This window comes from Falco rusticolus, chromosome 7, assembly GCF_015220075.1.
Source record: "Falco rusticolus isolate bFalRus1 chromosome 7, bFalRus1.pri, whole genome shotgun sequence".
Classification (NCBI taxonomy): domain Eukaryota; kingdom Metazoa; phylum Chordata; class Aves; order Falconiformes; family Falconidae; genus Falco; species Falco rusticolus.
This window is the reverse complement of record NC_051193.1, coordinates 51254143-51375006: the sequence shown is the minus strand read 5'-3', so window position 1 is coordinate 51375006 and position 120864 is coordinate 51254143. Positions and strand designations below refer to the sequence as shown.

Sequence of the window (120864 nt, the reverse complement as noted above, 5' to 3'; positions counted from 1 at the left end):
TTTTTATTTTGCCCCCCCCTTCCCCTTTTCTTTCACCGATGATGTGTTTGTTTCTACAGAAACAGTGTGACTAGCTCAGGAAGCCCAGAACGGCCAGTGCCTGGAGCTCGGAAACTGCCCAGGGAAATGCTCTGAAGAGCCATAATAGGATTTTCCCATTATTACAGACTTCTCTTGGCATCTTTTACCAGCCATGTCAGAGACTGGTTTCTGAATGAAAAGATTTGGCCAGACTGGGAAGGCTGTTCTTAGGATCAAGGTAAATAAAAGTGTCAGTAAATGTTAAGTTCATATTTCAGTAACCGGCAAAAGGCAGAAGAAAAGAACATTAAAGACTGCCTGCATGCAGTCTGTGAGAGATGACATTTTAGTATTTGCAGATACAGAAAGACTTTTGAAATGGTGCATGCCTTTCCAGTGAACATACAACCTAAATGCTACACTGGGGTTTTTTTCTTGCACGTTTTCTGATAAGGGTGTATATGGTCTCATTATTATTCAGCAGATCTGAATAATGGAAATTAGGTTCTAGATAGAACAGATCCAGTTCTCAAAGTCTGTATCTGAATACACACTCAGTGCTTCTCAAAGTTTGGATAAAGATATTGTTTTGATATGTTTAAACAGGAGAGTCTACTCTGCAAAATAATACTCTGTACATAGTTCAAACTTCCCCAAGGATTTTAATTTGGGCTCATTTTTGCATCTATGTTTTAAAACCCCAACAAATTACTAGAAGATAAACTAAAAGGCCAGTCTATCCCCACCTCTTGCTTTAAGAAGCTATGGGAAGTACTCTGCTTATTGAATTCCATTACCCATACAAATTTAGGATGATCATGTCAGCTTTTGCCCTGTCTTTTCTATGTTTGTGCAGACTACTACATGAGTACTCTCTTTCAGTGGATGCCCTTCGTCTCTCTTCACTGGACTTAGCAGCTCTATAACATGTTACCACTGTGCCAGTCCATAGTTATAAATCCACACTGGATATCAAAATGTTGGCGCTCCAGGCTCCTAGTCTCTGTGGAGGGAAAAAACCAGAATGCTGCAAAAACAAGGAAGAGGAATGTCCAGAAAGAAGAAGAAGTTGCAGCACAGTCCAACTATGCTGCAGTACTGGAAAACCAATGTACTTGCAACTAGAGCCATGATGAAAGCGCATCTCTACCAGCACAGTATTAAAGTATAAAAGATTAAGGAGATGCTCCTTGGCATATCTGCTTAGTGCAGCTCATTCCTTTTACATCCCATGGTAATTTATATTGCATCTTAAATTAATGCAGCACTAATACTCTCATTTGACTTTTATGTATTTCAGAGGATATATCTTAGCTGTGTTCCGTGGTTATACCCACAGATATAACCATATACACCACCATGGAGATGCATCTTATGCCAGTAGACAGATTTGTTTGATCAGTTGCTGATAATCTCTCCTCAAACAATGTAAGCTTTACTGTCAAATGGACTCTTCTATCATTATAGATTGACTCTCTGCATGGCTGTAAAGCCAGACTGTGGGGTTTTTCCCCACTTTAGAACAGTACTGCTTTGCCAGCTTCACTTTAGTGTAGATTTGCTCTTCATGCAAGTGAGAGAGGTAAGCCACTGGCAACAGAAGCTTGATGAACTGTGCTGTGCTAGCTAGAAGGCAGGCTGCGAATCTGGGTCTTTAGCATCTGAGTCAGTAAAAGAGAGCACTCCACTCTACTTCATAAAATATATATGCTAATCTCCCAGATGGCTATATCTTCTTTCTCCATAGAACAGATGACCTGGAAAATAAAAGAAGACTAAAAACACTGGAGAGTGGGAAATTCTGTGGCCAAAATCTGGGAGCTTCCAGTAGATTAAAGACAGACTTGGCTTTTAAATTTAGTTTGAATTTGTATTGATAATTAAATATAGCAGTGATTACTTGACTATTATTACAAGCCGCAGTATAATTTCACACGTAACACGAAGCATTCATACATTTATCAACATCCCTGTAAGAAAAAAAAACACCAAAACATAGGAAGATTTTCAAATGAGATTTCTGCCTACACTAAAAGATACACACTAACAGAAATAATGTTTAATAATGACTACCATTTGCATACTGTGTATTATCTCAATCCAAACAACATTTATAGCTCTTGTTTAATTTGTCATTGGTTGAGTTGCTGCTCCTATAGAGGAACACCAGAACCACACTGCTGCATTGGCAACATTGTGTGGAACCAAAATTTAATTTGAATAGAGGAAATGAGATTAGTGCAATGCAGATGCTCCCACTGGAGATCCGCAAAGACACTACAGTAAACCTTTTAGGCTTTTGAAATCTCCATAGGTGATGGTGGCCTCAATCTTCCTTTTTATGCTTTGTATGAAAAATGAAGCAGCGGCGCAGTACCTTCAGTCTCACAGTCAGCACAGGGTGCAGCACTAGCTCAGACTGTTCTGCGCTGCTTGTGGCACCTCGGCTCCCATTTGAGGCCTTCTGCACAAGGAATGACCAAGCCTCCCTTGTTTATGAGGGCAATGAGTTTTTTTCTGGAAATAACAAAAATGAGATGGAAAACAAGATATTAACTAGCCTGTGGTTTTGTTTAGGTTTTAAGTTTGTCAAACAAAGCCATTGGGCCAGTTTTCAGGTTGCTCCTTGAGTAGCTTCAGAAACACAGCACAAAAATGAAGAATCCTGCATCTGAACTCAAACTATAGGAGACGGATGCAAACTACAACATACAGAGACATACAACGTCCATTAGATACCAGCATTCATATCCAAGTCATAGCTTTATACCCAAATCATAACTCTTCTAAATCTGTCATTAAAAGTTATAGACATAAAATAAATAGCCTTTTCATTTGGAGTAAAATAATCCTTTTTTAGACTGAGGCTGATGGTTTTTTTCTCTAATTTGTATTTAGTAAGTTAACTTACTATTCAGAATAATAAACCTCAATCTAAAATAAGATCAACTAGGTCACTGCTGTAGAATTGTTTTTTCCACGTTGTCTTGAGAGAACAGGCAACATTTGCCTGCTGTCTCCTTTTATTTGCAATCACAGTTTAAATCCTTAGCAGAATTTGTTAGACAAGCCTCCTTCAAAAAATGTATGACTCTGTACTGCAAAATGTTGTCTTGATTTTCACATATAGCGTCTACTCTATGGCCGTGTCTAAGCTCAGATATGATACTTTATTCATTCAATATTTCATAAGGCAACTGGAACGGGATTTTCTTGTACTTACATGGAAAGGGACCTAATTCTGTTTTGATCTTTTAGTTAAGTGTGGGCAGAAAGACACATGGTTTTACTGTGATGCCACCCCTTGCATCGGCAGCACCAGATCCATAGACAGCCAGAGACATCAACCCATTACACTTGCAACTGTATCAAGGAGTCTACCTTTACACTCCAGAATTAATTTGCATTATCTATTTACTTTTTTTTTCTTTACCAAGTCAGCAGTCTTAATTGGTGGGCTCTGGTCCTGCACACCATCAAGGCACTGTACAGTTCACCATACAGCTGAAGCTTCTGTAGAATGCCGGAAGCATGGTTCATGGAGTGAGCCTACACAGATCAGTCCCAGACTACAGACAGTTGAGTATCTTTGACTCTAATTGGTACCAGAGTAGTTTTCAAAAGATAACGTTAAACATAATTAACTTCTGAAGGATACGTGCCTCCTTTCTCATGGTGTGGTATTTTCCCTCCGAATTATGCCACGGAAAAGGCCTGTAAGAGTAAGATTTGTTAGTGTGTGAATGACAAGCTTTATGCACATAGATACTGCTTAAGCCTAAGTCTTCCTGCTCCACTGGTGGTGGAATCTGAAATTTTGTATCACTGGTAAGTGGTGTGTCTCAGCTTCGATCCCAAAAGTTGTCAGGTAAGAGGCTTCCTACAATGTTTATGGACAGACAAATAACAATCAGATCTTTCTTGAAGTCAGCTTTGGCCCTTGTATTCAAAACAAGGAAAGCGCTTGGCTTTATAAGAAAAGGGGATTTGAAAAAGAGTCACCATAAAGGTTTTGCAGTTCTCAGTTTTTTTTTTAAATACTATTTTTGTGTAACTGGTGTCAAGCTAAAAAGGATCAGGGTAACAATGAACCAGCACTCAACAGAATGAGCTAGATAATTTGCTCACAGCTTTAATGCTCATTAAGTATTCACCTCAAATTCATGCCAGCAGAGCCTCTCCAATACTTCACAACAGACCTACTCATTAGACTCCATGATGCTCCTGCGGGAGTCTAAAGGGAGCGAAGCCTATCCCACCAGCAAGCGCTTCCCCGGGACAGCAGAGGGTACCTGGTGGGGTTGAAGCATTGCACAGAACACCCTGTTTTCTAATAAGCTTCAGGTAACCTAGCATGGCGTTTGCCTGTATTATTTTGAATGCATATGTAAAATATGTTGCAGTTTTGATGGCTACAAAAAGTTCAGCTCCCCATCTTCACAGTTACCTCATCCTTTCCAGTACAGCATAGCTGCTTCACCACCAGCAAAGAAATACGCTTCCTTTCTATGCAGTTGTAGTGTACGAACTGTTTCGCCTGCTTCACTCTAGTAGAAGGTGTCCATCCCTCAGCTGTCAGCCCTGTGCTAGGGTGTCTTTGTGTGGGTGACAAAGGAAAGGCGAACGAGCCGCCGAGGTGCCGGGGGCAGGACCCCTACCGAGGCAGGTCCCGCCATGGGAACGCCACCCACGAGGGAGCTGCAGCCGCAGCCCTGGGCAGAGCCGCCTTTCCTCAGGCCGCCCCCGCCGACACAAGCCACAACGTGACATCTGCCGCATCCTTCCGGCGCTTGTCCTCCGTCATTCCCACCGGTGCAGGAGAGGGGACGCCACCGCACCCGCGGGAGCCGCGCCGCTGCTCTCAATTAACGCAGCAGCAGGGTGAAGCCCTAGGCCGGGGCAAACCCCGCCCGCTCAGGCGGTGGTGTGTGACGCCGTTTCCCGCCGCGCCGCCGGGGGGCGCCGCCAGCCCGCGCCCCGCCCGAACCCGGCATGGCGGCCCGGGATCGCTCTGCGGCCCGCAACGCGGAAATTCTCGCTCGGGCTATTTCTGGCCCTGCTGGAGCCGCGCGCTGTTTCCTCAGGGCGCCGAGCGCATTGTGTTATTCACTTAGATGAAACAATTGTCGTCTATATAGGACATAGTTGTTTTCCAGTTCCTCAAACCATTATTACCTTTTCCTGATCCCCTTGAGAAAATGGACCTTTGATACCCTGCCAGGCTGCGTTATTGAATTCCCTACCCGTTTCGGGGTGAAATTGTGACAAAGGCAGGCGCTTTTGGTGAAAACAAAAAAGAAAAAAAAATACCACAGAAAGAATGTGGAAGAAAACCTTACTCCGGAAAAAAAGCCAGTTCTGTAATAGTGCAGGAATGAGGTAGCATGAGTCATCTGGCTCATGAGCACTTCGTCTGAGGGCTCTCACCCATCCAGCAGGGAATCTGCCAGGCCCGTGTACACCCCACAGCCAGCACGCCCAGCCAGGGGTACAGCGCTCAAAACAGCTCCATCGAGTCACCTCCTAGCATGTGTGAGAAATGATCTCACAGCTGCCCTCAGCAGAAGTGTAACCCCTCTTTACCTGCATTTTATGGAACACCACCACTGAATCTAGGCCTCATCCTGGTCTGCCAGGAGGTTTGGGAGACAGGTCCACAGGCTGCTCTGAACACCCAGCTCCTCCTCGGAATACCCCTTCTCACAGCCCATGCTTCATACTACTCCCACCATACTCTTCCTCCAGCTTCCCCCTCAGAAACTCCTTTTATCCTCTGAAACCAATTGCAGTTCTTTCCTGTTTGCCCTCCGGTTTACCCTTCTTAATCTTTTATTACATGTGCCATTACAAATCCCAAGGGTGCTATAGACTACGAAAGAAAAGAAACACATGCTTTCTGGATGTAATCTTGTTTCTTTTTCTTATAAACTGTGCCAGTGGGGTGAAGCAGGTTCATGAGTTTTCACTTAAAGTCAGAAATTAGTCTGAATTCAAATGTAACTGTACATGGACAGCTAGGACTCCTGGCTTTTTTCTCAGTTTAGCTACCGACAGATTCAGAGAACATGACAGTTTCCAGGTTTGTACCCACTGAGACTAACTCTCAGTACACTTCTATCCTTATTTTGGACAGAGAGTATTACAAAGATGCCACTGCACTAGCAAAACTAACCAGCTGCAATAAGGCTTTTATCATCCCATACCAGGTTAACTTCAATAAGTAGTTCCTGCACCTTGTCCCAGCATGGCCACCAATTCCTCACAAGTCTCTCTTTTTCTAGTACTCCTCTTCATATAGTCCTTAGAGCTATTTAACTACTTAGCAGGAACCAGCCACAGCTGCACATTATCCCCATCAACCAACCCTCCATCCCTGAAGCCAGCCCACAGCTGTATATTATCAATGTTAATTAACCTGCTGTCATTCCTCTACAGAAAGACAGATGGATCATAAAGACAATGCCTGTTGCTATCTCACCGTTGGGAGGAAGAGGAGGTGTTATTGTAAGGATAAGCTTTCAGTAATGAAATCTCTCTTTTTCCTATAGACTACACAAGGCCACACATGCTGCCTGTGCAGCCACCTCCTACTGATTTCCCTGAATGTCACTCTAGCTAACTGAATTTGATGGATTTTTCTGGAGACATCAGTCTCACTCCTAGTAAATACTTCTAGCCTGGAGCTGATGTTCTTCTATCACTCCATTAAACTCAGACCCTCATAATTTCTCTGTTGTATTTGTGAGCAAATCTGACAATTTAAGCACTTGTCTCAAAGTTTATGAGATGATGAGACTTATAAAACCAGGAGATGCAATTAGCTAGAGAGAATAGCATCAGACAAAAGCTCTGACTGGGCTTGCCAACCATGTAGAAATCTTTTTGAGGAAGTATGTGTTGTTTAGATCTGTTGTAAGAAGTAAGGCAGAAGGGAGGCTAGTGAAAAGTTGGATTACTTTAAGTGCTGAACTGTTCACTTCTAAGACTCAGATCCTACAGACTTTCTGTGTTAAAAAAATAATCGTTATGTGCAGTTTTCCTGATGCCAGTAGAAGTAATAGTTGTGAATAAAGATGCATATCAATATATAGCTTGAAAAATTATGTCTGAACCTTTGACTTATATCTCTTTTTTTAAAAAAAAAGTTTTGCTTGTTTTCCATCATATGTAATTTAAAGATTTACGAGAAAGCATTTAGTTGCATTGCTACCAACATAACTGCGAAGCAGCTGTATGTACAAGAAATTCAAAATTCAGTCCAAGAGTCAGAATATTTTGGCCACCTGTACTTAATTCTGCTGTTACCACAGTGAGACTGTTTTTCATATGATTTGTGTAACACTCAGTATTGAATTAAATCTTGGAAGTACATTTTCTACTGCAAAATAGCTCTTTGTGGTTAAAATACTGTTTGCAACAAAACCTCTTCTTTCCATGTCATGTCACATGCTGAAACTGGCAAAAAGATAAATCATTCCAAATCTAAATTTAACTGCTGAAAATTTTGTAATACGTTCACTAATATCTATAATCTTTGGAGCACTGTATATAACAGCTATAGGCATATACCTCAAAGATTTCTGATCCAACCTTCACTGGTATTTCTGGGTTCTACAAGCAGCATGAAGCAGAGTATAAATCCCTCCAAAAGGGTGCTTACTCCACCCTTCCTTTGTTTCAAATTAGTTTCTGATTTTTTTGCCTTTAGGGTTATTTTCAGTGTTAGATCATTTCCATTGTTTACCTCCAGAGAAGTGTTTCCAGGCCATTTTGCAGTCATCACTGTTCTGGGAAGGCATATGAAAAGGTGAAGGTTATATGTTTCTTCATATATGGTCAGATGTGGTCAGAAATATATGACTGTCATCATCATCATACACCTATATCTAACTCCTTTGCTCTCTAACAGTTTTCTCCCTGTTCATTTTCGCTGCTTAATCTAGCAAAGATTTCACAAGGGGCTGAATATATCTTTTCATGCTGAGGACTGGTAAAGGATGCACCAATGAAATAAACAGACTAATGTTATTAATATGGACAGTGCTCTGGAGCCAAGAACCTAGCAGGTGCACAAGGCATCCACAGAAGTGGCCTTGGAAAACAGATGCCTCTGGATACCTGGATATCCCTAGGAATCTGCCGTGAGGGTTTTGCAGGCTGCTCCACAGTGGTCAAAATTCCTCATTCCTGAGCAAAAGATCAGGAGGAGACTCTGCAAAGGGTTGCTCATGGATCCACCCTCTCAGAGTGTCTCCTGTGGGTTTTTGCACAGAAGGGATGGACCAAGAAGCAGCATTTATAGAAATACCTTTAGTCTGGCTGAGAGTTGGAACTAATCTGCCTGCAGTTCCCTTCTGTGAACTCCACCACTACTGTGCTGTTCAGTATCTGCTTTTGATATGAAGTGGGGAACAATGTCATGTGATAAACAGAGGAATGAATTGCCTTAGTTTCATCCCACTGCCTTGTCTCTGAACCAAGAAAAAGCTCACTTGTCTAGTACTGGCTCTGCAGAAGCTGTAGTTTGTACAGGTGCTCTTTGTGTTAAAATTCACTCTGTTTAATGGATCAAGACCTGGGAGATCCGGGTGCTGGCTTTGTTGATGGTTTATGTTGTGAGCTAGAGTAAATCACTTGAATTGCTGTACAAGGGAATTCAGGATACCTCCTTTGCAAGTTGATTTCATCCACATATAAAAAAACTATATCCAACACATGAATTACTATCAGTGCCACTTAACAGATAACATGGAGCTGCAAAAAGTGAATCGATTTTTAAGTCCACTTTTGTTGGCTGCATATAGTTCTCCACTCAATACGGTACCACCAGGCCCCTGCTGTTGATGAGGATCATCAGGCCTCACCTTTATGGATAAGGGCAAAGAATTCTGACAGCCCACCTCATGGACACGAGGATAGATGTAAGAAGTGAAACACCGTCTGATGTTAAGACAGACTGAAGACTATCAGCTAATGCAGCTGAAAGAATATTTGCGTGAAAAAATATGCTGTTTTAGAACCTGTGGTATCTATATATGTGCACAAACACATGGGTCTATATACACGCATATGTGTGCTTTGCAGTTCGTAGGGACTGCCTTACTGGTTTATAGCAGAGAGGCAGATGAAAGCAGGAGCTGCAAGGAGAGGCCGAGTTGAATGTATGTGTTTCTGTATACCTATGGGTTTCTTTTACAGTAAGAGTTTCCTCCTAAATCAGCTTAACATGAAAAGCTGTTTATGTAGGATAGGTTAAAACCAGTTGCCCATTGAATGGCTGCAACAAATGTATTCGGCCAGCAGGGGAGGGAGAAGGTCTTTGTAGCTGCTGTTGTTTTTCTGACAAATTGTTATGCCACCTCCAGCTGGCTGCCAAGGATCCTTTTCTTTAAAAGCCATATGTCCTCTCTAATAAAGCTCTCATCACACCTCCTTCAGGCTTCCCTCATTCTGCTGTACTTATGCCTGATTTCATTTGGTTCATGCAGCAGCACAGCTATAGGATGATGGCTTCTTTAAGCTAGTCCACAGAGAAAACATGGCCCAGGGAAAAAGGAAAGATTGTCTGGGACAGCCTGGGTCTGTGCCTCTGTGATTCCTGGAATTTTACTCACTGCGTAGCTCATATGGGTTTTCTTTTTAAATAGCTCTTTAAAGGGTTGCTGGAATCCAAGTTACTGTAGACCTGCCATAAAGTGGCAGTGTTTCAGGGTACTCCCCCCAGATCAATTATTTTCAAATTCTGAAATCTGTCAACTGTACCTTGAGGCACTGCCAATTTAAGCAAATACAAAAATAGTAGTCACAACACCTCAGGGCATGATTTCATCAGATCTTCTACACTAAGCAGGTCTGACCTGCTCAATAGTTATCTGGGAGACCTCCAGAGAACAGAATACAGGAGGGGACAGATCTTGTGAGGCAGCTGAGATTCTTGCCAGTGTAGATCATACAACATCTCTGGGAATTTAAGCCTTGGTTGTTTAAAAAATAGCACTGCTTCTGCTGCGACCGACCTATATTGGTGCTGAAGCAGAGTGTGACTAGAGATGCTACCTTCCAAAAGGGATTTAAAACTGAGATTTTGCAGTTCTTTTCTCAAATTCAGGTTGTTAACTATGGCCACATTCCATCTCAAGGCAATGAATTACATACTGTTTCCAATAGTCTTGAATGTCAAAATTATTCTTCACACCTCCTACTAAAGCACACAGTCACTGCTATATTCCACTTCAGACAAGGCTGTATTCAGTGAGAAGTCTTACATACACAGTTAGCAAAGGAGTTGAGATCAGACAGAAGTATAGTCTTCTGTTTATTCAGAATGAAGCCAAAATCCAAGAAAGATGTAGGGAAACTGCCAAGGCCTGCAGGGCCTCTCAATTAATCTGCCCAAGCGGACCCTTGTACTTGTATAAAATCCAATCACATGAAATTGGGGCTTATATCTCCTACAACACTGTCACCTTGCAATGCTACTACTTATTCCACAGTTCCCTGTTGATAAGCCAGATGTCTTAAGACTATTATCCAAATTCTGCCTACATTTTCTCCTAGGGTTCCTAATTTTGGTCTCTTTTCATTGCCCTGAAATTTCTAGGCATTTAATATTTTTCATAATTCTGCTTCTGACAATGTACTTTAAACTGAAAACTCTTCCTAGGCAGGGACTGACCAAATCAAAAGGCTTAATTTTCTTAGAAAAATGGCTAAAAAGAACAATAAGAGAGAGGAAATCTTTTAAAATTGAGAAGATGGTCTTAGGGACTCATTCACATGCTCTGGGACATTTGTACTTCAGACAGAGAGTTTTAACTGTGAACAAATCTCTTAAATAGGAATTTATCCCAGTGGCATCATGAATCATTGTTTGGTAGACATTTCTTACAGTGAGGCACCACTGTGCTGTACTTTAAAGAATGTGGTATAAATGCTGCTAAAATACTGTCAGCTGGGTGTTTGGATATTCTAATTTTAGCCTTGTTTATTATGTTTCATCTCCATGGTGTTTTTAGGCAATTATTGTACCAGCAATGCTAGCAAATTCCTCTTTTTCAGAGAGACCTTGTGGTCACTGGGACACTGATGACACTTCTCTGTGTGATTTCTGTATGGACATGTTCACAAAATTAGGTCCTGTAATGTGAAAATGGATGATGCTGTTGTGATTTTCTTGTAAGAAACACTATCAGAGTATCTTTAGGAGGAAAATTCATTGCAAAACTGCACTCTGTCTCTAGCAACGGGACCGTTAAGCTATTTCAATTGATTTTTCAGCCATGCTGAAGCAGCTGCAAGAGGTTAAGATAGTGAGACTGGGGCCATGTAGCTGCTAAAAATGTATAGCCAAAAGCTGCAGAGAGACAGTTTCTAGACAACAAAGGAGTGGAATTGAAGATGCTGTTGTTTTAGTGGCAACTTACAGAAGGTTGTTATCAACAAGTTGGTAAGAATTCTTTTTTCTTAGCTGTGACAGGACTTCTTTGTCTTTGTGGATCTATTTTAAATGGTTTTGTCCTTTCAGTACTCCCTGATAATAAGAAACTTATGTAAGTGCCCTTCTTCAGGGAGAATCTCGTTTGGTCTGCTTATTTTGCCTTGAGAAAACCACAGGGCTCAGAGAGCATATGAAAAAAGCTTACGTACTCAAAAGGTGCAGCAAGCAACTGAGACAAACTGCGGGGGCAGGATTAATGGGACTGTGAGCTTCATAGTTCAGCTGTTTGCAGATCAGTAATTAGCATCCTCCACCCAGAGAATTGATCTCTCCCTAAGTAGCGCTGTGGAGTACTATGGAGAACTATGTTAGTCATAGGTATAGTTGAAAAAAAGAAAAAACCCAAAACAACCCCCAAATCTTTCTTCCCTTTTCATGATTTGTGTTCTTGCATGCTGAGAGAGAGGGGATGGTTTGGCCTGCCCCACAAGCTGCTAGGCAGGGTGTATGCTGGAAGGGCAGGTGGGTCTGGGAGCGTGTTTGGTGCTGCAGCTGTGAAAAAGGTGGGTGCAGGCGGCAGCCTGGCACGCAGCTGGGGCTCTATTGTGTGCTGTGAGCAGTGAACCTGCCAGCGCGGCAGGGAGAGGAGGTCTCCTGCCGTGTAACCTTCCTGTTGGTAAATCTACGTTTGGTCTGTGCTGAAATGCTAGAGAATAGGCATCATTTTTCTTGTTGTTTCTAAAGGCTGTATTCCAGTTGGGAGTGGGGGTAATATACAGGACTGAATTTCACAGAGTAATTTCATAGCAACTTCTTAGCTTGTGAAGTTGAATCTGGTGTGGCCTCCCTGCTAGAAAAGAAGCATGGTCTGTGAAAGGATCTGGCTCTTGCTTAGAAGTTTGTTTAAAAACTGCAAATAGCAGATAAGCTGCCATCAGATGTTAACATGATGGCAACATGTTCAGTAGAGTCCTGCAGTTGTCAAAAACCACTCTACTGTAATTAAAGGCAAATCTAGAACAACTTCCTGACAGGTTTTATAAGAAAATTAGCTGTCTTACAGTGGCACCAGGCTAACAAATATTATTGTAGAATGACTTCCTGGTTTCTATCACCCTTGCAGGTAAGCCTGCTTCTTAGTTTCATATGAGAGAATAAAATATATCTATCACCATTCTATAACAATGTTCTGAATTCAGATAAACCATTTTTTTTAACCAGGTTTCAACTACAGGGGAATGACAGGGGAAAAAAGTCAAGACTTAACATTATACAAAGACTCTTATTAATGTCCAAGTAGCAAGTATATATTTTAACTATTGCTTCAGCAGGAAAGTCAAAAGATGGGTGCAGTTTTCTTCTTGGCTGATTGATTGTAATGGTTTATATAGAAAATTTATTTTTGTCTTTTTATTTCTTTCTTTTTGGAACCAAAGTTGCTGTTTGTTTTGGATACTATATCCAATCCGCAGTAAGTAGTATGTGTCAGCAGGATCCAAAAATCAAGGTTGAAATGCTGCTGTCTAACTATAGGTCCTGAGACAAGGAATCAATAGGAAGAAGTAAATAAAAGTTGGTAGTGAGCCACCAAGGCCTAGCTTGTCAATCTTCATTGGAAAGCTAATGCCCTGTCCAGCACGGAGAGAGAATTACTAACCCTCATAATTGTAAAGTGAGTAAATCAGTGTTTTTCTTATTTTCTGCTGCTTATTTTATTAGCTACTTACAGCTTGGTATCATACTGTGATTACTGAAATGAAAAATTACAAGGAATTGCCAATCATAAGCTTGTTTCTGGACATAATAAATTGCACCTAATTTAGGCAAAACATTCTTTTTAACTTTCTGTTTCACCTCTTGTCCTAATTATCTAAGTTATGTTCTCATAAAACTTAGGCATGCTCTTGATACCCAAAAATTATATTTTTTAAATTAGTTATCCCACAAAAGATGTCTGGAGGGAAAGTGTAGAACCTCATTCCTTTGAATGAGAAGATAAGAGAGACTAAAGTACTACTAATGGTGCAAAGCATGCTGCAATATTATTCTTAGAAATGGCAACATGCTGAAGCACTATTGTTGCAGGTTTTAGTGTTTTGTTACTGTTTGATTAACTTCCTGTTCTTGTAATATCAATATCATGCATTGGAAAAAGTGTGCTTATAAGGCTGGTCAACAAATGGTGATTAGTTTATCCATTTCAGTATTTGGTAAAACATGTTCTACTGTGTACCACATACAGCGTTGCCCTGATTTTGCAAATGCCATTTCAACCCACCAGAGTGTGGCATGAAGTAAACAAAAATGTTGCTGTGAACGATTACAAGATCATTCTTTTTTGGCCAATTCCAAGTCAAAACAGCTCTATCTTTAATATGATGCCATAATGAAGAGAGCCAATAATACTAGTTTGCTACAGAAGTTTCACCAATATCCTGTAGTTGTAAGGAGGGCACTTGACTGTGTACATACATAAAAAACGTGAGGAAAAATGGGATTGAACTATTGTTTGGCTGAAATAAAAGTTAAAGTTTAAATTGGTCTCTTCCTGTGTAATGTTGGCTTATGTGGCACATGACTTCTTTGCCTGAGTCTTGGCATGCTAAATTACAAGAGAAATGTTGGAGAAAAATAGGTTGATCTCCAATCATTTGATTTGATGCCTCCTCTCTTAAATATTTTATCTAATAAATTGTTGCTTTTCACTGATGTCATGCACTATTTTTCCTAGAGCATGCTCTTTTCCTGTACAGAGTAATACCCATTGTAAGGCTAGAGTGCAGAAGATAAGCTAGTTTTTTGTTGGATTGCATGAGTCTACTGCTGTTACTTTCTATCCAGATGTGGATTGTTTGTTTGTTTCCCTTAAAAGCTAATAATGATTTTTTTTTTCTTTGTTGTCTGCAACGGGGCTTGTTATCATTTTTACCTTTGGGTGTGGATGGATTCCAATAATATTATTTCCTCATCTTGTGTCCAAATGTTTTCAGCCTGTCTGCATTTAAACAGCTAAGCAACAAAATGTAATTGTCCTCTCAAGCATGTGATATTCTCTCACTTATTTTACTGGACACAGACTAGATCATCCCATGATGAAATGTTCTTGAACAGGGTTATCTGTGCTAAATTAGGTTACACTGTTATGGACCAGGGCTGAGCCTGTAATATTCCTGCTTTCTTTCCACTGTTTGTGTTTTGCTTTAACACCCCCTCCCCATACCCCCAGGCCTCCATCACTTCATGGCTGGTCCAATGACTTTTAGGAGCAGGGCTGGGGAAGCAGCCATAACCTTCCACAGCATCCAGCCTCTCACACAGGGACGCTGTTTAACATGAATCATTATGATGAGGCTGAGGCTCATCTGTCCAGACTCAATCAATGGCTCCTAAACAGAAGCATAAACATTTTTAAAGCATTTATTGCAGCTTTCAGACACGTTACTATTGAATGTTATCCCTCTTGCTTCCTTTTTGGGAAGAAGGTGAACAGCTTTTATGTAACATTCATAAAACAGCTGCTGGAAGAACTAATGCTTCATAATCCTGATCATTACAATATCATTTTTATGGGTTACACATCCTAAAAATGTCATCTTTCAACAGCTGTATTTGTAATGTTAGTTTTTAATGGTATTTTGGCAAACGATGTAGTTGAAACAGGCTTCGTAGCTTTATTTTTTCTACTGTAACTGGTGAGGCTTGTCATGCTTGGCTTTATCCCAAAAGGATAAAGGGAACTCTCCCTCCCCATCCATGATAATCCTCCGTAGGTTTTCCCTGTTGGCTGTGTCCATCCCCCATCCTCCTGGTCTCCCCCCCCCCCCCCTTTTTTTCCTTTCATATCTCAATCCTGTTTGATAGTGGGGAAAAAAAAAATCTTCTTTGCAAAATACTGCTAGCAGTCTTGTGTTTGAAAACACATTATATGAAACAATAAAGTTAAAAATGGTTTATTTGTTTATACTGGGGAAAGACTGCCATCATGGTTGGGGTTTTGTATCCGTCCCTTCTCCCTACTTTTCCACTGGGAAAACAAAAAATAGATCATCTACATCTGCTTTGAGTCAGTCACTTCTCTCTTCTGGTTTTCCAAGAATAGCCAAATGCTGCCATTGGTCCACTGTCAGGGAGAAAAACACTGTGGAGACTGTGGCATTAACGCAGCGTCTTGAAAACACCAGCCCAAATGCATGCTCATCATGAGTCATGACTGAGTGCACGCTCAGGTTTTTTCATTCCTGCAATTCCTCTGCAGCAGACCCAAAGGTGCTGTTGCCCAGTCCCGTATCTGCTGGAGAAGGGCAGTGTCCTAGTTTCAGGATAGAACCTATATGGGATCCTCCTGCTGCCACAGCGACAGGATCATTGTGTGTCCTCAAAGTTACTTTTTCCCCGAGTATGGCTGGAGAGTCAGGTAATTTAGAGAGGGATCCTCAGCATTACTCATTTGAGTTTGAAGGAGGAGACCTCCCCTTTCCCCTGCTTGACAGCACTCTGTAAACTCCTTCCCTCATCTCTCCCTCTCTAACGTGTGACTTTTGGGATGTGCTTGTCTAAGGGGAAAGCTTGAATGCTAGGGCTTGGTGAGAATTAGTGACCTTCTCCAAAAATAGCTGAAGGTGGAAGTTGAGACAAGTATATGAGAAACGCGGGGTGTAACTATGGCCTGCTCTGTTGAGTTCACCTTTCCGACAAACCGCAGCAATTCTGGCTTTGTGTGTGGTGAAAGCAACACCACCACAAACCCTTTGGTGGGGCCCGGCATGCAAGCGTTTTGGTCAAATCAGATACTGTCAGTAGACAGAAGGCCTCAAAAAATGGTGAGGTTGTTATCTTGCTCTAATTTTAAAAAACGTCCTGCCGCAAGAAGAGGCTGCTGTGCTTTGCCAGGAGCAAGGCCCTGCGCGAGGGGAAGGGCGAGCCCTCAGCTGCGGTCGTGTCTCCCTCCATTTTCTAGGCAAATCCTGCCACCGCGCCAGGCCGAGAGCCACCCCGGCCGGGCCGCTGGCACTAGCGTGCCTCAGTGATCGGCGGACCCGGTGCTCCGGGGGCCACGGCCCGCCGCCGCCTCGGGGCAGGGATTTGGGCCCTGGAAGCGTGCCGGGTACGGCGGCAGTGGGCCACCCGCCCCGCGGCCAACGCCGCCAGGGGGCGCCAGCAGCCGTCGTGCCCCGCGCGGCGGAGGCGGGGGCAGCGCGCAGGCCGCGCGCAGGCGCAGTAGCGGGCGCGCCCGCCCCCACGGCGTCGTCCGTACCCGGCGGCAGAGCGCGGGGCGGGCGTCCCCTGCCGCAAGGGCTGCCGGTCTATCGGCGGCGCGGGGGCGGGCGGCCGGCCCGAGGCCCGGACATAAGATGGCGGCGGCGTTGCTGGGGAGGCGGCGGCGGCGGTTGCGGCCGTGCGGGCTGTCGCGGAGCGCGGGCGGCGCGCGGCTCTGCCCGGGCTCGCAGGGCGGATAGAGCGGGGCCGGCTCGGCGGAGCGGGGCCGCCATGGGCTCCCAGGTGCTGCAGATCCTGCGCCAGGGCGTGTGGGCGGCGCTGAGCGGCGGCTGGTACCAGGACCCGCACCAGGGCGCTGGGGTCAACGCGCTGCACCTCTACCTGTGGCTCTTCTTGCTCGGCTTCCCCTTCACCCTCTACATGGTGAGCGCGGCCCGTCGCCGAGCCCGGGGGGACGGTGTCGGCCTTGGCCTCGGGGCGGGCGGGCCTCGCGGGGGGCCGCCCGCCTCGGCGGCGGCGGCGGGGAGGCCCGTGGCGGGGGGGGGGCGGGAAGGGCCGCGGGGCCGTCGCACGTGCGCCCCCTGCCCGCGGCGGGGCCTGCGCGCTGCCGCTGCCCGGCTGCCCCGGGAAGGGGCCCCGCCGCCCGCGGCTCTGCCCGCCGCTGTGCGCGGTGGCTCACGGCGGGCCCGGCAGCCGCCATCGAGCGGCCCGGAGTACCTCTGAGGCCGCGGCGTTTGGGAGGCACGGAGCTGTTACCGGGAAGGGGTGTGTGTGTGGGGTGCTAGCGGGGCGCATCGGGCGCGGCATGGCTTCGGGCGCTGGCACCTTGCCTTGGGTGTTCTATTTACTTGCCTTCAGAATTGGCCAAGCTGCACTAGCTTCCACTGGTAGTGGAAGTCCACCGGTAGTCCAGGACAAAGCACAGTTTCTGTAGAAGCTGGCTGAGCCAGCCGGTGTTTCTGGCTGGTATCCTCGTCTGACTTTTGAGACTGGGGGAGGGATGTGCTTCAGGGTCCAAAAGCTGGAAGCTTATTTAGCCGTAGGGTAGTGTACTGTGTGCTGACTGGCAATGTGTCTGAACTCTGTGTTACTGATAAGAAATTACTGTGGTTTTTTTGCTTGTGTCCAGAATTCAGCATTCTTGGGTTGGGAAAATTCCTGTTGAATGTGCCCTTGTATCTGATACTTCAATCAAAGTTGTCTAAAATACTAACCTTTAAATCTAGAAACTGTATTGACGTGTGGATATAGAAACAAATACAGGAAAGGTATGATCAGTTAAGAGAGAAGGGGGCAGTTTCCTTTTAGCCAGTGCTTTTCTTTCTGTATAACTTGTGTGTATTTATGGAATACTAATACTTCAGATTCCTCAGTAGAAAAGTGTGATCATACCAGGTGTGTTGTCACCAGTCTTGAGCATATGAGGTAGAATGTAATTTGCAAGTCGGCCAGGTCCAGATGCTGTGGCAACTTAAAAGTAGAAACTGCCTTGTGGGAAAAAAAAAAAGTGAGTTAGTGAATGAAGCCTTGGAGGAAAAACTGTTACATGTGAGTGCAATTGCAGAGATTAGGAGCTCTGGGGTCAGGCATTTGCTTTGTTAAAGAGCAATTTGTAAGATTGCAGTATGAGACACTTCACACTAAGAAATAGCTAATGTGGAGGAGGTAGTTGCAGCCCTGTATATTTAGTTTTTAATTCATATTACTATGTCTTGGAAAAGGTAGCTCCAAGGCTTTTTGTTTGAAAACTTGAGACTGCTGGCAAGGAAACTGCAGACTGAGACAAACTGCTTTTAAAACCAAAGTTAATGTGACAACAACTAGATAAAACTTGCAACTTAAGTAGATCCTCTCTGTGAATCTGTATCTATTTGGAATTCCACTGAATATGGAAAGAGGGAGAGTCCTTTTGATCTCAAATGTAACTTTTTTTTTGTTTTTCTAGAAGTCCTGCTCTTCTGCTTTGACAGGAGTAGTCTATTTAGTTAGTACTGCCTTGCTGAAAAAGCTGTTCTTAAGGGTGTGTTGAGCTCTATCCTGCATGTGCAAGGAGACTTCTCAAGTGGAGCTGATTTATATTGTACATAGGTCTTTTGACAACTGGTAAATCTGGACTAGTATTTGAGTCTCCTGACGCTCTTAGAGCAGCAGTTAAGGTTCAGTTGCCCGTACTATGGGGTAAACTTCAGTGTTGCTTAAATATTTTTTCTTTTCCTGTAAAAAAGGGAAAAGACAGGCCAAAGCAAGCTGCTGTGGGTTTTGTTGAGGTCAGAGAAATTCTCTTGCTTCGTAGCTCTGGACAAGTTAAAGATGCAACAAGTGCCAACTTCCCCGAGAATGAGTAGGGAGATTAGTCACAAGTTAAAGCAGATTGAATCATGTTTGGCGGTTTTCCCTCTTTCCACTCTCTGCAGTTTAAGTGTTGTCTAGACATAAACTAAACAGGGGGAACTGTGATGGTCCTCTTTGCTCTTTAGCATCTCTTCAGCTCTTTCAGAATAAAAAGCAGTAAATGTTGTATTGCTGTAGGACATACATAAATAAGCAAAACTTGCTTAAAAAGTCTTAGGTAATTGCAAGATGAATTCTGAGCATGGCTCACTGATGTGTAGGAGGGAGTTTCAAAGCTAGCTTCAAATGACTTGTTGCTGGCAGACAACCCTGTGCGTTTAAAAAACAAGGTATATAGAAAGACTTACAATGCTGGCAGGCTTTATATTGCTTCTAAAACTTCCTCATATAAGGAATTCCAAGATCATAGTGTTGCTTAGATGTGTTGGGGCAGCCATAACTGTAGTTATTCCTAAGCTGTTTTGTAGCAACAAAGGCAAAAGGATCCCCTAAGAACTTTCCTTGTAGCTGGCTGTCAAGGCTGAATGCATTTTACACTAAGCTAATCACACTTTTTCCAATGTTATTTAACCCCCAACAGGAATGGAACACTTAATCTCTACTAGATATGTTAATTTAGATGCACTCACTGCTTAAAGTCCTAGTTTCTTGCATTTTTTGTTGCTAATCTTTCATCTGTGTATTCCTTCTATTGATTCTGGTAATGCTTGTGGTCAGCAGGTTAACTCTGTTTTTTTGCACGTGTATGCCAGTGCTGTTAGGATTGATGGGTTTAATGCACAGTACAAACCAACTGAAGAAATTGGCAGTGGAAGTCAGGTAGCCTTTCTTGGTCTCTCATCTGCTTTCTAAGCTTAAGCACGTGAAAGTGAGGTCTGTACCCTGTGTGAAGGAAAAGACAGATGTATCCATGGATGTGTATATTACAGATCCGGATACTTTTAATTTTCTCATGTATTCATATGTTTAACCTGTCCTTGTTGGAAGTGCGGCAAAAAGAAAACTAGATATTGAAGGAATTGGGGTGTAGAGGAAGATAAATGTCTGCTTGAGTTCTGTACTCTTGGATCTGTGGCTTGGCAGCATGCGTACAAAAATACTGCTTTCTAGACTAGTTAAATCTATCCTGTTTGAATATTTGCATTCAGTAACACTCAGCTGTACTTGTTGATCTGCATATCTGTCATAAGAGGTGATCGCTGTTTTTACTCTAATCCAAAACTCAAGTTGGGAGGAAAAAAATATGCTACAATATGGGGAAACTGTACACCTGGGTTGTAAACTACAGTGATAGAGCTGGGAAAAAATACCCTAAATGCAGAGGCCGATGTTATGCATCAGTGTTGCAAGGGGGAAGGGAAGAGAGGAGGTTGCCAAAGCACTTCCCCTTGTCGGAATGCTGTTTCAGCCCCACCACGTGTGCAGGAGGGGGTGAGGTCTTGGCTCTGGCACTCATGGAACTTTGCCAGTGTCTGAAGAGGAGCCAGGACTGTACCTTGCTTGGGGTGATGGGCTTGTATGTACCTACAGAACTTGTCTGTCAAAGTCAAGCTCATTTAGACAACAGTTCACTTAATAGGCACTTGATTTCCTGACTTGTGTGCATAGTTAGAGAAGTAGGTCACATAAACATAGCTTCATGTGAAAGCTCTTTTTTCCAGTGAAGTTTCTGAAATAGGTGCTGTTTCTTAAACTAAGAGTTTAAGTACTTGAAGCTGGATGTATGATGAGAATTCTTAGTATCCCACATTAGTAGCCAAGCAACTAGATGCAGCTTAGAGCAAAATTTCATTTGTATACCTTGAGGTTTCAGTCAAAAACTAGGTAACTTGTAACTGAACATGCTTCCTGGTAACAGCAGCTCTTAAGGGCTCTGGCTGTTCATAAACGAAAATTGGTGACAAAACTACATCTGCTATTTCTTGATCTTTCCTCCTCTTCATTATGAATATTTCTACAAAATACTGGCCTCAGAATGCTTGAACTTGAAAGCATTTTACAAGACAACTGTTACTGCATAATGAATGTTTGATATAAGTTTTACGTAGGGACTGGCAATCTGATTTGGGTTAGGAGCCTTACCTATGAACGTTTTCAACACCTATATATCTCTTCTCAAAAAGAATCTGGAAGTTTCATTGCATCTGTAGTGGCTAGCTAAAACTAGATGTGATTAGGGTAAGATCTATATAGTCTTTGTTTCTTTAAGTATGTAGTGTAGTCTGTGATCAATGAAATTCCCTCTGGTTCCTGGCATTTACGTATTTGAAATGTTGAATCAAGATACAGTGACCTTTGTAGTTCAAGTGGGAATATTTTAGCCCTGTAACTAGTGGTCTGAGGCTTCTTTTTTTTGTAGATTGATCATTGGAATCTAGGATTGCTTAAAGCTTTTTCTGCCTACTCTTTCATGAAAGATGTGTTGTGGTACAACTGAGCTGACATAACAGCCAGCAGTTTCCAGAAGGGACAGTCCCACTTTTCAGCTGTGCATTCCCGCATCTTACCTTTGTCCACTTGTACAGTATGGATTTCATAGGTTGTTTTGGAAGGTAACTCCTGAGGGAAAGGTGGTAAAAAGTCAGTGTCCTTTCCCCTCCCCCTCAATCTCTGAGAGTTCTACTTAGCTTCCCTTTAAGATTTAGGGAAATATTTTCAGCTAGGAGTTTATCTAACGGTTGGGTTTATTCGGCAACTAGATGACGGAAGTTTTCAACAGAATGTAATTAAACCAGGCGGTTTCTGTATGGTCTTGTCTAGCTCTTTTTTTCTCTCCTACAGGAGCTTCAGTTGTGACTACTGTTGTTCAATGCATGTTTTCTTTTGGTGCTAATGGAAGTGACTAGAGAAATGCAGTGAAATGGGATGTTCTGTGAAATGCTGTTGCAGCTACAGACTTGTAGCCAGCTGGTGCCTGCTAACAAGCTGTAACCTGAGGTTTTTAGTCTGTTGTGCCCAATAAAAAATGCTTTAGTACTTATGAAAAGAACCAAAATGAGATCTAGCTGTGAATTTGTAGGACTTCGATTTGTTTTCCAACCTTAAAGATGATACTATGTAGGATGTTCAGTTATGCTGGCGGGAGGCCTGTCTCTCCTCAAATGTGGTAAAGTGTCAACCTTAGTTTTAAATACTAATCTTACTTTAACTTGCCCTGTGGAGGGAAGACCTCAAGTGGAAGTTGAATGTTTCCAAGTTTGGCCAAGAAGAATAGAGAAGGCACTAGTGGCTTAGGTTAGGTTGCAGTTACTCCCTCTCAAGGCTGGAATGCAGATGAGTTGCTGGTACCGTGGGTAAGTGCTGCTGTACCACAGCATGATACTTAAGTTGTGATCAGACAGCAGAATATGCTGGACATGCTAAAATGTCTCCTATTCCCAAAGTATGTGCCCTATCCAGAAAGGAGTAAGTACTAATGAATATGAACAACGGAAGTAGTGAGTTAACTTTATTTTTTAGCTTTCTGCAGTCCAGTGGAAACAGGATGTGAGGAAAAAGCACTTTAATTCTTTAGTGGGCTTGCTGCAAGTTACATGAAGTGTTTTGCCTTCTCCCCTCACTTGTTCTCAAAGCTTTGCTTTGTGGAACAGATAGACTTTGCATTCCACAAGATAAACTGGATACACTGTGTGACCTCCCTGCTGACTAAGTGGAGGGGAGAAATTGAAGAGCTCTCCAGACAGAAAACCATAGGCATGTTTTTTATAGACTAACTAGCTTTTGCTGCCTGGGTTAAACTGACCCTTCTGATAATGGCTTCTGAACGCTAGGTACTTGTTAAGGAGAGGGTAGGTGCAGTTCTTGTACCTGCCAGACAGCCTGCTATCCAGTCACAGGAACCTCATAACTTTAGCAAGACTTAACGGGCTTGCCCTTGCCTGCAGGGAGCTAGCTGCCTCTGAAGTTATTCAAATGGGAAGCACTGCATTTCTTGAGGAAACCCTTGTAGCGTTGCTTCAGGGGTTGTATGGATGCTATTAGCATTGTTGTGGCTCCTGGTTGCTTACTGATGCTGTTTTTAAATAGCTTTGTTTCCTCTTTCTCCTTCTGAGGTGGTGCTTGGTAAGTGAGTCTCTCCCTATCCATTAGGGCCTTGTCCAGCTCTGCATACAAAATCTTTGGCATACCTTGGCTTAGTTTTCCTGTCCCACTTCAGATGTTATATTAGGTGTTGACTTAACTTGTTTTGGAGGATAAGGTAGGTTAAACTTGATCTCTTTAAGAAAAGAATCCTAATAGGTAACCTGCTTCCTGATTGATTCCGGGTTCAATTATTTATACTTGTTTGGCTTTAGAAATGTTATATTGATTATTTGTTCTTGCTTACTGTCAGAAAGTGAGCAGCCAGACTAAGGATTTGTTTTGTTCTGAAGTCAACAGTCAGTACAACATTCAGAAATGTTTATTCTTGTATCCCCTTTATTGGTACAGTATTTTGTATTTGGAGATTCAAACAGTGTTTTTCCTAAACTCGTGGTTTAAATTGTGTGATGAGCACTGCCAGGTCTTCTAGGACTAGTAAGCTCTTGAATATGTAGAAATATTAATACTGTGATCTCTTAAATGACTAAAACTAGTTCTATGTGCAGAATAGGGAGGGTGCTCTGTCTTCTCCAGTCGTGTTCCCTTGCTGGTTCTGCAAGATGTGTGTGGGGCTTTGGTCACCATACAGACTGTTCACTTGCAATGGTCTGTACAGGGAGGGAGACTAGGTGTATGAAACAAGCTGGAATTCTCTTTGGGCTAGGAGGTCTAAAAAGACAGTACATGTCTTCTCATTTACTAAACTAACGTTTGTGCTGGGTGACAAATGCTGTTCTGATTGTCATATGTCTCTGTGTGTGTGTGTATATATATATATTTGTGGCTGTTAGAACTTGATATCAAACCGTACCACTCCATTAGTGGGTTAAAGGGTGGTGATGCTGCAAAATATTTGAGAACACAGACTCTTCTTGCTTTTGTAAGGAAGGTCACCTATTTGTGAATGAAGACTAAGAGTTAATATCTCATTTTGTTTAGTGACTGCTTAGGGAAATGACAAAACTATAAATATGAATAAAAGGTGAATTAGAAGGGGGAAAGCCTTGAAGTAAAATCTGAACTTTAACTAGTACTCTTAGTGCTTTTTTTAAAATGCTATTAGCCCTCACTTAATATCTGTTGCTGAAGTGATTGATCTATAAAAACCTTGTGGACTTCAGAAAAAGTTGCATGAGAAGTCTTAACTGAGTGAAATCTCAAAAGCACAATTCAGGACTGAGGTTTTCCATGTGGGTTCTGGCCGCCTTTGACATATCTGAAAAATTCTCTTCAGAACATCTGCATTGGCTGCCTTTCCACAGGCATGTAATGGTCTAGCACAAATAACCTGCAAGACCACATGCTGCAGATTATTGTAGACTACTTCTCAAATGTGTGAGCCACAGATGTAAACAGCTTTTTTTTTTTTTTTTTTTTTTGTATGCAGACAGGGAAAACTTTGGCTTTTGTGACTGATCAGTATCTTGTCATGCAAGAGTATCTGTTCGAAGCTGACAAAAACTAAGTTAAGTCAAAACATCTGTGTTTGGTAGTTGAGCAGGTTTTCTCCTATCCACCATGCTGTCAGACTCCTGTTTTTCTGAAATGGTCTTGGTGCTGTGTCCTAGCCCTGAAATAAGGTCATATCCTGTGCCTGGTTGAGTTTTCAAGTTGCTTAAAATCTTCCCATTTTTTTTTATTCATAAGAACTAATCAAAAGTATTGGGTGTGACCTAAAAAATCATGCTAGCTCTATGTTTCTTAGTCCAGGTCTTGCATTCCATAGCCTCGAAAAAGAGAATAAGAGTTGCATTTCGTTCAACCTCCAGTGATGGGTCCAGTGATAGGTCTACTAAGCATGTTCCTGTGGTGCTTTGGTATCTTGTAGTCCAGCTGCTCCTTTTTTCTATGTTGCTAGACTCCTAACAATCTCCACACAGAGTTTAAATGTAGGGGGTGTGTGTCTCAACCTTTGTTTTTAAGTATGATCGGTATTTTCTGTGTAGAAGAAACTGTTGAACTCTAGGTAGCCTTATGTATGCTTAGGGACACTTATCACTGTGTTCACTAACTCTTTCTTACTCTCTTTTGAAAGGCTCTTCCTTCTTCCATGATGATAGTAGCTGTCTACTGCCCGGTGATAGCAGCTCTCTTTATCGTTTTGAAGATGGTGAATTACCGTTTGCACAGGGCACTGGATGAGGGAGAAATTGTGGAGAGGAATGCCAGTGAACGTATGGACAGAGGTGCAAAAACAGAACAAAGCAGTGTTTCAGCCAAGAGGAAAGACAGCAATGGGCCCAGGTAAGGTGTCTGTCTGTACACTGCTTCAAATTATAAGGAGTCCTGTCTTCATCAGATTTCTAACTGGAATGGTGGTTGAAAAAAACACTGAGGAATATAGATGCAGACCTTTGTAGTTCTGAAAGACTTTAAAAGCAGACTTATTTACGTATTAGGTTTGAAATAATGGATTCTTGTTAATTTCCTGGTTCCTCCCCCAGAGGAGTTCCAGAACAATATTGAGAATGCTGGAAGCACTTAAACAATAGCATGGAAAATGTGTGCTGATGAGGTCACTAAATACTTAATGAACACAACCAGTACAAGTAATCTTCTTTCAGCAGTAGACTTAGTTTTAAAAATCTAGCTGTCAAAGACCACATACTATGTGCTAAGTCTTTTATCACTAAAAGGAATGCTTGACTGGGTTTCAGTTTGCTGCTTTGCAAAAGCGGGAGTCACATACAGTGCTTGATTCTGGTCATAGACTTCAGAAGAATGCTGTCCTGTGAATTTGGAAATTCTGGAATTGCTCAGCTCAGTAATGAAGATAATGATTCTGAAGTACTGTCAATAGGAGGTGATTCCTTTCCACAAATTTTCTTTTCTGTTGCCAGAATGAAAAAAAACAAAACAAAAACCAAACCCAGAGGTTTTCCTTCTCTTACCAAACTATTTGGATAAAGAAGAGCAAAAGATGACTCATCAACAGGGCCAGCCTAACCAGTCTGATCAGGCAGTGGATGTGTTACAAGCTCTATTATCAAAGCCTCTGCCTGGCTCCAGATAATTGAGGCAATCTTAAAGAGTTATACTGCATGAAATAAATTGACTTTGAATTGTTAGCTTTTAAAGACCTTTCTTTTGTCTGTGAGTTTCTGGTACTAGTAGCCATAGTTTTCAGAGTAAGGCAATGAGCATGCTGTCCTGACTCTTAAAAGGTTGTGTGTGTCGTATTGGGGAAAAAAACACAACAAAACCAACCTGGAAACCTGAAACTTCTATATGGAGACATATGCTATAAGGAAATGTAGTTGCAAGAAGCCTCTTTAAGTCTGTTTACCAGGATGCTTAAAGAAAGGAAGCGTTTAGTGATGCGCTTTAAAATGCTCAGCATAAAAGTGAAAGGACTTCACTATGTATGTGGAGTAGCTTCTCATGAGATGGGTTTTAAGTTCTTCTGAATCTGCTCTCGGCTCAGGTATTGTTAGCAAAAACAGTGTCTTAGATTCCTTTTAACGTTGACATACAGTAACATCTTGTATCAATCTTTTATAACCTGACCCTTTTTCCATCTTGTGTTTGGTAACTGAACCTGCTGATTTTAATTGTGTCTTCATTTGGATCACCATATACCTTACTAAAACTGTATTGAGCTTTTTTGGCAGAACGCTTGCTGAAATGTATAGTAATGCATATTCTGCTTAATAAAATTCATGAAAGTAAACTAGTGTTCTGTTCTGTTTCAATGCAGCCTTGCTAATGCATGGTTAAGCTGTCATCTTTAGATATGTTGGTTTGCTTGTTTGGTGTTTAAGCCATGTAGCTTTTGCTTCCAAAACAGTAGCCAAGAGTTGGCAAGGGACTTCTTTCTATTAGTATTGTGAGTTACTTCTGGATATTTCAGAATTTCTGTTTTGTCTAAGGAGCAGTTGACATGGGACAAGTTACTACATTATAAGCATTTGTGAACTCAGAAGTAGAGGTTAGTTTGCTGTGTGTCCTGCTTGCCAACTAAAGTTTCATTAACTTTTATATGATCCTTGTTCCCACTTTCAGGTCTCTTAACTAGAACTGGGAACAAGGTCAATGCAGAAATTACGGAGTTACTTTTTGGTAAGTGGGATGTACAGTATATACTAACCTTTGCCTGGAAGCTTACAAGAACTCTGGGATAACGTTCAAACCAGTAGAGGGGATGTAGAGTGAGTGTTCAATATAAAGCAGTCAGTCACCTTCTTAGTAAGTTAAGTTGGAATGCTTATAAGAAAGCTGTCTTAAAAGGAATTGTGTATGTAGGGTTTTCTTTTTTTAAACTTGGCTCCCCTAGCATAAGGTGGATATAGGGGAGATGTAAGCAGACATACTACCTTAAATATTTGCATAATCAGAATATTAGTTTTGATAACTTAGGCTACAGCCTGTGATACCAAATAAATACATATAGTACAGTATACAAGGCTGTCCTAGATTTTTTTACCACATACACCCTCCCTGAGACCTCTTCAGATGTGAATATCAATATTTTTGAAAGATTATGCAATAGTTTGGTTTATGTTTAGGATTCTGTTTAGCTTCTAAGAAATGCTGTTCTTTACTTCTGGAGATATTTATCTGCAAAATGGTGCTTTTGGGTATCTGACAAAAATGATATGCTGTCATTTGTAGGTTTACATGAACTACTGATTTGTCTTCAATTCACATTGGTTTGTGAATGGGATCAAACACCTGAGTTTTTAATCTTTCCAAATAACTTGGGCATGCTTAAGTGAAGAACAACTTACTGTTTCTGAGAATTTCAGCTTTATAAAGAGGATGAGAAAACAACAAGGCATTTATCTAGTGAATTTTTGAGAGAAGTCTTCGTTTAGAGATACGAATGTGAGTTTTCTTCTGTAGTTTCTAGTGCAGTTGCTGCTTTCGTACTTAAGGGGGTGGTGTTAGTAATGCTTCTGTGAGATTTTATGAAAACAAGTAGTGGGGATACAGGCTCCTAATCTCATGTAAAAGGTAGAAGGAACAGTGCAGTTGTAGTCTTTGGGATATCAGCAGACCCACATAGATAAAACGCTGGAGTCAGTCTTGCTTTTGGGGATATGAACATGGTTTCTTTCTTGTGTCAGTGACTGTTATGGTTCAGAGTATGATAAAGCATTAACCTGGTGACACTGCTGTCCCCTGTCTCCATTGTGATGGAGGACCTGTAATCATAATGCTACATGATTTTCACATGTACTTTGCAAAAAAACCAGACAGCTAGAGAATGTTGCATCTTTGAGTTACAGTCTACTTTAAACAGGCAAGAGAAATAAAAATAAAAAAACCAAACAAAACCCTCTACAACTCTTGCCCAGTTCAGTCTTCTCAATCTGTGCAGTAACTACACTTCAGTGTTTTTTACTTGGAAACTGAGAAGCGTAGCACTTGCTGTAAGGTACAAATTCAGTCAACTGTAAGAAACTGGCTGTAGAACTTAAAAGCAAAAAGGAATGGCCACAACAGTAGCAGAAGATTGCTCCTAAAGGTTTCTGTGTGCCATTGTAGTCCAGAATGTTATGCATATGATGAAAATACAGATTTCAAGAATTATTCTGCTTGTTCCTGGAGACTTTTATTTGTTTTTGTTTGCTACTAGCTTTTGTTAATACATTAATTTCTGTGACAGCACACATGATATAGCAGCTGTGAGTAGAGTGGTGGTGCTGGGTTATATTATTGGTTATGCTGATACCTGTTGGTTCAGTTATACACAAAATTGCCTCCTTCTCCCACCCAGGCTAGCTACCCCATTCTATGCATGAGAGTTTATTCACATTGACTTATTTTTCTACTTCACAGGACATACTTTAATCATATGCAGTGTTTCTCAATGAATTACTCAGAGGAAAGGAATTTAATGTTTTTGTGAAAGGTTTCTTTGTTATATCTTCAGTTGTCATCATAATGTATGCTGAACTTAAATCTCAGTGAGAATTTTTCAGTTTAGTCTTTAACTTCAAGTTATGTCCCTACATGTTCTTAAAGTGCTTAAGTAATGAATACTTTGTTTGTCTAAAGCTGGTGGAAATTATTGAAGCTGAATTCTGTTCATGGTTATGTGTGGTTTTTTCCTTACCTGGTTTTGCCTTAGCATGATTGGTAAATACCAGGTCAGAGAGGGCTCTGTAAACAGACATCAATAAAAGCATGCTTATGTCTTGCTGCTGAGCTGTACCAAAATGATGGCTTTTCACTTCTTTCCTCAGTTTGCTGGAGTTGGACCACTTAGCAGTTGTTCTGCTAATTCCAGGCTTGTTGTCTCTTATTTTTACTGAGGTAGTAAGTTCCTAACTTCAAACCTTTTTTCATCTCTTTGGCGTAGGAAGGTTCAGGGGCCTTTTGTATGCTCTAGAATGGTTCCCAAGGTCGTACCTTTACGCCTCTCTGAGATGAAAACAACTTGAAATGTCATGCTGTAGGTTAAATGGTATTTCAGGTCCTTTAGTCTACAGACAGTTTGTTTATAACATCTTAGATTGATTTCCATACATTATGGAAATTGTTAGATGTTGGTCTTACTGCATGAGATATTTCTGTGAGGCTAGTTGTCAATTAAAGTAAGTCCTGCAGTGTTTCTGTTCACTTCTGTCCCCTTCTCTAGAGGAGCTTCATCTTCAGTTTCTTCAGTCCAGATAGAGAAAGGTTGTGCATATGTTTTCTCCAGTAGAATGTTGGAGTGAGCTTGCCACAGCTCTGAAGCATTGAGTGTTGTAAGGCAGTTTATCTTTGGGAAGGAGCAGAGAGGGTCTGTGTCAAATGACACTGCAGTTACTTCTGTTCTGAAGTCTCCTGGATCAAGATGGCTGAAGAAAACTGTACTGGGAGAAGAAAAAGGATGCCTGAGGTTCTCCCTCTTTGCAGTTAATAAACAATGTTAGGTTGGATCCCTGAACTGTGGTCCCCAACTCGTTTCCCACCCTGTTGTACTAATGGACGGGTCCAACTTGCTTTTGTTTTATAATTAAAGCCTTTGACATGCTGAATTACAGTTTGGTGATGTTGATCTAGAAAATACTTTGAAATCAATACTTACTAATCCTGAAAGGGTGAAGTCACTAGGACATAATAAAAAAGTATATAGTACCTCAAAATATTTATTGGTAGGGCCTGTAAATTAGAGGAAGGGAAGTTATTTTCTGGTAGAAAGTGGTTTGCATCAGTTGGAGAGATGCCATGGCCCTGTATGTCTCTGCCTTTCTGATAACTTTTACAACAAACGGTGTGTGGCTTTCTTGGTTAACCTGTCCCTTTGTTCATAGATCAGTATAAGGAAAAGATCTGGAGTGCTTTCCCTGCTCTTTGAAAGAGTTTTTTAGTACTTTTTCTATTGATTTTTTTCTTGGTATTATAGTTGAACAGGTGGTCTGAAAGTTTGTGTGTTGGCATTTCAGAATGCCTTGTAGTTCTTAAGTCTTCTACAGTTTGTGTTGGCTGGTGACAGGCAGCACCTTCTGTGACAGTATATGTATATATAGGGTGCTCCAGCTCTGACTGAGCTTCCTGTGTCAAATCGGCAGTATTCCTCTGAAATACTGGGATGTATTTGACCCCCTGATTTGAAAAAGGAAAAATTGTTTTGAACATACACATAGCATAGACAGACAAACTTCTGTTTAACTGCTAGGTTAATATTTGTGGGTTTTTGTTCTGTTTTGTTTTCATTTTTCTTTCTCTTATGTCTCCCTCAGTGACCCCGGTGGAGGGATAGAGATGTCAGAGTTCATACGAGAAGCAACTCCCCCTGTTGGCTGTAGTTCACGCAATTCTTACGCTGGGGTAGATCCAAACAACCAGGTAAGAATTAAAGCCGCTGCAGTTGTTGCTTTAGTACCACTGGCTTTGCAATCTGTAGAGTAATCTTTGCTGATTTTTTTCCTATTATTTTACTTAATTTTTTTTATTAGGATAAACAACTTGCCTTTCTGTATTTCTTAACTGCTCATTAGGGTGGCATTGCACTCTTCCAGCTGCATAGCTCTTACTCATCCCGTCTTGGGTTCATTTTAGGAATATCTGGATTTTTATATGGCAACCTACTGTCCCATCAGAAAGTATCCACTTAAGCTCAGTTAGCTTTCTTCTGATTTAGTAAACAAAAACTGGCTCAGAGTGTGGTCAGATGAGTACTGAGACCCACTGTGTACGGCTTCCTTCTTTCTTTTCGTGTCAGTGAGCTGTTAGATAGCTCAAGCTGTAACTTCATCCGTATGTTCTAACTTTGTTTTCCTCCCTTATGTTTGTTTGATCTATCATTTAGATGCTTATCTCTTGCAATGCCAAGTGGCTTTCTGAAAGTTGTTACTGCTGACAGGTCAGACTCTGCAGTCAAAAATGTTAGTATGTTGAAGTACAAAGCAAGATAAACTGGTAGAAATGGAAAAACTAAAACTATTTTTGGATGACCTCTGTGAAAGTTAAGTATTTTGATACTTAACAGGGTTGGGAGGAAAGCAATAAATAGGTGCTGCTGTGCACCAGATGAAAGTGCTGAAGAACTTGGCTTTATTAGATTTTAATGCAGCTTCATTATGCTCTAGTTGCCTTGTAATTGCACTTGGGAAGTTGTTCTGTTCCCTTATGTGTGCTAGATTTATGTATTCAACTTCTATAGCACTGCATGTGCTTCTGTTTGACTTGTGACGTTTAGCCAGTTGTGGCATCTTTCTTTTACCACTCTTCATGAGGACAAGTAGATTGACTGGCCAGACTGTATGGTTACATTGACAATGAGCAATGCAGTGCCATGTTAAAAATACAGAAGCTATTTTTGAATGATGTGGAAATCCTTGGTGTGGTATTACAGTGTTAAGCCCTAATTAGCTCTCTGAGCAAGCAGTATATAATATAGTGCAGTGTTATGCTAATGTTGGCGTTTTATCTGTTATGCAGCATAGATACTCTAGGAGATTTTGTCCTTTGAAGAGAGCAGATATGTGGTAGTATTCAAAGGAATAGGAAGTGATGGTCCATGTAGGAAGACAGAACTATGCTAGGGGTCATGTTTCTTTCACTGGTCTTTAGAAAAAAATTTCCAAACATACTCAAACAGTTCTAATGTTAAAGCATGTGAAGAAGTTGTGTTCTTTCCTGTGTGCTTTAATGCTGACACTACAACACAGTTAAAGCTAATGTGAAAGGAAGTACAGTGTTTAAAATGTGTTTATGCTGATAAAACTAGTGTTCACTACTCCCCTGTGTGATTGAATTCACAGCATCAAAAGGGTATGTGAACAGTAAGCATCTGAGTTTTGTTTGGTTTTTTGTGCAAAATAGTTTTCCCATGCTGATACACTTGCATTCAGCAAGGTGTGTTCCTGAAGGAAGAAAAGTTGAGATGTGGCAAAATGGCTAAAAGTGTGTGTGACAGTGTAGTAAAGAAAATGCATTAAACTCTTGACTGTGTTTTTGCATTACATGTAGTAAAGCTGTTGTTAGTATGGCTGAACAAAATCTGCATACATCTTCAGATTACCATAAATTTGCTGTGTTTACAGAGAAGAGTTAGTAGAACTACGCTCTCTTCCCCAGAATCATTTGAACTAGAGATGTTTTGAAAAAAAATCATCCCCAAAAGTGTAAAGTCAAATTGCCAATATTTTACTGTATCTTGGGTTCAGATTTTGCTTTTAAGCGTTCTTCTATCTTATTTCAGAGTAGTTTAATTATTTGACAGGCACACTTTTGTGTGCTCTTCAGAGTTCTTTGAGAGAGATGGTATTGGAAATATTATTGAAGGAAAGACTAAATTCTGTTTAGCACCTCTGCAGAATAATGTGCTACAGATTACAGGACATAGGTAGAGAGGCAGACTGAAAACCTAAACAGCTAGCTAGTTTTCATATGAGGGGGTACGTACCTGCTGGTTGGCCATAGAACACGGCTGTAAAGCAGACACCATAAATTTGAAATGCGATTGTAACTGATATCCAAGAATAGATAAGGAATACTGCAGTCTTCCACTAACCAGTTTACTTGCTTTGAGGTAACTGTAATCTGTGTACTTGGAAGCTGTCTTCAAAAGAAAAACTGCGTTTGCAGGAATGAGAGGGAGGAATAAAATACAGTAAAATATTTAGGTTCAATTGATTTAAGTGTGTTCAGCTGCCAGTAGGGATCATCCTGTCATATATCCTGCTTATGCTGCTTGCTGTTGCTTTCCACGTACCAACACTTAGGTTCTTGTGGTTACCTGGTCATTGGACCAATTCTTGAGAAACCTGAAAATTCACCCTGGTAAAAATATGTATCTTTTCCAATGGGAGCAGTTTCTGAGTTTAGCTTGATGTTTACTATGTTTAACAGGTAAGTTTTATATTAATGTGGTGTTTTCCTTAAGCATTTTAGGCAACTGTGATCACTGCATTAAACATGCAGTTTTACAACAGCAGTTATTAGTATACCATTTTGTTACCACATGAAATACTTTCTAATCTAGGACTTTTTCTTGAAACTGCTTTTAAAATCAGCACAGCAAAATCTCCCAAGTACACTTCCTATAAAACAGAATAATGTGGTGATATAGTTGGATGCATAATTAGATTCCTTGTCATCTTTGTTTGCAGTGGAAACATTCAGAGTCAGAAAGGTTTTTACAGCATTGTGCTTTTGGATGCTTTTGTGCCTTGGAAAATCTCTCCTAAGTGTATAGGCAAATGCATGTATTGCAGTTATAGGAAACAGTAGTTGGGTAATTCCTGAAAGTTTACAGCTTTTTACGTAATTCCCTGTTTCTAGGTTGGATCTGGGTTATCTCGTCTAGGAACAGCAGCAACCATCAAAGGTGAGATTTTTGGCTGCTACTTAAAATTACCTTGCAGTAGCACTTCAAATCACTATTGCTTACTATGTTTTTTCCAAATATGGTCTACCTTGTTAATGTGAAGTACAAAGTTTACTAAACAGAAAAAATCTTTCTTGGAGTTGCAAGTTATGTGTCTAAAACGCTAGGAGATAATAACCTTGAATCCATGCTCTTGTTTTCAATGTAATAACAGGTTTTACTTTTGCTTGTCAATACAAAGCCAAGGGGTTGGTTTTAGTGGACTTCTGCTTACTATTTTGAATTCTGAGCAACCAGAATTTTGTATTTCAATGACTTTATTATTTCTAGTTGTTTGGCATCTAGCAAAAGTATTGTCCAGGACAGCCCTTGTCAACTCCTCTGAGATGAAAAGATAAATTATTTGTAATATGCAAAGTGGCTATCTTGTAATTTAAGCCAATAATAAGACAAAAGAAAATGAGATACAAGTTTTTGTTACCTTCCTGATTTTTTCCTTACCTTTATGTTTACAAGTATTTTGTTATAATCTTACCCCTCTTTTATTGGCAACCATGCAAAAAGGAATTATCAAACAGATACATCGTTTAAAAAAAAGTTACTTTCCATTGCATTGTGTAAGATACTTTTCCAGCACTTCATAGAAGATCTCTGTAGTGGAATGAAAACTATCTTATATAAAACATAAAAGAAATAGGATAGGCAATACTACTAAAACATAAAAGAAATCTTGTGTTACTTGTAATAATTGTTATTAACCTCCAAATTAAGAAACAAAAACAATGGTCTTTCATGACAGGTGAGAAATCTGCAGTGTGTATAGTTGTATGTGCTAATACTTTGAGCACTACTACTCTTCTTTCTTAAAATTCACAGGAGATACTGACACTGCCAAAACCTCTGATGATATCAGTTTAAGTCTTGGCCAGAGTTCTAGCCTATGTAAAGAAGGGAGTGAAGAACAAGGTAAAATTTCTTCTGCATATTAAACATGGTATTTTGTTACCAAAGACAGTTTGCTTAACATGCTAAATAAATTTATGCAGTTTGTTGATAAACTCAAAGAAAGGGTATCTTGGAGCTCTGTTTCATTTCTCAATTACTCTTAGTTCCTCAGGTGTGTAGCTTGAATACTTTTAACTTTATTCTTTGACTGCATGTTTCTTGTTCTGGCATATTCTAGCAGGCAGTAAATATTTTCTCTCTCCTTACTGCTGAAAGATAGCTAGCTTACATGTCTCTAGAGGATCTGTTTCATACTGAAGTTGGCCTGGGATTTGTGGACTTCATTGTAGACTAATTTGCTTTGCTTCACTTTACAGTACAAATGATTTTTTTTTTTTTTAAATCAGGCATGTCTTTCTGTAAAGTAAATAATCCTGCACAGAGTTCTGTGTTTCTGGAGCTATAGACAGCTTGCATATTGGAAGCAATCAGGGTCCTGTAATTGTTTCTTTCCTAGTAAGGAAATTGCTAGCTTGTATTCTTCAGTTGTCCAATCTTGTTTCAGATCTCACTTTTTGTTTAGCTTCATTGCGAGGAAGAAGTCTGAGACTGAAACAGAGCATAAAACTGTAAACCTTTTGTTTGCTAATTTTAAAGTACCTGGTGGTTAGCGGGAAGTTAACTCTGCCAATACTATAGTTCATTTTGGCCAACCTAATGGGACTGATGGGTTTCTTTCAGTTGTTACCATGTGATTCAGTGCAGAAAGTGTGTTTAACATAGAGGATTACAGGTGACTGTGCTGTTGTAATAGGCAGCAGGGTTCTACTGTTTTCAGCTGAGTAATGGAACTGTTTGTGAAGCTTCTTAAATCACACATGTGGAAATACATTGTACAAAAATTTAGCAGTTGTAGTAATTTAACTTGGCCTCCAGATCTTGTATTTTTAATGACAGTACAAAAAGGGAAAGTAGCCTTTCAATGCTGCCTGCAGGTGGACGCTTTTATGGGAGACTGCCTGTAATGGATAACAAATAATTGTTCTGACTGAAAGCTAACAGCAAATGTTCATGACTTGCTTTAACAGCACCAGTGTTAGAGGTAGTAAAACTCAGTAACATTGTAGGGAGTTTCATTATAGTATCAACAGAGCTGTGCCAGTGCCTGCGTCCTTGCCAGCTGTGAACTTACCTGGTATCTAGTAGGAAAGGTGATTTTTGTTGGGTTTTTTTGTGCCTTCAAACTAATAGGTTTTACTCAGTTTTCTTTGATAATTTTAAACTGTGATACAGTTTACTGCTTGTAGGAAATAAGAGGCAGGGTACCCTTTCAAAGTTAAGAAGCTTTGGCATATATCAAAATATTGTCTGAGACACACAAGCAGTAGAGGAGGCTGGGGACTTGTCAGAATTGTGTTGTCTTATTAGGTGCTTAGATCAAGCTGGTGTTGATGGTTTCTTTTTTTATATTAAAAAACAAGGCTCTGTCACATTTGCCCAGATGCTAGGAAATATTTTAAATGGTAATGTGATGCATAGTACTTGCAAATGGATTTGTCAGTTTACTTATTTGATATAAACAAGCAATTGTAAAGCAGATTGTATATAACTTTCATGAATGTTCTACATGAATATTTTTAAATATGTACTTAAACAGATTTGGCAACTGATCGGAAGCTTTTTCGTCTGGTGTCCAATGACTCGTTTGTCTCCATCCAACCTTCGTTATCCTCTGGACAGGATTTGCCAAGAGACAACAGTGACAAAGTGTGCCTCTCGAACAACCAGCTTGTGGACCAGTCTAAAACCAGTGCATGTGACACAGAAGTAGCTTCGCTTGTAACTCTACATTCTCACTCCTATAGGAAGGATCATAGACCACGAGGTGTACCAAGGACTTCTAGCTCTGCTGTTGCTTTTCCAGATGCTGCACTAAATGACTTCCCTCTCTATCAGCAAAAACGAGGACTAGATCCCGTAAGTGAGTTAGAAGCTTCAAAGCCTCCTTCTGGATCCAGAGAGTCCTTGGCTGAGAACTCTTGCATTTCAGGAGTCTTTCAATTAGATGACATTCTGAAAAGTAGCAGCCCTCAACCATTGGTGAAGAGTGGGAGGAGCAAATCCTTGAAAGCAGACAAAAGCGTGGACAGTCTGAGAAGCCTGAGTACTAGAAGCAGTGGTTCAACGGAAAGCTACTGCAGTGGGACTGATCGTGACACTAACAGTACCATTAGTAGCTATAAAAGTGAACATACTAGCTCAACACATATAGAAAGTGTGTTGTCGGAGCATGAGGAGGAGTCTCCTAGAGAAGAGAAAAAGGATGGTAAGGAAAAGGACTGTGGTGTTGACTCAGAGGATGACAGTAGTTCTACTACTGACAAAAGGACTAGTAGCGAAAGGACTGCTGTGGAAGTGAGCACTAATAGTGGTGTTCAAGAGGTAAAGGGTTCTAATGCACCTGATGAGATGCACAGTCAGAAAGGTCTTGGTGCTTCTGCTTCGGAGGAGGCCAATAAGAACCCACATGCCAATGAATTGACTACACAAGCTGACAGGCCACCTGGGAAGGCTGCTGAACAAAGAGATGAGCAGAGTGAGAAAGTAGCTGTGTTAATAGATTCAAGAGCTTCTAAAGAAACAAGTGGAAAACAAAAAGAAGGAGATGTTCGACCAAAATCTTCCAGTCTAATACATCGAACAGCCTCTACCCACAAGTCCAGCCGGAGAAGGACAGGAAAAAAGCGGGCTAGTAGTTTTGACTCAAGTCGGCACAGGGAATATGTTTCCTTCAGAGGTGTATCTGGTACTAAACCTCATAGTGCTGTGTTTTGTCACGATGAGGACTCTAGTGATCAAAGTGACTTGAGCAGGACATCAAGTATGCAGTCAGCTCACCAGTTCAGCAGTGATAGCTCTTCCAGCACCACCTCCCATTCATGCCAGTCTCCTGAGGGAAAGTACAGTGCTATAAAGACCAAATATGTTTCTAAAGAACGTGGGGGCACAGACCCTGAAAATGCTCACAAAACCCATGTAAGCTCTGAAGGAATTAGCAAAAAACGATCTACACGTCGGACTTCTAGCACAAACAGTGCCAAGAATCGTGCCAGAGTATTAAGCCTGGACAGTGGTACTGTAGCTTGTTTAAATGACCCAAATAGTTTAATGGCACCAGGTAACATAAAACAGTTAACCACTTCAAAATCCGATTTGGAAGCCAAAGAAGGAGAGGTGCTAGATGAGCTATCTCTGTTGGGAAGGGCTTCACACTTAGAGTCAGTCACTCGTTCTAGGAATAGCTTACCGAGCCAGGCTACGTTTCCTGAAGGGGAAGAGCAAGAATCAGCAAGTGGAGGTAAGTCAATGACCTACCAGAAGTACCTTGCCCTATTTTGTTAATGAGTCTGGTATCTATGACTTAAGTTGCTACTATACTTAAGTGTCTTCCTGTTTCTTCATTCTTGCCTAGTAGAACTGACAGAGCATTTCCTTTATAATATCTTGGAAGATCTACAGAAGCGGGAGTTGGATTCAAACAAATGTATGAAACCTATAGGTAGAGGTGTTATGGATTTATAACTGGCAGTCTTTGTTAACCAGAGCTGTGTCTCAAAATTATTTGTGATAAAATCAGACCTGCTTCATTGTATTACCCCAACTTCAAATCATGTGTACTGTTTCAGAAGTTAACAATAAAACAAGAGACTCTTGTTGTTTGAAAGACTCTGCAGTTTAGACAAATGGGATCATGGAAGTGATGAGTTGCTGGTGACTCTTAGATGAACTCTCTGGTATGGGTTGAGGTGGCATCCAAAAAAACAACCAACAAACCCAAAACCTTTCCATGCTGCCTTGAATTGTGCATTCTTATGATGGTCTAGTTACTAGAGTGGAATTCTAGGGATTTGATTTTGCTTAGCCTTGCCATTGTTGGCTAGACAGTGTTGTTTACTTTGGGGTTGTGGATTGTCTTTGTGTGTATTTCAGGTTTTTTTTTTTCTTGCTATTAAGAGAACACAATAACCTTCCTGTGCTGGAGACTAATGTAGTTTCCTCTTACTTGCTGTAACTACTGCTTTGCTTGGTGCAATGTGAATGCTAAGGTTACGTGTTGTAGCTATTAGTGCAGATTAATAGGAGCATTTCTAAAATATTTTTGGAGCCCTTAATATTTTTTAGTTTATAACTTGTGACGTTTCAGTCTCTTTTCTTAGTTAGCCATATTGACTGGCTTAACAGAAAGGCTTTCTGTGTCATGGAAGATAAGTGGGTTTAAAGTACATTTTCAGAGCAGTATGGAATTGCTAATTACCTCAGTTTGACTTTTCGGATTGCTTGAGGGGAGTACCTACCAAATAATCTGGATCTTGTTAGCTAAGCACACAAATGCTTCATAAAATGTTTTTAATACCAACATAGATATTTTCAAGAAATTGTAGCAAGTTTACTGGCCTTGTTGTTTAGACTGTCTAAGCAAAGTATAGTGACTCGTATGTGTCCCTGCCCTGACATAAGGACAAATTCTAAAAATGAGTACAGTTAATTTCTGGGGGTGCGATGTGGTGAAAAGGTGTGCTACACTGAAGTTCAGTTGTGTATTGATTATTGGTTTGACTTTTTAGTCTAATTAAGTCTAGTTTACAATTAATTCAGACCTATATAGATCCCTTCACTTAAATAGAACTCTGTGTATATTGGTACTTTCTTTGTTACTCCTGGTAAGACTTGTGCAGTAGTGTTAATGAAAGGGCCCAGGTTGCTCTTTTAGTACAAGCTGCAAGTTAAACACTTAACACACATTCTTACTATGCCTTATTAAAGTAACAGCAGCTCTTTGTTCTACTGAGAATAATTTGACTAATAAAAGGTTTCCTTTACGTATTTACTGTTTTGATCCTATGTTCTCCTTAGCACAAGATTTCATTTCATTTTGGTTTTTATTATTACAGCTTAAAACTTACGGTTCTCTCTTTGTATGCAAAGGAGGATTAATATACCCTACCTTAAAGAACAAACTTCATATGTGCTCACCAGTCATCAGTAGTCTGAAAGAATCAGTGCATGACTGATGCTGTTGCCAAGTATTTTGACTGCTCTTTTAAAGAGTGAAATGGTGGGGAAGACCAACCCTAACGCATTTAAAAGCAGTCTTAGACAGAAATCTGTAGCAGCTTAAGCAGGGAAAGTTTGATGTCATTCTTGTCAGACTATTCAGTTTCCCCTTTACACTTTGTTTACATAATGGTCATTTTGAAGTTGTTAGTATTTTTAATAAGTGGCAGGCACCCAAGTATTACTTGCCCTGTGGGTTTCAGGCTGACTTTAAAAAGCAAACTGGATTCAGGTTCCCCAGATTTGGTGACATCAAATAACATTTGCTGTATCTCATGTTTCTTACTACCCATAGAATAGGAATTATTTCCTTTGATTGTAAGTAAAGAATGTCATATTGCTTTTTTTTGAATGTAGAACAAAAATATTTATTTTTCTTAGCATTACTGAAATATTTATGCAGTCATGCCTAGGATGAAACTAGTAATTGGTTTGATTTGATCTGTTTGATCAATCTGAATAATTCTTTCATGTTATCGTAAGTTTATACTGTTCTTTCTTTTGTGTGTCTGGTGGGGTTTTTTTTGGTTTGCAAATTATATTACAAGCTTTGCAACAGCTGTATCTTTAATTGTGGCTTTTTTCTTTGGGCTTACCTGTGACTAATAGTAATTAGAGAAAATGTTTTAACTTTTTAGAATCAGAGTTGCGGTATATTCAGTATTTCCCAATATTGAGTTGTCCTTACTTTTTGGGAGTGTTTGTAAAGGCATACATGTGTAATATAAATACACATCGTGTGTAGAAATTGAGACAATAAAGAAGTTATTTTATTTACATGTAGCAGATGAATTACAGAATAAATCTGGTTCAGATTTTCATAAGATCAGAGGATATTGGTTGGATGTGACTTTCAGAAATTGTCTGGTCCAACTTCCTGCTGAAAGGTTTATTTTATAGCTTTATATAAATATTTTTTAATTTCTGTGATTGCTTGTGATAAATTTCTGAAACAAATAATTAAGATGCATGCTGGATAACCAAAATACTGATCTTAATACCACATCCTCCTTTTGAGTGAAGCTTTCAGTTTCTATTTTTCAAATATGACTTAAATCAGTAATTAGAATTTCACTTTAAGTCTTTTGGGAATAAACTAAACAGTACATTCTTACTTGTGTTAACTGCTAAAATGTATTTTGCAATGGATATGGCTTCGTATTTTACTAAGCAGGGTGCTATACAAACTTGTACATATTATACTTCAGCAGAAATAACTTGGTTTCATTTCTGTCTTACGCCAGGAAGTGGTGAATGACTCACTTTATAACTTCTGTGCATTTGAATAGAAATTGCAGTTCATTAAAATGCAGACAAAAAGCAATTGAAAATTCTTTAATTAAATACCTATGGTAGATGTATTAAAAGAAAATGTGGAAGATGTCTTAGAACAGTTGTTTTCCATGTTTAACTACTCAGCTTCTAAAGTAGCTAGTGAAACTGATGGATTATGGGTTAGATGAAGTTCTTTAGATGTCTAAAAGTTTCCCTAGATGTTTAGTAATATTTTGGAAATACCACTTGATAATATTCTCCTGTGCCTGGTTTGTTAGATGTGTGCTATTTCTGGATTGCTGTTCATATTAAAGAACCAACATAATGCCGTATATGCCAGTGATGTTTTCTAAAACTTGAGCTGAGCTGACCTGAGAAGTCAAGTCTTCTCCCCCAATTCTATATTAACTGTCAAAGATGGACTCTTTAAGTTGCTATTTTCTTCTACAGCTTGCTATAATTTAAGGTTGGTTGATCTATTTAAAGTTCTTCAGTTACATACCCTTCTCTAAATAAAACTACATGTAATGTAATGCATTTTTCCTTCCGTGCATTGCATAGCGGTACTGAAGTAACAGCTCATGCTGTTCTTCTGGTTTTTGTGGTCTACAAGTACATGTCTACAAGCAGGCAAAGTAGGACTTTGAGCTTGGATTAGAATCTTGAGTTCCATGTGGCATATGGAAACCTGTTAATCTTTACAGTCAGCATGTATTTGTGTGTATATATGTATATGCTTAGTGTATCTGCCTGTAGTCATTAGACAGTATCTTTTCCAAAGTTAAAGGTACAATTCAGTTCTCTGCTGTGCAACCAATGATCATGTCAGCTATTACGTATATCACTATTCTCCTACTATGCTTATGTTGCATATGGTCTACAGTAATTACTTTTTTTTTTTGCTTGTGTTGTAGAGCTGTTCCATGCTTCTAATGGCTAAAAGTTTTGTTTTCTGCAGGTAAAATTACTACAGTTACAGAAGATGAGGCCTCCTTCCTGGGAGTCTGTCAGTTCACACTGAAACTGCTAAACCAGACAGTTTTGCATGAGAAATCAAACTCTGAATCAGAGTTTAGAAATATTAGAAAATGAAAAATGTGTAAAGTTGCTGTAATCTGGTTGTTTGTATATTAGCTGTCTCTAGTCACGTGCTCAGCAGGACCCCTCCTGTAACTGGGTCAGATTAAGTAGATTAGCCAGTAGAAAGGGCTCTCTTCCATATGAGGTTCTTCGTTGGAACGAGAAGGCTGTATTCCATTACTTGATTTTTAGATGACAGCTAGTAGTGCCATAATGTATGCAGTGTTTGGTTCAAGCATGACATAGAAATTTTCATGTTAGCCCTTCCCAATGTCTGACTTGTGGTAGAATAGCATAATGCTGTTCTAATCTCTTGTGTGTAAAGGTTGAGTTTTACAGAATTATCTCTGTTTTTGGATACGTTGTCATCTCAGTAGAGGTGTGAGATGTTGCTGTTCAGTCATTAAAGATGTAAACAGCATTAGGAGTGATATGTAAGACTGAAATGGAACTCTGCAGTTGTGGAATTTAACTACAAAATGACACTTGGAATGAATCTTGCATCTACTTATTGTTAATCACTACCTACTAAAGCAAAATGCAGTTTTAGTATGTTGTGTGGAGACTCCGTTCTGCCTGTTTTGTCCCTTTTCTGCTATTTATGGATAATACAGTGACTTCTATTAGATGACTTGTGACCAAAATAACTATCATCTTCCTCGTAATTTGTTCTATGAAGGCGGTGATGGGGAACAAAGAACCAAAATCTCAGGTTTTGTCCAACTCAGTGGTGGCCATTGAGAGCCAGGAATGTGTGTAATTGCTTGGTAAAAGCCTTGAGTACTACTGGTAAGGGAGTTCCTGTCACTTGCTAGAAACATGCTCCTTTAGTGTGTCAACTACAGAGCACTAGGTACTCTACCTAAAAGTTCTGCAGAGCTGCATAAGGGAAATTCAGGATACTTGATGAGAAATGCATGCCACAGCATATACCAAAAGTTAAAAATAAAGCCAAATACACTTCATGCAATTTCTTGTTTCTTTTTTTTTTTCCTCTAGGAATATTACTTATAAAATTCGACCCTGGTTAAATTCTCTCAAAACTAGAAGTAGTAGTTCTTCTAAAACATTGTATTGTTGTGGGAGCGAGTTCTTTATATGTCTTAATTTGGTAGTTTCTGCAGCTACTTATTGCAGTAATTTTTACTTGATTTGGAAAGAATCATTTGATTTTTGTTGACAGGTAGCATGTTCATAACTTTGCCAAGTATTAATTTAAACAGGAGTTGAATAAGAACTTTTGACACAGTATAAATGAAGCTGCATCTACTAACAAGTTTATAAGCCACTTTCTTTTTATGCTTCTCTGTAGTTGTACCTGGATTTATTGTTACATATACAGCTGAGAAAGCTCTGGGAGCTCTCTGAACTGTAATGGAATTGTTCCCATGGCTGCCAAATGTAGCTATGAGATGTAATTCCACAATATGTCAAAGTTGGCTACTAATTAACATCTGGTGTTAGTTAACAGAAACCAAATTATCGAAGTAAACATGGCTTTCTGTGTATGATACACTAAGATAGGATACCACTTATGCTGGAAAGGCTGTGTGTTATAAAGATTCAAAGCATCTTTTCCTTAAGGTGAAAAAATCCAAATACAAAACCAGAATCAAGTTTCATGAAGATTAATGTAGATCATGAACATACTATTGGGTATTGATACAGAAATCCCTGGATATAGTGACTATATTGGGCAGGGGATCAGCTTTAGGTCATAGCTGTAGCTCTTTGACCCCAAGTCCATCAACATTTATAATAAAGAAGTCCTGTGTGAGTAACACTGCATGTTTTTAAAAGTGGAATAATTCAAGTGGGAAGTACAGTGAAGTACAATAACTGAGACTCTTGGTGTTATCTTTGGTGTTAATACAGAAATTTGTCTGTGACACCAGCTCAAAACTTCGTTTTTTGTATCTTCAACTAACAACACTGAAGCCTTGGGCTTTGCTTCCCTTCTTTCTTTCAATTGTCTCTTTTTTCTTTTGTGACTGTCTTTCCTTCTGAAGTGGTGTAGCATTTTCTTCTGCCCTATTTTCTAGCAAAAGTTTTGTATTTTTGAGATGCCCCTCTGTTCATTTTCTTCTTTGCTGTCCACACATCTATTCTTAAAAAATTGGCATTAATGATTTTTTTTAGTTGTATTATAGCTTACTGTGGACATTCTATAAGCCAATATTTTGCTTTTTCATCAGAGAAGTATAAAAAGAAATGCCTGCCACTGTAGATCTTCCAATAATGCACAATTCATGGTAATTAATAGCTGTATAGTGTAGATGTGGACTGAATGTGTTCCTTTGTACCTGGGAGTCTTAAAAGTATGGTTTTGAAAATGGTGTTAGGGCACATGAGAACAAACTACAAATGCCTTGACTATGAGGAGAGTGGTGGTGATAACTCATAAATGCATGTGAAGTATGGCTTTTCTTGGGTTTTGAACACAAATGAGATACAGATGCTTGATACAGAAGAGCAAACTTTCAGCTATTTGGTTATTATTAGTACTGTTAGTGTTAGATTTCATTGCTTTACGTGAATGCATGAGCCATAAACTATTTATTTAAGCTCTTGCTGAGAATTTGTAGGGGCTAGTCATTACAAGTGGTTGAAAATAGGTAGGTCACAATTTTCCACTTGATGGGGAGAGAAATTGCATGTCCGAGCATCACTCAGATTCCATGCGCATATTTAACCTGAGTAATTTTCAAAACCATCTAGACTTCAACAAACTGCATTACATTTGGGGTGAGGGGTGTTTTTGTTTGGGGGTGGTAGTGGATGTGGTTTTCTTTCCTGAGAAGAGTGAGGGACACTGTGTGTTGTGGTTTTGAGTTGGTTGGTTTTTTTTCCCGTCAGACTGAAGTTTGCAATTTTTATCCCGTGAACTCTCATTTTTCACATGGATAGTTTACCCTGTATTACCTCAGTACCTTACCCTTCCAGGAATCTTCTTACTCAGGAAGAATTTACCCATATTTCAGAATATTAGGCACTGTGTTTAGCATTTTTGCCTAGCAAAAATAAAATAAGACTTTTGGATGCAATAAAATTTGGAAATTCTGCTTTTTTATCTTACGCTTCTTCAGTTTCAGTCTCCTATGTTTGGATTAGAAGCAGTGGTGCATATGTGCAGGGTGATGTTGTAAATGTTTTGGCTGGTTTGTGTAAATATTCCTGTTAGAAAGAAAATATTTGCATTTTATGTTTGGTAAAGCTAGTTTTATTTTGCAACTACTGTATAGTTTTAGTGTAAAACTTGTGAGTCTTCAGTTCTGTTTAAAAATTTGAGGACTACAGGGGTTTACATCAAAAAACACTTGTGTATTCTAGAAAGAAATTTTGGAAAGGAATAACCCTCAGGCAGGATAGTTCAAGCTATGTTCACATATTCCCAGGTGTTTGGCAAATTGTGAATTATTGGTTACTCAGGAATATTCTCTACGATAAATTTCAGTACTTACATTGGGGAAGGTGTCACTCCAAATGTGTAATGATGAAATGATACCCTTGTGACCTGAAGTGTGGCCTAATTTGGCTTTTTTTCCAGTTAGTGTAATGAAAGAAAAAAATTAAGTATGTGTTTTTATGACTAGCTGCAGTAACCAATACAAAAGCCAAATTATTTTCTCTTTGAAATTAGATGTATTATAGTTGGGAATAGGTGTTTGGGGGTTAAGATTGCTACAAAGTTTTCATTAGGTCTCCACCTTTTTTTTTTTTTTTTTTTTTTTTTGGTTTCTGAGGTGTAGGTGTATTTTTAACTTGTGCACCTTTAACTTCAGACCTGATGTGGTTGGGTTTTTAGTTTTTGAGAACCAGTAAGGTTGGGGGCTCAAATTAATGTGACAACATGCAGAAGAAATCTATATTTGAATTTCTTGACATCTATGTTGAAACAATACACTTCATTAAAGTTTAGAATAAAACAAAAATAGAACAGACTTCAACAACAAACATCGTAAACTGAAAGGCTTGTTCCTTTATGGATTTACTTCAAGTAAGCAGAAACTGTCAGAGTCTAACCTATGTTATCTCTCCCTGTTAGCTCTAGATTTCGTGTGTGAGTGTAGATGTTGGACCTTAACTTTCTGGAGTCTAGAGTAAATGGCTGTAAGTAGCAGTATTGGAGAAGCACAAGCAATGGTCTGAATTTTTTATTTTTTTTTTAAAAAAAACTTTCCTACAGGGATACTTGTGTGTGTGTGTTTTGGTTTTAAACTTCAAAACATGATGTTACTTTGTAAATATTAAGGGAAACTTACTTATGTTTAAACCATTTACCTCCTTATTAAACCGCTCTGAGCATGACAGGGTAATTTAGGAGCTTTATATTACATCCCATTGGTGAACTCAGGAGCAGCTGGCTGTACTGCTCCTTATTAAAGACAAGTGTCTTTATAATAATAAAAACACAGTAATATGTATTAATGTAACTAGCTTTCCATACTGGTGTGTATATATATATTTTTAATCCTTTGTGCTCTTTAACATGACTACATGCTTGGTTTTGTTAAATAAAGAACCCCAACCAGAGACAAAACCAAATTTTGCTCAGTATGGCTTCCCATACTTCAAACAAACCATAATCTGCTCAACTAGTTTGGTTTTTTTAACTTAATCATGGTTTCAACATGTAGCTTCTTGAGATGTTGCATAATATTAGCAGACTCAGAGCTTGCTGGGCTGAAATGCGTTGCAGTCTTTTCAAAAGAACTCACAAACTCCTTAGTGATCCTTGGTGTCACCATCTGCAATCAGGAAGAATATAGAAGTATATAGAAGATGTGCACTGAACAGAACTTCCAAGATGAATCAAAAATCCCTTTGTAGACTAGGTAGAAAGCTACACCAAAATCTACTTTGGATTTTTAAAGCTTTAAGTGAAATAATAAAAAGTTAGAAAATGGCAGAACTATTTGCCTGTGCAGCTTTGAATTTAATCCCCAAGCACATATGAGTTTTGATTTTAAATTTTTAATCTTCAAACATATTTATATCAGTTTTCTTCACAGGATGCTGCCTCAGTCAGCAATTGAGGTAAGCTTGCTTTAGTGATAAACTGAAGCTGTGTAGGAAGGGCCTCTAGTGTCTCTATTATTTGGGCTTCAGTTATTGCAGAAGGTGATGTTTACTGACTGAAGGTTATGAAAAGAAAAATGGATATTGTTAGTGTTAAGTGTGCTGTCTTAAAGAATTGTACTGAATGCTGCTTTTGCTGAGTAGTTACAATGGTAATTAAGATGTAATGCTGATGTTTACCATCTTAATGGTAATTAAGATGTTTACATTTCAGCTAAGACTAGTCACTGTTCTTTCTTCCATGGTGCTTAACTATGGCCTGATTAGCAGAAATGTATGGAATTGCTTTTGCATCTGAAGTTACTGGAAGCTGTATTGAATATGAGGTTTTTATATGCTGATGTATACACTAGAAAAATAGTTTTACAAATTGGCACCCAAAATAAGTGGACAGTTTTGACCTCTTGTATGTGAACTTAATCCACCAGAAAAAAGTCAGGATTCATACTATCTTGTTTAGTGTGTTTCACTTTCCCAGTAATTCAGATATTGAGAGCTATAAATAAATCCTTGAAGAAATTAGGCTGTGTATTATAACAAAGCATAACTGCCTATTAAACCACAAGAAAAATGTATTGAATTATTGCTGAAATACAAGGAAAAGGAAGTATCATCTATTCATGCTTACAGTAACAAAAATGGTTGTGGAGGAGTGTGGAGAAAGTGAGCAATCCCACAGTTTTCCTGAAAATACAGGAAAGGACTTAATTAAGGATCTCCTGATATTTTGGTAATGAAATGCTTGTAACTTTAGTGTTGGTCTGTAGCTTCTTAGTTTTTAAAGTAAACTACAGATTAAAGTTTCACATACATTACTCACTTGATAACCTGTGGTTCATGGGTGGAATTAGTCTCCTGTTCCTTGCAGCCTTTATTGCTTGAGCTCTGGCAGTAATACACAGCAGCAGTAGTAGGTTGCTATTGCCTGTAGACCAGCGTTAGTGCCTTTGCTGGTAAGTTTTGAAAGCTTAATGACAGGAATGTTCTAACTTGAAATGTGCTAAAGTGAACATGGATTACTCTGCCTGTGATCTTTCTGGCATAAAAAAAAACATTGCTCCCTTAGTGTTTTGGGTTTTTTAAATTTTATTTTGGCTTGACATTCCTTTGTTTTCTCACTCTAGTAACAGGCTTCTTGGCTACCAAGTTGTGATTTTTCTCTTCAAGATTGTGATTCTCCTCTTGCATTGACTTAATGTCAAGTTCTGTTGGGTTTTTTTTTTTTTCTTCCTTCTCCTTCACTTGCCTGCCAAAACCTATTTTCTCAGTGACCCATTCATTTGAGCTCTCTAGTGTTCTGCGTTCAAATTGGCTGTTAGCTTCGTTGGTTCAGGAGGAGGACTCTTGAGATTGTGGACACACTATAAAGCGGTCCAAATCCAAAGTTGTTCAGACTGTGAAGCTTAGGGAGCACAGGTGGCTTCTGGGGGCCAATGTGTGGAAAAAATCTTAGACTCCCTTGAGTACATAAAACCTGTTTTTTACAGTTGTGCTCTGTAAGTGGACTGAACCTTTGTTGTTTGTTTTTTGTTTGGGGAGTTGAAATAACAAAACCACCAGTCCTTACAAAGAAGTTATTCCCTCATTTAATGTCAACCCCCTGCTTCTCTAAATCATAGTGTTAATAGTCTAAAACAAGCAACATGTATACCTTGGTGCTTTGGTGCTTATGAGGAAGAAGAAGAAAAGCACCTCAGTTTTGTCCCTTGAGGAGGTGAGGTGTTAACCTCAACCCTACCCGTTCAGCAGAAATTATAAAATTGAGAAGAGAGTATTGTAGTGAGGAGTGGTAGACAACCTTCCTAGGTTGTCCTTTAGGCTTCTCATTTAATTGTCTATTAAATGAGACAAAGGGTGAGATCAGTTTTGTTTCTTCCTGCCCCATGTAAATGGAAGAGATTTGGGATAGCCAACGTTCTTTGCAACCTGTTTATTTGGATCTGGGGGTAAAAAAACCCCAAACCTGTATATTCAACAACACGTGTACCCCAGCCCCCAAACCCCCAAATTTTTACTAATAATTGTGTTGTGATCCTATCCTGTCTTGAGACAGATTATTTGAACAGTCAGTGCATAAGCTGCTGTTGTTGTTGCAAGTCAAGTTCATTAACTTGGGGAGGGTCAGGGGGAAGAAAGGAGTCTTAAGTTACTTTGTACGTAACTAGGATGGGTTCTTCTTTGACCTAAAGTCTGTCTTGATGCAGCAGCACAAGCCAGCGAGGAGACTGTCACATTTCGTCGTGAACGCAGCACATTTAGGCGTCAGGCAGTACGACGCCGGCACAATGCAGGGAGTAACCCTACCCCTCCTACATTGCTCATCGGATCACCCCTCAGGTAGGGTATCTAAATGTTCCACCGTATTTAGCATGCATGCAGCAGACCACTTCTTCCCCACACCCACCAGTGTTGCCAGAAAAGCACTTTTTACTTCCTTCCCCACCATAACCTCCTTGAGCTGTCACTGCATGTCACTGTGGGCTTGTTGAATTGTGCATGTGTATGTGGCACTATTTTCAAAATGATCAGGATAGCCAGTCTCTATAACATGTTATAGCTGATTTCACATCGATAACAAAAAGAACTAATGCTAACAGAAGAGTCAGTGTTTCTTATCAAAAGCTTTAGGAACTTTCACTTTCAAGCAAGGAGAGAAACACAAGAAAATAACTATTCACCACTCCTTATCTTAGTTTTCTTTCCTTCAAGAAAGTAAGCATTAGGGACTAGTAAAGAAGCACTTTTTGGGTCTAGATAGTGAGAGATAGGTATGACAACAAAACAGCAGAATGTTATAAAAAGCTAAATTGTACGTGCACGGGTTCCAAATCTGAAATACAGGCATGAACACGCTGCAGCCTTTTACAGCAAAAGAGAAATAATGAAATAATAGTGATGCCTTTGAATGCGCAGTATTGCTCAGTGTTAAATCTGATCACGTGGCACTTTGCATGCCTTGGTGGTGTTTAAAATGTACTATATCCACGTATCCTAGGAGTCCCCAACCTTCACTGTCCTGTTTGTTAACAATACTGAGCCTAATGCTACATTACATACACCGACTCTGTTTAGTCTGTCAGCTTGAACAATAGAAGCAGCAACCACATTAAGTTTTTAGACTTGCCTTTTAAATATTCGGTCCTGTGATTGCCTGTGGTGTTGGAGAATCTGTTGAGCAGAACATTATCTGTAGAGGAAGAAATGCTCCCTCATACATATTGAAGTAATTCTTCTTCCAGTTACATTATAAATATGCAGGAATAATTGTATATGTTGTGTATTCTTAATGATCTTCCTTCACATGCTAAGCTATCTTTTAATAATAGGAGCAATCTGCTTTTGTGTTTCAGGAATACTCGTATAACTTTTTTAACTGGAAAAAGCTGTAGAAGCTGAGCAAATAAAAAAAAATACTTAACAATAGAGGATGCGGGAGGAATCTTGCCATCTTTGTGGCACCACTGAAATAATCAAGGACCAAATTTGTACATTCTCCTCAGGCAGGAGGATTGCAAGAATGGTAACTGAAATTAACAAATGAAGGATTGATGCCGCATCAAAGATTGAAACTAGCCAGATGAGTTTTTAGTGGCTGCTGCAGTGTGTAGCAGTAATCACATCATTTCAGATAGGTGTGGGGTTTTTTGTGTTAAGCTTCTGGTCTTCCTAAATGTTGCTTGTTCAACTTTAGCTTAGTGACTTACTTCCTAGTGAGGGATGCTAAAACTTTGCATTTTCTTAAATCGTTTCTATTCTATTCTCCATTGCATTCACTTGCTTCTGATACTTTTGTGCTTCTCCTTTTTTTTGCTTTTTTTAAAGGAAGGTAGTATAGTTTTGTGTATCATTTCATAAGAGGCTATACAAAACAGAGCTCCTTAACTGGGCATTAGTCAAAAAGCAGAGGTTTCTTTGTCTTAAGACAGGTAGAAAGTATGGCAAATAAAGGGCTCTGTTTAAACAGTCTGACATCTGCCTCATTTTCACATGCTACTGCAGTGATTAAGGTTCTCATGGCTTAAGCTGGACTTCAGTGAGAGATCATGAGAAAACTAAAGTTGGTGGAAGTAACTTGTTAATCAGACAAGATGTTCAAGGATGAAAAAGTAGACCAAATATTCTAGCTTTCTATTTCTGCTGTGCATCTTCAGGTTATCTAAATTTGTGCCTTTCTAAATCAAAAAAAAGTAACCAAAACTGTACTTTCTCTGACATTACATGCATTATAATAAAAGTATTTTTGAAGAGCGTATCTTTAGAATTAAATACTTGTTGAAGTTACTTTTGCTCAAAGCATTGTTTGTGATGCTAAGTGACGGTCCCTTGGAGTGTAGTTAATTGCCTTCATCCAACCAAACACCACAGTGCTTTCAGATTTGTTTTGACATACATTCCATTTGAACTACCAACTGTGGGATGTATGTGAAAAACTGTATTTATTACCGTCCTGATGTCTAGATTAATATTATGAAAAAACTTTCCTTTATAGGGGTAGCTTAATTTTAGTGTAAATGCTATGCGCTGCTGGAATAAGAAACCTTTAAGAAAGATAAAAAAACCCCAAACAACATGTGTAAGGAAGAAATGTGAAGAAATACATATATATATATTTATTTTTTTAGCCAGTTACTGACAATATTGCTTCAAAATACCACTGCAATCATACTGGTGTTACTTGTCTATGCTAGTGGTGAGCTGCCTGTCTAGTTCCTGATACTGCTAATCCATATGACTTCAGATTTTAAACTTCTAACAGTGTTAGGTTTACTAATCTTTAGTTGCCCTGATGTTAATTCTTTCTTATTCTTGCCAGCACAACTTTAATCTCCTAATCTTCTAACTCTGGCATAAAATTGGATGTTGTGGGCATGTTCCCTTTAGAACTTGTTGAGTTCAATGTGATTTATTTTTTTTAATATCCTATCTGTTACTGCAATTTTCCTCTGTGGAATGTTCAGTAAAAGACAATAGTGTTGTATATGTGTGTGTTTGGCAATGGTAGATGCTTAAGAAAACCTGGTCTAGTAAATGCTGCTGGTTTGATGCTAATTTAAACACAAGAGTACTTTGCCTGGTAACATGAAAAACAAAGCCCAAAACTCCTCATAAAACAACCACCCACTCTTGCTTTTGCCCTAACAAATGTTAACAGTGTTTTGGGCACTTTAAAGCATAAGTATCAGTTGACATCCTATGTAGTCAGTAGTGTGTGCATGTGTGTCTGATATGAGAACATAAGTGGCTGTGTGAAGCAGAATTTTATTTTTATAATTAGGCAGAGAATAAATGCATCTCTTGCGTATCTGTGCAATCTGTTAATGTCAATGTCTTGAGGTTTTTTTTATTGTGACAGATCTGGGTAACCACTGAAAGGGCAATTTTATATATGTCTCTTGATACATAGCTACTAATTAAGGGAGAAAGGAGTGTTGTTTAGCATTGTTTTGGTGTTGCTGATAATACTTAAGGGAGACAGTGAAGGCTGGCACATCTGTGAGCTTCCTTAGAGCCTTTGTTGCCATGTAGCTCACTGAAAGCCTGGTATACAGCAGCAAAACCAAATTTACATTTCAGATTGTATTAAGAGTACAGTAAATTGTGAGTTGCAATTTTTTAAACTCATGAGCTGTATGCATGTCTGCTTTATTTTGCATGAGCTTTTCTTGACACCTATTCTTATATCCATATTTTGTTTTCCAGTGGTGCTCTAACAAAAGAACTGAAAATAAGTGTTCTAGAAAATACTGTTAAAAGCAAGTACATCAGCTGTAACCCCTCAACTCTTAGTAAGATCTTGCTTTTTCAGTTGCCTCAATTGCCCACTGTAGCATCACACTGTAAACAGTGAAATGTTAAAAGCAACAGGTGATTGTTTTTCAAAGAGTGTTTAAGATATTTTCTATGGTCATTAAAATACAAATTATTTTACTGGTGTGAAAAATTTGTAATTTCATCATGTCCCACAGCTAATGACTGTGACATGTAACTTCTTTAAACGCACAAAATAAACGATAATGAAAGCACTAATCTTGCAACGTGAATGTGATATAGAAGTGTAAACATCATGTATACTGACATTTTGCCAAGTTTAATAGTAAACAAGTATTAAATATTTAACTTTAATAAACTTTATAAACTTCGTGAAATAGTTTTGCAATGAGAAAGCTGTGGAGAGGAGAGTGAATGTTTTCAAACATTGTCTACTCATATGACTGTAAACTTAGAAGTTTCTTCAAAGCCTAAGTTGACTTTTCAAAGCTGATTTTTGGTGCAAGTATGTGTCTGGGTATAGAAGAACTTCTTCGCAGTAGTAATACTGAGTAATATAAAGTTTTTGCTCTACTGTCAGAATAACTTTAAAATGGATTTATAACAAACTATTAACTGGGAAAAGTTTTAAGCATTCTTAATATGTTCAAAAAAATCTGAATCCAAATGTTTAACTACAATTATCTGCAAGGTCTGTGGTAGTGTATGGCTATTAACAAAGCTTAAAGATGTGTTCTTGTTACAGTGCAGATCAATAGCAAGAAAGGTGATGTTAATACCCCAAATGGCCAACTAAACAGTTGATAAAGTCATACCTCAATGAGCAGAAAGGACCCTAACTATCATGAGAAGACTGGAATAGTCAGTACTGTATGTAGGTGATACTTCGAGTTGGTCTACAATTAGACTAATCACCAGTGATTTGCTTTTGCGCCCACAAATTAAAGACTTACAAGGATCTACCTGAGGGGGACTTGGGGAGATGTTAGAAAGCAATACTACTTCAAAAAGTAGAACAGGAACTGTATTTCTAGACTACTGATGTAACTGGTGTCCAGGTGTTCTGTTACATGGAACTATGGGTTATGTTAACCCTAGTAAGTGCCTTTGCAATGCTATACTTGTTAAGTTTTCCTCTTTAAACTCAAAATTCTTGTTTTGCTTCACTTCTAGCTATTTTTCTTTTCTTCCTGGTAATGTGTCCCCAATCCATGTTTTCTCGTAGCCTTCAAGATGGTCAGCAAGGCCAGCAGTTCTCCTCCCAGGTCAAAGTGCAGTCCCGCCCCCCTTCCCAGGCCGCTGTGCTCGGCGCTAGCGCCTCCTTGCTGGTGAGAAACGGGAGTGTCCACTTAGAAGCATCACATGCCACTGCATCTGCTGTAGGCGGTAGCAGTTTGCACGATGAACTTGGTATGCAGGCCTTATGTAACCTTGGTGACATGGAACTTTTAATACAGCAGATGTATGGGTAATAATGCGGTGAAAATCAGCTAACCTTAGTTTTATTTCTGAATCTTGTAGGTGAGTTTCTTAGAAGGCCATATTGCTCATAAATTCCTTGCCTTTCACAATCGTCTTTCCAGGCACTTTCTGTAACAAATGCAGGATGAGAAACACTCTGAGGATGCATAGATACAAGTAGTGGTGGTGTGAGAGCTTTCATGACTTGAACAACATGATGTGTAATGCACCAGTTCTCTTGCATTGTCACAGGTAGCTAAGCAGAGATTGAGACCAACTTTGAGGATCTTCTGGTTCTTTCAAAGAATACTTGTTATGGTCCCTAGGAGTTCTTCATCTTTTATTAGATGAGTCTTGCTTAGCTGCTGTTCAGAAAAGATATACTCATGTAAATTAGAGTGCTTTTCATGTACACCTTGATTTAGGAGCTTGAGTTGGGAAGAAAATCTGGACTCTTTTATCAAATGTCATCATTTCATGGAGCCTTACAGTGCCCCTTAGTACTACATAAAATGAACCATGAAGAGTTCTTAACTATTTATTAATAGCTATGCAGCTAATAAAATTGCCAGGAAGAAGGAAGTTAAGATGGTCATAATAAGTGACTCATTTCCTGCAACACAGTATTGCAGGGCAGATACAGAAAAATTCCTGGCAGGGATCTTGGCAGCTATCTGTACGTGGCCTGAATTACTTTAGGACTTTAGTATTAATGTGGAATTTTCCCTCTAATTATTAAAGTGGGCATCTTTAGAACTGACAAATAGTAGCGACCGTATTTTGAGCAGCTGTCAGCTGTAATAACCCAAAAGTACAGGTTAGCCCAAAACATGGACAAAGCACTTGTTTCAGACCTTACTGTAACTCAGTACTAAAAGATAAGTGAGTTGTCATCTTACTTCACTAGTAGAGAAGATGTCAAGAGTTGCTAGGCAGTGGTATCCCTTTAAATACCAGTTTGGCTAACAAATTGTCATTCTTTTGCGTCATCTAGCTGCAATATAATGAAAAACTGTATATAAGCAAACCTGAAAACAATCCTGATGTTCTCTGAGATGCTCTATAAAATTTGACTACAGATGTGCTAAATACACACAATCTACTTGCCTGATAATTTTTCGTTAAGATTTTGTGGCTCTACTAGGTTCTAGATAGAAAAATCAAAACTACTATTTCAACACTTGTATGTGTCTCTGAACGATGAGAGCATATCACATAAAGCTACAGATTTACTGAATTTTTATTTACTCATTTCTCATTTGAAAAAGTATTGGAATATACCACTGAAATTCAGGGACACTGGTTATACTTGTCCAAGGTTAATGTTGGGATTTATTCTTTAAGCTGCCATTACTGTATTTGAAGGATTTGGTTAATCTTACTCAAAATAATACAATTGAGTTTTATAGAATTCAAGATGTAATATGCAGCCTAGGTAAGTCCGAGTTACTTAGGAACTTGTGTTACTATGTTGTAGAAATCCAAGGGGATCATTTAAGAAACTCAGTGTTGTGTTCAGGCTCTCTTAAAAAGGCATATTCATTGTCTTGGTGTGTATTAGTCTTCAGATATTTATACAGCTTTATTCTTCTGAAATTTTGCCTGTACTGTGCTTACAGTTTCATGGGCAGCACATTGCCTTTGCGAGGCACAAAACTTCCAGGATCTGCTCAGTTAAAAATCTAATGTATAGTAGGGATTTATTCCATGTTTGAAGCTCTTTAGAAACCTTCATGAGCAAAAGCAGCTATTGTAGGCAAGATCTGTTTTCGTTATTTTAGGAAAAACAAATTTTCTATTTTGTGTAACTGGCTTTGTGTGACAGGTACTGTCTTCTGTGAAAGTAAAATAGTTGGCAAAATGGCACAGGCTTTTGCATGCATGATTCCTTTATCAGGCCTGACAAGAAGGGAGAGTATCTTTCCTTGTACCTGGTATATAGTTTATTTGGTGGTTTTTTTGGTTCTGTTTTGGTTTTAGTCCCCAGTTAGGGATGAAGTAACACCACTGCTCTGTTCCCGTTAAGTCTAAGGCTGTTGCTTTTGCTTTCTTGTCCCAAGATACTTTACAGTGGAAGGTGACCATTTTACTTCAGATTGTGTACGGGTGTGGGGGTAGTATTTTGGTGTTTTTCTTTAACTTTTATTCTGATGCTGATAAAAGCAATGCAGGCGATATGACCAATTCTTTGTTGTTGTGGAAGTCCCTGTGTCTGCCCAGGGCAGAAAAACTGCTGAAAATAGAGGCTGGGAGAAAGATGAAGAAACAAAAGCTGATTTACAGCAACTGGAAATATAAGTGACATATAGTAGATGGGGTTATATATCTCTGTGCAGTGCATATAAGAGTTAATGTTCTTACTGAAATTCTATTAGCATATTCCAGCTCATCTGGAAGACAAAACAGGGCATGTGTTAACTTAACGTTAAAAGCCCCATATTTAAGACTCCTGTGTTTGTGCACTAGTACAGTATCTGCTTCTACATTTTTTTCTGTTTACGTGTTGATGTCAAGCTGTAGCTCTAAACAAGACACACGGTTGAATTTTTTTTTTGTTTTGTTTGCTGTAAAAAATCATGTCTGTTAACTCTGGCTTATTTTATGAAGGATGAACCTTATTCTATTATACCTAGCCTACATCCAGTCTGGTGATACAGGCATCTTTAACCGGGTATTGTCCTACTAGTGAGGCAAGAGATACCTGAGGAATTACCCAGTTCAAAGTAGAAGGATTTTTGTCAATTATGTTGTTTCATGATAGGGAAGAAACTAGAAGGGCTGGAAAAGGAGCTTGATGTGGAACAGTAAGCATGAAGTCGATGGTAAGGGGAATGTAGGACAGAAAGGAAAGGTGGGAGACCAAATGCCATGATTATGGGAAGGATTAATGTATTATGAGTGCAGACAGCAACAAAACACATACCATGACTTAAGTGAATGACAGTCCTTCAGAGCACAGTGTAGCAGTACTAATGCCTTTTATTCTTGCTAATACCTGATTCTGGAGACATGTAGGTGATGATTGGGATTTTTCAGTCCTTGCAGCAAAGGTTGTAGGTGTTACTATTTGTGAAGTAGTTAGGGATCCAAGTACTGAGTTACTAGAAAAGATGCCCAGTTTCTAAAAGTAGGGTGAAATTACAGCCCCTTATCCTTGGCTAGATAATTTTTTTGTTATTTTTTTAAAATTTAGGAATATCACTTTTGTGACTAAAGAAAACTGGTCATCTGGAGCTTTACAATACAATTACATTGCTATGTTGGATTTACAGTTTATTGCCTATATGCAAATGATAAGCTTTCAGTTTTATTGAAGTATTTTAATTTGTGAAGGTAGTTTGATGGCCTTGAAGATCAAAACTTTCTCTAAAGATAAACATATGCACTGATTACTTAATTGATTAAAAAGAATTCAGAATCAGTTCCTTACTATCTTTTTATTAAGTAGGCGTAATTTTTTTGGGGATAGATGGGGGGGTATTTTTCAAAAGTACAGGTAGGAAATAAATATTTACTTTCCGTTGTTCCTATTTTGTAGTCTTTGGAATTCTACATAATGGGCAAATTACTCTTTTGACAAACTTCATATGGAAATAAAAAAAAACCTGCTTTGAAGTATTCTAAATGAAGAAGTCTTCATACTGCAGCTGAAAGAAATATTTTAACCTTTGGAAACAATAGCTCCCTGCACGCTACAGTAGTCAAAATCTGATTACTTTGGTTTGGCTGACTAGGATTTAAAAATACAGTCACAAGTAGTAGATTAATATATCTGGATCCAATGATGATGTAGACTTCAACATGCCAAAAAGTGCTAACAACATTCAGAAATAGTTTGAGAGGTCTGAAACAGTAGTATTTATTAGATGGAGAACTGAGGAATGTGCTGAAAATAATTTGGCTGAAGAAACCATCAGAGCACCATTTTAGTTGGATCTTGAGCCAATTAAGTCTTCCAGGTTTCATCTGTGTAAGCTCATCAGCTTGTTGCTTTCATTCATTCCTGTAACTGTGGGAACACCATTTTGTATGCTGTGAATTGTTACGTGGTTGTTTCTGGGTTTGGTCATGAGATACTTTTGTCTTTTTAAACAAGGAAACTTGTTTCAAAAGAAGTACATTCATCTTTTCCTCTCTTCATGTCCACAAAGATGTATTTTGATTTTGTGTGCCTGAGTATCAGTGACTTGGCGTTGTTATTTTTTGTGACCTGATCCAAATAGAATATTGTTTGGGTGACTAGTTTGCGAAGAACTCACAGCCCTCCCTTTGTGGTAGGAAAGGGAGAAGTTATAAGTATTTCTGTTTAGTTGACAAACATGCTACTGGCTGTATTTCTTGATTTGTAAAACAAATTTGTGAGTGCCATTTGTTGACACTTACTAAATTACAGTCCTTAAAGATGTGATGCTATTACAAGTATTTCAGAGAATGCTGTGGGAGAGCTAGGAATGGGAGAGAGAAAAATTTGAGTAACTAAAAATGCTAGGTATATCCATGCATATTGAATCTTGTGAGCGTTGGGATCCTTCATTAGAGTTTGAGTGTGCTGTGAGGAAGCTGCTGTTCTCACACAGTTTAAAAATCACTTAATTCACAGGATTTTGAAGCTCAGCTGTAGGACCTCCAGTCAGACCTTAGGGTTTGTGTCCTCAACAGCAGTGAAAAGTCCTGTCATCTTTTTTACTTTGAGTTGAGGCTTTTCTGGAGAGCCTTTTGATTTAAAACAAACAAAAAAGCCCCCAACAAAAGGAAACCCAAAAGAAAAACAAAAAAAGGGGCAGACAGCTTTGTTTTATTGACAAGCCATTCTTTTCTTGACAGAGAGCCAACTTTAAATACGAAGTCTATATAAGTAGAGGGATAATTGCAAGTATGGCAAAACCTGAGTCTGTTTTGTAGTTTGTGTGTAAACAACTGGAATTAAGTGTTCTGTGTGCTATCTTTCTAGTAACGAGATCTATTTTATCTCACCGCAGCCACGCAGTACTTACGGCAGCAGTACAAATGCAGTACTTTGTGATAGATTCCAAGATGAGTTAAGTGTGTGGGAACTGTAGATATTTTCTAAGGTGAAGTGGTTTTATGCTAAATTTTTTCCAGTTTGAGGCCCTTTTCAGACTTTTCACATGAATGTAACAACAGTTCAGTAAACTTCTTGTGTAACAGATACTGATGTATTATCTGAGCCCAGGAGAAGAATGGGAAGTTGTTTCTTGCAAGTAGTATGTTCTAATTTCTGTGACTAGAATTTCATCAATGTAAAAATCAGAAAGTACAATTTCCAGGCTCTCAATTCAGTAGTGCAAAAACATGAATAATTTAACCCAAACTTCCCTGTCTCATTTAAGGACTGGTTGCTCAGAAGATTTTTCTGTGCTAAGTTAAGCATAATTTTGTCATGACAAGAACCTGGAGTGTATTATCCAATATCTTGATATTTGCTGCTGAAATTTAACTCATGCAGTTAATAAACAGGCCTGTGTAGCTAAGGCTATTTATTAGCTGTAGGGAGGAAGATGCCTAATGCCTTGCACTAGTTGAAAATTTAAACTTGAGTAACCACTGTTCACTACACTGTGCTTTAAAAACCAAAGGATATTTGACTGAAGTGCTTGATTAAAATCTTGACTATTTGGGAAGATATCGTGGCAAGTGAACTTGCTATTTGTATTTCCTTACAAATTCTTATAGCTGATGTAATTAATTGAGAGTGCTGTTGCATTACCAAGCTCTGATGCATGCTGTGTTTGAATCCTGAGCTAAGTAGCTGACTGTCCTGTCAGAATGGTTGGGCTTGGCACAGCTGTGGTATGTGTCTAGTTGATCTGAAGTGCCTCCTCTGAGAGTAGAAGCTTTATGAAGTATTTTCAATATATCAGTATTTTTCCTTCGTTGCAATTTTAATAATCCATTTGGAGGTGTTTTAACCTCTTTCAGACTTTTTTACATTGAACTTTGTCTGTGGGTCTGAAGAGAAGTTGGAGAGTCCATGGGGGGGGGGGGGGGGGGGGTGGTATAAAAAAAAAAAGCAAACTCCATTCTGTTAGAAGCAGGCTGTGTTCTCACAGAATCTGATCCTGTTAGGTGTTTCTCCTGGGACTGCTTGTTAGCCTGTATCAACAGACGAGCAAGCTGCTAGTCATGCAGCTGAGAGGTGCATGGAGTTTTTGCTTCACATGCTCTATAGTGGGATTTTCTTGTTTTGTATAAGCAGATCTTAAAATATTGATGCAAAGCATGCATGGCTTAAGAAGGGGTTTGAGCTAGAAGAGATGGAGTAGTTGGCAGAATGCTTCATATGAGCTCAATTTCAAAATCTGCTTCCTGCATTCAGAGCTGAAATATATTGAACCTGGCCTTCAGGGGAAATTACAATGCCTATGTCTCTGATTAGACTATTGTGGAAGAAGGGCACTGTAAAAACATCATATTGTGAGTAAGGTAATTTATCTTTTGAGTTATAATCTCTGGGCACTTTTTTGTTAATTATATATTTAGAGATACCTTGATAGTGTTTATTCAAAAAGTTTTTAATAACAACTTTAGGAAATGATGGTTAATGGAGTTCCAGGAACTCCAAATGGTTTATCTGAGATGTTAGTTTGCAGTCTTCTGTTCTTACACTGAACTGTTTGGTGCTGGCTTGTAGAATAGATCTCTGCCTGCCATTCCTTTTTCAGTTTTTCTAGAAGTACAACTTACTCTGGCCACTTCTTTTACTCTTTGTGTTTCTTGCCTCCAAAATAAATTTATTCAGGACACTCGAATCTGCCTTGGCTAAATGCCATGGTTTTAAAATACTGATAGTGCATGATGTACTGATTGTTCTACTGGGGGTGGGGAGGAACTGAAAAACAGGTCATTGCAAGTTGTTCACCAGGTTATTTTCTAAGTGAGGGACAAAGAGGTTCACATTTTGCTTCTGTGTGTTAATGGTGACATCTTGTAAAAAACCTTAAAATTCAGTATTGCAGTTTACTGTACATGTCATGTAAAAAGGTATGAAAGAGGACTGAATAGCTAATGTCTTGTCTACGTTGCTGACACATTAATGCATAATCACATTCTGTATTCTGACACTGATGTAAATCTAGCGGTTTGTATTGATCTCAGTAGTAAGTTAATAAATAGAAACTAGTACCAGTGGGATGAAACATTAGATTTTGACCTGCTCTTGACCTTTTTCTTTAATAGGTAAGTTCAGTTCTACGCTCTACGAGACAGGGGGCTGCGACATGTCGCTTGTGAACTTTGAGCCAGCTGCAAGAAGAGCATCCAACATCTGGTGTGTGTGAAGGCCAGTCAAAAGTGATGATTCTTGTCTTACTACAACCAGATCTTTGATTTTCATTTTAAAAGGTTATTTAGTATGGACTATAGAAAATGAACATAAAATATTACTCTATACTTTTGAAACCTAAGTGATTTGTACTAGAAGATGACACAGCATAAATAATCTTCTTGGCTTAAATAAATCCAGAAAATGGAGACTACTGTTAGCTTGAGCAGTGAACGTCTAAACTGAGAACTTGACAAATGCTTTTTTTTTGATTGGCTTATAGAAAGCCTTTCTTAAAGGATTTAACCTGGTTTCTGGGAAAGTAGGTGGCTGTTGACCATAATGACTATTAACTTACTTACAAATGAACTTCCAATTGTGAAGCAAATGTAAACTGATAAATTCGTTCTCAAGTTCATAGATGGCATGAAACAATACATGGAAGTGTTAACATGCCTGAGGTTACAATTTAACTTACCATTGAAATAGCCAGCTACGTACTAGAAAATTCATCTGCTGCTGGAAAGATGCCCGCCCTTTCTCTGAAGGGACAGGAGGCAGAAGAAAGAAAAACATCCCAAAACATCCTTCCCTCCCCTCACCCCAGTCCACTTCACCACATAGAGCTGCTCTGGAGCTATTGCGTCATGCTGAATGTTACGAAATTCCCAGTGTGAGTGGAATAGCTGTTGGAATTATGGAGTAAGGAATATAAAGGCTCCCATATTAAAATCTTTCTTGTGATAGTGTGCAAGTGCCTTTTGTAGAGTTGAACTTTGGCAAAAAAGTTCTGCATTCCTTGCACAAAGCTGCCAATGCCTGCCTGTACTGCTTGCATGTTCAAGATGCAGTGGCTTTGCTGATGGCTGCTATTATGAAGTTATATGTGCTAATGGAAGGAACAAACTGGCCATGCCCAAATAATCAGATCTTAGCTTCAGGGAATGCTGGAGTTTCAGTGAAGTAAAATTGATAACAAAGAATGTTTTTATCTTAAGGCAAGGAACTGAAGGAAAGTTGCATAAATTTGGTACAAGTCTTACAGCCATGTGATTTACATGGAAAACAAACATCAAAAGCTATCCAAAATTTGGGGAAAAAAGCAATGGTTGGATATGGACTCTGATACAGTAAGAGAAATTTCTCCTCATCTCTAATGAATGGAAATTGCAAAGTAATTTTGCTTTTCTTACCAGAAGTTTAATTTTATTTAAATTTTTCAAAAGCAATTTAAGATTAAGTAACTCAGTATGCTTGTGTTAAAGTATGTGTTATTTTTGGCAGTTTTGGGACCTTGGCAAAAACAGTATAGAACTATATGTGAAAACATAGCAGACTCTGCACTCATCTAGAGATGCAATGCGTGTTTACACCTCAGATTATAAACATTTTTTTTGGAAGTGAAATAATTGCTATTGTGATGATTGGTGTTAGACATCTTAAGGACTAAGTGTTGAGAAGTTATACGAAGAGTAAGGGTAAAGAGTGTCCTTATTTACTATAGCTACAGAATTTATTGCAAAACACAAGACTAAGTGGATACTTGTGTTTAAAATATGTGATTGAAGGAAAAAAACTTACAGAAGGATTTTTGGACAAAATTTGCGAGGAGTCAAGAGTTAATTTGGGACACTAGAAAACTAAGAGTGGCCTGTTGAAATAAAATGTAGTTTTATAATCTGAAGTCTTTCCCCTGTTCTTGTAGTGACACGGACTCTCACGTATCGAGTTCTACCTCAGTTCGCTTTTATCCACATGATCTAGTAAGTCCTTCTTGCTTATTTTTAAAGCATGCAAAAAAAATCAGAAGACTTTCCAATTGTATAGTGCTGATTAATCATCCTATGTGTTAGTTCTTTGTTTTTAAGAAGGCTTTTTTGCCCGGGTTTAAATGAAGATAAAGTATTTATTTATTGTTGCAATGTCTTCATATATGCATAAAAGCTCATCTTTCTGCATAGCGCTTTAAATGTAAATGGTTTTCTCTGATCTAAAGCATAGTGATTTCCTGTATCACATGGAAATTGGATGTTCTGAGATACCTTGTAATGGCTTTCCAGAGATGACTGGACAACTTGGACAGTTTTCCTTCTGTACGTTACTAAGATTAGCAGGCAGCAAAGAATAAATTCTGTGTTCTGACCAAGAGAAACCTCAGTAATTTCCCTGAAAGGAATTTAACAATCTATCATTGGAATATGCTGTACAAAATTTTAATTCATACACAAGGAACAACCGGGGGGGGGGGGGGGGGGGAAGGCAGAGGCTTACAATGTGTTGTGCTGTAAATAGCTTTAGAATTCCTTAGCTTTGTGATCTCAAACCTTTTTATATTGTTGTCAAGTCCAGACGTACCTGTACTCTTAATTCTGAAGTCTTATGCTGCTGTGTCATGAAAACAGTGCAAATGGTCGTGATCAATATGCTTTGATTTCCTAGCTTAATAAAGTACCTAATGACCTAATCAAGGGGGAAAATGAAACACGGATTCAGCATTTGGCAGAGGAGCAGACCTCAATTTGCCTGACCACGGTTTTGATCAAGAATGTGCTTTTCAAACCCAGCATCTGCTAGAGGAACTTAATTTCCTTTCCACCACCCCCCTCAAAAACATAGCCTTCAGAAAAGAGGCTGCATTACCCGTTATGTGCGGTTGGTTTGTCAGTGTGGTACCACTGGAGGAAGTGATTCTGTTTAAGGCAAACTCATATTTATAAAAAACTTAGCCCATGTGGCTACATAGAAACTTCCACTGAAATTTATTATTAGTGCAATGAATGTTGTTGTGCCTTTTAAGACACAAAGCTTTTTAAACTGTCAAAAAAGCACCTATTCTGACACAGCTTGTCTAAGTATGTTTTATATTTTTGAAATGCCTTTAGAAAGGGAGTGGTTTTGCTTGTTTTTATTAGTATTTTTCTAGGAAGGAAAAGATGACTGAACATAGTTACAGTACACTGATGCTTTAAGGAGTCAGGAAAAAAAAATCAAAACCAAAAAACTAAATGTTTAAGGTAATTGTGAAAACCCTATAATTTTGACACCTAAAGGTGACATACGTATTTAAATTTTAATCTTTGCCTTATAAAGATTGCGAAGATCTTTCATTAAATGGTCATTTAATGGTAATACTTTTTAAGACTGAAGGGCAGTGCATTAAGATGTTTCTTGGCCTGTTAATGAAATCTATAAAGTGGATTAGATGACACATACTGTAGTAATTTGTCAACCTTGTGAGTACCCTCCTTCATGGTCGTTGGTATTAGTGTGATTTCAAGAGAATGCTGGAGTAGCAAGCTATAAAATAAGTGAGAAATACAGTCAGTCATAAATAGTACTTGACTAGTTAGGGCAGAGTTTTTTTAAATTTGAGTATATTCTGAATCCAGTGAGTTTGAATTTGACTACTGATGCATGTGTATGTTGCTTTGTCATGCAAAACCAATCATTCAGCATGGGTATGCATGCAGATTAGCTAACTTTAAACAAATGACAACACATTTCTTAAAACTCAGAATTGGATTATTCTTGTAGTGTATGTTATTTCTGTTCACACATCAGTTTACTTGTCTTCAAATTTGAAGTTTTCAGAGTAAATGGGATAATGTGCTTGGAAGACACATTCATAATTCATTTGAAATAAGACATATGCTAAAATGCCAAACGGTTGTGTTGTATGCAAGCTATTCTTGCAGCTGGTGATATTCATTTGCCATGCTAAGGACAGGAAGAGTAAGCAGAAGCCTGAGAACTGACAGTGTTTAACATTTAACCTCTGTAAAGTGAAACAGAGTAATTCTAGCAGTTTTCTCCAAAGCACTTTTCAGTGGAATATGGTGTTATAATAAAAATGAGCTTCTGTTAATACTGACTTTCTTTTAGCTTTCTCTTCCTCAGATCAGGTTGAACAGGCTGCTAACCATGGATACAGATCTGCTGGAGCAGCAAGATATTGACCTGAGCCCTGACCTTCAGGACCACATGCAACCTCAAGAGGAAGCAGCTCAAAAAGTCAAGCAGTACTATCGCTTTTGGATCCTGCCTAAGCTTTGGATTAGCATCAATTTTGATAGATTAACTCTCCTGGCTTTATTTGATAGGTGAGATCCTCATACATGACAAACATCAGAAAGTAAAGATTTAAAAAATGGTAACTAAACTGTGAGTAATAGAGATACTTATCCTTACAGAATTGTACTTATTTATACTCTGAAAGATGAAAGGGTAATACAAAACAGTTTTTTCTAAAATAATAAAGGCTACTTTCCCTTTTTCTCTGGCAGTGCCAAAAAGGAAAAAACCCAAACAACCCTACCTTCACTCTTCATGAGTGGCATGACAGTGTATTTAGTCAAGAGAAATTTGTTGCCAGTATTTAAAGTTAGACAATAACCTTCTCCAAAAAACTGAAAGGGTTTAGAACCTGGTGCATACATTATTTCAGCAAATCGAGAGAATTTACCAGCTGTTTCAAAGCATTGTTCCAGAGGGTCATCTAATACTGTAACCAGGGATCCTCAAACTTTTTAAGCAGGGGGCCGGTGCGCGGATGAAGTGGCAGGCAGCCATCTGCGGCTGCTTGGTTCCCCCCCAACCCCCCGGGGGGGGGGGGGGTGTGGGGTTCTGTAAATACCGGGGGCCGGATTGAGGACCCTGGGGGGCCGTATCCAGCCCGCGGGCCGTAGTTTGAGGACCCCTGCTGTAACCTGTTGTCGCTGCTGCATTTACCTAGTGGAATATAACTAAGGTGACTCCATGGTTACCAGCTTTTGGAGTTATTTAAATTTTAGTAGTGAACTTCCTTGAGATAAACAATATACTAGTGATTCTGTCCAGGCGAAAATACTATTAATTCTGTTCCTAAGCACTGCCCGTATCACATGGAACTCTCTTTATTCCACTTGGCATGTCTTAGCCAAGTGAGAGTATGTTTAGTTTCTTCAATACAAAATCATCAATGACAGATTATATACTGATAAGCTTCATGCATATATTTCCTCACAGGCTTGTAACCATCATGTGTGGGTCTTGGTATAGATTTATATTATGGATCATGCTTTTGGATGAGCATTTGAATTATTTCTGAAGTTATCTTCTGCTGTTTAAAGTAAAATTCCATAAGATACTAATAGCTTTGAGCTATTACTGAAATCCTGCTAGCTCCTAGCTTTGCTAAAAGACAGTGTGCTAGTATAGTCAGTGCAAGTTGAAATCTATTTTTAACTACTTTGCTACAACTCTTGTTAACTTCTGACCATAACTGTTCCCTTGCAGCTTTTTCTAGACATAGTTAGCTTTTAATTCTGTCCTTTTTTTTTCCCCCCTCTTCTACTACAGGAATCGTGAGATCCTTGAAAACGTGTTAGCTGTCATCCTAGCTATTCTAGTTGCATTTCTGGGCTCTGTACTTCTTATAGAGGGCTTTTTCAAGGATATTTGGGTCTTCCAGTTCTGCCTGGTAATAGCCAGCTGTCAGTACTCGCTGTTGAAGGTATTTTAATTTTTATCTTTCCTTTTTATAAAAAATAGAAATAACTTCAGTTGGGCGTTGCAGGTTGGTTAAACTTTAAGGAAAAAACATGCATATTATCATTTACGAAGAAAGGAGTGAACTTCAGCTTCGTGGAAAGTTTCATAGATGGTCATACAAGGTCACTTCACTAGAATGGTTCTGTGTATGTTTGTTAAACAACCTTTTATTTGTTGTTCTCACACACTTCTTGTTTTCCCAAAAAAGCACATTCTTACTGGCTGAAAACAGCCAACAAACTAAACCTGGAGTTTTATTGTTTGGCTGGAGTTTTGGGGGGGTTATTTTCATTTTTAAGGTGGATACACCTCAATGCATTCATATTAAGCAATTATATCTAAGCATACAGAATCCTAGATTTTATCAGACAGCTGTTAATGCTGTTTTTGTCATTTAAGAATAATTGTTTATTTCCTTAGGATTAGACTGTCGGGTTGGAAATCAGATTTAAAATTGAAGTGCATAACACAATTTGTGTTAAAGGTAAAAGTTTGAAAACAGTAATTTTTAGAAAACCTTGGCTATAGACATACTCTCTGAACATATTTTATAGTTTAATACTTTGTGTTATTTAAAGGATATAGAGTGGCTTGACAACTGTAGAATTAATTGTAGATATTATGAAAAGAACTTCAATCAAGAAGGGGGGTGTGTGTAGGAGGAGGTAAACACACTTACCTGTAGATTGGGTAACTCTGCTCTTTCTGTTTCGGTTTCAGAGTGTTCAGCCAGATTCTTCTTCCCCTCGACATGTAAGTCATGAGCATGTGCCAGTATACTAAGCTTGGGCTTGTAGAACTTCCACAGAGAACTGATCTGTTTAGTTGGATCTTTTAGCGTTTCTCTTATTTGCCTTCATAAGGCAGGATAGGCTTAGGTTGTCGTCAGTGTGTGAGAAGGGAACTGACACTATCTCCCCTACTTTGTATTTAGTAAATCCTGTCCGCCTTGCTTTAAGCCTCTATGGCCTTTTGCTTTAGAGCCATATCCTGATAGGTTTTTGTATGAAACTTTAATATTCAAGCAATTATACTGAGAAGTATTCTTAATGTTGTAACTTGCTATACTGGTATGAACCGACATGGCTTTGATCTTCTATTCTGGTCTTGTAGGTCATTCAGTTGTCCTAGCATGCACACAGTCTTATTTTTTCACTCTGAGTATGCAGTGCTCTAGTGAGCATTAACATTTGAGCATGGAAATGTTAATGTGCTAGTGTTGCACAATGTGTGCATCTGCTAGATTGCCAAGACAAAATATTTATGTCCTAAATAAGGTATGAAAAAGCATTATTCCTCTGCAGCAAGTAATTCGTATTACTTCAGGTAATAAGTTGTGTGTTTTAACGAACACACAAATACAGATACTTCCTTTTTTTTTTTTCCCCAGCAGGAGCAGTATCCGAGTCATTTTAAACAACTTTAATTGCTTCTTTTTCATAATAAGGATACTCTATCTTGCTTATTGAAGCCTAGTCAGTTTCTCTGGCATTTAGTATTGTAAGGGCCATACTTGAAAACTTAGTGGAGAATAAGGGTAACTGTATCTTAGTCTAACTTAATCTGTTGTGTCCTCATCATATCAAAGCCACACACACAAAAAAGACTTACTTAATGCAAGGTGATGCATTAAGGGGTTTATGAAAAAAAAATGTGCTAAGATGATTACATTATTTGATGACTAGTGATTAATGTTGGTTCTGAAATTATCTGTAACAGAAAAGTAACAATTACTTTTTCTGTGTTGTTTTTTAAACAGGGTCATAATCGTATCATAGCCTATAGTAGGCCTGTGTATTTCTGTTTATGTTGTGGTCTTATTTGGCTGTTGGATTATGGCAGCAGAAACATATCTACAACAAGATTCAGGTTGTATGGAATGGCTTTCACCAACCCATTGCTGCTGCTGTCAGCCAGGGACTTAGTTATAGGTGAGTGGCTTCTTCATGGATTTGTTTGTTTCACCACAGGAGAAATTTCCCCATGCCTGCCCCCACATCTTTTTATGACACTGTTTGCATCATCACCTTCTAAATGGAGTTCGCTTAGTTTCCTTTGGAAAGAGTAGTTTTAGCTTTGAAGTCTATGGGTAAAATTTCTCCCTCCTATCGCTCTGCTGTAACAAACTGCAGATAATAAACTAATACGGTGTTGTAGAAAGAAAATACTTTTAGCTTTTTAATTATCTAGTATCTTAGTCCTCATCCCTGGACCTTCTGTTCTTTCTTCTTAACTTGGACCCGGATATGCCACCCTGGCTTGGACCTAACTGCTCAGGAGTTAAACGTTTTGATTCAGACGCTCTTGTACTCTCTAGAGGGGCTTGTGGCAAATGAGTAGGAGTTCTCTTAAATCACGTTGTTTGTGTTTAGTGATCAGGTTGAACAATAGAGACACAATTTTTAAAAACACTGTAGACAGATTAAATCTTATTTAGTGTGTCTCTTCTCATAACAGACCTATCCGCAATACCAAAAATGTAATTTTGGGCTGTATGAGATACTTCCATTGTATTCTGAGCAGCACAGTGTGTTCACAATAGTTCTTATATTTTAACACTCACTCCACCCCCAAAAAAACCAACCTAAACCCACCACCTCAAAAAAAAAAAAAAAAAGCCAAAACCCACATACACAAAAACCCAACAAAACTTTCTTTTACTTAAAAAAATTATAGAAAGTAGTAACAGCTGTGTAATCTCAGGCAAAGCCTATAGAAAGGAGAGAGAACGTAAACATCTGAAGACCATCTGATCATAGAAACTTTGTGCATATTCTTAAATGGAGCAGAGCTATTTGGGTGATACTCTCTGGATTACCTCTTTGGAGGGGGAAGAAAATCTGTAAGGATTCATCTAAATTGAACACACTTTCTCTTCAGTTGTACCAAAATATCTGTGCATGAAAGACTGCAGCAGTTAAGTGTTACGACTACATGCCTCCAGTTTTTGGACAGTCTTCTAAGTAAAATGAAAACTTGAGTCTTAATTTGTATTTTTTTGTTTACTTTATTAATAAAAATTAGTCAGGTATTTTAGTTTTTGTTTATTTTGGGAATATCCTGAATTTCATACCTAGTACTATTTCCCCCTTCAACTTTCTGCTGCTAAGTCTGTATTTAAATATACAGAGGGAAAAGGTCAAAGCCGCTTATTTATGAACAGAGGGTTGTCCAGGAATTTACAAAGGTGCTTTTCTGCAGATTCTATGATCTGTTTATGCACTGGACTACTTCATTCTGTATCTGTGATGGAAAAAGAAGCTAAGACAGCAGACGGTTTTGACTTATTCAAGACATACATCTTGCTTCTTTTCCTCTGTCAATTTCAAAAGTCTTTTCTTCCCATTCCTATCACCTAGAGTCATTGCCATAATGTATACCCATAAGGTAGTACATAGATATATATAAAAGTGGTGTGTTGCATGGGGAAAGTGACCTACTTTTAAAAAAAAGTTCTTAAGAGTGTTTTCCAGTTTTAAAGACATGCTGGCTTCTTCACCAGACCATGTCCATTCTGGAATTAGGTTTTGAAATGTCTTAGTTGAAGAGTTCTGAATGCTTTTTGATCCTTGTGTTTTACTGTTCTTCTTGGGTATTTTGCACCACCTTATGTGGTTTATATTTCTTAACAGTTCTATCAACAAAAAAATCAGATTGCCAGAACAGTTCTCACTGCTTAAAAAAAAAACAAACCAAAATAACCTCCCCCCCTTAATGTTGATGAAGCACTATTTCAAAAAGCTTTCTGTGTATTGCAAAGCAAGCTGGCTGCTAGCAAACATACTTCATTAGCACAAAGTAAAAATCTCAGCTGCCTTTTTTCCCATTCCCGGGCATAGCTACTAGAGCAACACAGGTGCAGGGCAAGGCAAACTTTGTGCTTAGATAACATAATTGCTTAATCGCTGTGCCCTTGCCAACAAACAAGTGAGGACTGGTATAAATTTATTTATGTATTTATTTTGTCTCCCACATGTTGGACTTCATCAATTGCTTTCAGTCTGCTCCATATTTATAACAGTTGCTTTCTGGTTTTGCCTAGGTGGTCCCCATTAGAGGCCAATTCTGTTATAGATGTCAAAAGCAATCAGAAACGTTGACTTTTTGCTGGACTACCCTTTATAATTTGTGTAGACCCAGATTTATTTTATAATTTTGTTTTCAGTGGACCCAAGATAGTTCAACTTCTAAGCCTTCATGAAACAGCTTCATTAGCCTCCTATGTAGGCTTCCTTGAGTAATGATTTGAGATGAAGTTTTTACTTGAGAATTCTGAAAAATAGCTGCTTCCTAGTCTCATATTTCTGAATTCGTATCAGTAAAAAGATGCAGACCTTATTGTTTTTCCCCAGCCCTGAACCTACGTGTGTTTAAACAGCACTTAGTTAGTTAACTTTACCAAGGAGTAGGAAAAAACCCTAGATTCTTAGTTGCTATCTCATGTAGACATTTCTGATGTGATACCCTTTAGTATTCAACCATTCTGTGGATATAGTTAGAAACATAAAACTGAGAGTTGTGACTGTACAGGATACTTTAAAATTGGTTTCTTCTTTTGCTACCTGAAGCTACAAGTCAATGAGGTTATAGGAAATCCTCCCTAAACTGCTGGATCTTGTCTGCTAGGGTTATTTTCATGGTTTGATTCTTCTGTCACTCAGAACCTAGAACTTGTCATATGCTGCTGCTTGTAAATTACATCTGAACTACTTAGCAGCTGTGTAAATAGCTGTTATTTCTGCACCTTTTACTCCTTAAGATGGAAAGTGATAGGTACAGGTTGGGACATTCTTTGTATTAAAATTAAGTGGCATTTGTTTATCTTTGCATCCTAAGTAGTGTAATTTGCAGAGGTTTTAATGGTTCATACAGTTACCTGTTTTCACATAAAAAAAAAAGTCATTTAAGATCAGAACTCTTCAGGAGTGGTGTAGGAAAATGAGTGAAAGTGTCAGATGTTACTAGTGGCAAAAAACCTGGAGGTGAAATGCTTGGCTTCTCTTACATCAGTGTGGCTGGTGTTAGCTTGCTCCTGTAACTCCAGACAGGCAGTTAGGTTCAGATAAGCCTCATTTACAATGAGTGGAAACTTAAAAATCTTCTAGTCTGTAAACGTTCTTGGCTGATCTTTCTAAATAAAAATGGAAAGCCTGAATTGGCCTGTGTCTGTTTCTACATCTATTAAAATGGAAGTACAAGATATTTTCTGACCGTTGGTCTATGTAACCTGTATATTCAGTCAGTTCTGAATCACTGAAGTAGAGATGTACATAATGACTATTTTCCTTAGAATTGAAAGTAGAAGTACTTCATAGATGTTGAGTTAAATGGTATGGGTGACACCCTAGAACTTAAACTGAATAGTATGTTAACATGCTATGTTTTTCATATTCACCACTTTCAACTGTTGGTTTTTTTTTTCCTCCATAGTGTTTACACTATGTTTCCCTATAGTATTCTTCATTGGTCTCCTGCCTCAGGTGAATACATTTGTGATGTATCTCTGTGAACAGCTGGATATTCATGTCTTTGGTGGCAATGGTGAGTGGTGTTTTTTATGTCAGTGGCAAAAACATGGTTAGGACCAGCCATCAGATTAGTAGGCTAGTTAAAAAAAAATCTAATGATTTTACTATTTATTTATATTCCTACCCTATAAGCATAGAATACTAACTGTATTTTCAGAAAGGCTAAGGGTCTTCTGATTGATTATTGAGAAGTAGAATTACTGTTCTAGTAACTCTGTCAAAAAGTATACTTTCTTCCTTGACTGGTTTGTGTTGCAGTTGTTAACTATTCCCATGGTAATGCTGTTGAATAAATGAGCAGGTAAATAAAGCCACAGAAATTGCTTTTTTTAAAAAAAAAATCATTTGTAGGGGAAAGTACAGGTAGTTGCTGTGGTTTGGATTATTTTTAATATCAAGTGTTGCAACTAGGGGGCTATTATCTTTATTAATCTGTAGTATATTGTATTCTAACCTAATTATATAACACTACTAAATGCTTCTTTCTTTTCTATGATATTCAGCTACCACAAGCCTGCTTGCAGCACTTTACAGTTTTATCTGTAGTATTGTGGCAGTAGCGTTGTTGTATGGACTGTGCTATGGTGCCCTGAAGGTGAGCAAAATCTTAGACACAGCATATATTAATGTTTTGGGGTTTGTTCTCTGCTTCCTTGTATCTTAGATACTTAAATATGCAGAAAGTGAATTAAGAATGGAATATTAGTCTGGTTTGGTAGGGTTTTATGCATGCTCAGCTATGATGTCAGTAACGGAGATGCAGTGCAGGAACAAAGCAAACTTTTTTGATTTAAGAGGTTTATCATTGTGCCTCCACTAACAGGCAATTTTTATTGGCCAAAACCACATGATGTTTACCATCAGTTCCATTCTACATGTGGCTTGTTTCTAGCACAGTCTTCATGTATTGGTTTGTTAATCTCTCAAAATGGCTCATGTGAGTGTGTTTTCCAGTGCTGCAAACCAGAAAGTCTTTTCAAATAAAGATTTAATTTGAAAAGAAACCAGGAAATAGTTTATAATGACAAAGTAAAGATGTGTGCCTATCTAAAAAGTGGAGTTAGCTGGCAAAGGGAGGGGGAAAAACCCCCAAACGAACAGTTTTTTCTTGCTTGAAACACCCTTCTCTTTGAAAATAGTGTGGTTGGTTTTGTTGGTTTCAGGTGTTTGTCAATAATCAAATGCTGTCAGTTCACCATTAATTGTAGCATGTGCACCTTCCAACTTGGAGTTGACTTTTTTCCACTCTTCCACAGACAGTAAAAAGTTGCTAGAGGAAATACTCCCATGATGCCATTGACTGCAGAACATAATTAGCTTTCTGTGAATTTGTATGTTTGTCTAATTAGCCTTTTGTAAACACATCTGTTCAAGATAAACAAGCTTTAGCAAAGAATCAGTGTCGCATCTTTGTAGATCCTGTACAGATCATGAAAAGAAAGAGGACTACTGTTTTAATTGGAATTCAGCACATGAGGAAAAAAAATAGTAAAAACATACGTAACTTTCAAAATTAAGAAGTTACTAATTGCAGCTCCAAGAACCTGTGGTCTCAAGGAATGCAGGAGATTATTCATAAGTTATGAAAACTGATGACTGCAATGATTAATGCTGTAGGCTTAAGGGATGTACACTGTGTTAGTTTCCAATTTCTGGTTAGATGTGTAAAATTGATCAATATTTTTGTACTGAAAGTCCTCTTTGATGTGGAATTCTATCTTAATTTTTCCATTCTCTTACTATGATATACATAATTCTTACGTCAGATAAGTGTTACGTACTTTGTGTCCTTTTTATTAACGCTTCATTTCTGTCTCCAGGATTCTTGGGATGGGCAGCATATTCCAGTTCTCTTCTCCATATTTTGTGGTTTGTTAGTGGCAATTTCGTATCATCTCAGCAGACAAAGTAGTGACCCTTCTGTACTTTTGTAAGTGATTCATTTGTGTTCTTTCCCCTAGGAGGAAGCAAGTCACAAGGGAACATTGTTTATAATGTTATACACTAGTACTGTTTCAACTGGTAGTCACCAGCATTATCAAAAATAGTATGATATGTGTTCAGTAGTTTAAAGAGAAATTCTTAAGTTTTGCATCTAGTTCCCCCTCTAACAGCAGCCTTTCTTTGTGACTTCTGACCAATCTCTTATGTGCTGAAATTGATTTAACTGCCAATGTTCTCTAAAATGCCACTCGGGTGCCATCTTTCTGCTGGTGCATTTGTGCTGAACAGCCTGTACCCATTCTGTATTTAAAGAGGTGCTCAAAGCACAGTTTAAGCTGAAGCCCACGTGTGGATTTTTTGAACTGCTCTGCTCACTTAATTCATTACTGTGTTCTTATCTTGAATGTATGCTCAAAGTACTTGTTCAAATTATTTGATCTCAGATGCAAGACAATAAGGATCTGTTTTGGTGGTGAGTGTTCCCGTGTAGTGTGGGGAAATGTATTCGTGTTGCTGTTCTGAGTTGGAGTATTGATCTGATGATGAGAGTATTTCTGATGCAGTTAATAGTTATGTGTGTAGAACAAAATAGTTCCAGTATGGTAAACACCTCCCACAAAGTAGCCAATAGAGGCTCAGTTATATACCTGAGTTAGAGCTTGAAGCTCAATATAAATCTAACCATAATTTTGGATGAATTTGATAAGTGGTAGCGTGGGGTAGATAATGAGGGGCCTATTCTGTCCACACGGGAGATTAATGATTCCTGACTGTTCGCACTGAAGGAAGATTTTTACCTTTGGGTTGACAACCAAACCTTGTTCTGTTTCTCTTAGTTCAGGTGACTTTACTCAGTTAGTGTGAGGTCCTTGTCCCTAGATACCTATTCTTTTGTTCTTTCCAAGTACTATAGCCTGGATGCTTATATTTGATGTGCAGGTTCACCTATTTAGACGGATGTGGCGCAGTTAAGCATTGCAGTATGTAATTGTCTTTGAAGATCTAGGGCTCATTCTGTAGCGAGCTTCCTGTTGATAAAATCAAATAATACATATTTCTGTACCACATAAGGTATTGTAAGAAAAATCACATTGAGGGCTTGCAGGACACTCTTTTCTAGGACTGCTGCATATGGTCTTCTAAAAGCTTAGGTGTAAGTTTTTTGGCCTTTAGTACCAGAAAGATCTGCTAAGACTTTAGTAGTTTGGTTAGCACAACTAAATCATGAATTAATCAGGGTAGTGTAGTTGGTTTTGGTTTTGTTGGGATTTTTTTTTCTGTTACTGTTGAGGTTTGAACTAAACCAAGGAGTTCTTGGTGTTCTAGTTGGTGTTGACAAATAGACAACTAAACTTTGCACCAAGTTACATTTCTGTTGCTTATGAACTAAAGTTTTGTTTCATGGGTACTAAGAACTCCACTTTGAATTAACGTTTTTTTCAGTTACTTGTCTTGGTACTGGAGAAACTGCTATTTGAACATCTGACTGCTCACCTTTTAATAAGTTGGTCATTGTCTGCAACCAGAGAACTAATTCTTGTATAAAGTTGAGATCTCATCTTTGTAAATTTGCTCAGCCATGTGAAAACACTGATAAGCCAGGATTACTTTTTCTTCTAATCAACTTGTAATAGAACTTTTGATTTTGTTATTCTTCTAAAACCACATCGAACAATACATGCTTTTCAGTGGGTTCCTTTTTGTCTTTAAGCTCTTTAGTGCAATCAAAATTTTTTCCTAATTCTGAAGACAAAAACCCCGAGGATCCTCTTTCTGAAGTAAAAGATCCTTTACCCGAAAAGCTTAGAAATTCTGTGGTAAGTAGGCTTTTAAATTTTTTTTAATGAAATCTAAGCATTTACTTTATGTTAGTTTGTATAGCATCAGTTTGGATCTTACTTAACTCACAACACTTGTTGATTATCATGGTGTTGATTAGAATGGATACTGGAGTGTTTCCTTTAAATGTGGAGATGAACCAATGTACTATATTGAGTATAATGCTTATATTGCAATTTAAGTTATTTAAAAGGAGGCATGTGTGAGAATTAGAATTCCCAAGTGTGAATTCAGTGAAGTATCATGGAGGATTTTCTTTTAGCTTGTTGATAATATGATACTTGCTTTTGTACTAAAGTTAGTGGGAAAGAGTTAATGGTACCAAAATTAGATTAACTCTATTTCTATAATTGTGAGCAAGAGATTTGTGCGTGCTGTTCAGAAGCAGAAGATAAAACTGGTGGAAAGCATTGTGGGTTTTTTGTGGTTTGTCTGGTGTTTTTTCTTTAAAGAGCAGATGTAACTGGTTCCATTTATTTTAGCACATACTTTGAATTTTTAGTACAAATTCACTCTTAAGTATTTATGCAAATAGTAATATTTAAACATTTTTCACATGGTGGAGCAGTAAGTAAAGACTTTACGCAGCTTAGGATATTTAACTTGTACAAAAGAAGGTTGAACCTTGTGTAGGGCTTGGCTGTAGGAGACTAACAGTATAGATGGATTTCTCCTAGTACATCAGCCACAAGTGTTACCAGGGTGCAGTGTATGGAAACTGCAAGTAAATATTTAGTGCAGAGACTGCAGTTCTTTTACCACTTAACAGGAGAGAATGACTGTAGGAGCTGCAAGTTCCTCTTTAGCTCTCAAACTGTGGTGTTAGTCACCAAAGGGAGAGGGGAGCTAAGGGTTATGATACAGTCTTTCTTTTACTGTTTTTTAAATCAGGACTTACTGATTATTTTTTTTTAAAAAAAAAGCTGTATCTCAAGAAGTAAAGACCTTGCAGCAATAGCTGCTGTGTGTAATTATTTGGCAGATTTTGGAGTGGATAAGATCTTTTGATTTTCAGAGTTGAAAATATTAATGCTGTATTTACAGAGTGGGAACAGGTGTAAACTTGGGAGACTCCAAGTTGTAGTGACCCTAAGTACGTATTGCCCCCTTGTGACTACATCAGGCATCACTCATTTCATTTTTTTGCCCATTATTGACAGCTTGGCTTCATTTTTTTTAGGAGTAATGGAAAATTCAGACTTGTTCTTCATGGTCATTCCAAAGCTATCCTTTACCCTTCTGTAAAGGAGGTGGGAAAATGGTTAGAGACTAGTTGTTCCACCTGGTTGTTAGCTCTGTCTAGACAGCTGTTTTCCAGAGCTCTATTAATTGCTCCATAGTCTAAGCAATTCTTAGATCCTAAAGGGGAAATTTGGTTAGCCCTTCATGCTCTTTCATCAGTGCTGTACGGGGGTCCTTATAAACACTCTCAGTCCAGAATGAGAGAGTGAATACATTGTGTAGATTAATTTCTCCTACCCTACTTTGGGTATGTGTCTTTGCACTTAACTCATTTGAAATAATGCTCTTAGCCGTAAGATTTGTCTTCTGAAATTGATAGCTTCAATGGAAGTAATTAATACTGGCATAACTTGAAAATCTTTGCTCAGTCTCAGTGTTACTGCTGATGGGAATTAAGAATCTGAAGAGGACAACAAAATCTGGTATTTTCTAAAATTATTTTGTTTTGACTTCCCAGAGTGAACGATTGCAATCTGACCTGATTGTGTGTATAGTCATTGGTATACTCTATTTTGCAATTCACGTCAGTACAGTATTTACAGTTTTACAGGTAAGCGTTCCATCATGTTTCCCATTTGTCTTCTATATACAAATACTCTAATGTTATATAAGGCTTACTCTGGTAGTGCACCGGGTCTCCTGACTACTTTTAGATGGTCTTTTAAATATATAGTGTGGCAAGTACATGACCAAGTATCTTCATATTCCGGTTTTATGTGCTCAAAAGCTCTTCTTGCCCTGCTCTTTCCCAGTTTCTTCTTACATTCTGGACTTGTTTGGTCTCTGACACAAAATACCCTCTTTTGCTTTATTTATCTCAGTTAAATAGTGTCAGGATGTCATGGTTTAACCCCAGCCAGCAGCTAAGCACCACACTAGCATTCGCTTACTTCCCTGCCGTGCCCCTGCAGTGGGATGGGGTGGAGAACAGGGAAAAAGGTTACAGTTGGGGTTGAGATAAGAACAACTTAATAAATAAAATAAGGGAAAATATAATAACAATTGTAATGAAAAGGAGAGAGGAATAAAATCCCCAAGGGGGAAAAAATACAAACAAGTGATGCACAATACAGCTGCTCACCAACTGCTGACCAGTGCCCAGCCAGTCCCTGAGCAGGGATTGCCTGACCCTGGCCAATCACCCCAGTTTATATACTCAGCATGATGTTCTATGATATGGAATATCCTTTTGGCTGGTATGTGTCAGCTGTCCTAGCTGTGTGCCCCTGCAGTTTTTTGTGCCCCTGCAGCCTTCCTGCTGGCAGGGCCTAAACAACTGGAGAGTCCTCGACTTTGTACAAACATTACTTAGCAACAAGTAAACACATCCATGTGCTATTAGCATCATTCTCATACTAATTCCAAAACACAGCGTTGTACCAGCTACTGAGAAGAAAACTGACTTTGTCCCAGGCAAAACTAGGATCATTTGGGAGTAAGGAAAAAATGAAACAAAATTTAAATTAAGCAGGTTTGATTCTTAAGGTTCAGCCCCTCAGTCTTTGACTCAGCAGTTGCATGCTAGTGTGGCTGTAGACTGTAGCATACAGGAGTACTCCTTTACTGGAATGGTTAATTACAAGACTTAAAACACTTGAAACTCAAACACTATTTGAATTGCTAGTCTAGCTAATATTACTGCTTTGGACACTTTTAATGTGTTTATAGGGCTCCTGCTTGATGATGATGACATGGGACCAGATCCTGTGCTTAAATTTATCTAAGTCATTTGCCTGAAGAGCTGGAGTTACTGAATTTCTTGGTTTTGCATTCCTGTAATGGAACCATTGTTTAGCTTGTGAATAGCCATATGTCAGGCAAATGAAAGTTTCTTGCACGTGTTTGAGAAGGATTTTGCTTTTCTGCTGCTGCCTGAAGTTTAAGTAAGAAACTAATTTTCAAAAGCATTATGTATTTAGGTAGCTTCAGGTTTTCAGGCGCAGTACATAAGCAGATGTACTAGGGTTTTTTCCGTAAGGAAAACATCTCTTCTGTTGTATGGCTGGACTTCAACACTGCTTTCGAATGTTGCTTTCTCCCAAGTTTGAGAAGCTTGGCAGTATGCTCTTCACCAGCTGTATAGTTCAATGGGCTTAGGCTTCACAGAATTTCTGAATCAAGAGCTTATAACAATGTAATACAATCCTAATTTTGCTATGACATACCTAGAAATTTTTGAGAAATTTTCAATGTATAAAAGTCTTACTGTGAAATCCAGTCTTCATGGCATGTTAATTTAGTAGTATTTTGTGGCTTCTGTGAGCTTGGTCTTGGTGGTAGGCTTCTGATCCACCTACTTCTCAACAGAATATAAGATTAATGATTAGTTTTTCCTTATGCTTATACCCCCTTTTATCCAGGGGATGAAAATCTAAATTAGACTCGGCCTTTAGAGGATAATAGTTTCATAATTTATAAAATACAGGTGGGTCAGAAGCAATGGACTACGAAGAAAGATTGGTGTACTATTTCTACTTTAAAATACTTTTCAACTTAGTGAAAAATTATTAGAAATAGATGATTTATTCTCTCACAGGCATTTCTTGTTTGATCTTAAAGTTGGTAGTAAAGCTTCTCGTGAAAAAATTGACAGCTTACTATTACAGGAGTACTTGCCTAAATTATGGAAAAGGCATTGCATTATTAGTGATTATTTTGTTTATAAAACACAAACCTTAATTTCTTCAACTCTTCTTTTTAGCCTATTTTAAGTTATGTTCTCTATGCATTGGTGGGTACGGTAGGCTTTGTGACCCATTATGTTCTGCCTCAACTCCGAAAGCAACTTCCTTGGCATTGCTTTTCTCACCCGCTGCTGAAAACCAAGGAATATTATCAGTTTGAAGTCCGAAGTAAGTATAATTCATGGCACTTTCTTCAATTTGCTGTAGTTGCTGACCAACTTGTGTTACCCATTGATATGCTTAACCTCTTTTCTGTATTATTCATTATTAAATGGAGTATTTAATGACATCTAATTTAGAAGAGTCTTAGTTTTTTGGTTCCTCATGCTTTGATTCCACGACATGTTATGTATCTCTTAACTAGTGATGGTAACATTCTCTCAGAGCAGTTCCGTTAAAACAGTCTTCAAAATCTTAAGTTGCAAATGATTGCCATCATAATTTTTTTATGAAGGTAGAGTGTGTTTCACTAGCTATTTCTTCAAGATAGGAGTTTTCAAATGTATTAGAGGATTAGGTATGTTGAATACTGTCAGAGATTCCATCCTGGCATGGATTTGAGTCTTAATGGTAGTGTTGACATGTTTCAACAACAGAAGGCAGTGCAAGCAGCCTGCTGATGGAAAAACACACTAAGGAACCAGTTTTGCTAATTGATCTGCATAGACGTTCACTTGCACTTTGTGTTGAAGTCTAAATTTCCATGAAATCTTTCCCTGGAGGCTGCAGAAAATACGTGGTTAGTTATACTGCTGATCAGTTTTCCAGTATGAATAAATACAGCAGTAGATTGTGGGGTCTCCACTATTGTAACATTTTTATTGTTAACAGCAAGCTTAAGAAATTTCTATCAAAAATGTCTTGGAAACAACTGAAGCTATTTTGTTTTGTCTCTTCAGTTTTCAAGGTAAGACGGTAACGGAAAGGAAGTGAGCATTCTGCTGCTTTCAGGAGCATAGAACTATCAGAATTGATTTGCAAACTTGCTACCTTTGTAGTGGTTATGCAGTGTGGTGTTTTCACTGATGTCTACATTGTGGGCTTTTTTTCAGTGTTTGGGTATACTGATGGATAAATATTAGTAATTCCAATATGATGCCAAACACTATTTGGAGAAAGAAGTGAAAAATGCAATTGTATGCCTTAGATTTTTTTTTTAATCTGCATAACTAGAGAAGCTACAGTCAGTGACCTTTTGTGGTTACCGACTTCAGCATTTCCATGTGTAGGAATATTATCAGGAAAGATGAAAGTCATACCCAGTAATGTTAAATGTAAGTTTGTAGTTTCTCCTAGTTTGGTCCTTGTAACTTCTTAAGGAGAATTCATGCCGTGTCAATGACTAAGAGTCCTTATGGCTTTTGTTGTAGAAAAGGAACTCCAGATTTTGCTGGGGCTCATTCAGTCAGTCATAGCAATGAAGAGGTGTGGGCCTTTTTCTAGGCTCTTTCAAATATTCCTCTAACCCATTATGTATGCAGCAACGTTTAACATAACCTTTGAGATAGGTTCTTCCAGCTGTATCTGTGCTGCCTTGTAAAATTTTCTCATTATTCTCATTTGTATTATTTTGAAACTTCAATCCTATTATGTATTTTGTCGTCATTGTAGAAGTGTGAAAAGTTCTTAAGTCTCAGACGTTTATGTTGACAGGCTATGTATGCTGTTCTGTATTGTAGAGTCATAAACCAGAAATCTTTCAGTTTGAATATAGTTGGAAAACATTATTTTGCATGAGGTAAAACGTGTTATGTCAAACAGCTTCATCAGTATCGGTGCTGAAATTACTGATGAGGTGGCAAGCCAATTTGTTTCCTGCTACATGCAGTAAGCAAATGGCTTGCAAACTGTCGTATTGTAATATGTTTTATATAGATGTGTATCAGTGCAAAAACTATTGGGGCTACCAACAGTTGCTTAGAAAGAGCTTCTCTTTATTTCAGTTAAATAAAACCATGAAAGTCTATTATGAGAGTACAGTTAGTATTTGGCTCCACACATTACTTTGATCAAGACTTATTCTGTTAACTGCATTTGATGTGACAGTGCAATCTGATTATTTCTTCTTATCATATCTTGATAGATGCTGCACATGTTATGTGGTTTGAGAAACTTCACATTTGGCTCCTTTTTGTAGAGAAGAATGTTATCTATCCACTGATAGTCCTCAATGAGCTTAGTAGCAGCGCTAAGAATATTGCTAGTCCAAAGAAACTGGATACTGAGTAAGTAGAAAAGTCTATCAAGTAATCCGAGTATATCTGCTGTAGTGGGAAATTAAATAGTTCTGGCCTTGTTGGGAAGACAGTTATTGCCATTGCCTTAAAACTAAGGCGAGGAATAAAGTTTTTTCCTTATTTGAAAGCTCTTACAGAACAAAGTCATTTTGACTTAAACTGAATGAGTATTGCAGTGTTAACTAGGAACCCCCGTGGAGATAAATCATTCAATTCATAGCATATATTATAAAGACTGCAGTTTGCAGAATTATCTAGTAATGTGATACCAGAATTTCCTTGTTGATCTTCAGAGCCTATAATGTGATTATCTGGCCTGCAAGGTCAAAATAGTGACAGTATGTTCTGGTATTTTGTCAGGTGTAAATTTAAGTCTTGTGTAATATGCCCTGAGTTGGTGTGCCAGCTTGCAACCCCTCTGCAGCTTTCTGCTCTCATTAAGGAATTCCCTAGGCTTTCCCGCCCCCAAGTATAATCTGTATCCAGATGGAATTGCACATTGCCTCTTAAATTCAGCCTTAGTTATAATCCTTTGAGCGGTGTATCTGTCTCAGCAAATGAGTTCAGCAATAGGCCCTTCATTTTTTGCCTTCAAGAACAGCGACTAGGTGGCTTTCTGTGATTTGAAGTTCTGTTGATTTAGAGCAGAAGGGCTGTAGAGAAAATACATATTTCATTTTGTTTCAATATTTATTTGGGGGTGTGGTTTGGATTTTTTGGGCTATGGGTTTGGTTTTTTTGAAGTTTAATAATCCCTGGATCTAGTAAGTTCTTGCTTTTGGGTTTATTATGCTTGTCATTACAAGACCTTTGGGAGGAATATTGCTGTTACACTACTTTAACGTTATTTTTACAACCCTTTAATCTGTCACTTATTATTTCTGAAAAAGAATATCACTGTAAGTTTATCATGAAGTTGTGGTTCCCCCAGTATAAGCTAGAGCAGTATAGTCATGCAGGAAATAATGATAATGCAACGTTTATTAACATCCTCTTGCTGATGAATCCAGAGCACTTCTAGCATCTCAGTGTTCGTAACCTAAATTAAAAACCAGGTTTCTTCTGTTCAGAGTACAAGGATATTTCATATTTTTTTTAATTTTTGTTAGCAAGACTCTTGCAAATAGTGCTAATTCTTGAACACTGATTGGCTTGAGAATACTGATGGAAAGACCTGGATAGTAACCTTTAAAAAAATTTGAAATCTGAAGTAGTCTTTAAAAAACAAACAAACAAAAAAAATAACCACCACCAAACAAAAACACATACACACCCTGCCCAACTCTAAAAACAAATCCAAATCTAAACCCTACATTTGAAGAGATTGGCATTGCATGACAGCAACAATTTAGGTGATCTTTAAACCCCTTTTGGACAGCAGATAAGTAACTGTTTTGTGTGAATTTCTTGTACAGGTTGGGTGCTTTAATGATCACCATAGCTGGCTTGAAGTTACTGCGTTCATCATTCAGTAGCCCAACGTGCCAGTATGTCACTGTTATTTTCACAGTGCTCTTCTTTACTTTTGATTACAAAAGTTTTACTGAGACCATGCTGCTAGATCTCTTCTTCATGTCCATACTCTTCAGCAAGGTAACTTTAACTCTATTTCTAGGTATTTCAGGTCATCCAAAAAGGAAAACAGATAGTCCTAGACTGATAGGTAATCTTGCAGATCATCGATCCTATTGGTACTGTAATCAATAAGCTATAAGACAGCTAAGACTTATCCTTCCCGAAGCAGTTATGTTTGCTTGAGAAAGCACACGTAACTTGCTAAGCATCTTGAGTTTCTGTTAGCAGAGCAAGGAAATGCATATTATGTTACTTGCTTCATTGTTGCATCCTTTTTGTAAGTCTCAAGGCTTCTGTTAGACCAGTAAGAACTCTGGTGACCAGTAAATCCCTCGGGATATTTGTGTACTGCAAAACATGTTGATTCTGACAAATCACTAAATTTTTCTTCTTTTACTTCCTGTAGCTTTGGGAACTCTTTTATAAATTGAGGTTTGTGTATACCTACATTGCTCCTTGGCAGATCACATGGGGATCTGCCTTCCATGCTTTTGCCCAGCCCTTTGCTGTGCCACGTATCCTTTGAAAATGCAGACTTTTTCCTGAAGTCATGTATTTATAACTTCTGAATGTTGCATTATAATGGATTATGTATTATGGGCTGAATCTACTGAACAAACAGGTTTGTCTAGTGAGTATTTATGAAAAACTGCACACTCTCTGCCTTGCTACAGTGCTATTAATTGTACAGTATCAGATAGGGTAAGAATAGAATCCTGACATAAGAATCATAGAGCAGGAGTTACTTAATTCTGAAAATGACACAGCTTTTCTTCTGACAGTCATTCCCTTTTTTTCAACTGTCACTGTGATTTTAGTTCTTGAGTTTTTGCATTTTAAGCTTCTGTAGGCTAGTTTGAATGGACCATTGAGTTAGTATTCTCTGTAGAAATTTGAGAAAGCGAATGACCACCATGTCTAGTGCCAAATTTTCACTCACTTCTGTTTTTAAAAACAAAAATAATCTCCTTATTGCTGGAGGTAACTGTAAAGATACTTTGCATAAAAATTCTTTGAGCTCTTGTTTTGCTCTTAACTGGTGTTGCTGTCTATTTTGGGTACTATCACAGAAGCTTGAAGAAAAAGCAGTTGTTTCTTTGTTTTCCTTAATGCAGTTATCATACAGATTCTGCAATGTTGTTTGTCCAAGCAGCTGTGTCAGCTTTCTTCTCTACTCCACTGAATCCTTTTCTGGGAAGTGCAATATTCATCACTTCGTATGCCAGGCCTGTCAAATTCTGGGAAAGAGATTACAAGTAGGTGAAATAAGACCTTGAAAGTTTGTCCTTTGTTTTTAATAATGTAGCTATGGCTAGATGTGCTGGTTTGGTTTTTTTGTTGTATGTTTAGTTGTTGGGGTTTTTTTTTTCTGCAAGTGCTGCTATTTTTTTCCCCAGAGAAAACTAGCACTGCAAGTTTTCAGTGAACTTGTTTCTGAAATACTGTAGCAGCTGGTTTTTAAACTAGCAACATTTGCTTTATCTTTGTAAGTAATTTCTACTTAGAGCTATGCCATTCTGGTAATTGTTTTGAATATAAAAATTATGATATTGTAATGTGCAATTTTAATCAGAAAGTGAATTGATACACAGAAAGGTTTTGAGGGGGCAGTTTATAACTATATTTGACCTGTGTTCATTATTGCTCCATATCCTGTCACAGTTAAAACTGGCTAACCTCAATACAAAAATATTTAAAGTAAATCTTTTTTTATCAGGGTGGGACCGGTATAATCCAACATGAAAAATCTTTTACTACCTTTCTGTCATTTATTTGTCTGAAGTCTGCTGTTGCTGATGGAGTATCAGACCAGTAAAATGTTAGATAAACAGCACAGATAGTTCTGGTATTTCTGGAGAATTAATTTTTCATTTCACTACTTGATTGCTGTTTTTTCCTTCTAACACTTGGACAGTTTAAATACAATGTTCCAAATCTTACATTAAAGAGTTAAAGTTGTAACTTTAGCCAATGAAATAATACTTTTCTGAAAATTGCCCTTTCAGTAAAGTCTACTGGAACGTTAGCTGTGCTGATGTAATTGGTTTTAAGTTTACTTGTGACAAAGTTTTATGGTATCTATCAAAAATGTATATGCTTACATCTAAAGGTAAAGGTCATTCTATGGACAAACTTTATTAGATATTGGATTATAGTGCTGTTACAGACAGGAAATACTTTTATGTATGAGAAGAACAGCACATTTGCATATAAAATAAGTTTAAAGTAACTTTATGAAACTATTTCACTGTGATTATTTTTTTTTACAATGTTTATTCTGTTAGTAGTTCCTTCCCTTCAATTTTCTTACAGTAATACATTGTATGAAGTATGCTTTATTTTATTTTCAGCACAAAGCGTGTGGATCATTCAAATACAAGACTGGCTTCGCAGCTGGATCGAAATCCAGGTAGCTTTCCTTAGTCTGATTTTAATGGTTTCTTTTTTTGGAGGGGAAGAGTTTGGATAGATAGTGCTTTCTTTTTCAAATGTAAATGGCTTTCACAGGATTTTTGTAGAATTTATGATCAGTTTGCCCTCTGATCTTCTCCGGCATTCCTGTTGTTCTGTCTAGTGTTTTCTCCTCCATAATCTCCTGCTTTATTCTTTAGTCTCTCCTATAAGCTTTTTTGTTTTCCCCCTTACCTTTGTGTGTGCCTGCTTTACTACTTTATAATTGGAGTATGCATTAAGCTGTTTTGCTTCTTACTCTTAAGTAATTGAAAAAAGCCAAATGCTCTTTGAAGGTGTCTCAATGTCATGGTGATGAGATCAGTACAACAGTCATTACTGAGATGCTTCTGTGCTCATTTGGTTTTGTGCGTCATTACGTGGAATACATTCATTGGAGATGTGTGAGTGGAACTGAGGGAATATTTTGGAAAATGAAGGAGTGACTAAGAAGGAAAAAAAAAACTGGTTGAAAATACTAAATGTCACTTACCACTCATTTGGAATAGTTGTCCCTTAAAAAAAAAGAGGGTGTGGGGCATGGAGCATGACCTTGAAACAATGTTGCTGTTAAAAAAAATTGTAGGATTTAATGTGAAATGATAATTGACATTCAAGCTTGATGATTTTCTGTGGGTTCAGATAATAATCCAAATCCAATCTTCTGCAGGTTCAGATGATAACAACCTGAATTCAATCTTCTATGAACATTTAACCCGTTCCCTTCAGCACAGCCTGTGTGGTGACTTGCTTTTGGGTCGGTGGGGAAACTATAGTACTGGGGACTGCTTCATCCTAGCCTCTGACTACCTCAATGCACTAGTACACCTTATAGAGATAGGAAATGGCTTGGTCACCTTCCAGCTGAGAGGGCTTGAATTCAGAGGTGAGTATGTTATACTTCCTTAACTGTCTCTACTAAAAAGTGGACTTCTGCTTTAGAAACTTTTAAGGTTTTTTTCAGTTCCATCCTGAAAATTGCTTTGAAAATGGGCCACAGGGCCTCTTTATGCCCATGTCACTTGTGAGGAAAACTAGCTTGCTCTAGCAGGGTTCATGCCAAGTCTTTCTTCCCATTTTAGTGCAACATGGCTACCATAATTGATTCTTAAGAGACACGTAACTAAAACGTGATCTTCAATAATAAATTAAGCCAGGGGGCCGGCGCGTGGATGCAGTGGCAGGCAGCCATCTGTGGCTGCTTGGTTTCCCCCCCAGCCCCCGGCAGGGGGGTTCTGTAAATACCAGGGGCCGGATTGAGGACGCTGGGGGGCTGTATCCAGCCCGCGGGCCGTAGTTTGAGGACCGCTGAATTAAGTTATCCAAATCTTCTGTGTTCATTGGCAGATTGTTCACTTGGTGTTACAGAAATGTAATTGAAGATGGGTTGGGTTCTAAACACTTAAACATAAGATAACGTTAAAGCAATTGTAAAAAGTGTCCAACTCTTTCCTCCGTTTTCTACTAAGGAACTTATTGCCAGCAACGAGAAGTAGAGGCCATCACTGAAGGTGTAGAGGAAGATGAAGGTTTTTGTTGCTGTGAACCAGGCCACCTTCCTCACATGCTTTCCTTTAATGCTGCCTTTGGGCAGCGTTGGCTGGCTTGGGAAGTGCTTGTGACAAAGTATGTTCTGGAGGGTTACAGCATCACTGACAACAGTGCAGCTTCCATGCTTCAAGTCTTTGATCTCCGTAAAATTCTCACCACTTACTATGTGAAGGTATGATTCAGATCAGTACAGTCCTTGGGGGGAGGTAGGCTGGATTACATCTGGGAACTGCTTAATGCCTTGAACTTCTAATGTCTTTCATGCAAGGATCATAGAATGTGGTATATACTATAGATGTATGAACACCCTTGTCAACAAAGGGCAGTTTGCTGTACTGATGGATACTTGATACTCTGGTGCATGAGCAGGACAATGACCCTGTAGTTGAGAACAGAGAGGGGACACCTTCCTGCTGAAGCTGGAGTAGAAGTTTGGAAGCTTTTACCCAGATGCAATAGCTGTGTTGTAAATGAAAAGTTAAATAAACTGTGTTTCTTTAGGAGAAAGCCAAGCTGCTTCAGTCTTTTAAAAGCTGTCCAAACCTATCTTTGTTTTTAAATAAAATAATAAAGAAAAAAGCCTTCAAACCCTCCCCTGTAGTTGTAAGAGGACTCTAGGCCTTGGAACCCTTCAGATACATCAGTTTCGTAATTGGGATCTTTCATAAGCTTCGTAAGTTTCATAACCCTCTTTTAGACAGCTGAAAACTTCCAGGTTGAAATACTTTCAAGATACTTATTCACACACATGTGCAAGTTGTTGTGCTCCCCCGAACACAGGGGTGTTAAACTGTCTTGTCTTTTATCTAGCATTTTAATTCTTTAGAAACTCAATATCTAAGCCTCCATGTTAACTAGATAAAAATTTCTATGTATTTGTTTGGGTTTTGAAAAATTAGTGAGCTCTGTCTTATCCTTTTTTCTTTTCCTTATTCCTGCAGTACATACTTCAGAAATCTTGACAGTTTTTGAAAAATATGCATGTATACAAACCCACGTATGTGTTCTGTGCAAATGTTTTGCATCTGTGAGCTAAATAAATGGTACTGTATATCAGTTTCCTACATTACCAGGAAAATAATGCAAATGAATACAAACAAGTGAGATTGCTGACTTGTTGCAATACTGACTCATACCTTTAACTACTGCTGTTTCAGGGAATCATCTATTATGTCACAACATCCCCCAAGCTAGAGGAATGGTTGGCAAATGAGACGATGCAGGAAGGACTGCGGTTGTGCACAGACCGCAATTATGTTGATGTAGACCCAACATTTAACCCCAATATCGATGAGGATTATGACCATCGTCTAGCAGGGATCTCAAGAGAGAGTTTCTGTATGATCTATTTGAACTGGATAGAATATTGCTGTTCTCGCAGAGAAAAGGTAAGGAGGACATGTGAGGAAAGCAGTTTACCATTCTAGGATGGCCTCATTTTTTTTTTCTCCCTGTTGGTTTGCCTTACAGGCTGGTTTAATACTGATTTCTAAAATAGATTTGTAACTGAAATATTTTTTAGTTACTGCTTTTGATCTTCTGCTCCTGAGATGTGAATTTAAACAAATTCTGTAAGTAGTGTATGATCTAACCTGTTTAGTAATCAATTTTCATTTACTGGCCTAAATGAATCAGTAGAATCTTAGTCAGATACGTATCTACATACAGAAGGGTGTGTTTATAGAATTGAAGTTTTGTGCTTAGATGCCAGGGCTTACAAATCAGCCCTAACTTAATCAAAAAAAAACCCCAAAACAAATACCTGTTGTCGGCTTTTAAGCCTTGACTACTTCTTTCTTAGTGGTCATACTACTCTATTCCTTTGGACCACTGGAATTGTTGGCTTGGAAAAAGATCATCCTATATTTAAACATTCATCCCTTCTCCAAGGCCTTCTACCTTTTTAAATAGAAACATTAGTATGTTTGTAGGGGAAAGCCTTGACTTACTGTGTACAAAAAAGCCCTGTATGTGTCTATTAGAGAGACAGAAATGTAATTGGAATTTGTTTTTAATGAAGTTTCTGAGACTTCAGAATTCGGTTTCAATTTGGAGGTAATAGATCAATTAAAAGACCATTTTAACAGGAGTAAGATGTAAAGTATTTTGCAGTGAAGTGACACACAGCCAAAGAAAATTGTTTCTCTCGAAGTCACAATCTTGTGAAATATTTTGTGTAGATATTGAGAATTGGGTTTAATCACTTGAATGAATGATGCTGTTATCTAGGGCATTGTATATCCTGTACAGCTACTACTGGCTGTGAGCAGAGGGTGATTTCCTCCCCCCACCCCCGAATAAAGCTATAGTCCAGGGAAGTTTTCAGTTAACTGAGAATTATATACTCGTAACCAGGAAGTGGAGAATCCACTTTGTTTGCTGAAAATATTTTTGTTTTAACCTCATAATTTTGCTAATTAACTGTTTGAATGAAAGATACACAGTATGGATGAGGAACATCGCATACATCTGTTTAGCTTACAGTTTGTCTTACTTCAAGTATAGTATGCATGTGTCTGCCTCTACAAGTATTCTATGTACTTGCAAAACTTTTAAAAATAATTCCTATGGAAAGTCTGAGAAAAAGTAACTGGTGTGGTACATACATACACATGCTTGAGTTTACGTACTTTTGTATGTTTGGGTCTTGTTACTCCTTCTGGCAGAATGGGATTTCTGTGGCAATTTCTTTGCTCCATTCACCTGACTTTTATTTTTTTGTTTGTTTGTTATTACAAGCCACTGGATTCAAGTAAAGAGTCACCCCTGGTGACATTGTGTTACGGACTGTGTGTTCTGGGGCGGAGAGCGTTGGGAACAGCTTCACATCATATGTCTAGGTAATGAGATGTTGTGATGAGCTTCCCTTCCTCAAAATCTCTCTGGGTTCCTAGGTTAGGTGTTAGATGAGTGCCTCTTCATAAAAGAAACAGATATTTAATGTCATCTTTCCTTAAATGTAGATATGCTATGTAACTTGTCTTCATTATAACAGCTAGGGAAATGTAACCAAACAACAGGAAATGAGGGAGAACTTCATTCTGAGCATTTTGTTTTATTGAACTAATGCAAGGTGAGAATTCTGGTGTGAGTAAGGACCAGTTATAACTGATCAAAAAACCCAAGAACTGGTTTAGTTCTAAAAGTAAGCTTCATCTCCTGCTCCAAGTATGTGTCCTATATGGAAACAGGGGGAAGAAGAGGACAGATTCTTAAAATGAAGAACACACACGTCTTGATGGAAGTTAGGCCAGACCACTGTGATGGGTTTCACAGTCTAATGGAGTCTGTGGCAAGCAGTTGCGTACAGATCTTCTTCAGCTCAACTCTTGTCATCATATGGCAACTTCTTTCTTGCAGGCTGACAGCCTCAACTTACTTCAGAAAGCCAATGTAAAATATTGGGTTTTTTTTCAGGAAATCACAAGGTGATGGTTTTTAAAAAAATAAATAAATAAAAAGAAGCCTAATTTGATGTGGAAGCTATCGGTCATCTGGGTGCTGACTGTAAAACCTGTCCTACTTGGCTTTCAGGGAAACTGACTAATTCTTCTAAGTACCAGCTAATTGCCCCCTTAAGGTCTTGCCAGATGTGCAGTTGCAAGAGTGATCAGAGCATATCTGATTTTTCACTCTTACCTTAGCTTAGTAAAAGAAACAATGCCTTTTAAGCATGAGGAAGTTGTCAAGTTTTTTATTCCGCACAACTGAAGCTACGTACCTTCCTTAACTGGTCCGTTGTGCTGTTACATTGCCTGAAACATTTTCTCTTTAAAAAAACTTCAGAATGTAGTCAGGCATTCCTCACAATGCTCCTGGTTAATTTAGTCTGTGTAAATAGTCTGCTGCACATATGGTTTCTTCATTACCTGTGCAGTGCACATAGACATCTAGTGTCCAGGCTTTGCTGACACACATGTCCTTACTCATATGTTCTTTTCTCCCTGTATTATCTTGTAAGCTATCTTTATAGAGAAGAATTATGTTACTTTCTCTACAACTTGACAAGCAGAAAATACCAATGATGATGATAATTGTGGATATGTTTGTATTTCTGTTAATATTTGGGCTGTTTTCCTGCTCTCCCCCCCCCCCCCCTCCTTTTTTTCTCTCTTCCCTCTCCGCCCGCCCCCCGCCTTTCCCCCATCAACAGTAATCTGGAATCCTTCCTGTATGGCCTGCATGCCCTATTTAAGGGTGACTTCCGTATATCTTCAATTAGAGATGAATGGATCTTTGCTGACATGGAGTTGCTGAGGAAAGTAGTGGTTCCTGGAATACGGATGTCACTTAAGCTACATCAGGTGCGAGATTACACAGGAAGATGTGTCCAGTCCCCCTTATTTCTGTGCATTTGTTATTTAAAAATAAGTGCCTGGGAGAAAGAAAAAGGAAGAGCACAAAACGGCACGTGATTGATGTGGACAGCTGAAAATGAGGGAATATCCTGTATTATCCTTTATTTTCTTGTAACTTGCATGGAAAGTTATGTAGAGGAGAAGGGAATGCAGTTTATGCTCAGAGCTTGACAGTTACATCAATTGTAGATCAGAGAACCCTGTTTCATACCCATCTAGAAGTAATTCCCTTATGAACAGCCTCTCTTAATATTTTCCCTTCCTTTCCCCTCCTCACATGTTTGTAATTGGCTTAAAAGGTTATCATGCCATTTGAAGCTGTACAGCTCTCTTTTCCAATGGGAGCGGTTTTTCTTGTTGTTTTAGCTTTGAAGTGTTGTAATGACAGACACTTTGGCATTGCTCATTGATCCCATCAGTAAGGTTTCACGTGAGAATGAGAAGGTTGATTTTCTAGAAGCTAAAATTGGGGTTGGTCTTCATAGTGAACTTGAGGGTAAAGATGAGCAATCTCAAATTCTGACTGGTGTGTCTTATTAACTAAGTTCAGCAAGTACGAAAAAGCATGTGCTGAGTGATAAGCACTCTGTGAAGGGCGGGAAAGTGTTGGAACTCTAGAAAAACAGATTGCTTGAAAATCGTATTAAGTAGGCAGATCTTTAGTTGTACTTTTTTAATAATAGTTTCTTTTTTTGCCTTCATTACAGAATCTAGAAGTCCCCCAAAGGTAGCAGTGACTGAATCAGCTCTTTTGTGTAACACAAACTCCCTGGATTTAGCAGAATGTGTATGTTAGGAGTACATGTAGTGAAGTAGAATAATTACAAAGTGATTGTTGAAACCAGTAGAAGTACCACTTCAGCAGTTCTCAAGTGTTCTCAGTATATTTGGGTATACTGTGCAGAATGGGCTTGAATTAAGTCAGAGAATGAAAAATGAGAAAAATACAAATATCTCTAACAACAGAAAAAATCTGAATGTGATTATATTAATCTATAAAAGGTGATTTATATTCACTTGCAGTGCAGTAGCATATCCAGGCTTCAGCCAGCATTAGAAATTTAGCTATTAACCACTATCCCTTTTTTAATCAGGAAGTAGTGTGACCTTATACTGAATTGAACTTGCAAATTTTGTGTTTGACTGGTAGTAATGTAAGCTGTGTGATAGTTATCTGATGCTGAAATAGTCTGTTATCGAGTATTAATGTGACCTTTTTAATAGGAAATACAGATAAACCTTACTGGCTTTCTTCTTATCGCTTTGTTATGTGATGCAGTCTCAGTGAATAATCAGTGCTTTACTTAAGTGCTTTCTACAGTTGGAGACTTGTGAATAAGCAAAGAAGCTAAAACTAAGATGCTTCTGCAGGCAGTATAAATACAAGTTTAGTGTAATACTCAACCAGAAATTTACTTGACTCAATAATAAGCAGGTCTTTCCAATTCTTTTGTTTAGGTTAAAAGAAGCATCAAACACAAGCAAACAGAACTATTCTGTTTGAAAAGAGGTCATCTTTAACAGTATTCTTTAGTCTGTATCTAATATTTTTTTATGTCTAGTTTTTGCATAATGTGCTGAACCTTTCAGGAGTTTGAAGTGTGAAATGTTAGGCGTAACTGTGTGTAAAAATCAGAAATGTTAATCATATCTTACTGAACCATGTGTTCTTGGACACAGGATCACTTCACTTCTCCGGATGAATATGATGATCCTTCTGTCCTTTACGAAGCCATAACAACCCATGAAGAAAATCTAGTTATAGCACATGAAGGGGACCCTGCTTGGCGGAGTGCAGTTCTTTCCAATTCTCCCTCCCTCCTTGCTCTGCGTCACGTGATGGATGATGGCACCAATGAATATAAAATCATTATGCTGAATAAGCGGTATCTCAGTTTCAGGGTCATTAAGGTAAGCTTTGTGCACATTTCACAATGTGATAGTGTGTTGTGGTTTATTTTAATAACTATACCAAACTGCTACTTCAACTCAAATCACTATATTTTTGTCACTGATCTGTTATTGCTAGGGCTGCTGCTTCTCATATAGTGGAAGTATTTAATCAGACCATCGGTTCCTTACTTAAAATACTTTACTCCTCATTCCATTCTTAGATTTGCTTTATTCTCACGGTTGCAGCCTGTGTCCATAAGTTCAGCCTTTAGAAGAAGTGACTAAGAATGCTTGCAGTTCTGCAGTGCAATTATTACATACACTTGTGAAGGCCCAGGTATAGCAAAGCAGTCATCACACACTCACTGTTTGACGCAGCCTTTCTACTTGGCCTTTGCAGGTGAATAAGGAGTGTGTGCGTGGCCTGTGGGCAGGACAACAGCAAGAGCTTGTCTTCCTGCGTAATCGTAATCCAGAAAGAGGAAGTATCCAAAATGCAAAGCAAGCTCTGAGGAACATGATCAACTCCTCTTGTGACCAGCCAATTGGATACCCAATCTACGTCTCACCTTTGACTACTTCCTACTCAGATAGTCATGAACAGCTGAAGGAGATTCTTGGGGGAGCTATCAGCTTAGGAAACATCAGAAACTTCATAGTGTCTACATGGCACAGGTGAGCTGAGGAAATGAGTTCTCGTTAGTGTGCGTTCATGCTCTGATTCCATTAACTAGTCTCATACATACCCAACACAGCATAATTTATAGTATTCAGTCACATGAAAGTCACGGCTCATATATTGTTATTTCAGGTGCATCTGTAGCATATGGCAACTGCTTTGGTACAGGATTAATCTTCAAGGCATATAAGTAATATGCTAAAACCTATGTAAATGAGAGCTCAGAAAAAACAGAACAAAGTCTAGGTGCAAGAACTATGACTTTAGTTCTTACTTTGTGTCTGATAATGAAAGACAAGGCAACTTTTGTATTATTTTTTTTCAGTACCATCACTTTTTGCAGTCTATAATACCATCTTCACAGAATCAGGATTATTTGGTTGCAATTCTGTCTGGCAAATATTTAGCATGCAAGTGCCGATATTAATGTTGTTAAGGTATGCTCATACAGAGCATAACGCAGGCTTTAGCTGTTCAGAATTTCGTGAGTGTTTATAAATACCCTGTATGTCAGAGCTAGAACAAGTAACTGGAGTAATAATAATACAATCCTCCCTCTTCCACATGACCCCTTGGTCACCCAGTACAAACTCTGGCTGTGCTGTATTTTATAGGCCACGAGAACTTTTGCTGCACATCTGGCCCCTTATGACTGTGGCCCCAAAAGCGGTAGTGGCAGCTGTATGTGGTATTTCAAAAAGTGCATCCCAGTTCTTGCCGGTTACAGGAGCTGGTGCTGTAGTTGAAACAGTCCTGTAGCTGTTCTGATGGTTACGTTTACACTTGGACATCTACAGCACATCAAAGCAGAAAGTGCTGCTTCACCCCAGAATGTCACGCTTACTGTAGTCTGTGGTGTTGGTCTTCTGTTGTCATGTGCTTGTCCAGCACATGGAGAGGAAGTGAAAGTGGAAAGAAGGGCGAAGGTGTGACACAGAACGGTATTTGGATCCAAGCTGTATATGTTTCCGGATTCTGGATTTCGAGGGCAAATGAAATTAGAAAGGAATACTCAGTGTATTTGAGTGTGACAGAAGGAAAAAATAATAAAAAATCGGAGTTGAAGGGAGGAGTAGTGTTCTGGGTTTTGTATCTATCTGAAGCTTATTAATGCAAAGAATGTGGTGAAAAGCCTGTATGTAGTTACATACACTGGAAAATATTGGCAAACCTACTGTCTGAATATTCAAAATTCACACAAGAATATGTGATTCAAATAATTGCAATAGGTGCTTCAAACAACTGTGAATACATTACTGAAGGTAACAAGAAAATACATTAAAAAAACCAAAACTGAACAAACAAAAAAACCCCAACAAACATCCTTTTGCTGGTCATCTGTATAGATAAAGATTCTGCAGCATAAGAATACACTTGACTGGGGTGTTAAGGAGTATAAATTTTACTAAATTGTTGCAAAATAACCAGGATGTTCTACCAGCATTTTATACTTAGAATTTTATCATTTTAATTGTACTTAGAGGTGGCATAATTTTTCAAAAACTGTTTTATATGAGCATTTGACTTACCATAAATGTTACTTGAATAGGTGTCATGAAGAAAAGCGCAATCTCTTAGAAAACAGCATTTGTGTTTGCAGAGCATATTCTGAGAAAATAGTCAAGTTTTATCTGATTTTAGGGAATGCTGTGGACTGGGCTGAGTAAAGCCTTTTGCTGTCATCATAAGGCATTTCTTAGAATCCTGACTTCATGTGTCAATTGCATTTTGTTACCAGACTAAGGAAAGGCTGCGGAGCTGGCTGCAATAGTGGTGGAAATATTGAAGATTCAGATGTTGGAGGTGGAGCTTCTTGCACAAGTAACAATGCAACTATCAATGAGTCGCAGAGCAGCGTGTCGCAAGGAGGAGGGAATGCAACTACAGGGCAGGGACCTGGAGCAGTACAGCATCCTCCTGTTGCAGCTCATCCGACAGCTCTTCCTGCAGCTCATCCACCAACTCATCCCTCCACTCTGGGTAAAGTTAAAATACAACAAAGCAACAATTTTGTACAAGTATAATCCTATAGCCACTTTGGATCAGGCCTAAGTTAAAAGGAAAAGCAAACAAAAGTGACTTGATTATGTAGTGTTAACTACTGTATTTGTCTTAAACTACAGTGCTGTTTTATGCAATGCAAGGTTCGCAGGGATTTGAGCAATAAGGTTATAGTTGTGCTGGCAAAATAGGTTAAATAACTTTTTATAATGCATCTCTCCAGACTGGATCTTCTTGTTTCTGTCATATTGTCTGCAAATGATAAACTTGTCATTTTTTGTGAATGTCTTGATATTTCAGATTTATACAGTGGAATAGCTTCTCTATTTCCGTAGTACTTTGGCTGAATCCTATCCAAGAGTCCGTAGCGATCTGTACTTAGGAGGTGATAAACAGTAAAGCTGAGAAAAAGCTTTCCAAACACTGCCTTTACTCACAAAGAATATAAAATTGTATGTAGTTGAATGAACTTTTTTTACACAACATAATTAGGTTTATCAGCTGTGGAGAGGTACCTGCAAGTACTTAGTACAGGAAAAGCAATGACACAAGTGCTCATAAACTCTTAAAGTGGAAAACAGGAATTAGTTTTTCTATTAAGTTTTTCTGAACTTGTTTAAAAACAGCTTTTGTTCTAAGAAACTTTCTGATTCAATCTTTGAACATGCAGTCAAGTATATTAAGAAAGAATATTTAGCATTTTGGAACATGGACATCTCTACCTGCTTTAATGCCTGTATGGGAAACTGAAGCGTTAATATTAAGAGACAAGTTGTTAATGTGGCAAGAGCAAGGCTACAGCATTTTTCAAGCTACTTGTCTTGCATGGATTGTGGATTGAACAAAATATGAAATTCCTAGATAAGATGAATGGAATGTCTTTGAATGCTCTGCTATATGAAATGCAACAGATCTTATGCAATACAGCTGTTTCAGATGTTGTTGACTAGACTTATCAGTTTTGTATCCAAGAGATAAAACAGTTGCGTGTCGGCAATTTAATGTGTGTGGGAGGCTTTATCGAACTCTCCTGATTGTGTATCTTTTACTTTTAGGCACAAGTCACAGCTCTCACTCTGTGCAGTCAAGCCTTGTCAGACATTCCCCTGCCCGTGCCTCAGTAGCTAGCCATTCATCTTATTGCTACGGCAGTCGTCATTCATCTCTTCGCACATCCACAACAGGCTTTGTGCCTTGTCGGCGCTCTTCCACCAGTCAGATATCCCTTCGTAACCTCCCATCATCCATCCAATCCCGCCTATCTATGGTGAACCAAATGGAACCTACTGGCCAGACTGGGGTCAGCGCGCAGCATGGACTGCCCTCTTCTAGCAGCTCCAGCCAAAGCATCCCAGCCTGTAAACAGCATGCCCTTGTGGGCTTTCTAGGGACAGAAGGAGGGAGTAATGCGACTGAAACTCAGTCAGGTGGTAATGCAAGCCCTGCAAATCAAATGCAAGCCAAAAAGGATGACGTTATTTACAGAATCCAGGTGAATAGTCCAGAAGAACGAGTTCAACTTATGCTTCCACATGCTTTTGTTAGCGTTGCCTTGTATGTTGTTGAAACCACTGTGTCTCAGTATACAACCATTGTGCAGTTACACTTGGGGAATTAATATGAGGAGAAGGTTTCTGGACAACCAGCTTTTCTGCGTGCTTAATGTCCCTGTTCACATTAGTTATCTGTTTTGCTGTAGTGCAGCTTAGAGAATGTCAGCTAAACTCGTTTCCACTTCATACTTAATTTTGCCTTTGTTCATTGCAACACGTGAAGCTAAACAGCTTAATTTGCAGGCCAGAAAACAGCTAGCTTTTTTCTTTTAAACCACGTAGACTTTCCACAAAAGTAAGTTTAAAAATTACTCACTTTAATTTTTATATGTATTTATCCATTTTCATATGAATGTATTCTTTGGTTATTGCCACAAGTCTGGGTTTACTGAGCAGCAAACAGTACAGCATTGATTAACTTAATCATGGCAGCCTTACTCATTTTGTCAAAATCCAGAAATTTGTGTTCTTGCTCTTCTAGCTTTTATTAGCCCCACGTACATGTGTTTGGCAGTATATTAGTGGGAAACTTCAAGAAATCTATGTAATAGGATAGATCATAACAAACATGATTTCATTTCTGGTATATGTCATTTTAGAGTAATCCTTAGTAAACTGCATCATAGTGGGCAAGAGTTAACAAATCCATTTTGCAGTTCTGTGCTTAATAGCTTTTGTCTGCAGGCAAGGGCCCTCTTATGAAACTGTTTAGTTCCTCTGTGTGAGGAGGATACAGGCGAAGTTGGCCTGTGCCCTTGGATAGTGGACATTACGTGGCTCTCTCTGTCCTTAAATAGGAAGAAGTTTTCAGGAGTTTTCTCCTGCTGCCCCTGTGGAAACGCCAGTTTACTTAAAAACACAAGTGGGTCTCAACTAACTACGTTAGTTATCTACTGATAAATAGTTCTTCAGTCCAATAGTAAATTCTCCAAGACCACGTTTCTTCAGATGTTTTGTAAGAAATGATGAGCTGGTTTTAACAGCTCATTATCACTTAACTCTTCCCTGCTACTGGACCATGGTGCTGCCTGTGCTTATGTTGTCAGCTCCTCAGACCCTGCCATGAGCCAGTGTGACTGAAAGAAGGGGTGGGAAAGGGAACCAGAGCTGCTGCTTGAAACAGCTGTGAACTGGTATATTGCCAGCTGTGCCTGAGACCACAGCCCAATTTCCAAATTCTGTGTTGCTCAGGCTTTTTGCTGGCTTGGCGCTTGAGTTTCCAATATTGAAGTTGGTCAGAAATCTGTTTCTATGGGTTAAGTTCTCTGGAAGTATGCAAAAGGTTACAGTTTATCTGTTTCTTTTAAACTTTGGCTGAACTAACAGTCAAAACTCAATTCCTACTTATAGTTAATGGATCCCAGTCAAGTACTGGAAGGGATCAACGTGTCAAAAAGGAAAGAGCTGCAGTGGCCAGATGAGGTGATACGGCTAAAAGCTGGAAGAAACAGCTGGAAAGACTGGAGTCCTCAGGAAGGCATGGAAGGCCATGTAAGTTTTGCTTGTTGTTGACAAGCTAATTTTAAGAAAGACAGTGTCTTGATTCTGTGGCAGTCTGCCTGGATGTCAAGGCCAAAGATGTAGTAGTAAGTTGGATCAGCAACTGTCCTCAAATTCACTGTTGCTGGCAGACTAGGTCTGGAATCCTAATTTGAAGCAGAGGGCTATTTCTGAAGCAGTAATCAAAAAAAGATGCAGGAAGATGATACAAATGTTGTCAACCACCTCTCCTTCCTTGCCTTCTTCCAGCTCTTGTCATGAGGTCTCAGGCATTACACTCATTCATCCAGCCTTCATTTTCCTTTCCTTAAACTGTCAATCCTTGAGCACAAGCGAAAGGTCAGTCTACCAATGAGTCCTTAATAGACTGGTTAACAGTACTTTTTTAAATTATTCTGATGAAAACAGAGCCAAGTAAGATTGTCTTTAGACGTCTTTGTTATGTAACAGGCATGTGATGAGTGTTTCCTTTAAGAAGGAAATCTTCTCTAACTAAAACTTGTGGAAGCCTATGACTTAAAACTCCATCTCCCTTTTCCCCAGGGGCTTTATATCTGCATCTTATAAAAATTAACTACATTAGAAAACTTATTTTCCAATCTAGGCTCTCTAAAAGGAGGAAAAAAATCCAGCTGTGTCTTTGAGGCCTTTTGGTTTTTACCAAGCCATACATTTTTTAATTTTTATTTTTTATTGTGTTTTTTAAACCTTTGTCTCTGTGAAAATGCTCCAGTGAGTATTCTTTCGGTGATAAATAGTAAAAGGAAGAGTCACTGGCATTCTCTGCACTGCTTCATCAAATACAGCTGTATTTTCACTTGGAATATGTCAGTTCTGACAGTTCATAAGAATTTGCTTTGATTAACTGCTTACTTCAATTGGAGGTGTTATTTATAAATCTGACTCAGGGGCTGGATTTTGCTGTCTGAAAGTCCATACTACTGTGGATGTATGTGCAAACTTCAGGTAAGAAATGGGAATATGCTGATAAGACAGCATATGCCAAATCTGCCTTGATGTTATATGCATGTGAAGGAAGGGCCCTGGAAATAAATTTCTTGCACAAATAATCATATAACAGTTGATGGCCCACAATATTATTCTTAAGATAACGGGGTTACCTTGTAGGTAACACCTAGGAGTAGAATGCTGTTGTAAACATTCATGGTTATGTTGTGTTTAGATGTTACACATCTGGAATTTCATTGTTAATATTGCAATTCAAACATGTTGTAAAGATGGTGAAAGTAAAGGGTTATATTAAAACATGTCCTGTTGCCTGGTATCAATGGACAGGTGTTTTTCAGGAGTTTGAGAGTGTGTTTTGCAAGTTGCAGCATGCTGACATGCAGTGATTGATGTTGCAGAAAGATTAAAACAAGAGGATTTGAAGGTCAGAGTAAGCTGCTGTTCTGAATGCTTCTCATCTATTTTTGGTACACTGGCAGGTTTTCTTAGAAGAACATCTCTTAACCCAAGAAGAAAGGGGGAAAGCACCAGATCATCTGGTGTGATTAGGAGGAAAGGATTTAAATTGACACAGTTTCCACTGCCTGCTTCAGCTGCCTTTGGTTTAAATATACTAGTATCAGTAAAGCTGTTAGTCTTCCCTTCCTGATCCTGCAGCTGCTGTCCTTTCTGCAGACAAGCAGAAATGATACTTACCCGCTGAGATGCGGCTCATCAAGCAGTTTACCAGCCAAAGCCTTATGTCAGTGCTCTCGGTATGAGGTTCAGCACTCAGTTGTTTAAAACTTTTCTACTACATAGAAAAAAGCATGTTTCCTAACTTTGACTTTTATTTTGCTAAATATACAGTACAGTATATATAGTACACAAAGGCATTATAGGGTTTCTCCACGGAGATGAAATTTAGTAATCCTCTTTGTATGGCAGCCATTTTTTCCCAGACTTTAAGATTAAGGTATATTCTCTATTATCTTGCTGTGATACCTGACACTGGCATGCGGAAGAACCTTTTTCCCCCTCAAGAGATTCTTACCACCTCTTGACTATCTAGTGATGTAATTTTGCATGTTACTAGTCATGGGCATCAAAAAAATGCCAATCATGATAGAAGAGATGGTAGAACTTGAGTGTGAGGGGGGTGGTTGCAGAGAGTTATGATCTATGTACAGCTTTTACTTATACACAGTTTTTAAGGGGCCACAACATTGATGCCTTTGGAGTCAGCCTTTAGCTATCTCTAAGGCACTGGTTTGAAGTTGGACAGCCAAGATGTAGTACTTGGACTTTACTGGGAAATGTTTCATGTGTCTGGGGCCTGACTCCAGCCTGACAGCATCAAAAGTTTACTTGGACAGACTAATGACATGAACAGACTGCTTAAATACCGTGCTGTTGTATCAAATAGGGGAACTGAAGGTTTCATGCTTCCCTGGCTGAAATGCTCTCCCCGTGGATGCCGTGCAGATCTCATGCAGTGGGCAAAGCTGAATCTTCTTTACCCAGTGTTAGACAAATTGGCAGCTGTCAGCTGGGTATAGTAAGAATTAAGGGGGGTCTCTTGGATGTGTTTTTGGAACATGTAGATTACTTGTGGTTTTCTGTCCTTCTCTTCCTACCTGTATCTTTAGAACTCTTGAACACTGTACTGTCCTGGACTTTGTAAAATTAATTTTGTTTGCTTTTTACCTTGCCTTGAATTTCGGTTTCTTTTCCCACAACTGGCAAATTTGAGGTAATTCTATTTCTGTGGAGCTAGCAATACTTAAAAACCATGTTACTAGAGCATCCTTGTGTTCCTTTGGGGCACCCAGGAGTTAAGGGTGTATTTTTATGGAGGCAGCTGCGCAGACGTATGCAAACTCATATAAGGGCCTAGGGAAAAGGTCTGATGGTCAATATCAGGTGGGATCCTTGGAAGCAGCAGACCGAAGTACATGAATTCTGTAGATCTAAACTAATATGGGACAGTAGTTTGGCAGTTTCTAGAAACCCTTCCTCTTTGTAATATTTTATCTTTTAAAATTATCTTTGAATAATTTGATTTAAAAGATCAACCTTGAATTTACAGCAAGCAGCGAACAATGATAGGACAAGGGTTTTGACTTGGAGACAGCTTACACCTAACTTCTGATAAACTACGTTTCTTTGCTATTATGTGTTACACAGAATGGGTATTTTAGCCTTTTACAGCTAGAGCATGAAAATATCCCAAATCTGTACATGCACACTTTTTTCAATTGTTAACTCACTTTGCATGAACTGTTTGGTTCTGATTTGGGTCAAGTTACTTGTTCCTGCTGAAATCAAATCAAAGGCTGGCTGTTCTCAGGTAAGCTGCAGATCTCCAGCAAGACTGAGTAGTTGATCTGTGTGTATGCTGTCACAGAAAACCAAGCAGCTCAGTCAGTATGGCACTTATGTTACTGCTCCTTTTGCCCTGTAAGGGTCTTGAATTATCAGCCACAACTTTGATATGGCAGCTTTCCCTATGGAACTTACATTTTATTATAAATGTTTTTTTTTTCCCCTCAGGTGATTCACCGCTGGGTGCCTTGCAGCAGAGATCCAAGTAGTCGGTCCCATATAGATAAAACCATCCTGCTGGTTCAAATTGAAGATAAATATGTTGCTGTTGTTGAAACTGGAGTCCTTGAACTTGGGGCTGAAGTGTAAATCTCTGAGACTGAAACTTCCCCTTCTCCAATGGTTCAGAAGAGAGAAGGGTCCAGAAGAAGCAGCTCCCAGGACATGAAACTTCGGTCCAGTTGCAGGAGAGGACTTGAAACACAGATTTGTCCAAGTCCCTTTACCCAAATAAGCAAGTGTAAGAAATTTTTTTAAGTTGTTAGCTGCTGAAGAAACATTTGCATGAAGGATAGATTTGTTGAGACATATCTTTTTGTTTATAAATTTTGTTTATGCATTGCATAATGCTTTAAATCACAAACTTTTCAGTTCTAAGATCAGAGCACCTCATATTTTTCTAATTGTTTTGCCAAAAAATACCATGTCTTGTCACAGAGTGTGTGGAATTCATCCACCTTATTTTAAAGAAATTGACTACAAACCTTCAGTTTGGTGAAACAGTGTAAGGGTTTTCGATGTGGCAAGAAGAGACTGAACAGATGTATAGATTCTTATTCCTTAATGAGCTAAACATTAATGAGAACTGCACTAATTTTTTTACAGCAATGCACTAAAACAACCCTGAGATTGCTGAGAACATTTATTTATATATATAAATATAAGTATATAAAATACCATTATTTAAATTGCCTTTGGGATTAATCCCCTCCCTCTCCATATACATGTTGATGGTAAGGGCTGTGCCATGGGTTTGGTTCTATGTTCTGTATTTCGTACAAGTGCATTTGCTGCATCCTCTTTACAATAAATGGTAAAATAACAAATACATAGAAAAGCACCTGAGTATCCCTGTGCTACATCAGCCTATTGTGGTGGCAGTGGTACCCCAAATCTGTACAACACATCTAGCTTTAAAGTGGACCCTGATCTACTACTACCTTTCATCTGTCCTCCCTTCGCTAGCGGTAGCTACTTTGCTTCTTTACACCCAGAGCTGGCTACTATGTTGTTTCTTTGGCTCATCTCTGGCAGAGACAGTTGTTTGAGTTTTGTAGGGGGAGATGCAGGTCCATGATTACTTTGTAGATGCTTGCAAGTTGGTGTTTTTTTTTATTCCATCAATTTATAAACTAAAAACAGCAACAACAAAACCCCCAAAGACAAAACAAAAAAAAACTCAAACAAAAACTTGACTTCAGCTTTTAAAGAGCTTTTGTAGAAGGCACAGCCCTAAACTTGTATCACCTTTACCACCTTGCCTTTTCTTTCCCTTTAGTCTTCATTCTTTTCTATGACTTGAATTTTATTTTCTGTGATTATATATTCTATGTAAGTGTAATTTGAGTATTTATAACTGTGAAGTTGAATTATTCATGTGTTACATATCCTAGGTTTTATTGTATTTTTTTTTAAAGTGTGTATTCAGGGAAACAAGTAACTCAGAACTATCATGGGAGTGTGAGAGGGAAACTGGTTTGTTCTTGACTTGCAGTTCCTATGACTCACTTCTCTTAATCCGTAAGAAAAAACATGTACCTGTTGTGATTGTTTCCTGTTTCTGACCTGTAATTATATAGGACTCTGTGGGGAAACTGCACACAGTCCTAGCTTTTGGGAGCAGCCATCTTCTTCCCAGTCACCTCTGCTTCTTTGTGTAACGTAACCAGAAGAGACTTCTGATATACCACAGAGGTTATTGTAATTTTTTTCTCTGACATCAGAGAAACCTTGTCCATTATGTACCTAGCGTAAGAGTGAAATTATATGGAATGAGGAAAAAAAACAAAGGAAGAAACAGCTACCTAAGAAATACGGTATTCCGACTCAAATCACTATGGCATCTAGCCGTGAAAGGGTAAGTCTGTGCCTGGTAGCTGGTCAATTCTAGATACCGTTCCTGGTGAACTATACCAGGACCTTGCTTACATCGTGTACTATGCAAACTTGTACTGGAAGTACTGTGCATCTTACAGTTGCATATTGCTATTTGGTTTATGTATATGCAGTCCCATTTAATCTTGGTATAAATGCACAGTTCTGGATCTGCCACTGTTGAAATAATTTTGCTGTGCCACATAGTTTATCATGTGCGCACATAATAGCGTAGCTCAATTCATCTCCTGCATATCTGAAAATGTGGTACAGTAGACGAACCTTCCTCAGCAGTCTGGTAATGTTGCTGTCGGGAACAAAGAAAATGTGTAAGTTTTGAATTGAAGATGTTTTAGTTAAGGTTTTATTTTTTGTCCTTCCCTTCAGGTAATTACAGGGTTTCCTTTATCCCTAGGAATATTGCTTCATTTTAGGAAGAGGAATTTGAAAATAGGCCCCCATTTGATATTAATTACACAAGTTTGTTTTTTCTTGAGGTAAACAACTGAAAAACAAAATACATAGGTTTTGAATTATGTTTGTGGGTGTTTTTTTAAACCTGACTGAAGCAACTTTTCAGTATGTAACACTGGCTCTGAATAATCTTTCACTCTCTTCAGGGCAAGATAATGACTATGTCCGTTGCTGGTAGTAGACATGATAGGATTTAATAGCTTGTTAACATAAAAATTCTAGAGAATATGTTACTGCCTGGAATTGGATCAACAAACAGCAGATGGGGAAGAAAGGCTTATTTTAAGGGGAAAAGAGGACTGATGGATCTTTCTATTTGTTTTTAATCTTAAGGCTTTTTGTAGGTTGCCTTCAGGAGATGGATTTCAGTATGGCCAGTTAGCAGGTTAATGATACCTTCTTTCAGATATTCAGCAAACACCTGTTGTGAAGCCATTCATGTAGTGCCCATATATATTCCAGATCTGCTCCACAGAAGCCACCTAGCTCAAATTTCACTCTTCCACAAGGCTTTGGAAAATTGGTTTAAAGTTTTCCTGTGTTCTGAACTCTTAAGATTCATATATGATTGTATGTTAGTTTGTGCAAAGTTTGTGTCGTGGTTTCCACTGTGCAAGTGATAAAACTGTGTTTGTGTTTTCCTACCTCCACACAGGGTGGATCTGTCCACGGAAACATCTGTTCTAAATGGAGATAATTTCATCTTTTCTTTTCTTTGGCCTTTTTCTTGGTGCGTAATATTTTTTTTTCTCCTGCTGCGAGTATGGAAAAGATGGGTATTTTCAAATTAATCCTGTCAGTCCAGATTGAGTTCAGCATAGAGCAGATTTTTTTAAATCTTTCTAAGCTTTCATGAAAACCCATTATAGATGAGTGCTTTAACTCTGTCCACTTGCATTGTGTGATACTCTTTTGTCATAAGAACATTCCAGTTAAGTCCTGTTGTTTTAGCTTCCAGATAGACCCTGATCTATTTTGTTTCTCTCAGATTTCTTTAAAGGTGGTATTTACGCATACATACGTAAGGACTTACTGCTCCCTGAAATAAATACTCTTACTACAGAAAAATGGTTGAAAACTCCACTAATCAGTTTATGTTCATTGCTAAAAATGGCTGCTACTTTATTTTTTAAAACCTCTTCCCATTTCACCTCCCTGTAAAATCTTTTAAAATGTTCTGATTAAAACAAAGCAAGTCCGAAAATCTATGTGACACCACTGATGACACCTAGACTTCTGTGCCACTTGCACTGTGTGGTACCTGTGATGAGTGCTGGGGATCTCTCATGATTCAGTTTTTGTGAAATGACTTCAGAGTTGGTGGAGCAAGTGGGGAGGTAACGATGATTTTCAGAGGTAAGTCCATGCAGGTTGGTGGAATGGTCCTACAGCCACTTTACCTGGGATGTTGGCATGTTTCTGAGTGGTGATCTCTGTTTTCTGGTCAGCTGTGTAGTTCATCACCAGGCACTCCTTACCCCCATGTTCACAGTTCCTTTAGGAGCTGAAGAAGTCTTCAAGAAGCCTAGATGACTGGTGAGGTGAAAGATGAAGACTTGTGGCACAGGTCCATGCCCTTGGCTGTTTGGCAAGTGGCCGTTAAGCTTTGTCTGGACTTGGGTGAGGGAGGAGAAGAGATTCCTTACAATTGGATTCAACTTTAGATTGTTTCTCTGATAACGCACACACCACCACACCACCCGGGAGTGCAGATAGAATGACACTGCTTTAAGGATCTTTCCCAGTTACAGAACTCTCCGTTTGCAAAATGAAGGAGGGTAGATTGCATTTTTTACCATTGACAGTACTACTCAAATATTACTCAATTTACATTGGATTTGGTGTTATACCACCACAGGTTTCATGTACTTAATTTTATTAAGGAATTTTATACCTATTATATAGGCATCTATTCTTGTCTGGCTTGCTATTTGATAATCTAATGCAGTACATCCAGTGGCGCTGGAGTCTTTCAGAAATTATACTGGTAATTACTGGTGCCTTAGTAAAAATGTGGGTACATAACACCTTGGTGGAAAGTAAAGCATGTGGCTTGTTTCACCCCAGCATGATGTGCATATTTCCAAAAAGGTGGTTAAGATGGCTGCTCCAAAAGATTTTTGGTAATATACATACATCACTCGGTCACAAACATCTGAATATAAGCAATGACTTCTGGTATGTACAGTTTGAATAGATAATCCCAGTACACCTAGTCCACAATTCTGAAAGATGGCGATCAAGTAGCTGGATATGTTAACTCATCACACAGACACCCCAAGAGCTGGACAATAAGCTGCTGGTTAGGAAATGGAGGGAGAACAGAGCATAAACAAGAGGATGGCTTTGGTTTTTAATGGACAATGGAAATATATATTGCCTCTACCAGCAAATGGATACCTTGCCAGGGATAGGGATATATGTACCTGCGTGTCTGTGAGTGTGTATGTGTCTGCGTGTGTTATTGGAAACAGCCTGTAAATATTGTAGCTGTTTAAATTGGAAAAGGCAGAGGGTTTTTTGCAACATGTTGCAGCAAAAGGACAGTATTGACAGTGGACAAACACTGAGAAATAAAACTTTTTTCACTTGTCATTTATTGCACTACTGTATTCTTTCAAGATGTCATTCTCACAGATTCCCTGTAATGACTTTTTTACTCAAATCGCCCTTTAATGAAGGATTCTTTTATTTTAAAATCATTTCTTATGTAGCTGTAGTAGTAGAAAGATGAGCCTTGGGTATTCCTATTTTACTGCCAGCATTATACCTGTTATCACACTCTTACATAAATAAGAGTGCCATGTGTCCTCTTCTACCGTTAAATTGTTTTTCTCTTGTCTGTGAAAGCATTTTCGGTATGTATGATAATTTCCCTTCTTTCTGAATCTCTTTCAAAACACAGACCACTACTTTACTGTTTTTATGCTCAGTAATTTTCCATTCTTCATACTTCCCAGGGAAATATTTTACCTAGTGTGGTTTAATTGGTGATTAAAAGTTAGAAATCTTAACTTTCTGCTGTCTGTGATCTGGTAGCCAAGTGCAGCACTGTGTAAAGTCCTGATGGATGCTGTGCTTACATGAAGCACTTATTGATACAAGATTATTGATATTAATTTTAAAATACTCAGCTGCTGTCTAGATACTGTCTCAAGTTTCTTCAGCTAGTACAGAGAATTACAGCATCATCTTGTCTGAGTTAGAACATCAACTACAAAAATGATGGTGATTTATTCATTGGACAGCTCTGGGTATTTCAGATTAAAGATTGGATCTTTCCTTTTTTTAAAAAAAAAAAAAAAATCAGTGTTTTTCATGTCCTGGTAACTTGATTCTGTTTGCCTGTACTAGATGTGGTGAGTTGCCCAACAGCTGCTCCAGGCCTGCCTTTATGGATGATAGAGGAGGCTATGAATATATAACAAGTGTTCTTAGGGAAAAACAAGTCCTTTTTCTTAAAAAAAGCTACTGCCTCTCTGTCAAGAGAGCAGCAGGTCTGTGGCTGATGTAGTTACAGGAAGCAGCTGCTCTTCCAGCTGTATTTAATAGTGACAATGTCAAAAAAGGCCACAAGCAACACTTCAGGCATGATGCAGGGGTAACAAGAAAAGGGGTTTGCACTGCAGTTAGTGTTAGCCCAAGGATTGCAGCCGGTAAAAAGGGGGGGTATAGAGCCCCCAGTTCGTGGTTCAGGTCTATTTACCAGTTTATGTTGCCTGAGAGGAGCCCAGTTCCCTTGCTCCAGGACTGTGTCCATGTCAGCCGCTGTCTGGCAACTGCGAGCAGGACCTTTGCTTCAGCAACGTGCGCCTGGTCTGTGCCAGCGTACCACCTCTCACCTGGCTCCCTCGGAATGCCCCAGGTGCTTGTAGCACCATCCTGTGAATCGGCTTTTACCTGAAAAATAATTTCTGTGTGGAAAGATGGTAACGGGTTCCAGCAGCGCCTTGCCACCTTTACTTCTGAGCGTCTCTTAGGCGTATTTTCCCTCTTGGCGCGATGAGGTTAACCGGCTTTTGCTGTGCCCTCCGAGGAAGGCTGGGGTTCCCGGGGGCAGAGGCCGAGCTCCCTCTCCCGCCGCGGCGGGACCCTTTTTCTTGGCGGTTCAGCCCTTCTCCCCTTTGCTGCGCAACCGCCGCGGGGGCTGCAGACGACGGGACGCCGGGCCGGGCGCCGCTTGCGCGGACGGGCCGGCCCGTTGCGGCCGCCCCTTCGCCTCCGTGCGGCCCTGGCCGAGCGCTGGGGCTGTTCGGGGCCGTCCGAGGCGCTGAGCCGCGGCGGCAGCGACCCTGCTGGGGGGAAGCCCGGGGGGGCTGGGGGCGCCTCCCGCCCGCTGGCCGAGCCGAGGGGGCCGGGCCTCCCGTGCGGCTCCGCTGCGGGGAGCGGGGGGCGCAGCCGCGCTGTGCCCCGGCGGGAGGGAGCCCGCGGCCGGCAGGGGGCGGCAGGAGCCCGGGCAGGCGCCGCTGCCCCGGCGGCGGGGGAGCTCCGCGGGTAGGAGCGGGCGGGCGGGGGGCCGGGGCAGCCCTCTCGGTGCCCGCCGGCCCCGGCGCGGCACAAAGCCCCGGAGTGTGGGAAGCCGGTCTTTAACACCCCCCACCCCGCCCCCGCCTTTCTGCTTGCTCGTCTCTTCTAGCGAGCCGGTGGCGCTTGGCTGCGGGCTTTGGGTTTTTCCCTAGGGATGCTGTGCTAAGCTCCAGCCCCTCCCGCAGCATCCAGCTGCTTAGTTCCCGCTAAGCCGAGCGGCGCAGTGCCGGGCTGCCCCGCTAACGCCGCGTGCGGGGCCGGGGGTCCAGCCTCGCGCTGCTGCGCGCCCCGCGCTGGGGCTGCCGCCCCCTCTGCGGCACGGGTGAACGGGACGTAAAACTGTCCCCTCCGTGCGGGCGGGATCGCGGCCCCAGCCCCGCGGCTCCGCAACGGCAAGGCGCCAAGGGGGACGGGAACAGGGGCACAGCGACAGCGGGTGCAGGGGCAGCGCTGCGTTTAGGGGTCCCGCGGCCTGAAAGAGGTACCTGGGACCCGGCTGATGTGGATGAGCCTCCCGCACCCAGCAAGCCGCTGCCTTTCCGTGGGCCGGGAGCGGAGCAGCACCTACCCGCCAGGCCGCTGCCCCCCGACACCGCTGTGCCCAGGCGGCTGGCGCTGGCCCTACCGGCCCTGGCCCTGCTGGCCCGGTGCTGGCCCGGCACAGCCAGAGCAGTAGCCCCGTCTGCCCGACCGCTGCTGCAGCCCTGCTGTGAGCTCAGGGTAGTTTCCAGGAGCCCTTGGCCCCCGTCGGCTCTGCTGCCGGCTGGTCCTTCCCTCCGTGGGCCAGGGCAGGGATGAATGAGTTTGATTTTGGATTTTTTGGTGTTGCTTTGTAAGGCCCTTTCGTATGCCAAGAAGAAAGGAAAAGACCCACCCAATCAATAATTTCATTTGGCTCTCCATGATCCCACTGCCAGGGAAGTAAGAAAAAGAGAGGAACAAACAGCAAGAAAAAGGAAGACAAATACACTGGGGAAAGGACATGTGAGGAAAGAGAAAGACCACCTTCATCTTTCTGGAAGCTGGAAAACATGAAGTAGGCAGCTCCGATATAATTTCTCTGCCTCTTTCTAGTAATTCCCCTGTGTTTAAGTGAACCAGAAGTTAATTCTTCAAAGCACAAATTATTTTTTAATTTGTTTCTAATTTAGCAAACACCAGTCTTGGAAACTACTAAAAAGGTCATAATAGGCCACTTTCTTCACTGCGATGTTTTGTATATGTTATGGTGCATTATCATTCTCATGCAAAATTGCATATTAAACCTTGGTTTAAGAGCACAGTGCCCCTGCTCCTCTGTAATGCTGGGAATAAGATGGCTGTTGTTTCCACAAGCAGTTCTTGGAAACGCATGGCCAGCTCCTGCAACCCAAACACCTATCTGTACTGCGGTTGCTCAAAATGCAGTCTGGTGTGGATGTGGGTGGCCCCTGCTGCTGGTTTGGACCCTGCATCCCTTCTGCTGGCATGGCAGGTCTCACAGGATGGCTCGGGGAGGCGTGCTGTGAACCTGCACAGAGTTCTGTAACTTTTTCACTCCTGCTGTAGAAAGAAATCCTTGGCATGTGTGCCATTGTGAATCTCTCCTGCAACCCTACCTGCTCCATCTGATGCGGGTGCCAGAAAACGCAGGCGGGAGATTGTTGCCGGTAAGTCAATGCTGTCTTTGTAGAAAACAATTTCCTACCTTGTCAGTGGAGCGTGTTTTACACATCCCAGCAGTGGCTGCCGGGGACGGAGAGGCTGTAGCGATGTTCCCCAGCAACAGGAACCGTTCCAGCTCTCCTGTTTCCTCACTGTAGGAGCATCGGAGGTTTGGAGCACACTAGCTCACACTCCCCTGCACTGTAACTGCCGTGGTACACTAACTTTTTCTCTTGCACGCTTCCTATTTACCAGCGCTTTGAGCGATTTGCCCTCAGGGTTCCCTGATACCCGCTGAGAGAGGAAGCCACCTGAGAGGAAGCAGTGTCTCTCCTTGCCAGTGGAATTGCAAGCCCTGTCACTTGAATGCACTGAAAGCAAAACTGGTAGCAGCTCGCCCTTCAGCAGGTTACAGGTTACAAGATGGCAGCTCTCCAGAAGAAGCAGTGCTCTGCTATATCAGGAGCAATTACAAACGACAGCTCCTCCCTTTCTTGTCATTCTTGTTGCTTGCTATGGAACATTTTCTTCCATCAATGTATATTGTGTACATCTACAGCGAGGCTGGGGCTGTTCCCTCCCCTGGGACTGCAAAGAAGTCAGCCCAGCGGGGCTGGCAGCGACCAGTTGCCTGGCCCCTGCCCGGCTCTCTTGCCTGGCCACGGCAGAGACAGCAGATTCTATTTCTTGCTTTCTCAGGATCTTTTTCCTGCCCCCTGGTTTTAATGCTCTTCACTCACTTTTGCCTAAGGCTTGGAAACTTCTGGGCTGTAGCTTCCTGCAGCAGTCTTGTCTTTTGTCACTGAATCTGTGAGAATGATCCCTGAAAATGACTCCTGGCTGTAGCCTGGGTGATTTGCTTTACGGGTGCCTTACCTGATTTAAAAATAAAAAATTGCCTTTGAAAAATGCCTCATACTTCAAAGTAGGTTAGCTTGTTGCTGCCAGGGAAGTACCTAGGTGAGGGTCCCCTGGCCAGCCAGGGCTGCTTGCTGCCACCCAGGGAGCCTGGATGTGCCCTTGCAGCTGCAGCCGGTTCTCCCCAGGCTCTGCCAATGCACCCCGCTGGCACCGAGCGCTGCCAAGGCAAAGAGCAGCAGCCTGCCGCTGCCGCAGGGCTGGCTGGGCACAGAGGGTGACCCCAACCACGGTAAGGGCAGCAACACCAGTGCATTCCCTGGCAGCGTCTGCACTGAGCCTTCCCCCATCGCACCCCACAGCTGCACATGCTGCGTCAGCCTCCCTCGCTGACCCCTCTGTCGTGCTGCCCACCAGCAGACCCCACCGCTGTGCCTGCCAGCCTGTCTGCCTGCTGCCAGCTCACAGGGAACCACCGCTGAGGTCTGAGAGCTGATTTGCTTTCTTCACCTTTTTTTTTTTCTTGTTTTTTTTTCCCCCTTCAGTTCAGTGTGATGCAGAGTGCCTTAGGACTGAGGAAGCCAGCACCTGTGAGAAAAGACAGCCCTAACATCATATGGAAGTACTTGCTGCTGCTTGGAATCTGAGTCAGGTGGGCACCCTGAGGTCATCTTTGCTGTGCAGACCCTCCAAGCCTAGGCAGGGATTAGCTGCCACCTCGGTGTTTGTGCCTGGGTGAGTACCTGCATGGGGTAGCATCATAGGATGGTTTGGGTTGGAAGAGACTTTAACGATCATCTAGTTCCACCCCCACCCCCCACCATAGGCAGGGACACCTTCCTCCAGACCAGGTTGTTCACAGCCCCATCCAGCCTGGCCTTGAACACCGCCAGGGATGAGGCATCCACAGCTGCTCTGGGCAGCCTGTGCCAGTGCCTCACCACCGCTCACATCGTAAAAAATGTTTTCCTTATGTCCCATCTAAACCCACCGTCTTTCAGTTTAAAACCATAGCCCCTTTTCTTGTCACTACAGGGCCTGGTAAAACGTCTCTTCCTTGTAAGCCCCCTTTATATACTGAAAGGGAAGGTACCTGCTGGGCATGAGAGGTTGGGAGCTCCTGACAGCAGAAACAGCGTTACCCACCGCAAAGCTTCTGAACAACTAAGATGGATGTTAAACCACCAAGTGGGACCCCCCTGAGGGGTGATTAGGTGCAAGCCCCGTACATTTCTGCCTCGGCTTTGCCACTGCTCTGGCTTCACTGCTGCAGCAGACGCTGGAGGCCTTTGGAGCCCTGCCCTGTGCTGGGGGGTGGCTGTGAGCAACCAGGCACTGCCCTCCCTCGCCTTCTGCTGTAAAACCCACCTCGTGGACAATAACGAATGGCAGTGACTTGCATAATGAGTAATTGGCTGGAAGCATGGCGAGCAGTTACAAGTTCATCTGTACATGGTGTCACGCTGCACGGCTCCTGAACTATTTTCACCACAATTGGTTTTCATTACGGAACACGCGTTCCCCGAAGGAGATGGCAGCAGTGCTGGCAGTGCTGCGCAGCGGCACGGTGCAGCTGGGCTTCATCTCGGGCACCAAGTGCACCACGTAAACACAAGTAAATGTCATTCTGGGGGAAGCAGTGCTTTTTCTACTCCCGTGCCAAGCCCAAGAACACGTGCTTACCCTCCCCGGTGGCCAAGTTGCTGTCAGCACCAGGGGGATGCCGGGAGAGGAGCAGCCCCTCGCCTCTCTCACCCCTAGCCACTGCAGCTCCCGAGGGGCATCCCCGAGCTCCCCTCACCCCTGACTGCCCTTGGTCCCCCCGCTGTGGGAAGGGGGTGGACACTACGGTGCTGCCCTGGGACGCCTTGGCACAGTCACAGCTGGAAAACTGTACAGGGGCCATCCTCCAGCTGCCAGCTCGGGTTTTCAAGGTATGCCATGACTTACTGCTGAGTTATTCTGTTTTATTAAATATTTTGCAGCAACTGTTCTAGAGATTTGTGGTGAACGACAGAAAAAAACCCCAAACTGCACAGATGACTTTTACAGTCGGGTTTGGTGTACCAGTACTCCTACGCCCGCGTTTCTCTCCCAACAGAAGCCAAATTGTACAGCTTTATGTAACCAGCTATATAAAGAGTGTCTTGAAGGAAGGTGAAAATGCTGGCCCGCCTCCGCACTGCTCGCCCCCAGCACCCCCTGCCCTCCTCCAGGTGTGTGGGCTGCTCACAGCCCGGCCACCCCCTGAAGGCACTGGCAGCCTGAGTGCTGTCGCTTAAAGGACACCCAGTGCCCCTCAAAGATGCCCAGGTGCCAGCTACGAGCCCATGCACCCAAATGCCCGAGGTGCGTCGGTCCCCACCTGCACCCTGGGAAGCTGCTTCTAGCTCTGGCATGTCACTGCCCAAGGTGTTTTCAGGGTCAGGGGTGGGGGGACGGAGGAGTAGGAGGGGGAGTTTACGGGCATTACGCAAAGCATGAACTGGGCAGCGTGTTCAGGCTGAGAGCCTTCGCTCACCGGGCCATAGAAGGCTTTCGGGGCAGTGTGAGCAATCATTCCGCCTTGTGGCTCATCTCTGGGCCTTTCAGAGTAGTGCAAGGGCAGTCCCTGGTTCGCTAAAGAGATCCCAGAACATGTTATTCTCTGTGTGTGTTTGTATATATGTGTATATATATATATACACACACATACTAGCTTCTGAAATTAAAGGCTGCCTTACGGAGCCGTGTCCTGGGATGTCTGCAGCAAAGCAAGAATCGCACAAGGATTTAGGCAGAAAGCATGTGAGTCATGTGAGCTGGAAGTTCAGACAAAACCGTAGCTGTAGCTCAGCGTTCCTGCCTGAGCCCAGCTCGGGGATTTGCTATGGGGTGCTCGCATCTGCAGCCGCAACTGCATTTCCATTTTCATCCTGCAAAGGATTTATAAACAGTGCCTGGGGACAAGCATGGCTTTACCAGCTCACGCTTCCATTCACAAACATGCAGATGCTCACCTTTCCTAACTCTTTGCTAAGTGTTTTCCTTGCCGGTTTTAAATGACACCTGCGAGGACGTGAAGGGTGGCAGTGAAAGGAACTATGCCTCCATTGTGCACATAATTACAAACCAGTCATGTAAATACATAATTGCTTGAGTGAGAACTGCTTAAATACAGATTCTGACTCAGCTGGCAGCTGCTGTAGCAGGGGCCAAGGATGCTGTAGGAGAAGGTGTCTGTGCAGAGGTCAAAGCTGAGCAGCCAGGCACAGGGGCCTGGATTGCAGTCAAAACTCTGCTGCTATGGTGACTTTTGGATCATTTTAATTCTTTCCACCTCCCTTTCTTATCTTCTCATAGGTGAAAACAGTTTTATCCACCTCATGGGAGAGAAGTGTTGCGGGAAGCAATTTCTGTATATATATGTCATGCTATAAAGGCTTTCATAACACTGATTTTGTCATTTTTGGGGGGGAGGCAGGGTTTCTGAATCAACTCACTTGACACAGAGCCAGAAGCCAGCTGAGAAAGCAGCCTAGCTCCATAAGTGCTGTCATGCTCAGGGGTGTTGGAGATCCCAACTCACAGCCTTGAATTTTGCCGTGGTAGCCCTTTCCCTGCCACAGCCAGAGCCGCAGCTCCTGGGGTGGGGTTTCTCTGCAGCCAGTGCACTTCATGGGCACCAGGAGAAAAGCCTCTGGATTGATACAAACACGCTGTGTGCCAATGTAAGTCCAGTTGTCCATGACAGGGCTGGAGGCTAGAAAAGGTTTTTCTGTGAGGAATACCTGCCCAGGGGAAGGGGGTATGCTTAGGCTGGTTTCACCATGGGAACAGTGCATCTCAGGAGCTCTTTTCTCAGAACCTCCTTCCCCATATTACTGCTTCTCATTTTATCCCTTCATATCCCTTATTGTACTTTGCCATAAGTTAGATTCAGTGCACAGTTCTGGTATTTTATGCTTCTACAATATGGCCTTTGACCACTTATCATAACACGATTATTTTAGGACATTGGCAGTTGTTCCGATTTCCTGGACACAGTTATAATACTGTTTAGAACCTTTTCCTTCAAATGTGAAAGTATTGGTAATGCAGGCTGTGCTGGTATTGCAGACTAAAGCCAGTTTATTTCAGTATGTATGAGCTTTCTTCCTATGTAATATGGGAATCTTCCCAAAGTCAAACATGAAATGAGACATTGCTCCCTTACAAACCCGTCGCAGACAGTCCCCTCCGCTGGCGTTAGCTCAGTGCCATCTTCTTGTTACACCACTTGCAGAGAAATGGCTCTGTATGTATGTATGTACGTCTGTGTCTGTCTTCCTCTCCCCCCCGCTGCCCCTGGCTTTCCACGGTAATTGCCATTCTCCTCCATTCCCACAAGTGCAGGGAGATTTACAGGAAACTGTATTTCTAATTAAGCTATGGAAGAGAGTACAAAAGCCCTAAACTATAAATACTCCATCTGTGTGAAAAACTAGTGACGTGCGTTGTCATTGCTGGTTGGAAGCCAGCACAGCCAGGGAAGAGGCAGAAGGGCAGTGCAGGCAGAGCGCGCTCAGAGGGTCTCTGACTGCTGCCCCCAGGCCCAAATCACAGCATCACTGCAGCAAGAAAGCAGGATCCCAAGCAAAACCGCTGTTCCTCAGTTATGCGGCTCTTCTAAATAGAAACTACATCAGATTATAGGTGATGTCTGTAAGATTTTTATATAGTGTCACACTCACAGTAACTTTCTAGCAGCAGTGCAGTGTGTGGTGGTGGGATGGAGCCAACACAGCGCTCGCAACCACTGCGGCAGCATCCCTGGCGAAGGCGTGCGCCTGTGCATTAGTGCACCCCAGACCGCCCTGCACCCTACCCCAGTTACAGACCCCCTGCAGCTGTGGGGAGCATCAGCCCAAGGGCAAACCCTGCCACCAGCAGGGGCCTGTAGCAGCTGTTTGGTGCCCGGCTCATCCGCACCCGACCCCTGGGGGTCCCGCCTGGCTGGTGGGGCAGCAGGGCCCTGTCAGAAGGACGGGTCCTCAGGGTGTGGGTGTAGGACAGGTGCCTTTCTGGGTCCCGTTCACGTCACTGGACTGCTTGCTGGCTAGCCATTCCCTCTGAACACCCACCTACCCACCTCCTGCCTGACACCATCACGCTGCAGTGTGTCTGTGTGAATCTGTACTTCACGTTGTCATCCGAGCTCCTGCTTGTGAAATCCTGAATGGTGTGCAGAAGTGTTAAAACCACATCTTGTTATTTTGAATTGAGGCAAGTGACTGAAGAGGTAGAGCAGGCACTGGGAATGGCGCCTGCAGCCGAGCACCCTCTGGCAAGGTTTGTCTTCTGCTGCTGCATCTACAGACTGCACCTGGGCTATGAGTTTTTCTTCACTGCCAGAATAATCAAAACTTTTTCATTTTTGATGGAATTTAAGATGTTCACATTCCTCACAGGCAAGAGATTTAAGAAAAATACCAAATATTCAGAGACACAATAAACCTTGAGACTCAGCAATGCTGTGTGTGCAGAAAAAGCTTCTCTTCTAGGTCGTGGAAATAGGTTAATTCAGCACTTACAGGAGCTGGAATCTGGTCCACGATTAGACTGGAAATGCTCCTGGTCACTACAGGTGCTTCAGTTCAAAGTTTCAGTCCTTGAGATCTTTGACAAGATGCTGAGATGATGAATGTAAAGAAGTTCAGGCCCATTAACCAGAGCTACAGGAGATGCCGGCAGTGCTCCTTCCCCCTAAAATGCTCCAAGCAGCGCGAGATCAATTAGCTAAAAGACCCGACTGTTTCTTTCACAGAGGGGGCCACAGCGATGCACTCTCAAATAAGCTTGTGCACAACTGGGCATTACTTTGGTTTCGTGAATTGTTCTGTTAGATACAGTTTCTTTATCATAAATAATTACTGAGCTGTGTGTAAAAGGACATATTTCTCAACGGAAGCACTCCAAATCAAGGCGTTTACACAAATAAAGTTGTGCTTTCCTCCTTAACATTGCCATTCAGTGCCTATTTGTTAGAATGGTGCTTCATTACTTAGTTATGTGTCTTTGGCACATGTTTCTTGTGTAACATGCTGGATGTTGTGCAGTGAATGAAGCGAGTACTGGACAGCTCATCCTGCCTAGTGAATGAGGCAGGTGTCCTGCGGGAAAATAATGCTATAATCAGCTTCTACTGTTACTTGCATATGCCAAGAAGCCAGATCGAAGTGTTTCAAGCAAGCAGATTTCATTGCACTTCTGTTCAGCACTGAAGAGGAATTTACACCTTGCAGCGCTCCGCTCCATTCCCTCCGTCAGAGCTCCCAAGCAAGGGATCCTCCCGCTCCCGGTTTCTGTTCCCCTGGGACTTAGAGAGGTTGTCTCTGCCAGCGCAGGGAGCAGAGCCAGCTCAGAGGGCTGCCAGGGCTGGTGTCAATGCAGCGAGAAAGAAGTGGGACTTTTCCTTTCCTTGGCAGCAAGCTGTTAGATCAGATCAAGCCATAAATAATACCAACCACCCTCTCTAAGGAAGGTCTTTATCCAACAAGCACATTGCTCCAGGAAAACTACTCTAAGTTCTTAATAACTGCCCAAGGTACAACACACAAATGCACTGCTGTACAAAACAGAGTCCTTGCAAAATGAACTTCCCTGCTTACCACATCCTATCCTAGATGAGAGAACCATTTGCCCACAGGATTTCCGTGCACAGCCCTGGTGCAGTGGGATGAACACACACTGGGCACTGACAAAGAGCAGAGAAACCTGCTCACCAGGGGGTGGTTTCTCACTGAACACCCCCTCCCTCCACCAGGAAGGGACAGCTACAGAAAGCTTTCAAACTCCAAACCTTTGGAGGAAAGCCTGTGACTGCGCTGAATGGTGCAGGCTGTGCCTCTTTCCCCCAGCCACACGAGAGGGATGCAACAACCCATCTTCCCCTGCACACTGCAGGTACCAAACTTTTTTCGGGTTAGCAGTAGCTGGTTATCTGGTTACCCAGTGAGGCTCAGCACTCAGCATGACCCACTAGATTGCTGCAGCGAGCAGTGATCCGTAGTCCTGCAGAATCCCTCTACAGTCAGCAGAGGGACACAACAGAGCAGAGTCACAAAATCATAGAATTGTAGAACCATAGAGTGGTTTGGGTTGGAAGAGACCTTTAGAAGTCATCTAATCCAACACACCTGCAATAAGCAGGGACATCTTCAATTAGATCAGGCTCCTCAGAGCCCCGTCTAACCTGATCTTGAATGTTTCCAGGGATGTGGCATCCACAACATCTCTGTGCATCCTGCTCCTGTGTTTCACTGCCCTCATTGTAAAAAATTCCTTATATCTAGTCTAAATCTACCTTCTTTTGGTTTAAAACCATTATCCCTTGTCCTATTGCAGCAAGCCCTACTGTAAAGTTTCTCTCCATCTTTCTTATAGGCTGCCTTTAAGTACTGAAAGGCTGCAGCTGGGTCTCCCTGGAGCCTTCTCCAGGCTGAACAACCCCAGCTCTCCCAGGCTTTCCTCA

The 120864-nt window shown here is 40.0% G+C and overlaps 1 protein-coding gene across 9 annotated transcripts; it reads left to right on the top strand.

Moving 5' to 3' along the window:
* The first annotated feature begins 16779 nt into the window (after positions 1 to 16779).
* PCNX1 (pecanex 1) lies at positions 16780 to 108938 on the top strand. Of its 9 annotated transcripts, none has more exons than XM_037395982.1 (36): positions 16780 to 17098; positions 25146 to 25354; positions 30781 to 30886; positions 33827 to 33872; positions 34749 to 34838; positions 36475 to 38175; positions 49571 to 49703; positions 54361 to 54545; positions 61794 to 61884; positions 63584 to 63641; positions 65761 to 65978; positions 67216 to 67369; positions 68128 to 68160; positions 69167 to 69338; positions 72838 to 72948; positions 73439 to 73530; positions 74756 to 74865; positions 76591 to 76696; positions 78418 to 78510; positions 80662 to 80812; positions 82728 to 82869; positions 84297 to 84474; positions 84863 to 84971; positions 85583 to 85712; positions 86808 to 86866; positions 87578 to 87793; positions 88377 to 88630; positions 89616 to 89846; positions 91198 to 91298; positions 92612 to 92762; positions 94497 to 94727; positions 95110 to 95384; positions 97127 to 97368; positions 98445 to 98881; positions 100293 to 100433; positions 103944 to 108938. In XM_037395982.1, the coding sequence occupies exons 1-36, from the start codon at positions 16946 to 16948 to the stop codon at positions 104082 to 104084; spliced, it is 7050 nt and encodes a 2349-aa protein (XP_037251879.1). In that variant the 5' UTR covers positions 16780 to 16945; the 3' UTR covers positions 104085 to 108938. The 9 variants fall into 9 exon arrangements, with proteins under 9 accessions (XP_037251879.1, XP_037251875.1, XP_037251876.1 ...); XM_037395978.1 differs by having other exon boundaries at positions 16844 to 17098; positions 49574 to 49703; XM_037395979.1 differs by having other exon boundaries at positions 16844 to 17098; positions 65776 to 65978.
* The last annotated feature ends 11926 nt before the right edge of the window (positions 108939 to 120864 follow it).

Excerpts from the sequence above, each read along its gene's own strand:
- PCNX1 (XM_037395982.1), top strand. The coding sequence starts at position 16,946 with ATGGGCTCCCAGGTGCTGCAGATCCTGCGCCAGGGCGTGTGGGCGGCG. Across the intron at positions 63,642-65,760 it reads GCTTTTATCCACATGATCTA|CTTTCTCTTCCTCAGATCAG; the intron begins GTAAGTCCTTCT and ends ACTTTCTTTTAG. Across the intron at positions 94,728-95,109 it reads TCAGTTTCAGGGTCATTAAG|GTGAATAAGGAGTGTGTGCG; the intron begins GTAAGCTTTGTG and ends TGGCCTTTGCAG.